The 144,179-nt window shown below is 38.0% G+C and overlaps 7 protein-coding genes across 7 annotated transcripts; 4 read left to right on the top strand and 3 right to left on the bottom strand.

Annotated features, from left to right (window-relative positions):
* Window positions 1-41,538: 41,538 nt before the first annotated feature.
* On the top strand, window positions 41,539-68,227 carry LOC104234415 (lupeol synthase). Its single transcript, XM_009787978.2, has 18 exons — window positions 41,539-41,736; window positions 42,422-42,607; window positions 43,106-43,195; window positions 43,295-43,483; window positions 44,139-44,223; window positions 44,323-44,489; window positions 44,608-44,796; window positions 45,608-45,721; window positions 45,843-45,962; window positions 46,237-46,359; window positions 46,815-46,913; window positions 47,380-47,436; window positions 47,875-47,921; window positions 48,031-48,174; window positions 48,794-48,971; window positions 49,509-49,589; window positions 49,810-49,893; window positions 67,833-68,227. Exons 1-18 carry the CDS (start codon window positions 41,539-41,541, stop codon window positions 67,947-67,949), a joined length of 2,268 nt encoding a protein of 755 aa, XP_009786280.1. The 3' UTR covers window positions 67,950-68,227.
* Window positions 68,228-68,644: 417 nt separating this feature from the next.
* On the bottom strand, window positions 68,645-73,640 carry LOC104234412 (prefoldin subunit 1). Its single transcript, XM_009787976.2, has 6 exons — window positions 73,376-73,640; window positions 73,232-73,285; window positions 72,886-72,991; window positions 70,640-70,646; window positions 70,408-70,492; window positions 68,645-69,141 (listed from the first exon to the last, which is right to left on the bottom strand). The coding sequence occupies exons 1-6, from the start codon at window positions 73,397-73,399 to the stop codon at window positions 69,028-69,030; spliced, it is 390 nt and encodes a 129-aa protein (XP_009786278.1). The 5' UTR covers window positions 73,400-73,640; the 3' UTR covers window positions 68,645-69,027.
* A 7,509-nt stretch (window positions 73,641-81,149) lies between these two features.
* Window positions 81,150-82,308, top strand: LOC138872737 (uncharacterized). The gene is made up of 2 exons (XM_070151150.1): window positions 81,150-81,461; window positions 81,661-82,308. The coding sequence occupies exons 1-2, from the start codon at window positions 81,150-81,152 to the stop codon at window positions 82,306-82,308; spliced, it is 960 nt and encodes a 319-aa protein (XP_070007251.1).
* Window positions 82,309-104,836: 22,528 nt separating this feature from the next.
* On the top strand, window positions 104,837-105,670 carry LOC138872735 (peroxisomal and mitochondrial division factor 2-like). The gene is made up of 2 exons (XM_070151149.1): window positions 104,837-104,899; window positions 105,128-105,670. Exons 1-2 carry the CDS (start codon window positions 104,837-104,839, stop codon window positions 105,668-105,670), a joined length of 606 nt encoding a protein of 201 aa, XP_070007250.1.
* A 10,045-nt stretch (window positions 105,671-115,715) lies between these two features.
* LOC104234411 (probable serine/threonine-protein kinase PBL17) lies at window positions 115,716-120,667 on the top strand. Its single transcript, XM_009787975.2, has 6 exons — window positions 115,716-116,386; window positions 117,117-117,463; window positions 118,703-118,838; window positions 118,994-119,130; window positions 119,295-119,418; window positions 119,879-120,667. Exons 1-6 carry the CDS (start codon window positions 116,326-116,328, stop codon window positions 120,406-120,408), a joined length of 1,335 nt encoding a protein of 444 aa, XP_009786277.1. The 5' UTR covers window positions 115,716-116,325; the 3' UTR covers window positions 120,409-120,667.
* A 501-nt stretch (window positions 120,668-121,168) lies between these two features.
* LOC104234410 (TORTIFOLIA1-like protein 2) lies at window positions 121,169-128,724 on the bottom strand. Its single transcript, XM_009787973.2, has 10 exons — window positions 128,560-128,724; window positions 128,383-128,451; window positions 127,893-127,978; window positions 126,442-127,175; window positions 125,942-126,136; window positions 125,733-125,835; window positions 124,702-125,360; window positions 122,886-123,587; window positions 122,224-122,389; window positions 121,169-121,522 (listed from the first exon to the last, which is right to left on the bottom strand). Exons 4-10 carry the CDS (start codon window positions 127,117-127,119, stop codon window positions 121,506-121,508), a joined length of 2,520 nt encoding a protein of 839 aa, XP_009786275.1. The 5' UTR covers window positions 127,120-127,175; window positions 127,893-127,978; window positions 128,383-128,451; window positions 128,560-128,724; the 3' UTR covers window positions 121,169-121,505.
* A 3,158-nt stretch (window positions 128,725-131,882) lies between these two features.
* On the bottom strand, window positions 131,883-136,205 carry LOC104234409 (eukaryotic translation initiation factor 3 subunit K). Its single transcript, XM_009787971.2, has 8 exons — window positions 135,930-136,205; window positions 135,763-135,819; window positions 135,615-135,665; window positions 135,463-135,525; window positions 134,442-134,492; window positions 134,299-134,365; window positions 132,587-132,669; window positions 131,883-132,338 (listed from the first exon to the last, which is right to left on the bottom strand). Exons 1-8 carry the CDS (start codon window positions 136,047-136,049, stop codon window positions 132,135-132,137), a joined length of 696 nt encoding a protein of 231 aa, XP_009786273.1. The 5' UTR covers window positions 136,050-136,205; the 3' UTR covers window positions 131,883-132,134.
* Between the last annotated feature and the right edge of the window lie 7,974 nt (window positions 136,206-144,179).

Below are 144,179 nucleotides of genomic sequence, written 5' to 3'. Positions count from 1 at the left end.
AGGGTGTTGGGTTTGAACGGATCAAAGGTATTTTCTGTGATAAGGTTGACAGAGAAAGTGGTTAACCAATAACAAACAAGGTCTTCCAAGTGGAAATCAAAGTTATCATGGCAAGTGAAGGAGAAATAGACCTCAAGGCCAAGACCAGTGGCATACGTCAGGAAAGAACAGCAAGCACACTGAGTTGGTAACAATCAACGTGCTTTGGGATTCATGTGAAATACAAAGGTTCGGTATATGTCAATTCATGAACAATGCAATAGATAGAGGGTATTGGGTTTGAACGTATCATAGGTATTTTCTGTGATAATGTTGACAGATAAAGTGGTTAACCAATAACAAGCAAGGTCTTCCAAGTTGAAATCAAAGTTATCATAGCAAGTGAAGGAGAAATAGACCTCAAGGCCAAGACCAGTAGCATACGTCAGGAAAGAACAACAAATATACTGAGTTGGTAACAATTAACGTGCTTTGGGATTCATGTGAAATACAAAGGTTCGGTATATGTCAATCCATGAACAATGTAATAGATAGAGGGTATTGGGTTTGAACGTATCCGAGGTATTTTCTGTGATAAGGTTGACAGAGAAAGTGGTTAACCAATAACAAGCAAGGTCTTCCAAGTTGAAATCAAAGTTATCATGGAAAGTGAAGGAGCAATAGACCTCAAGGCCAAGGCCAATAACATACGTTAGGAAAGAACAGCAAGCGCACTGAGTTGGTAACAATCAACTTGCTTTGGGATTCATGTGAAATACAAAGGTTTGGTATATGTCAATTCATGAGCACAATGCAAGAGAAAGAGGGTATTGGGTTTGAACGGGTTAGATGAATTTTCTATGATAAGGATGTCAGAGAAAGTGGTCAATAAATAAAGAAGCAATGTCTTTCGAGTTGAAATCAAAGTTATCATGGCAAGGGAAGGAGCAATCATCCTCAAAGTAAAGGCCACAAACCAACCACCATGTTTAAACTCACAAGTTTTCTTTGTTTGAAACAGGGACGAAAATTGTGTCCAAATCAAAGCTTGGAAGTTTGAAATTTTTCAAGTGTCGTGCCCAAATTATGTCAGCACAAAGGAAGGTTTGAGAAGGGGAAAGAAAATTTATTCGATCTGCAGGACCCTCCATGAGGAAAAGCATAGTTCAGGGGCAAGGAGTTTTTTTTCGTTCTGCAGAGATCCTCCAGGAAGAGTGTATGGCTCAGGTAAGTTCATTCTCGGCTCTTCAGGACCTTCCTAGATAATTGGATTTAATTTCAAGTTTTCAGGACCCTCCTGGATAATGGGACCTAGTTAAATTTCAAGACCTTCATATATAATAAGATTTAGCGTAAGTCCTACTTTTAGGAAATATAATTTAGCTTTAAAGTTTTTACTCTTAAGATGAGATTTAGTTTTAAATTTTCAAGGCCCTTCTGGATAATGAGATTAAGCTTTTAAATTCTTAGAGCTCTTTTGGGTAACATGATTCGATTAACACTCACAGATGTTCCCCATACCAAACTGGGGCAGAAAAGTTTCTTTTGTTTTGTCTGTTTTGTTATAATTGCAGGCGCCCACCTGGAGAAAAAGGAAATGCATTTCAAGTTTTTGGTAATCAGACACCCACCTGGAGAACAAGGGAATATAGTGCAAGTTTTTTCCAATCAGCTGCCCACTTGGAGAACAAGGTAATACAGTTCAAGTTTTGGCGATCACGCTCCTAGAGAACATGGGAATACAGTTCAAGTTTTGGCAATCAGGCGGCTACCTGGAGAACAAAGGAATACATTTCAAGTTTTGGCAATCACGCGCCCACTTGGAGAACAAGGGAATACAGTTCAAGTTTTGGCAATCAGGCGCCCACCTGGAGAACAAGGGAATACAGTTCAAGTTTTGACAATTAGGCACCCACCTGGAGAACAAGGGAATACAGTTCAAGTTTTGGCAATCAGGCGCCCACCTGAAGAGCAAGGGAATACAGTTCAAGTTTTGGCAATCAGGTGACCACCTGGAGAACAAGAGAATACAGTTCAAGTTTTAACAATGAGGCGCCCACCTGGAGAACAAGGGAATACAGTTCAAGTTTTTGGCAATGAGGCGCCTACCTGGGGAACAAGGGAATACAGTTCAAGTGTCGGCAATCAGGCGCCCACCTGGATAATGTCACGACCCAAAATCCACTAAGGATCGTGATGGCGTCGGACACCATTGTCAGGCAAGCCAACACTAAATAACTAGTAACTTCTCGTTTAAAAACTTATTGAAATCGTTCCTTTTATACGTTTAAACATCAAGTAATGAAATTCATTGAAATAAGGAAATGTCTTTAACCAATTCAATATTGAACAATCCTATAACCCTCCCAGAACCCTTAGGCTCTGATACCAAGTTTGTCACGAATAATTTTCTAAACAAGTCTTGACCAGCACTCGATCACTAAACATGACCGAGCTAACCATCTCTGCTTATCAAATCTATTATAACTCCAAACTTTATATGCAACAAGGCAATACTCTATCCAAATACTTTTGATTAATTTAAATATTTAAATAAATCAACTCCAAAACTTTATTCATATTAACTACTGAATTACTGCTAAGTTATTATCAAAACATCTGAATCTTAACCTAACGACTATGTCTATGAAGCCTCTACTGATAAACTGACGCACTGCTCAGGACATGAGATTTCCTGGCCAGTTCTCTAAGTAAACAAAGAAATTACTAAATAAAGATGACTCTAAGGAATACTCCACGAACAAAAGTGGAGCTCACCAATAACATCGGAAGAGAAGGAAGTCCTAACCCGTAACCTGCTCGCCTGCAAAACCGGTTCCTACGTTGTACTGCTAACCAACGTAGGTTCCCTAAAGAGAATGTGAGTACCATCCATTGTACTTAGTGAAACTCAACAACAGGGGGAAAAACTTTAATAACATATACATTACGAGCAAAGGTTCTAAATGCATGTAAAACATAAAGCTTATAAGAATAATTCTAAATAATTGCATAATAGAAGTTTATGAATATTCTAAAAGAAATTCTTTTCTTTTTCTTTCTTATAAAAAAATACTTCACTTTATACTTTGGGAGTTCCAACTATCCTGACTTAATTTTGTCTCAGTCACCGTGTGATCGGCACGGGTTCGATCCCAACCTGATCGAATAGGCCCAATCCACGAGGTGCCTCTCGCTTCATGATTCTCAACGCTCATGTATCATACCTTAGCATGGCTACGTAAATTCTCAGCAATGAGACCCTCAGCTCATGTGTTCCCCACTTTGGTATAAAGTAGTTTCAGGAAGTCAACGCCTTGGTCAGGACCCTCGGCCTGGACGATGACCCCTTCTCAGAATAAAGGATACTCCCAAAAATCTTTTCTTTCTGAAACTTCTTCTTGTTACTTTTCAAGTCTAGATCTTGTTTGGTAAGTTATCTATCAATATTCATATCAATATTCTTGAGTGCATACATAGCATAAGCATGAAATAAAATTACCCAAGTATTTTTAAAAGTTCTATCTAACTCTTGAGACTTTAACATGTAAGATCGTGTAATAAAGCATAAAAATATGAAAATACACGCTTATACTTCTCGAATAACATAGATAAGCTTGACTCTTTAAAGCATTTTCTCAAACACTTTGTGGGCATATTTTTGTGAGTAGAACCACTTTAGTAAAGGCTTTTATCCACTCACCTCAAAACTCCTTGAGCCAATACGTAGGCCGCAGTCCAATTTGTACTCGTCAAATAATTTATTCTACAACAATCAGTGCAATTGAATTAATTTTAAAGTGTCGCATCTAAACATGGGATTTACTGTTGATACAGAGGAAGGGAATTAATTATTTTGATGACCCAAAAGGTCATCACTTGTTTTATAAGTTGATTATGTGTTTTGAGGCCTTAAAAACCTCTTTTTGACTCACCTCAATTTGCGTGCACAGTCCGAGCACGTTTCCAGAAAGCTTTTCTGTGAAAACTAAGTAAAATATGGAAATTGGCTTTTAAAATTAAATAAAGTTGACTTTGGTCAACATTTTTGGTAAACGAACCCGGACCCGTGATCCGACGGTCTCGTAGGGTCTGTAGTAAAATTTGGGACTTGGGCATATGCCCAGAATCAAATTCCGAGGTCCCAAGCCCGAGAAACGAATTTTTAAAGAAAATTATTTTCTTGAAAATATAAAGGTTTTTAAAAGTGAATTGATGCATTTTCTTGATGGTATTGGGCTCGTATCATGGTTCTGGAGCCCGGTACAAGTTTGAAAAAATAATTAAGATGAATATGTAAAATTTGGTAAAGATCGGAGTTGGTTTGGTATAAAACGGACCTATAGTTGAGAAAATAGTAAATTTGACGTTCTTGAGTGATTTCATGAAATTGGGGTTTAATTCATAGTTGTTGTTGTTATTTTGATGATTTGATCACACGAATAAGTCTGTATGATGTTTTTGGACTTGCGTGCATGTTTGGTTTGGAGCCCCGATGGCTCGGGTGAGTTTTGAATAGGTCATGGAGTGAAATTGGACTTAGGAAAAAAAAGTTGCTGGTATCTGATATTTTGCCCCAGGCCTTTGATCTTGCAATTGCGAGATCAAGCTTCGCAATTGCGACCCAGGTTTCGCAAATGTGAACCTAGCCTAGCAGGCCTTGGTCGCAAATGCGACACCTCTATCGCAAATGCGATATCACAAATGTGACGGTTCTCTCGCAAATGCGAAGGCATCAGGTCCTGAAGGGGTTCGCAATAGCGAACCTGGTCGCAATTGCGACATCTGCGACCAGTGAATTAGGACTTAGACGCATTTTTCTTCATTTTTCAAACTCTCTCAAACCCAAAGCTCTCTTGGGGGATTTTCTAAAGAATAGTTCTTCTCTAAATCAATTGTAAGTTATTTCTAACTTATTTTCTTTAATCAATAACATCTTTTCACATGATATCAATTCAAAATCAAGGGTTTTCATGGAAGAATTTGAGTGTTTTGGGTAGAACTTAGGATTTTCAATTTTTGGAGATTTGGACCTCGATTTGAGGACCGACTTCAAAATAAATTATATTTTTAGTTCTTGGGTGAATGGGAAATCGGGTTTTGGTTCGAACCTCGGGTTTTGACCATGTGGGCCCGGGGTCGATTTTTGACTTTTTGGAAAAATCATTGGAAAACCTATTTTCATGCATTAGAATTGATTCATTTAGCATTTATTGATATCATTAAGTAAATTGTGGATAGATACAAGCAAATTGGTGGTGGAAACAAGAGGTAAAGCGATAGTTGAGGTTTGAATTGTGTTCGTGGCATTGAGGTAAGTGTTTGGTCTAACCTTAGCTTGAGGGATTAGGAGTTGTGTCTTATTTGCTATATATTAATTGTTGAGTACGACGTATAGGCATGGTGACGAGAATCTATACGTTGGTGTCAAGTATTCGCTTGAGTTTTATACTATGATTAATGTGACTCTGTTTCGTACTGTTCATGCTTTATATGATGATTTCTATTGTTGAACAAGGCTTTTGGAAGTATTATTAGCAATTGAACATTGTAGAGCGTTTGCTCAAGTTGAGAATTGAGTTGTGAAGTAATTGTGGAAAAGAGAATAGGTTTATGATATTGTCTCCCTTGTCGAGATGTTATTGTTTTTGATATTATCACCCTTGCCGGCATGTTATTACTCATGATATTGTTTTCTTTGCCGGGATATTGTTGTTATGTTATTGCTCCCTTGCCGGATTTTATTGTGATATTGTTGATTCCCTTGACTAAATTACTTTGTGATTGTTGCTTGGGTGAGAAAGAGTATAAAGCACCAAGGGTGATGTCGTGCATGATTTTGAGAGTGTTAATGCACGAAGGGTGATGTCGTGCCGATATTTTGAGGTAAAAGCACGAAAGGTGATGCCGTGCCACACGATGTACAATTCGGTGCCATGATATGAGTGATAATGCATGAAAGATAATTCCGTGTCATGATTATGTGAGGTAAAAGCATGAAGGGCGATGTGTGCCGATTCTATTGATTTTTATGGTGAGGATGAGAGTAAAAGCACGAAGGGTGATGTCGTGCACGTGTATTGAGTTCTTGATTCTTGTTGATAATTAAATTGTGGCTTTCTTTATATTCCTCTCTTGGTTTTCTGTTATTACCTGATATTCCCCGCAATATGTTTCCCCCTCCTATCTTTAACTGTAAGTTTCTGCGTTTATTTTTTCGTTGTATATGATTTAACTGCACATGTTTATTTGGTAGTCTTGTCCTAGCCTCGTCACTACTTCGCCGAGGTTAGGCTAGGCACTTACCAGCACATGGGGTCGGTTGTGCTGATACTATACTTTGCACTGTGTGCAGATCCCGGTGCAGCTTTTGGACCACAGTGAGGTTGTTGCCTTCAGTCCATCAGGTGATCCGAGGTAGTCCTGCAGGCGTCCGCAGGCCTTGCCGTCTCCTTCTATTTTTCCATATTGTTTCTTTTATGTATTTCAGAAACAACTTTATATTTATCTTTCGAACCCCTATTTGTAGTATTCTTAGGTAGTCTGTGAGATTGTGACACCAGTTCTGGGTATCTTTTGTTTATGTATTTGTATCGGTATTATTATTAAGTTGTTACATTTCATTCTTTCGCTTTATTATTTCCGTTGTTTATATAATATTGATTCACAACTATTAAAGGATTAAAAATGAAAAGGGTTAAATAATTGTAATGATTGGCTTGCCTAGCTTTCACTAGTAAGCGCCATCACGACTCCCGAGGGTGGGAAATCCGGGTCGTGACAAGGTGGTATCAGAGCTCTAGGTTGCTTAGGTCTCACAATTCACGGACAAGCTTAGTAGAGTCTGAGGGATCGGTACGGAGACGTCTGTATTTATCCTCCAGAGGCTATAAAGTTAGGAAAAAACTTCACATTTATTCTTTCCTGTTGTGCGACTTGATTTCTCAATGCTAATTGAACTTCCACTCCATTCATTCACAGATGGTGAGAACACGTACCGCTTCATCAACTAACCAGCAACCCGAGCCCCTAGCAACAGCTCCTGTGAGGGGTAGAGGTCGAGGTCGTGCTAGGGCCCGAGGCAGAGGTAGAACTCAGCCTAGAGCTCGAGCAGCAGCACCAGCGGCGGAGCCTTAGGTTGAGTTTGACGATGAGGTTCCAGCCCATACAGTTCCAGCAGGACTAGCTCAGGTCCCAGAGGGGTTCATCGCCACCCCGGTACTTCAGGATGCTTTGGTCCATCTAGTGGGTCTTATGGAGAGAGTCGCTCAGGCAGGTTTGCTTCTTGTAGCACCAGTCGTCTCTCAGGCTGGAGGAGGAGCCCAAACTCTTGCTACTTGCACTCCGGAGCAGATGGCTCCCTAGTTTCAGACTCCAGCAGCTCAGCCAATTCGGGTAGTTCAGCCTGGTGTTGTGGCACAGACCAGTGAGGGGCCAGCTATGTCTGTTGATGCCTTGTGGAGATTAGATAGGTTCACCAAGCTTTTTACTACTACTTTTGGTGGTACATCTTCTGAGGATCCCCAGGATTATTTGGACAGTTGTTATGAGGTTCTTCGGAACATGGGGATAGTGGAGACCAATGGGGTCGACTTTGCTGCTTTCGTTTATCTGGATCCGCCAAGACTTAGTGGAGAGATTATTGTTTGGCTAGACCAGCTGGGTCACCAGATTTGACTTGGGATCAGTTCTCTCAGCTATTTCTGGAGAAGTTTCTTCCTATCACTCAGAGGGAGAAACTATAGGAGGCAGTTTGAGCGTCTTTGGCAGGGTTCTATGACTGTCACTCAGTATGAGACTAGATTCATTGACTTGGCCTATCATGCTCTTCTTATACTTCCCACTGAGAGAGAGAGAGTGAGGAGGTTCATTGAGGGACTCGTGCAGGCTATTCGATTACAGATGGCTAAGGAGACGGGGAGCGAGATTTCTTTTAAGGATGCGGCCAATGTGGCCAGGATGGTTGAAATGGTTCTATCACAAGGGAGTGGTATGGGGTCTGACAAGAGGCCTTGTTATCACACCTCCTTTTACCTGCGTCCGCAGGGGCGTAGGGGAATTTTTTCCAATTAAAGGACAATCAAAATGAGATTTATTATTTAATTCAGCGTCGCCACTTGGGATATTTATGGTGTCCCAAGTCACCGGTTGAATCCCGAATCGAGGAAAAGATTGACTCTGTATTACAGTCCGCGAACCAGAAATTCGGATAAGGAATTCTATTAACCCAGGAGAAGGTGTTAGGCATTCCCGAGTTCCGTGGTTCTAGCATGGTCGCTCAAATGTCATATTCAGCTTATTTATCTGATTTTAATACATGTTGGACCTGTGTGCAAATTTTAACTCTTTCCTGCTTTTATTGTTGTTATTTTAAGAGAGAATTGCAACGTCGTGAAAACATGTCTCGAACCATGTCTCATCAATGCACCCGTGGTTATTGACACATTTCGACTCCGTTGAGATTTGGATTTGAGTCACATAAATGTGCACCCGAGTTTAAGAAAGTAATTTATTGAAAGCGTGCCTAAAGTGACTAGCGCGTTATTATTTTGAGGAAAGTCGTGAAATTCATTAGACGGTCTGTCCTGAAATCTAAAGTATTTTAATGCAATATTTACTGAGGGCCCCGCAACTTCTGCGTTTTATTTGGTGAGGCTCATCTCATTTATTATTTAAAGGCTAATCCTAAAATGACTATTATTCTTCTATTTATTTGTCTTTAAAGAAATAAAAGGGGGCCCCAATTAGTTAATATTAGAAAATCCTATAGTCTATCAATTGGAAATTAGTAGACCAAATGCCATTTCAACTTTAGGTCCAAAGAACCCAATCCATATGCTGGATCGAGTTTTGAACTACACGACTCGGTTATTTGATTTTGCTAACATTCATAAGTTAACTGATTCAAATTCAAGTAGACTATTAATATTAACCATTAACATGCAATTACTTGTTCCTACGTCGAAATAGTGAGCTTAACGAACAAAGGAGAGGACATCAATAACTAGCATGTTGGGCTATTTTTTTTAAAAACGCGTTTAACCTGAAATCGGAATAAGCACCACATGTTGACTTCTGGATTAATTGTAGGTCCAAACAATACTGATATTCGATTTTTAACTCAATGTTAACTGAAATCAGTACTAAACTATACTAGGTCTACAACTAATGTACACGAATTAACAATTTAAATAGTCCTAATTAGGTACAAACTTCACAGTCCACATTTCATTGAGTTATAGATCAAATTGGACTATACAACTACTTATCATCTATATCTACTGAGCTACAGATACAACATCAAATAATTAAGGGCCCGAGCACTTCCATTTCATGTTTACATCTCGAGGCTACATCAAATTGAGCTTAGTTGTGTACCTGGATTGGAATGAACAGAAGAATAAAGAGGAAGTCAGCAGCAGTACATCACAGCAAACAACAAATTGGAATTTAGAAACAGCTCCAAACCCAGTTTCAAATCAGAAAAACACTTGACCACAGCTCATAACCAGTTGTGAAACCAAACAGCAATAACAAATAACTCCGGGCAACTAATTGGGCCTCAAACTCAACAAGAAAACCAACCAGTGAACCTCAAACACTCTAGTAAACAGGCTTGAAACTGGAAACAAGCTCTCCAATATTTAAGCCTTAGAAACTGATTTTCAGGACCCTCTCTAACTGATTAAAGACTCTCAAAAGTGATCTTTGAAACTTGAAGTAGAGAATTTTAAATCTGTTTATGATTCTCAGGGAGCTGGACTATTGGCTGAGATTTTGACAAGTTAATTAAGGTAATGAAACAGTAAAACTCTCTCCCCTCCCTTCCTTCAGGTCTGAACCTCCCTATTCTAAGGTTTGCCCTGTATTTTATACCCTAAGACTGACCCCTTTTTCAGCCTGTTTTAACACTTAGATCATTACGAAATGTATTTCTTCCATCATATTCCCTGACAGCCACTACTAAGTGTCTAATTTCATTATTTAATTCAAAGGTGTATGGGCGGCCTGAATTTAAAACTCAGGCGTGCCCTGACAACCAGAATGGGCTTCCACTTGATTTTAACACTTTCATTTCAGTGATTTACCCTTAACTTCATTAACTAATGATTCCTAAACTGACTAACAAGCATGATACATATTCAAACAACAGCTAAAACAAACAAATTCGCAAAACTCAACTGATTAACCAATTCAGTGTTTTATTCCAACAACAAAAGAAACAAGACAACACTGAATTGCCCATAAGATTGTTTAACAATATGCACGAGCATGTGATGAACAAGTTCTATTAAGTTGAAATGAACCAGTTTGATTGACTAAATTATTAAACAAGGCAGGGTTTCACACAACTGACTATACAGACTTGTGAGACCAAGAACAGATTCCCCTAATATTATGACAAACAAAACAGCGAATTGGCAACAGAATAAACAAAATGCCAAATGAGGACTGGTCGAGTTTCAATCCGAAAATGACCAGAGAAAAGAAAAAGAGACGGGGAAAGATTGACAACAGAGGAAACAAAACTAGGAAATAAACTCACCGGCCAGGCTCGAACTGGGAAATGACATGCTGAGTCAACATAACATAATGCCAAACGTTTGTTCTTGTTGAAGAACAAACGGGCGTCATTATTTTATGTTGAAACAGACTTGAATAAACTAAGAAATCCAAACGAACGACCCCCTTGTGCACTGGTCCCAATTTAGGGTTCTAAGGCTTGAACTTAGATTTGATATTCGACGAAATTTGATCTGATTCGAAAGAAATCCATGATTAATTCATTATGAAGGAGTCACGGGGGGTATGTGGTGTTGATTTGGGGTCGATTTGGATGAACTAGGGTTTGGGTTGATTTCTTTGATCTAAGATTCGAGGGGCTCGGGGGTGATTCGAAGAAAAATGAGCGTGGATTCAGAGAGGGGATGGTTTGATGGTTCAGGGGTGTGATTTTGGGGTTGTTTGGCCACCGTCCGCCGTCGTGGGCGATTTTTCACGGGCGGAAGGCAGTGGTGTGTGGTGGTGTGTGTTTTGGTCTCTGAAGAGACGAGTGGGGGGGGGGGTTTGGTATATCAAAATCAGGTGATTAATCTGGGTCGTTGGACGATGGGAACAAACGGTCCAGATTAAGTCACTTAAGTCAAACGGGGTCATTTAGGCTTAGCTGGGGCGGGTATGGTTCGTGGTAAGCGGGTCGGGCTAGAGACGGGTTATGGGGGGATCTTGGACCGTTGGATTGGGTGATTAAACGGTTGAGATTGATTGGCGACGAAACGGAATCGTTTGGTATGGTCTCTTGGACCAGCCGGTTGGGCCTGGATATGGGGTGTGATATTGGGCCTGAACTTTCCTTTTTAAAACTGGCCCAGTCCGATTTTTACTCTTCTTCTCTTGTTTCTTCGTTTTTATTTTTTTTTAATTCCTAATTACCAAAAATTCTAAAATAAATTGTAAAGCCAAAATTATCTTAGAAAAATACTAATTAACCCTCAATGATAATTATCACACAAAATTAAATACAAAGATAATCACACAATTTTGACATTAGACACTAAAAATGCGAAGTACGTTATTTTTTTCGATTTTTCATTTTTGTAAAACAAATTATTGTTTAATTAATCCTAAATTGCAAAACTAAATCGTAAATGCAAATGCAACACCTATATTTTTTGTATTTTTCATTAATTAAAATAGAATAAACATTCACAGACAAAATACAAATAATTATCCAAAAAATGCCACGCGAATTCTCAAAATTCCACGCAAAGGAAAATTATTTTATTTTGAATTTTTTGGAAGTAGTTCTCCTAGGGCAAAAATCACGTGCTTACACTTGTAATTCGGGTAGGTTCAGTGGTGCCTCATCTAGAGGCAGATATTCTTTTGGTAGGGGTCATTCTTCCAGGCCGTTTCATTCAGCACTTCAGGCTTCTTACGTTGCTCCAGGTGGCCATGGTTCTCATATGTTGTATTCTGATCAGCTGCCCTATAGTGCACCGCTAGCTCCTATCAGTGCACCTCTGCTCTAGATTTTTAGAGTGGTTATTCAAGCCGTCAGGGTTAGCAGTCTTAGCAGCCGAGGGCTTGTTATACTTGTGGCGATATGATGCATATTACTAGATTTTTCCCTAGAGCACTGAGTAGCTCTCAGCATTAGGGTTCCCGTGCCATGGTTCAGGCACCAAGTGTCCCACCGCCCGCTTAGACAGCTAGAGGTGGAGGTAGAGGTGTTAGAGGTGGAGGTGGAGGTCAGGCCGCTAGAGGTGGAGTCCAGCCAGCAGGAGGGCATCCCAGAGTTGTAGTTCAGAGTGGTGGGGCTCAGTCCTGATGTTATGCTCTTCCAGACAGGCCTGAGGCTGAGGCTTCCGATGCACTTATCACAGGTACTATTCTGGTTTGTAGTAGGGATGCTCTAGATATGGTTGATTTTGATGTCATATTGGGGATGGCCTAGTTAGCACCTTACCATGCTATCTTGGACTGTCATGCCATGACTGTGACCTTAGCCTTGCCCGGTTTACCTTGTTTAAAGTGGAGAGGGACTCCTGGTCATTCTACCCATAGGGTTATCTCATATATGAAGGCTCGGTGTATGGTTGAGAAGGGGTGTTTGGCCTATTTGGCATATGTTCGTGATTCTATTGTCGAGGTTCCTTCTATGGATTTTGTGCCTATTGTTCATGAGTTTCCTGAGGTATTTCCTTCAGACCTGCCGGGTATGCCACCCGATCCGGAAATTGACTTCTGCATTGATTTGGCTCTCGGCACTCAGCCCAATGGCCCCACCTGAGTTGAAAGAATTGAAGGAGAAGTTGCAAGACTTGCTTGATAAGGGATTTATTAGACCTAGTATCTTGCCTTGGGGTGCGCCGGTGTTTGTTAAGAAGGACAAATCGATGAGGATGTGTATAGATTACCGGCAGTTGAACAACGTTAAAATCAAGAATAAGTATCCATTGCTCAGGATTGATGATTTGTTTGATCAGTTTCAGGGTGCCAAAGTATTTTCGAAGATTGACTTGAGATCTGGCTACATCAGTTGAGGATTAGGGCATCCAATGTCCCTAAGACAGCTTTCCGCACTCAGTACGGGCATTATGAGTTCTTGGTGATGTCATTCGGATTGAAAAATGCCCCAGCAACTTTCATGGATTTGATGAACCTGGTGTTCAAGCCTTACTTGGATTCGTTCATGATAGTCTTCAATAATGATATTTTGATTTTCCCGCAGTCGGGAGGAGCATGAGCAACATCTAAGAGTTGTTCTTCAGACTTTGAGAGATAGTTAGTTGTATGCTAAGTTTTCGAAGTGTGAGTTCTAGTTGAGTTCGGTTGCATTCTTAGGTCACGTTGTTTCAGCAGAGGGTATTCAGATAGATCCGAAGAAGATAGAGGTAGTCAAGAACTGACCTAGACCCGCATCAGCTATAGAGATCCGGAGTTTCTTGGGTTTGACAGGCTATTACCGTCGCTTTGTGGATGGGTTTTCACCTATTGCAGCCCAGATGACCAGGTTGACCCAGAAGAAGGCCCAGTTCAGGTGGTCGAACGAGTGTGAGGCGAGCTTTCAGAATCTCAAGACAGCTTTGACTACGGCACCAGTGTTGGTTTTGCCCACAGGTTCAGGGCCATATACAGTTTATTGTGATGCATCTCATATTGGACTTGGTGCAGTGTTGATGCAGGATGGCAAGGCCATTGCTTATGCATCACGACAGTTAAAGATTCATGAGAAGAATTATCCAGTTCATGATTTGGAGTTAGCAGCCATTATACACGCGTTGAAGATTTAGAGGCATTATCTGTATGGCGTGTCATGTGAGGTGTTCATGGATCACAAGAGTCTACAATATTTGTTCAAGCAGAAGGAGCTAAATTTCAGGTCGAGAAGGTGGTTGGAGCTATTGAAAGACTATGATGTCACCATCTTATATAATCCGAGAAAGGCCAATGTGGTGGCCGATGCTTTGAGTAGAAAGTCAGTCAGCATGGGCAGTCTTGCGTATATTCCGGTCGGTGAGAGACCGCTTGCTTTGGATGTTTAGGCTTTGGCCAACCAATTCGTGAGGTTGGATGTTTTTGAGCCTAGCCGTGTGTTAGCTTGCACAGTCGCTCGTTCTTCATTATTTGAGCGTATTCAAGATTGACAGTATGATGATCCTCATTTTGTGTGTCCTTAGAGACACAGTGCGGCACGGAGGTGCCAAACAGGTTACAGTTGGAGATGATGGAATTTTGAGGATGTAGGGTCGTATTTGTGTGCCTAATGTGGATGGACTTTGAGAGTCGATTTTAGAGGAGGCCCATAGTTTCCCGTACTCTATTCATCCGGGTGCCGCTAAGATGTATCATGATTTGCGGCAACATTATTGGTGGAGGAGGATGAAGAAGGATATTGTTGCATATATGGCTCGAGTTTTAATTGCAAGTAGGTAAAGTACGAGCATTAGAGACCTGGTGGTTTGTTCTAGAAGATTGAGATTCCTGAGTGGAAGTGGGAGCGTATCACTATGGACTTCATTGTTGGTCTCCCACGGACTCAGAGGAAGTTTGATGTAGTGTGGGTTATTGTTGATAGGCTGACCAAGTCAGCACATTTCACTCCGGTGGCAGTTTCTTATTTTTCTGAGAGGTTAGATGAGATCTATATTAGGGAGATTGTTCATCTTCATAGGGTGCCCGTGTCTATCATTTCGAACCGAGGTACACAGTTTACCTCACATTTCTGGAGGGCAGTTCAGCGTGAGTTGGGCACACGGGTCGAGTTGAGTATAACATTTCATCCTCAGACGGACGGGCAGTCTGAGCATACTATTCAAATTTTGGAGGATATGCTCCGAGCTTGTGTCATTGACTTTGGAGGCTCGTGGGATCAGTTTTTGCCTTTAGCGAAGTTTGCCTATAACAACAGCTACCAGTCGAGCATCCAGATGGCTCCTTATGAGGCTTTATATGGTAGGTGGTATCGGTCGCCGGTTGGATGGGTTGAGCCGGGAGAGGTTCGGTTTTTGGGTATTAATCTAGTATAGGATGCCTTGGACAAGGTCAGGATAATTCAGGATAGGCTTCGTACAACTCAATCCAGGAAAAAGAGTTATGCCGACCGTAAGGTTTGTGATGTGGCATTCAAGGTCGACGAGCGGGCATTGCTTCGGTGTCTCCTATGAAGGGCGTAATGATATTTGGGAAGAGGGGCAAGCATAGCCCTAGATTCATTGGCCCGTTTGAGATTCTTCATCGAGTGGGAGATTTGGTTTACAGACTTGCGTTGCCGCCGAGTTTATCAGTCGTGTATCCAGTGTTTCATGTGTCTATGCTTCGGAAGTATCACGGTGATCCATCCCACGTGTTAGATTTCAGCATTGTCCAGTTGGACAAGGACTTGCCCTATGAGGAAGAGCCGGTAGCCATTCTAGACTGGCAGGTTCATCAGTTGAGATCAAACAGTTTCCCTTCTGTTTGTGTTTAGTGGAGAGGTCAACCTGTTGAGGCAGCAACCTGGGAGTAGGAGTCTGATATGTGGAGCCGATATCCCCATCTTTTCTCCAATTCAGGTACTTATTTTCTATGTCCGTCCGAGGACGAAAGGTTGTTTTAGAAGTGGAGAATGTTGTTTTACAAGTTGATTCTATGTTCTGAGGCCTTAAAACCTCTTTTTGTCTCACCTCGATTTACGTGCACAGTCCGGACGCATTTTCGAAAAGCTTTTATGTGAAAATTAAGTAAAATATGGAAATTAGCTTTTAAAATTGAATAAAGTTGACTTTGGTCAATATTCTTGGTAAAAGAACCCAGACCCATGATCCGACGGTCTCGTAGGGTCCGTAGTAAAATTTGGAACTTGGGCATATGCCCGGAATCGAATTCTAAGGTCCCAAGCTCGTGAAATGAATTTTTAAAGAAAATTATTTTCTGAAAAATATAAAGGTTTTTAGAAGTGAAATGATGCATTTTCATGATGGTATCGGGCCCGTATCTTGGTTCCAGAGCCCGGTATAAGTTTGAAATAATAATTAAGGTGAATCTGAAAAATTTGTTAAAGATCGGAGTTGGTTTGGTATAAAATGGACATATAGTTGAGAAAATAGTAATTTTGATGTTCTTGAGTGATTTCATGAAATTGGTGTTTAACTCACAGTTGTTGATGTTATTTTGATAATTTGATCGCACGAACAAGTCCGTATGATATTTTTGGACTTGTGTGCATGTTTGGTTTAGAGTCTCGATGGCTTCGATGAGTTTTGGATAGGTCACAGAGTGAAATTGGACTTACGAAAAAAAAGGTTGCTGGTATCTGATATTTTGCCCAGGCCTCTGATATCGCAATTGCGAGATCAGGCTTCACAATTGCGAAGTTCTCAGGCATGGGAATTGCGACCCAGGTGTCGCAAATGCTAACCTAGCCTGGGCAGGCCTTGGTCGCAAATGCGACACTTCTATCGCAAATGCAATGTCACAAATACGAAGGCAGCAAGTCCCGAAGGGGTCGTAATTGTGACATCTGCGAGCAGTGAATTAGGACTTAGACGTATTTTTCTTAATTTTTCAAACTCTCTCAAGCCCTAAGCTCTCTTCGGGGATTTTCTAAAGAATAGTTCTTCTCCAAATCAATTGTAAGTTATTTCTAACTCATTTTCTTTTATCTATAACATCTTTTCACATGATATCAATTCAAAATCAAGGGTTTTCATAGGGGAAATTGGGTGTTTTGGGAAGAACTTAGGATTTTTAATTTTTGGGGATTTGAACCTCGATTTGAGGACCGATTTCAAAACAAATTATATATTTGAGTTCTTGGGTGAATGGGTAATCGAGTTTTGGTTCAAACCTCGGGTTTTGAGCATGTGGGCCCGGAGTTGATTTTTGACTTTTTGGGAAAATCATTGAAAACCTATTTTCATGCATTTGAATTGATTTATATAGCATTTATTGATATCGTTAAGTAAATTGTGGCTAGATACAAGTGAATTGGTGGTAGAAACAAGAGGTAAAGCGATAGTTGAGGCTTAAATTGTGTTCGTGGCATTGGGGTAAGTGTTTTGTCTAACCTTAGCTTGAGGGATTAGGAGTTGTGCCGTATTTTCTATGTATTAATTGTTGACTATGACGTATAGGCATGGTGACGAGTATCTATACGTTGGTGTAAAGCATGCCCGTGAGTCTTATACTATGATTAATGTGACTCCGTTTCATATTGGTCATACTTTATATGATGATTTCTATTGTTGAACAATGCTTGTGGAAGTATTATTGGCAATTGAACATTGTAGAGCGTTGGCTCAAGTTGAGAATTGAGTTGTGAAGTAAATGTGGAAAGAGAAGAGGTTTATGATATTGTCTCCCTTGTCGGGATATTATTGCTTTTGATATTATCTCCCTTGTCGGGATGTTATTACTCATGATATTGTTTTTCATGCCGGGATATTGTTGCTATGCTATTGTTCCCATGCCGGATTTTATTGTGATATTATTGATTCCCTTGCCCAAATAGCTTTGTGATTGTTGCTTGGGTGAGGAAGAGTGTAAAGCACGAAGGGTGTTGCCGTGCATGATTTTGAGAGTGTTAATGCACGAAGGGAGATGTTGTGCCGATATTGTGAGGTAAAATCACGAAGGGTGCAATGACGTGCCATGATATAAGTGATAATACATGAAGGATAATTCCATGCCATGATTATGTGAGGTAAAAGCACGAAGGGTGATGCATGCCGATTCTATTGATTTTTATGGTGAGGATGAGAGTAAAAGCACGAAGGGTGATACCGTGCACGTGTAATTGAGTTCTTGATTCTTGTTGATAATTGAATTATGGCTTTCTTTATATTCCTCTCTTGGTTTTCTGTTATTACCTGATATTCCCCGCGACATGTTTCCCCCTCCTATCTTTAACTGTAAGTTTATGCCTTTATTTTTTCGATGTATATGATTTAACTGCACAGGTTTATTTGGTAGTCTTGTCCTAGCCTCGTCACTACTTCGCCGAGGTTAGGCTAGGTACTTACCAGTATATGGGGTCGGTTGTGCCGATACTACACCCGAGGTTAGGGTAATTTAGCTTTTGGACCACAGTGAGGTTGATGCCTTTAGTCTATCAGGCGACCCGAGGTAGTCCTGTAGGCGTCCGCAAGCCTTGGCGTCTCCTTCTATCTTTCCATACTGTTTATTTTATGTATTTCAGAAATAACTTTGTATTTATCTTTCGAACCCCTATTTGTGGTATTCCTAGATAGTCTGTGAGATTGTGACACCAGTTCTGGGTAGCTTTTGTTTAAGGATTTGTATCAGTATTATTATTAAGTTGTTACATTTCATTCTTCCACTTTATTATTTCCGTTGTTTATATAATGTTAGTTCACAACTGTTAAAGGATTAAAAATGAAATGGGTTAAATAATTGTAATGATTGGTTTGCCTAGATTTCACTAGTAGGTGCCATCACGAGTCTCGAGGGTGAAAATTTTGGGTTGGGACAACTATTTAATTCTTACCTACTACTACTGTAGGATAATTGACAATAAGAAATTTATGTACCTGAGTTCAAGAATTAGTAGTTTGTAAAGAACCCTAGAATTTTTTTGTGTTGCCTGCGTGCCTTGTATTTGCTGCGTGAATAGAATAGCATTTTGTTTCTTGTATAAGGGTTAAGGCACGTGCTTCTTATTAGTTTGCCTTCCACAGCCCTTTATGGGCTAAGGCACGTGCTTCTTATTTTTGTTTTGTTTTCCTTTTTTTTGGTTTTGACTTAACTAATATTAACTTATACATACTTTTAATATTTAATAATATTAAAATTATTAATATTCCCCTATTTGTATATCCAATTATTTATAAATAGAAAAGTAACTCAAAAATCAATCACAGGGGTTTAAATCCGTAATAGAAGTATAATTTAAGAGAAAAAATTAAATTCAATATTTAGCGAGTCTTGAAATTTTTATAAATTTGAGGAGTGTTACAATAACATCATCAAGCCTCTGAAGGTATTCCATCATATCATCTCGGCCACTGTGGGCAAAATCATCAACATATACCAACTGATCAGGTGGTGGTACGTATATAACGCTGTAACCTTTTCCCATATCCCATATACATATAAGTACATATATATACGTGTATATAGCGCCATCTGGTCATGGGTCAATGTACATGTATAAATGAATGAAATGCATAAAAACATGTTAATAAGATCAATATACTTTTTGAATAAACTTTAGCAACTACATATTTTTCTGAGACCCATGAACAGAAGATGTAATAATAAGATACATAGGAATTCAAGAACATAGTCACCTCTAATATTCATATGAATAGAGTCATTTATAGAAATTGTGCATTTGCTCATTTCATTTGTATCGTATGGATCATGCCAAAAAAAAAAGGATACTCTTAACATATGTGGAGTAGGAAAAATCCCTATGATATTCTTGAGAAGGATTACACCGTACTCCCTTAGAGTTGAAAATTTTCGTTGTTATTACGCAGTGCAATTTCGTATGAATTTCTTTACAAAACTAAGACTGTCGTCACTATAGTAACGTGAGGTCTCATATGAACTTCAAACGTTCCCACACTTATATTCCTTGTTTTTCCTTTCTTTATAATCTTTTGCCAAAGAAATGAATTTGATATCTTTGAATACATATCTATCTTTGATATCTTTGAATTCATATCTATCTTTGATTTGAGAGATAGGTAGTTTAAGATTGCCTTATGTTGAATTGATTGCCACCTAACCCACAATGACTAAGTGGGGGTAGAGGTGGTTTTAATCTTTATCCATAACTCATTAGTTAATTAGGTAATATCCCGTTACCCAATAATTAACCAATTTACCACATAATTAAGAATTGTCTTAAATTACTTAAAATACTACTCACTTTTAACATACTTTGTACACCTTATTATCATGGTCATGTAGTACCTCGTATGGCACTAGTCTATAAATACGGGGTATTATAGCTCGGACCGTATTTTATCCCAAATCGACAACCTTCAACGAAACTCATTTTCTTTAATTCGTGTACCCTTTATCCTTCATGGCACTTATTTATTGCTTATTATAAATAGCATAAATACGTTAACCTCAAGATAATATCATCCCTGAGTCTACGTCGATTAACCGAAGATGGGACTTTAACGTACGAAATGCGATATGTAACATGGGTAACAATTTCAAATATTTTCCTGAATCCAGACGCATGGGCCAGGGGGTGAATTTTAGAAATCTTCCACTAGGGGTTGGGTTATTTACCTAATAGTTAAATTATGAACTTTTGAGTATATACTGACCTATTTATTTAATATTTGGCTAGTTTTGGGTTATTTGGCACCGAGTTGAGGATTTAAAGCGTATTTGTGGACCGGAAGTGAGTTTGAAAACGAAGTAAGTCTCTTGCCTAACCTTGTAAGAGGAAACTTATCCCATTAGGTGTATTTTATTGTGAATTACTTGTATTGGGAGCTACGTACGCACTAGGTGACGAGAGTCCGTGCTTAGCTATATATATCATATGGTGTCCGGGTAGTTTCAGATTTACATCATGCCTTATTTGCACTGTATGTTAATTACGCATATTAATTGTCTTAAAAAGAGCTGAGATTAAGGATATTAAGATTTAAAGTCTCCAGTTTAGATTTCTTATTTTTGGAAAGAATTGAAGAATTATATAATAACTTTAAGAAATCCAAGTCCACTCACGTCACAAGTATTTTCCCAAGCGAGGTAAATTCCTCTACTCTTATGGGAGCATGATGTTTGCCTCGTCAGGTTAGATGCATCTATGGTTCGTGTCATTCGACCCTCGGCAGTGCACATAGTATATTATTGGGATCAGGCCGTGCGACCTCGACATAAATCGTGCGTGATAATATTCGAATCTTAAGTCCACTTGATATTATGTTATGTAGTAATTCATTTTAAAGTTACTTTTAGTTGAAGAATTATTTATTCACTGCTTGTTATGGAGTTATTATTATTGTTTACATAATCCATGCTTATCTAGAATTTTTGTATTTTATTTGTTGGTCCATAGTAAGTGTCGATGTCGACCCCTCATCACTACTTCTTCGAGGTTAGACTGGATACTTACTGGGTACATGTTGTTTATGTACTCACGCTACACTTCTGCACTAACCGTGCAGGATCTGAGGCAGGTTCATCTAGTATTCATCGCGGCGCGCACTACTAATACTCCGAGACTTAGTGGTGAGCTGCCTTTCGAGTCCGTTCTGCAGCACCCGAAGTCTCTCTTTTGTATTTACTTTCTGTCTACTTTATTTCAGACAGTAGTTAGTGTTTTGTATATTCTACTAGTAGCTTATGCACTTGTAACACCGGGTCTATGAATTTTACTAGCAGACACTTGATAATTTTGAGTATTTATTTTACTACACTTGTTCTTATAATTGTTTAAACTTTATGGTATTAAATTTCCCACCTCTCACTTGTTTAATAATTAAAAATTAACTATTTCGAAAAATGTTAAAAAGAATAAATACATGGCTAGTTCACCGTGGCTTGCCTGAGAGCGACGTTGGGTGCCTTCACGACCTATAGGGAAATTGGGTCATGACAGTATTAGTTGATATATTTGCATTTGACGGGGCAACAGTTGATTCTAACAAAGAAAAGAATGTTACTGACTATTTCTCTATGTTTGAACTTGGTAAATAACAGAAAGTATATTGTTTCACTTTAAATTTATTGTACTTTAATATATTTATTAGAATTTTTTGTATATTAGGTTCGACATCTGGTGTACCTTGTGAGGGACATGATGTAGAGTCGTCAACTGTTAAAATAAAGGTTTTCCTCAATTTTGATCTTATATAGACATTCGTTTCTACTCTATTCACAGGAATAATGTTATATGTTATTTATCTTAAATGTGTCTATAAGTTAAAATACATAAATACTTTGTGCTCTTTCCTAATCGGTTCTGTACCTACTCAGGCTTCATTGTATGCTTTTAACCATCTTGACAATTTTGTTTGCCAACTGACAGCCTTGAAGCTCATGCGACTAAATTGTGGGGCAATTTAAAAAAAAGGAAGAGTATATGTGATGCTCCTATGATTTGTGAAACAGGTAAACTTAGCCTTTATATTAGACTTTGTTGGCAATGACATATTAACTGTACATTACTGTAAACCATGAGTGTCTACGCAAACCTCATGTTACAATATCTACCATATATGTTCCTTAGTTGTAAGCACGTGATTTTTGCCCTATATGAGAATTACTCCCAAAAATAAAAAAAAATAAAATGATTTTTTCTTTGGTGTGCAATTTTGTGATATTTTGAATAATTATTTGTATTTGTCTGTGCGTGTTTATTTGCTAAATTAATAAAAATACAAAAATATGTCGCATTTTGCATATAGGATTTAATTCTACAATTGTTAGTAATTAGATGTGTTTTACAAAAATTAAAAAAATTACAAAAAATAGGCATCGTTTGCATTTTTAGCATTTAATGTCCAAATATACAATTTTATGCTTAATTATTATTTAATTGTGCGTTAATTGATATTGGGAGTTAATTTGCGCTTTTATGACTTAATTTAGTTCTTAATAATAGTTTAAGTATTTTTATAATTTAGTTTTAGAAAATAAAAGAAGAAAAGAGAGCGAAAATATAAAGAAAGTAGGAATTGGGCCTCTTCTTCGATTTCAAGCCACAGGCCCAAAAAATGGCCCAACCTTCCCTATGACCCAGTCCATTTCGAACTGGGTCGACCCAGTCCATAACCCAACACCCATATTATTGTACAAACAAAATAAAACAAAAAAAAAGTAAGAAAACCCTAAAAATGCCTAAAGCATCCGCCCCCCCCCCCTATTCTCCTTCTTCTTCCTCAAAACTCCAAAGCACAACCATGGCTGCCCTTGACCCCACTCCCTCTCATCCAAACACCATCAACAAACAGTTCGTCATGACCAAACGACCCCAAGAACCATAGCTACTGTTGTCCGCGTAGTTGTTTCTGCGTCGTCACTTCATTTTCTTCGTCCTTCGTCAAGCTCGAGCTTGAGCTCGACATCCATGGCTGCCCAGCTCCACCAAGCAGTCCGCCATTGCCTTCGTCGACCGCTCGCTTCCATGGCAGCTGATTCCGCGTCAACTTCTGTTGCTTCATCGTCCAAACCCCACCGGCGCAGTTGCTGCTTCATCGTTCAAACCCCACCGGCGCCGCTGCTTCTCCTGCCTCGTCGTGGCAGCTGGGTATGTCTCCTCCATCGTGCTGCTGCTACCGTTGCTGGTTCGCCAGAGTTGGGTCGTCGTTGTTGCTGCCGGCGCTGCTGCTTCACGTTCCATGCTTCGGCTCTTGCTTCGTCTTCTTCGTTATGTCAAAGTTTCGTTGGTTTCATTTAGAGTTCATTCGATGTTCGTCGTTGGTCATTTACGGTTAGTTGTTCTAAGTTTTATTTTTGTCCATATTTTTATTTGATATTTTCCGAATCCAAACTCGTTAAATGATTCAATTCTTGTCTTGTTCGTTGTTCATCGTTGAAATAATTTTCTAGTGTGTTCATGTGTTTGATTGAATTAATTTTCAGATTTTAAAATAGAAGTTTCATGTTTATTTCATGTTTGTATTATTGTTTAAGTGAATATTTGTTAGTTTAATATTAGTTAGATACAAATTGAAGTTTAATTAATTGTTTCTTCAATTTGTTTAATGTATTTTATGTATTTTTCGGAAATTGTTAATATTGTTAAGTTCAAGTTTAAATTCATAATTGTTTCTTCTTAGGTTTTGTTTTGTCATTTGCCTAAAAGAATTTAGTTGTAATAAGGGAAGTATGTTGGTTTTAATCATTTGAATCCGTCGTTTTTATTTTTAGATTTAATTCATGTTCATATTATGTTTGTTGATCTTGAATCCGAAATTTGTATAGTTTGATTTTTTTTTGTTTATCATTTATGATTATCTCTTGAATTTGTCTCATAATCTTGTTTAAGTTTGATATAGGAATTGTTGGTTGTAATGTTGTTATGGTTGATTTTGAGTTCAATATTATTGAATTTAGAAATCTAAATATACTTGTTTGATTGTTGTTGTTGTTTAAATCCGAAAATAGGTTTGTTGTTGCTAAAAATATTGTTCAATCAAATTTTAGTTGTTCTTGGTTGTTCAATTTGTGTTCATATGATTTGTGGTTGAAATCATGTTCATGTGATTTGTTATGTGGTTTGTTGTTAAAATGTTGAAGAAATCATGTTCATGAAATTTGTTGTTTGAACATTGTTAGAAATTAATCATATTGTCTATATTTTGGTTAAGTTTGATTAATTGATGTGTTATAGCTGATGGGGTAGTTTGGTAATTTGTAGTACGTTCGGGGGTAAAATAGTAATTTGTAATAAGGTCGGAGGGGTAGTTTAGGAATTGTACATTTTGTAATTGTTTATTTGAAGCATGGGGGACAAAATGAAATGGGATGGGTTGTGACATGGTTATTTAATATAAAGGGGGGACAAGACAAAAATTAGTGGGGGAATCTTGTATTTATTTATGTTAGGCATGGGGGACAAAATATAATGGGGTGGTGTGATATATTTATTTAATGTAATGAGGATGAGTGGGAAGATAATGGGTTTGGTAGAGAAAATGGGTTGATTTTAATTGATTAAAAGATTTATGGGTTGGGGGATATATAGAGAGGTCTTGAATCAGATTAAGAAAAAAAAATTAAGAGAGAAAATTCCGAAAAAAAATATTAAGACTTTAGAAAAACAAAAAGAAAAACATTCTGGAAATTCAAAAGAAGAAGAATATACACCTGATATATAGTCCAAATATTCTGAGATACGGATTGAGAAATTAAGGGTTAAACACTAACTAGTCTTTCAAAAATCTGAAAAGTTTCCCTTTGCTTCTGTCCGTTGGTTGTTGTTGTTTCCGGATTTTGTCTTGATTTTAAAATCTGTCACTAAGTTTCTCGTCACTGGTTGTTACTAGTTGCTGGGATTGCTGTTGATGTATGCTACTGAATTTCTGCTGATCTCTCACTTTTCTTTTGCTTCCAATATCAGGTACACAACTGACACGCTGATTATTGTAAACTGAAACAGGAAGCATGAATACGAAAAATGAAGAATTGAAGTTCTAAATTTATTTTGAATTATATTCTTAATTTTATTTGTATATATAAATTATTTAGCTTACAAAAATCGGAATCATGTAGCTATTTAATGTATATATAGTGGAACATCCAACGATAGCTTAACGGATGAACTATCTATATATTGCTTAAAAATAAATAAATGGTGTAGTAACTCCGTCTAAGTTAAAAATCAAACGAATAGACCATTTCGGAACTTGTAAGAAAATTGTTTAGTTAAATAATATTGGTTAATTCCAGCATGTAATTGTTTTAGGATTAAAATTAGATTGCCAAGTTTTTTTTTAATTTGACAAACTGAGAACATGCCTAGTATAATATAATTAGGTAGTAATACGTGAGCCTGTGCCCGTATTGGCAACGGACTGCCTTGCTTGTATCATTTTTTCATAATTTACGAATCATATTCGAAACTCAACTATAACAACTCAAGCATGTAAATAAATTAAGACCTTTTCTCTTTCATTTTTGTAGAGACAATTTTAATAGAAAATGTAGGCACTTTAGGATTATCCTGATAAAAATAAATGAGATGAGCCTCGCCAAATAAAACGCACAAATTGCGGGGCCCTCGATAAATGTTTAATTAAAATTACTTAGACTTCGGGATGAGCCGTTTAGCAAAATTCCACGGCCTTACCCAGAAATAATAATACGATAATTGCTTCAGGCGTGCATTTTAATAATCTTACCTTCTTAAATTCGGGTGCGCATTTATGTGACCCAAATCCAAATCTCAACGGAGTCGGAATGTATTAACAACCATGGGCGCATTGATTGTGACATGGTTCGAAATGCATTTTTACAATGTTGCAATTCCATAAAAAATAAATAATAATAAAAGCGGTTTTAAACTTAATAAAAGCACATAAGTCACAACATGTATTTAAATCAGATATTTAGCCATTATAACAATTTAAGCGACCGTGCTAGAACCACGGGATTCGAGGGTGCCTAACACCTTCCCTCGGGTCAATAGAATTCCTTACTTAGAATTTCTGGTTCGCAGACTTCATTTGGAAAGTCGAATATTTTCCTCGATTTGGGATTCAAGATAAACCGGTGACTTGGGACACCAAAAGCCAAACCTTTCCCAAGTGGCGACTCTGAATTAAATAAATAATCCCATTTCAAATATTGTCACTTAAATTGGAAAAACTCCCTCGCGCATTCAACCCTTCGGGGCGGGCGCGCAAAAAGGAGGTGTGACATTAGTGATCCAATTTTTTTTTCTAATGATACTTCTTACATATTTAGTTAATCACAGGACCAGAAAGGTATGTCTGGCTACTAAAGAGCAACAATGTGACTATGTTGCTCTAAAAAAAGGTTCCGAACTGCCAGTACAGTGGTGCCAAAAAATTGAAACTGAACCTCCAGGATTTTGTTGTAGCAACGGTTTGGTTAAGTTGACATCACATGAAATGTCTGCTGAATTATTGAATCTCCATTTAGCCAATACTGAAGAATCTGAGCACTTTCGTACTTATCTTAGAATGTACAATAACATGTTTGCGTTTACTTCATATTGGCACGCAGTATCACTTTCTGTTGGTAGTAGGTTTTATACCTAACCGTTATTTTCTTTCATTGCTGTTCTCCTTATTGTCTTGTTGTTTTTATTCTGCTTTTATATGACTTTTGGTATTGTCCCTTCTTGTCTATATTTTAATTAATATGGTGCTTATGCTTTACTGATCCGAGGGTCTATTGGAAACAGTCTCTCTATACTCACAAGGTAGGGGTAAGATCTGCATACATACTACCCTCCCCAAATCCCACAATGTGGGATAATACTGGGTATGTTGTTGTCACTTGGAGTGAACTATGACAAGGCACTAGAAGAAAGAACCATGGCATTTACACATTTAAAGTATAAGAACAAATGTATCACTTCGTAAATGATTTAATTCCATCAAATCGGCTGCCAAGATTGTCATGACCCAAACCGATAGGCCACGACGGGCACCCGATGCCTTACCCAATCGAGTACCAATGTAAAATATCTTTCTTACCATACCATCATGGGTAAATGGTCCAAAAGGGCCTTCATGAGATAATTGAAATAAAACATAAGGGAATACTAGGCATAGGATGACCCAACATGAAATAGAAACTTATACATGTGACATACGGGCCTCTAAGGCCGACATAATCATTTGTAAACTCAAGATATAGGCCGACAAGGACATACAAGTATCCATATACATGACATCTATCTACAAGCCTCTAAGAGTACATAAACGTCATAAAGGTCAGGACAAGGCCCCGCCATACTAGTCAATACATATCCAAATCATACTGACCACATAGGAAACTTCGAAGCAAGTGGAATATATCAACACCTTCTGCTGAGCTGATACCTACTAGAAGGACTCTCAACCTGTCTATGGGGACTTGCGAGCATGAAATGCAGTGTCCCCAGGCAAAACGGACGTCAGTACAAATAAAATACCGAGTATGTAACGCATGAAAAGCAGTGTATAAAAGACATGGAAGAAACATGGAGTAAAGGACTCAACTTGTAAGTCTGAACAGCTCTGTGAATCATGAAACATTTATAATGTCATGCATGTGCGTATAAATTTCATATCATGCATATGTATAGGTATACATAACGTCATCAAGCCTCTAAGGGCATTCCATCATATTATCTCGGTCTTTGTTGGAAAAATCATCAACGTATACCAACTGATCAAGTGGTGGTGCGTATATAACGCCATAATCTTTCCCCATACCCCATATACATATACTATATACGTATATAACGCCATCTATTCATGAGTCAATATACATATATAAATAAATGCAGTGCATAATGAAGTAAGTCAATAAGATCTCTCGAAATGTCATGAGACCCATGAACAAACAATATGATAGTAGGACACATGGGGAATCAAGAACATAGGCAACCCTAGTACTTCTAAGAATAGAATCATTTGTGAAAGTTGCTTTCTTGCTCGTTTCTTATGGATCATGCCAAAATGAAAGAAGGGATAGCCTTAACATACCTTAACTCTGTTAATTCATTAATACCTTACAAGCAATACTTCAAACAACTCAACTCAATCTACCATAGGATAAGGAGATTCAAAATCAGTGCCAAGTAAAGGCTAAGTCCGCAACTTAAACTAGTAGCTCGTTTATGTAAATTTGGGCAGCATCTCCCATGTAACAAGGGCCTCCTCCAATACCATATACCAACAACAACAGGCATAGCAACACAATTAGAAATTTAAAAACAACCTAACTACAATTCGGGACCTTTAATACAACAAAACCCCAAATATACCACAACACACACTGGGGTGAATAATTTATCAATTAGCATGAAATTGCAACAATGAGCGACAACCTAATACCCTACCACATGTGTCATTTTTACATGCCCTTCATCCTTCCAAACACCATAAATTAGTAGCACAATAGGCCAACACGAGTGGGCTACAAAACAGTCCACTAAACATGAAATAAATCAAACTCATGGCTTCCGATTACCGTCCTGTGAGTTCTAACTATTAGGAAACAAATTTATCAACCTTATTTGATATTTAAAAGCTTAAAAACAGAAATTAAGAATTTTCTTAACTATGAATTACCTTCCAAAACTCAAACTACAAAGAAAAAGAGAGGCAATATAGCGATACTTATGTCGCATGGATCGTTATAATGCTATCGCTTCTTGGTTTTGTACCCGAGATGTTAATATTATTTGAAACCCTAGAAGAGAGCTTATGGATATGTTTATGTATGTTCTATGGTAGTTTTCTATGGAAAAATGAATATAAAGACGGCCTAAGACCTATATATATCAATTTTGGAAAAGTCAAAGAGGTGCTAGCTTGGCACCCTAGCATTGACCCATCTTCTGATTCTTATATCTTTTTATCCGGATGCCGTATGAATGAACGGTTAAATGAGTTGGAAAATAAATTCCAAGACCTTTAATTTAGTATATAATATATCCCCAAAAAGACTTCATATAACACACGAAATGTATTTCTCAAAAAGCTTCAGTGATACACCTACTTGTCACCTATGCAGTCGGCGCAGTCTCGCAAAACTGCAAATATCTCTCTACTGCAATACCGTATCAACAAACGGTTTAATGTGTTAGAAACTAGACTCATATATATTCAATTTTACATGTGTATCATCCATAATTTCAAGTATATTGGGAGAAAAGCTCCTCTACATTTGACCTAAGTTTTAGCACATTTATTAGTGTAACTTGTGATTACCTTTGCCAACTTTTGTTCCACAACTCGCTTGACTTTAAAATGTAATACAATACTATCATAGGAATAAAATAACTAACATAACATCCTTATCTTGTTAAGCACCCTAGTATCACCCCAAAAATATATGTTATAACATTCCCAACTTGTCATCATTCGACGAAACTTATTTTCTTCAATTTGTTTAGCTTCTTGGTCTTTCAACCCTCTTGGTACTTGTTATCCATGATCTTAAAGATTTGTAACCTCGGTAACGTGATTAACTTACGTTATCTACTCTCAAAGATGATCGCATTTATGATCTTACATCAATTGACTTACGAATACTCTCACGTACGAAAATATGGGATGTAACATCATCCCCCCCCCTTTGGAACATTCGTCCTTGAATGTTGACTGATGCACTTATTAGTATCATAACCTATTGATCTTACAAATACTTCAATATTGTCCTTGCATCCAAGCAATTGTTTGGTGAATAAATCCAAAGGCCAGGGCATTTCCCCCTTTAGGCCTCTTTCTCGCACTATGACTTGTTGTCGGAATTCATCCAATACCGTAACTTTTGCTACCTTCTGTCATGCAGCCTTTACGACTTTGTCCTTGTATGTGTGCCTATGCGACCCTTCTCTCCTTTTTCCTCAAGCTTTTAGCCAATCTCTAAGCCTCACTTTGGGAACATATACAGAACTTTGACAAGCTGTCCCTCTGGGAATTTATAGGTGTACCAAAGTTCTTTGCTCGATACTTTGTCGAACTTACGACTATTGTAATATCCTGTTCTATAGCCTCGGTTATCTGTACTTATGGCTTTACTAAAACTAGGTAGGTCATACTATACCATAACTTTTACTTTAGTTTATTATTACCTAGGTTTGCTACCCAACTCCAGGTTACTCTCTCACTGCTTATCCTAATGTATAAATCTAAGTCTTGTTCCTCAATACTATTCATCTTAAGAATGACGGCCTAATATCATCTCATATTTTGTAACTTTTATCAATACATTTTTGATTTACCTTGATATTGATCCATAATCTACCACTAATTACTTAAAACCTCTTACATAATATATTGTCACTAGGGCCCACGTTGCATCAGTGAGCATTTGAAGTGATTTGCCTGATCCACCTAGGGACGATACTATACTTCAATAATTGTATTTCATAGCATCACAACATGATTCATCTTATGGGTTTATTCTAATCCTGTGCAATTAATGAAATCCCTTTTCTTAAAATCATTATTCAATCAAAGGCCTAAACGTCATCCTCTTATCATCACCATTACAACCTCAACATTTCATCTCTTCTAATTGCTCCTAGTCTTAGACTCCTCTGAGTTCATTCAGGCTTTACCGAGCTTTCAATTACTTACGGAAACCATCAACTCCCTTGTTTTGATGGGTTTATCCCAAGGACTAACATATTCATGTCACCTTCTCACTCGCCTTTTCATATCCTTGCTCCTATGTACCTTAAACCTTTTCGCTCTATGATATTTTACCTTGTGACCCACCTATCTATTTATATTATTCACAACCTTCCTTTAACTTGATAGCACCATAGATTTCCTTTCGTGCCTTCTCAGTTGCCTTTAAGTGTAAGCAATTACTTTTCCTGGTCGTTTTGCCACTTGGTTCATGAGTACTTGGCTTATCTTATTGCCTATGAATATTGGAATTTCCTATAACTCATATGATCTCAAATATCACTTTTGACTTACCGTTCATTAGTCACAATAGGTGTCACTTTCTTATGGAGTGTATACAATATTGTAGTGAGACTGTTGTTACAAGATCATTTCTTCTTCAAGTTACAATGCTTAGGTTGAAGCCTTCTTCCTTATTTCCTCAGCTAGTCTTTCATTGTAGTACTTAAGGGAGATCCTCTGACTCCTATAAAGCTGCAAGCATATTACATCGCATACCCGAAGAAATTTTTGACGTTCTCAGTCGCCTATAATTATTCTTAATTACTTACCTTTGTGCCCTTGTGCTCTTAGGGTTGCTTCTGAACTGAAATTTTGACTATATCCCCAGTGACACTTTCTTTTATTTTTGTAACACTTATACGGTACCTTTAACTACCCCAACTCCTATATGAATATTTCTCAAGAATCACGACATCATATTTGCGAGACTGAATTCCCTATGTTGGGTTCACTACTTTTATCTTGCACAATATGCTTATTTGTCTGTAACCTCTTGCCTATCCATAACTAGGATCTTCCTAAATCAACTACTAACTACTCATTGGTCCGTTCTCATATCTATATTTCGCGTAATCTCTCTTGGGTTAGGTCCTTTGTCTTAACTTACCCCTCATACTGGCTTCTTATGTATCAAGTGTTCATTTGCACTTATTTATCAATAACATCCTGGTCGGGAGCTCTTACTGCCTCTTCCTGGCGTCGTGCTTGCATACTATTCTAGAGTACCAACATAGTTACCTGGACCACTTAACTTCAACTTAATACCACATTACACCATCTTCCCCCTATCTTCTTCTTTGGCGTCTTTTCACATTTTACTGATTCTTACTTGCCTTGCGGTAACCCTGATGTACCAAGGATAACTTCTTAAACATGAGGGTGACACCTAGTATAACTGACACACTTAGTCCCTTAAGCTTAACTCTGCTCACAATGCTTGCTTTAGGGAAGCATCTTCTTAAATGAACTTTAAAGGTTATTATTCTATTGTCCATTCTATTATTGCTTGAATGCGATCTCTAAAATTCTCATGATGTCGACTATTAATCAAATCCTTCGATCCCTAATTCATGTTTAGTTTATATTGTTCACTAGCTCATACTGATTTCTATTACTCTGGGGGTCTAACTTTTCATTCCGGTAATCATGTTCGAGTCACAACTAATTTCTCGAAATGAGGGTATGACTTTAGGGCTTATACTCTTGTATTCTCTAAAGGCATATCTCCTCTTGTCTTTTCCTTCACTTAACAATAGACTCTGTCATTCTGTCATATTTTGATTTACCATTATCACTCATTTATCACATCTTACTCAGAATGCTTTATTTACTCTCTTCTTATTCTCCGACTAATATTTTTATCTATCACTTTATCCTAAAAACTTCAACAAAATATTATTTCGCTTTTAGCTTCCCTTGCACCATCTCACTTGCTCTTCGGGTTGCCTAACATTCTCTCCTTACTAGGGGTAGGATGCATACTAAGGTAAATATTTATCCATTCTAAGATTCCACTACCTATCTTCTGAAATTTCTAAACATTCTAGTATTCATATCTAACTGTACTATTCTAGAGTGCACCACCTGGATGTCTCATAAGGAAATCTATTACCACATTTGTACTACCCTTCGGAAGTGTTAGCTAATGATAACAATCCATCCACCATTTTGGGTTATTCTAATTCCAGCTGGATCCTGATATCTCATCCTTCTCTTAAACTATATATGTTAGCTCTCATAGGGCATAACTAAGATATGTGTGGACAATTTTATGTATCTATGTTACTATTGAGGGTAACTCAAAATGCATATATTTCTCTGCCTAAATTGTAAATACTAATAATCTTCATTAACTAGGTACCTCGTACCCTTCTATACCTTGCTTCTTTTACTTGTTGAAACTTGTATCTACCTTCTAATTTTCTCGTTTCATTAAACCATATGGGTGAATAGATATTCATGCCTTAGGGCTCCTTATCACGAAGCTTATAGTCTTCGTGTAACGACCCGGACGGTCATTTTGAGCATTTATATTTCGCTCGGTAGTTTGAGGGGATGAGTAGCTCCCTATGATGTATTATGACTTGTGTGCATCGTTGGTTTTGGTTTTCAGGTTATTCGTAATCGATTTGGAATGATGAATTTCATGATTGAAGCTTTAAGTTAGAAGAGTTGACCAAGTTTGACATTTTTAGTATTTGACTTCGGATTGAAGTTTTGATGATTCAGTGAGGTCTGGATGGTGATTTTGAACTCAGGCATATGCCTAGATTTGCATTTGGATGTTTCTATAAAGTTTCAGCGCAAATTGGTGAAAGTTGAAAATTTAAAGGTTTGAAAAGTTCATAAGTTTGACCGAGAGTTGACTTTGATGATATAGGATTCGACTTGTGGTTCCGGGAATTGGAATAGATTCGTTATGTCATTTTGGACTTATATGTAAAATTTGGGTTCATTCCGGGTTAATTTGATATGTTTCGGTGCGAGTTTTGGAAGCTGAAAGTCCGAAGTTCAGTTAAATTCGAATTGAGGTGCGATTTGTCATTTTGATGTTGTTATGTATGATTTTAGGCCTCGAGTAAGTTTATGTTTTAATGTGGGACTTGTTGATATGTTCGGACAGGGTTCCAAGGGGCTCAGGTGAGTTTCGGATAGGTTTGAGTTGTGTTGCGCTCGTTTTTTTGTTAGGATGTCGTTTCTTCAAGCATAAATGGTACCACATTAAGCAAATGAGCTCCAATTTTTGTTTTGATTGAAGCATTAGATCTGTATCATAATTCTAGAACTATAACAACTGGAATCATCAAGTTTCGACATCGTATGAGGAATTTATGGTCATTTTACTAAGAATTGGATTACCAAATTTTCAGGTTAATTACGAAATTACCATTGAATTCGTATTTAAAAATCTTCACTACTTTCGAATATTGAAATCAATATATCTCCTTCATTATGAGGTCAAATGGAGTAATTCAAAAGCCTAACTTAACTAAAATTTTACAAGAAATCTATTGGAGGCATCAAAAGTGAGTTTCGGGATCATTTGGTATAAAGAATGAGGCAAAACAGCTGGGCGGAAGCATATTAATCAATGGTTTGTTCATTTGGTCATATTTTGAGTTGGGGAGCTCGGATTTGGACAATTTTGTCACGCCCCAAACCTGGGGAGGCGTGGCTGGCACCCGGTGTCGTACTATCCTGAGCGAACCATTCTGTAACTCTTTTTTTTCTTCTGTAATTATCATGGGCAACATGGCCACAACTCGTAATGTATAACTATAAGTAGGCAAGCGTTGTATCAATGAACCATCTTTCTTAAGACATGAATACATATGGACCGTCAAGGCCTCTGACATACTGTACAAAATGAACCTATTTCTACAAAGCCTCTAAGATTATTTGACACTAAATGGGACAGGGTACCGGCCTACCCATAAGTTTGTAGCAAAACTCTGATACGATGACTTATAGACTTGGCTGCACTCCGAATGAGGTGGAGTCTTACCGATCCTTCGTTGAATACCAACCTCGTCTATTATGAGGGCTCGTCAAACTAATTATTTATACCTCTAGGCATGAATGCAGCGTCCCCAACAAAAGGACGTCAGTACGAATAATGTATCGAGTATGTAAGGCGGAACTGAAACATTATAATAAGTCAACATTAATTAAAGACATATAAGAATCAACCTGAATCTCTGAAGTGCTACTGTATATGCATACTTATTATACTTATATATATATATATGCTTCTCTTTTAGACTATTATCCATATCGTATGATGTATGACTGCCCAACAAATTGTGGTAACAACCCGATCGACCGTAGCATGGTGGTAAATGCATGACTGACCTATCGGCCGTAGCTCGATGGTAAATGTGTAACTGCCCCAACTGGCCATAGCTCGGTGGTAAATGCATGACTGCCCAACCGGTCGTAGCTCGATGGTAAATGTGTAATTTCCCTACCGGCCATAGCTCGTAGTTGCATTACTGCGGACCTTGCGGAAGTTTGATGCAGTTTGGGTCATTGTCAATAGGTTTACCAAGTTAGCACACTTCATTCCGGTTGTGACCGCGTATAATTCAAAGAGATTGGCCCAGATTTATATTTAGGAGATAGTTCGGTTACACGGTGAGCCTGTTTCTATCATATTAGATAGAGGCCCTCAGATTACTTCGCATTTCTGGGAAGCAGTGCAGAGTGAGTTGGGGACACGTGTAGACCTCAACACGGCCTTTCGTCCGCAGACAGTCATAGCGGACAGTTTAGATCTTGGAGGATATGCTCAGAGCATGTGTGATTGACTTTGGAGGGCAGTGAGATCGATTCTTGCCTTTGGCCGAGTTTGCTTACAACAACAGTTATTAGTCCAGTATAGAGATGGCTCCATTTGAGGCTTTATATGGTTGCCGATGTCGTTCACCTATCGGATGTTTTGAGACCGGCGAGGCCAAGTTATATGGTACTGATTTGGTGAAGGATACCTTGGAAAAGATAAAATTGATTTAGGAGCGACTTCGCACAGCACAGTTCAGATAGAAGAGTTACGCGGATCAGAAGGCGCGTGATTTATCATTTATGGTGGGCGAGAAGGTTCTCTTAAAAGTTTTGATGATGAAGGGGATTAAGAGGTTCGGGAAGAAGGGCAAGTTGAGCCCAAGGTTTATTGGTCCATTTGAGGTATTGAGATGAGTTGGGGAGGTTGCTTATGAGCTTGCTTTGCCTCCTAGTCTATCGGGAGTTCATCTCATTTTCCATGTGTCTATGCTCCAGAGGTATCATGCCGACAGGTCACATATGTTAGACTTCAGCATGGTTCAGCTAGATGAGAGCCTGGGTTATGAGGAGGAGCCAGTTGCCATTGTTGACAGGCAAGTTTTCCAGTTAAGGTCCAAGAAGATTTCTGTGATAAAACTTCTGTGGAACGGCCAACCAGTCAAGAAAGCTACTTGGGAGGCCGAGGAGGACATGTGGAGTAGATATCCACACTTATTCAGCACTCCAAATATGATTCTAGACTCGTTCGAGGATGAACATTTGTTTAAGAGGTGGAAAATGTAACGACCCGGCCGGTTGTTTTGCTTTCTCGAACCTCATTCCCCTAAATAAGACTCCTTGTATGTGCTCTTACTATTTTATGAATTACGGGGATGGTTAGTTCGGGATTTGGAAAGGTTCGGGTTGAAATCGGAATACTTGGTTCCTTAGTTTGGCTTTAAAAGGCTAAGTTTAACTTTGGTCAATATTTTGAGTAAACGACCTCGAGATCGGGATTTAACGATTCCAATAGGTCTGTATGATGATTTCGGGCTTGGGCATATATTCGGATCGGGTTTGGATGACCCGGGAGCATTCTGCACCTAATAGTAAAAGTTGGCTCTTTGAAAGTTTTAAATTTCTTTAAATTTGGTTTGAAATAGGAATTGGTGTTATCGAGGCCCAATTGGTATTCCGAGCCTAGGAATAGTTCTGTATGGTGATTTAAGACTTGCACACAAAATTTTGTGTCATTTCGAGTAGTTTAAGTATGTTTCGGTGCGTTCGGAGTAAGTTTGAAGAACTTAAAGTTCCTAAGTTGATTTGATTTGGTTTGAGGAGTGATTCTGAGTTTTGATGTTGTTTTAGGCGCTCCGAGGGTATGAACGAGTTCGTTTTATGATTTCAAACTTGTTGGTATGTTCGGACGGGGCTCTGGGGGCCTCGGGTGTTAATCAGACGAGGCTCAGACCAAGTTTGGAACTTGGGAGCAACAGCTGAAGCTCCCAGCTTCTGGTGCAATCGCACCTGCGCTTGGCCAGCCGCAGGTGCGAGCTCGCAAAAGTGAGCCTTTTGACGCAGAAATGGACCAGCAAAGGGCATCCGAGTAACCAGCAAAAGCAAGCTAGGGACCGCACCTGTGAAGGCTTGGGTAGGGGTGTCAATGGATATTCGAAAACTAACTAAATCGACCACACCGAACCGATTTTTAGGTTTCTTTTTAAGAAACCATAGGTTTTTATATAAATATATAACCGCACTAATAATTAGGGTAGGTTTTTTATTTTATAAAAATAAATCAAAAAAATACCGAACCGTATCGAATAAATTTTACATGTGGAAAATATATTTATCTAGTAAGTTTAAAAATAATAATGCATTAAATTTTTCTTTAGGCCTTGGAATTATGAAAACTATTACAAGACAACAAGTAATTAAACTTAAAATACTAATTCCTAAAACTTATTATGCTACTTTCTACTAAAACTAATTTATTTCAAGTATCTTTATTAGCAAGATACAAAGTATTCTAGCGATTATGAGTAGCAAACTACATATATTGAATATGTTTCCTTTCATATAATTTAGATTTATCTTTTTGAATATTTAATCTTCTGTTAACTTTATTCTTGAGTCCCATCTTGGTTTATATCTTTCAACTCGTGTGGTTTATATTTTCTTTGTCTTTGTTTGGATTTTTTTACGTTGTTGTAGAATAGTTGATGGATTTATACTTTAGCCATCATTTATTTTTTTAAACTTCATCACCCTTTAAACAATAAAAATGTCTAGAGAGTTTTGCTAAGTCCTATAAAAGAATGTATGTTATTGCATTCTATTTCTACTAGTGAATTTTACATCATATTTAAAAAATACCGAAAATTAACCGAACTGTACCGATACCGAAGAGAAACCGATATGATTGGGACAGTTGCGAAAAGTCTAATTTTAGTTACACATAATAAAATAACCAAAAAATTAGTATGGTACATATTTTATAAAATAACCGGCCGAACCGAATCATTGACACCCCCAGGCGCAGGTGCGAAGGAAGTCGTTGCAGAAGCGGGCAGCATCGCAGGTGTGATTTTATCGCCATAGATGAGGGCTCGCAAGCGCGACCAGCTGAGCGCAGAAGTGAAGGGGGTCAGCCTAGCCATGGTCCGCACATGCGTGGTTTTGTCCGTAGAAGCGGAATCGCAGGTGCGGCTATTTTATTGCGGGTGCGGAAATCGTAGAAGGCAGAACCTCATTTAATTCGGGACTTGGGCATTTTGAGCTAATTCATTTCATTCGTTTGGCGATTTTTGGAGCTCTTAGAAAGGGGTTTTCACCTAACACTTTGAGGTAAGTAATTTCTACACAATGTGAGTTAAAAACATAGATTGTGGGTAGATTTAACAAGTAAAATTTGTAAAATCATGGGTTTAGATGAAAAACCTAGGTTTTGATAAAAATAGGATTTAACCACGAAAATGGTTATGGAATTTAGTGAAAATTATATATTTGAGTTTGTGAGGTTATGGGTAACAAGTTTCTTCAAAAATTTCCAGAATCTGGGTACGTGGGCCCAGGGATAAAGTTTAGGAAATTCTTCAATTGAGATTGGGTAATCACTTTAATATTTAGAATATGAACTTTTGAGCATGTATTGACTATTTTATATAACATTTGACTAGTTTCGAGTCGTTTGACACCGAGTTAGGGTTTAAAGCACATTTGTGGATTGAAAGTGAACTTAAGAACGAGGTCAGTCTCTTTTCTAACCTTGTAAGAGGGAACTCATCCCCTTAGGTGTGTTTTGTTGTAAATTACTTGTATGGAGAGGGACATATGCACTAGATGACGAGAGTCCGTACATAGTTATATTCCATGTGATGTCCGGATAGTCTTAGATTTAAATCATACTTTGTTGGCACCGTTATTTGATTATGCTTATTAATTGCCTTGAATAGAGTTGAGATTGAGGATTTCAAGATTTGAAATTTCCAGTTTAGATTCCTTATTTTCTAAAAGAATTGAAGAATATTATGAGAACTTTGATAAATCTATGTTCACTCGCGTCGCAAGTATTTTTCGCGAGCGAGGTAAATTCCACTACTCTCATAAGAGTGGGTCGTTCGTCTCGCCAGGTTAATAGATGCATCTATGGTTCATGTCGTTCGACCCTCGGCAGTGCAAACAGTATATATATATATATATATATATATATATATATATATATATATATATATATATATATATATATGTATGTATATGTATTTTGGATCGGGACATACGTCTTCGGCATAATTCGTGCGTAATAATACATGGAGCCCAAATCATATTTGACGTTATTTTATTGGCTTGAGAGGTTAAATGGTTAAATGATGAAAATTCGTTCGGGATTTACTATCGGTGAAAGAATTGTTTATTTATTTCATGTTATTAAATTTTGCATTATCATTATTTAGCCCATGCTTATTTAAAATTTTGATATTTTATTGTTAACCCATAATAAGTGTCAAAGTCGATCCCTCGCCATTACTTCTTTGAGGTTAGACTAGATACTTATTGGGTACATATTGTTTATGTACTCACACTACACTTCTGCACTACCCGTGCAGGATCTGAGGCAGGTGCATCTAGTTATCATCCCCACGTGCACTCCTGATTACCTCGAGACTTTGCGGTGAGCTGCCTTCCGAGCCCGTTCTGCAGCACTCGAAATCTTTCTTTTGCTTTTACTTTCTGTCTATTTCACTTCAGACAATAGTGTAATATTTTTTGTACATTCTATTAGTAGCTCATACACTTATGACACCAGGTCTTGGGATTATGCTAGTTGTCACTTGGTGATTTTTGATTAATTACTTCATCTCATTTGCTTTAAAATCTTTCTATTTATCATGTTATTTAATTTTTCACTTCATATTTATCCAATAACTAAAAATCAACCATTTTTAAATTGTTAAAAGAAATAATCACATGGTTAGTTCAGTGTTGGCTTGCCTAGAGGTAACGTTGGGCGCCATCACGACTTATAGGAGAAATTGGGTCGTGACATAAATGCATTGTATTCTATATAAATACACTCAAATACATTATATTTTGTATAAATACATTATTCTTTTGCCTTTATTTATGTATTCCGAAGGTGAATACAGTCGAATATCACTATGTTTTGTGATTTTTTGTTGTCTGAAATCAACCGAATTGATTACGGTAAATTGAATAAAATGTATAATAGTGAATAATGAATATCTGTGAATTGAATACAATGTATACAGTCAAATTGAATAGAACGGTATACACCATATTTCTTGATTACCTCACTGTATTTATAAATACAGTCGCCTGAATATATGGAATACGGCACAGTAGCAGCAAAATTTATGTAAAATTGATTTTCTTGAGTTAAATTAGGAGTGATACACGCTTATTGATCTTTTTTCCGGGATTATATTCGGACGAATCAAGTTGCTTTGGTCCAACCCATTTTGTCTTAAGAAATTTGTTAAATATGTACAATTATTAATTTAAACCCAATAACTTAAATGAATAATAATGCCGAACCCATAAACTTCAAATCCTGACTCTACCTCTAGCCGTATATACATTCTTTCCCTGCTGGTATAGCACAGGCACTGGTGAGAAGTTGATATATATTTTTGTTTCCAAGAAAATAAATGTATATAGAAGATTTACATAGTCAACTATATCAGAGAGAATTAATTGTCTCATTTTAGTGTATATTTGCATGTTGTACTAATTCCCAAGGCACTCTTTTAACTGATTATGAACTCATAGTCAAAAGTGTAGAGAGAAAGACAAGGAATAAATATTGCAGTACATTTGGCTACATGTTTATGTTAGCCAAGCCTGCAAGTTAAAATTAGAAGCAAAATAATGAGATATAAAAACTATTGGAGTATCTATATTTTAATAGTTAATATACATTGTAAACATCTACTCCTACGCTCTAATTCATTATTCATCTAATGACCAAAGTGGTAAGAACTTTGGACTACTTTACTTTTGAAAAACTTAGGACCCGTTTATCCATAAAAAAAGAAATTCTTTTTCTAAAAATTATTTTTCAAAAATGTGTTTGTCCATGAAATTTTGCAAGTTTTTGAAAAAAAATCGAAAATGAGTTTTTTCAAGACCACTTTTTCTAAATTTTGAGAAAAACTTGGTTCCCCCTTGCAAAACTACAATATTTTTTCAAGTAAAGTACATGTCCAAACACAATTTTAATTTCCAAATAATATCATTTTTCAACTGAACTCCAAATATTACTTTTTTTTCAAAAATTATACAACTTTTATGTCCAAACGCCTGCTTGGTTCCCATCTTCTCTTATATATAGAGGTGTGCAATGAAACTAATCAAAACTCACTTATTCTAATTATCCATTCTCAACTTCCATCACTTTTTTCATGCACATTCCTTCGAGGGTATAAAGAGGAGAAAATCTTTGTTTAAGATTGGTAATAACCCTTCTCTTTATCTTAATTAATTAGTTATTTAATTTAATTTTTCTTAAACTAAGAAAGCATTATAATATATTGAAATGCAGGATTAGGACATACAATTCTCTTTCTCTCTTTCTTCACAAAGAACTAAATAAAAGCTAGAGCTAAGAACAGTACTCCTTTTTAATTTTTATTATTTTGTTTAATTAATTTCCCTAAGATCAACTTAGTTATTTGACTTGAGCAGATAAGGAGAGAAAATGTGGAAGCTAAAGATAGGAGAAGGGGAAGGGCCATGGCTAACGACCACCAACAATTACATTGGAAGACAATATTGGGAATTTGATTCAGAAGCTGGAACTCCTGAAGAAAGAACTCTAGTTGAGAAAATGCGTCAACATTTCAAGAAAAACAGATTCACCCAAACACAAAGTGCTGACTTACTCATGCGTATGCAGGTATTATATTAATTAACTAAAAGAAATAAAGTCCATAATCAATACTCCCTCCGTTTCATTTTATGTATCCTATATAGTTTGACTTGACACAAGTTTAAGAAAAAAATAAAAACTTTGAAACTTGTAGTTTCAAATATATTATAATATTTATGTAGCTATAAAACTTTGGAAATAAATTTGTATGGTTTACAATAGTTTTTCATTAAGAAAGTACAAAATAAGTCATTTTTTAAGACGGACTAATAAAGAAACAACGAAAAGGGTTCAAAATGCCCCTAAACTATTGGAAAATGTTTAAAAATACTCTTCATCCACCTTTTTGGTTCACTTATGCTCTTTGACCTTAGGTCAATGTTGAATTAAAAATAATTACTTAAAAAAAATATTTTGCAAAATATTTTTATTTTTTTAAGCTAATGCACCAGTAGTCCACTAATTTAGTAAAGTCTTATTCTTCTTTTTTCAGTTTTGACAAAAAAACAATTCAGTTTTTACAAAAATAATTATTTTTTTCAGTTTTTTTAAAGTATTTTTTTTTTTGAAAAAACTGAAAAAAAAATTATTTTTAACAAAAATATTTTCGTTTATGAAAAATATTTTTTTTCAGTTTTTTTTTTTTTAAAAATTCAGTTTCTTGTGAATGATTGCTAGGTCCCCATAGTTCATAATTTTAGTGACTTTGCAGCTTAGAAAAGAGAATCCATGTGGACCAATTCCAGCAGCAGTGAAATTAGAAGAAACAGAAAATATAACAGAAGAAGCAGTGAAGGCTACACTAAAAAGGTCCATAAGCTACTACTCAACAATTCAAGCAAATGATGGACACTGGCCGGCTGAATCTGCCGGCCCTTTGTTCTTTCTTCCCCCTCTGGTATATATTTTTCACCTTGTAACTATTAAATTCATATGTGATGAGACACTGGAAATGACAAAACAGGGTAATGTCAAAGTGCATATTATACTGTGATGAGTGCGTTTAACTGGCAGTATAAAAAATAAAATGTTATTGTGTAATTTAACTCGTTGTATGTAACATCTCAGTCCACTAGTAATATTGCTCGCTTTGGGCCTAGGCCCGTACAATTTACAGCGCGTCACTAGGATCTAAGATCTGTTTACTTATATATCGAGCATATCTCCCGTGTTTTATCACATACATCCCCTTTAAGGACTCGGCGTCCTCGCTAGGCTTGTTCAAGGTTGCACGCAGAGTGACTCTGATACCATATGTAACAGCACAACACTAGGGTTTTAAGGTCTGTTTACTTATATACCCAGCATATCTCCCGTGTTTTGTCGATATGAGATTCCCCTAGGGTGTCACATTGTAACATGTTGTCTGTCTATTAATTAATATGTACGTCTGCAGGTCATGGCATTGTATGTTACTGGAGACATGAATGCGGTTTTATCACCAGCTCATCAAATGGAGATTAAACGCTATACTTACAATCACCAGGTCTTTTTATTTTCTATGAATTAACACGTTGTAAATTATTCAGAAAGTGCAGACAGATTGTATATGTGATAATTAATGAAATGATATTTATGTGGACAGAACGAAGATGGAGGGTGGGGATTTCATATAGAAGGACATAGTACTATGTTTGGGACAGTATTTAACTACATAGCACTGAGGTTGCTAGGAGAAGATGGTGAAGACAAAGCATTGGCTATAGGACGTAAATGGATTCTTGATCATGGTGGTGCTGTTGCCACTCCTTCTTGGGGAAAGTTTTGGCTCGCGGTATGAATAATAACAGAGGCGGAGCCAGGATTTAATGCGTATGGGTTCCATTAATAATTTGTACATATTCAATGAATTACTTAAGACAAACATATGGTTTGGACTAAAGCTACCGGGTTCGGTCGAACCCGTAGCTTCTACTCTCCCTCCGCCCCTGAATAATAATACTCTCTCCGTCCTAATGTAACGGTATTTGACTGGACACAGAGTTTAAGCAGGAGCAAAGCTATATGTGGCTAAGACGTATTAAGTGGGAATTGATCCTTATTCCTCTCGATAATTAACCCGATTTTCAACCAAGTGCAACATTCAACCTTCTTGAAACATAGGTGCAAACGGTTAATATTATATCAATTTTAGAAAATATGTACATAAAATATTTAATTTTACGGACCCATATTTTTGCCTATATATCCGACCCCGGCTAAGGGTGGTCAACTGAATATCCTTTGCCGAAAAATTATACTACTGTGTATTGGATAAAATAATACTTGTTATTGACCAAATATAAACTTTAAATACCCTTGCATAGCCCACTGACAAAGAATTATTAAATTTCTGCCTTCGCCACCGATTTAAAAAAAGAGCGAAAGACATATATTTGAAATCTCTCGATTTAGAAAAGAACTTATCAATTGTATTTTACTAATTTCAGGTGCTTGGAGTATATGAGTGGGATGGTTGCAACCCAATGCCACCAGAATTTTGGCTACTGCCTACATTATTTCCTATTCATCCAGGTTTCTAATAATATCCATAATATAAATATTAAGGAGAAACTTTAAACCTAATTTAACAAAATATTCCTCACCAATTTTTTTTCTTTTTTTATAATGCAGGTAAAATGTTGTGCTATGGTCGTTTAGTGTACATGCCCATGTCGTATTTATATGGAAAGAGATTTGTGGGAACCATCACTAGTTTGGTTCAGTTCATAAGAGATGAGATTCATAATCAACCTTACCATGAAATTGACTGGAATAAAGCAAGGAATACATGTGCTAAGGTTTGTAGATTAATCTCTTGTTTTATTAGTTTACAATTTATGATCTGACTTTATTAAAAAATATTTACACAATCATTATTCTTATAAAATAATTAATTCTTTTTTAATATGAGGATAGGAGGATCTTTACTATCCACATCCACTGATACAAGATACACTTTGGGGGTTCTTGCATCACTTTGCCGAGCCAGTTCTAAAGAGATGGCCATTTACTAAATTAAGAGAAAAGGCTTTGAATCTTGCTATGGAACATATTCACTACGAGGATGAAAATAGCAGATACATTTGCATTGGATGTGTGGAAAAGGTAACTTACAATATAGTTGTAAGAGTTTATACTTTTAATTTTTTTTACACTATCAAATCACCTAAAAAATAACTGATTAATTACCTGAAAAATAAGACAGACAGCCATAGGCAGACCTATGTGTAGTGTTGAACATCACTGAACCCTGTAAATTTCGGTAAAAAGATTGTATGTATGTATGCAAGGGGTTTATCACTTTTAGCCCGTGCCAGAAACTATTTACATTCGGTAGCCGAAAAATATATAAAATTTGTATAATTTTTGTATATAACATACATAATATATATACAAAAAATATATATTTTTCGGCTATTATTTTAAGAGTGGCTATACAATGTCATTTTTCATAAATATCTTGGCACTCTGAACACTAAAAGCCTTTGGGGGCACATGTTGAGCAAAATAATATTGCCCCCGTCACATTAAAATCTTGAATTCGCCTCTGCAAACAACCTGCTACAATCAGTGGCAAACTAGGAATTTTAGCAAAGGATGTTCAAGGTTTAATATATATTTATAAAAAGTAATTTTTGACCTATATACATAATATAATTTTCTAAATACTCAGTATAATTTTCGGATGAAGAATATTTAACTTAACACCCTTCACTCTATGTGGCTAAGTAACTGACTACAATAAGGTACAATTATACTGGTAGAATAAAAGTTCTTTACATTATCAGTATATATAAATTAAATCTTTTTAGTAAAAATGATAATATAACCAATGCATATACATTGTTGCAACATTAACATAACAATAAACCAAAAAGTCACTTTGAGATAATTGTACATATTATTCGTTTGGTAGGTATTATGCCTAATTGTTTGTTGGGTAGAAGATCCAAATTCAGAAGCATATAAACGCCACCTTGCTCGCTTACCAGATTACTATTGGATATCTGAAGATGGTTTAAAATTTCAGGTTTATTCAATAGCTAACCTTTTTTTTCTTAATTATCATCATATTTTATTAACAGATTATAGAAATTCTTATGATTTGCCAAAACTAGTTTGCTAATGATAAGTACGTGTGGTTATTCCAGTCCTTTGGTTGTCAAACGTGGGATGCAGTTTTTTCAATCCAAGCAATCTTATCAAGTGATCTAGCTGCAGAATTTGGACCAATCCTCAAGAAAGCAAATGATTTTCTAAAAGCATCACAGGTTCATCATAAAAACTCAATCTTATTTTTTTTTTATTTATAATCGTGATGGTAAAGTTGCTGCCATGTAACCAAGAGGTTACGAGTTCGAACCGTGGAAATCTCTTGCATAAATGTAAGGTAAGGCTGAGTACAATAAATCCTAGTCCGGCCCTTTTTCGGATGTCCTTTTGATGTCCGAATCAAGTACTTGTGTGCGGCCTATATTTTTAATTGATTGCAGTAGGATAAAATGTATCACAATTATATATCTGAAGATTTGGCACTATTTTTAGGTCAAAGAGAATCCTTCTGGGGACTTGAGGAAAATGTATAGGCACATCTCTAAAGGTGCTTGGACATTTTCCATGCAAGATCATGGTTGGCAAGTCTCTGATTGCACTTCCGAAGGACTAAAGGTAGTTTATTTATTATATTATTTTAACCGCACCCAAAAGTATGACCTAACACTCAATAAAGTTGGCTTAAAATCGTCGGATAATCATGTGGATTCATGATTCGAATTTTATATATGGATTCAGATTCATAATTCTACTGAGTTCAAAACCTATTATTTATACACATTTAGTGAATATTTTAACACATATATATGGTCTAAGCCGAAAGTTAAGTTAAGATGAACTCATAGCTTGTACATTGAATACGTCCCTGCGGATATAAGTATTTAAATCTCCGCAAATATACTAGGTGATTTCTTTTTTTAAGTTTAGTAATCAACAGAGTTACTTAATTTGTACTTATGTTGGTGCTATTATAAGAAAAATTATTGTAGTCATCATTATAATAGAACTAGGGTTTCTTAATTACTTTTTTTTTTCCTTTTGGTTTATGATATTCCATGCTTGTTTTGCAGTGTGCACTTTTATTTTCACAAATGCCTACAGAACTAATTGGGAAAAAGTTCGAGACTGAACGCTTATGTGATGCAGTAAATGTTACTCTGTCTCTGCAGGTAAACACTGATTAGTAATAGTCGTTTTGTTTTTAGGTATATTGCACTTTGTTAAATATAATACTCACAATATTTTATATATTTCGACTACTATTTTCTTGGTAATAGTACTCTAATATTGTATTTATCAGTATAAATAAAGAAAACCTCCTGTAACGCGTAGAAGGTCGTTGAAGTCAGGGGCGGATCTACCATATACCGGGGTCAATTGAACCCATTACTTTTGACGCGGAGTGAAATTTTATATGTAAAAATTCATTAAAATTACAAAAATAGTATATATGAACCCATAACTAAAAATATAATGGGTTTAATGCTAAAATTTTTGAAAGTTGAACCCATAAGGTCTAAATCCTAGATCCGTCTCTGGTTGAAGTATAAAAAAAGGATTTTAAAGATGATTTAAATGTTGTCCTCCTTGAAATTATATGCCATGATTAACCTTAATTATAATTTATAAATGTAGAGTGAAAATGGAGGTTTTCCAGCTTGGGAGCCACAGCGTGCTTATCGCTGGTTAGAGGTAATAAACTGAATCCTTTTCTTTCTCCAAAATAAACTAATTCCTAATATTATATATGTAGTACATTGCTAGTGTAAATATTTAGCGTATATAAATTAAAATTGTATTTGGATGAGTTTATAGTTTATCCGTTGATCGTAATTAAATCATACTTGTAATATATCTACATAATTAGATCACTTACAAGGTAATCTGTCCTACGTATTAATTGATGACCTAATTAAAATGATAACTAGCTAACATATTTTCACATGTTAAACGATATTATACTGATAGTTTAAAATATTTTTATAATGTCCATTTATATAACTTAAGTCCTATTTAAATTCTCAAACTCATATACTCTTCCTACTTGTGCAATTTGTGTAGTTTTTCTATTGCTGTAAATTCTGTTTATTTGATTTGCTATTGACTTTTTTCTTCTTATGTGCATATCAGAAATTTAATCCTACGGAATTTTTCGAGGATACTATAATTGAACGAGAGTAAGCTTTTACGTCCTACTTTTCTAAAATACTGATTTATTAGAAAATATTAAATATATCTTCAATTTTGGAACAATTTTCTTATAAAATGTTTATTTATGATTTCAAGGTATGTGGAATGCACTTCATCAGCAATCCAAGCTTTAACATTATATAAAAAGTGGCACCCTCGACATAGAAGAAAGGAAATTGAAGCTGCAATTTCAAAAGGTTTACAATACATAGAGAGTACACAAAACTCTGATGGCTCGTGGTATAATCTCTAAATCCTCCCGTATTCAAAATTAAAATAATGCGGATTTAATTTGAATTGGGAAAGTAATTCTGAAATGTATATCTAACTCTATTTGTATTTTTTTTTCATACATACGCATGAAGTTTCCCGAACATTAGGAGGGTGTTTGGATTGGCTTATTTTAAGTATGTATTGGCTTTTAAGCATTTTTTTAATTTGTGTGGTGTTTGGCAATGATAAAAAATACTTAAAAGCACTTACTTTAAGTTTAATGCATAAAAAATAAGCCAAAAGTTGGGTATTACCAACTTATGGCTTTTGGGTTTTAGCTTAAAAGCTACTTTATATAAGTCAATCCAAACACCCTCTAGGTGTTTTGCGGAGCCAGTGAAACCATTGCTAGATCAGCACTCCCCTCCAACTTGAAAGAAAAGAAAAGAAAAGAAAAAAATAATTTAAACCTTATCAAAATATACTAGTTAAGAATATGTCATTAGGGTGGGCTATCTACATCACACTTTTTAGGGTGCGACCTTTCTTCGGACCTACTTATGCACCGGGTTGCGCCCTTTAATTAATAGCTAGCCCTTTGCTTTAATTTTCTTAAATTGATATTTACAAACATATATACATACAGGACAGGTTGTTGGGGAATTTGCTATACATATGGAACATGGTTTGCAGTAGATGGATTAATAGCTTGTGGAAGAACATATCCTACTTGTCATGCCCTTCAAAAGGCCTGTAAATTTTTGTTGTCAAAGCAATTGCCAGATGGTGGATGGGGTGAGAGTTATCTTTCAAATTCAAACAAGGTAGTAATTAACAAGATATATCCTTTCTGTTCTTCCTACACCACAAAATTATTTGAAGTTCATGAGTTGTTACAGTGATCTCAAACTACTATAACAACAACAATAATATATCTAATATATTTTCACAGCGTGTAATCTGGGGAGGGTAGTGTATGTGCATACCTTACTCCTCGAGGAGGTAGAGAAGTTGTTTCCAAAAAATAGTAGCCCTGTGACAACGCATCTCGTGTTCACTCACACTACAATAAATTGAGTTTACAGTTAAACATTTATATATTATCAGTAAATTTCTTAATATATATGTAAAATTTGGACAAAATTATTGGGTTCACGTGAGCTTATACCGTACATGGTAGATCTGCTCCCATCTCTATCTTTCTAGTTATATAAGGTCTAGGATTATTAGGTGTTCGAACAACTGCTTAGGACAATTGATCACAGGATTTAAAAGGAAAATTGAAACTTGTATTGATTTGTTTCTTTTAATTAACAGTTCTTAATAATTCCTTTAATTTTGATATATCTATTTTTCAATAGGTTTATACGAACATTAAAGGCGACCAGTCAAATTTGGTACAAACTTCATGGGCATTGTTATCTCTCATTAACGCTGGACAGGTTTGTATTACAAACTTGTACTTTAAAAAAAGATTTTTAATTATGTCTTATTTTCACTCCCAATTTACTAATAAATAATAAATTAAGTTCCCCTCTACATCATAAAGCAATACTGTTTAGTGTTTACTAATCAGTTAAAGTTAAATTTCTTAGTATCGGAATAGTGAATCAGTTCCAAACTCTGTCGTTGATATTTTCTTTTTCTTTTTTTCTCCCTCAGGCAGAAATTGACCCAACACCAATACATCGTGGAATAAGACTGTTAATAAATTCACAAATGGAAGATGGTGACTATCCACAACAGGTAAGAAGCTGCCTTTTAACAATGATAACTTTTCTTTCATTATGAACTGTGACTTCTTAGTCATCAAACTGACTCCTGAAGAAACGCGACGAGTTTGCAGAATACCGTAGGGAAATGACACAGGAAAATAATAATAATAATAATACAGCAATAATATTATTTGTAATTGAATATACGAATTGGCTTGAGTCGTACTGCACACTATCCTAAGAAACTATTTCATCAATATGAAATGTTTCCGCAAGATTAAACAAACCTACCTCTATTTATTTAGAGGATACATGAATCAACAAAATATTAAGATTACAAACCCACTTATTTAAAAAGAGAGGAACAAAAGAAATTAAACTACTAAACTTTGAGAAGGAAAAACAACAAAGGAAAGTTGATGAAGACCAAATTAGAAGGAAAGAAGTAGAAGGATTTCTTTGTCTTGTGTTGCTCTCAAACGCACACGCAAGTATACGTGATCGTACAAGTAATAAAATGATAAGTCGAGTGTCGAACCCACAGAGACTTGTATCAACTACCCACTAATTCACCAATATTGCTATTCAGTCAAGCTAAATTCGAGTTCAAGAATGTGATTATACTAAATTATAATTCTAAGTAATAACTAAATTATTAAGCAGTAAAATAATTTTTATGTATTCAATAGAGACAAATATTTCAGGGTTGTGATTGATTCACCAATCCTATTGTGTTCTAGTTAACTCTCCCTCTCATACAATTCACTCATGGTTACTAATTAATCGATAATTGCTCTCACAGCCTTCTCCCGAAATACTACTCGCCTATTCAAAATAGATTAACGCCTATATTCCTATGAAATCAATCTATTAAGAATGCATTAAGATTACGATATTTAATTAAGCACGATGACTAGGTATATTCCTATCCTAACCACAAATCCTCTCCCTCTCCCCCTTCAAAAGTTAAGATCATGCTCTCTTCAATTCTTCTCTAATCTAAACATGACTTTCCCAAGCATAACATAGATAGTAAATAGAACCTAACTACTGGCCAGACAATTAAGCAATTAATTACAGTATTGAAGAAATAACCATATATTAGTGAATTGTAATCAAGTTTAAGTCAACGTTAAACAACAATATTCATGGCTAAATCATAACCCTGAACAATGAGTTTTTAGCCACTCATGATAATAGCAAACAATTTCATAAGTGTTGAATAATTGAAAATACTAAGAAAAGATGAAGAAAACTGAGATCTCTTCGCTTTTGAATGTTTCTCGTGTGTATTCTCCCTCAAAAGTGGTTCCCCCTTCACAAATAAGTTTAGTCTTACTTTTATACGTGTTGGGTAGGTCTAGGACTGAAATAACCGTGTCCCGGACGAATTTGGACAAGTTTCACGCCACTGGCACCCTGCCCAGCGCCAGGCGCCCTCCATGGCGCTGCCAATTTGGAGTTTCTATTTCTGGCGCCACAGGTAGGGCTAGGCACTTCCTGTGGCGCTGCAATGTCCATTTTTCATGCTTTCGTCTGTTTTGGCTCTAATTTCGCCTATTTTGCCCCCGATTGCTCCCGGATCATTCCTACACATAAAAACATCTTAAATTAATATAAATCAACACATTTTACATCATAAATCCACACAAAAAAAAAGTAAAACATGAGGCGATATACACACAAATATATATATATATATATACTTTAAGCTAAACATCATCTTGCTAATGATAGTTTTCTTGTCTAATTGAGAGCCTACTTATAGGCACATGTGCCTATATCCAACATGCTGAAGAAAAAGAACGTGGCAAATGCAATTGCCACTTTTCAAAAGCATTTTGCCATTTATCTATCTCATAGCTTCTAGAAGGGCTACCACATGGCTTTGGTTAAGACATTTGTCAATAAAAGCTTTAAAATATTGCCACAGTCACCCACTATTTTAAAGACCTTCAAAAATAAACTTGCTGGATTTGTATGGTCCAAATACATGTAATAGGTTTGGTGTTTTTTGGACTACGGACCAAACTTAAACTAATAAACTTAACTCACAGAATTACTGGTGAAATATAATATTTCTATGAACCAATAATTCTTATTATAAGTCAAAGATTTTATACATCACATTTCGACCTTCACAATTTTAATGTTCAATGCAGTTTTGCGCCACTAGGCATGCGCGTGCCTGGTTATTCATGAGAGCTATAAAGACTAGGCCAAAATCTCATAGGAGTGTCCCCACTCCACTCTCATATAGGTAAATTCATCAAGTGTATACTGCTTTTAAATACACCATCCATAAGGAATATGAATTCATTAAGAGTTAACTCATCCTCTCAATTAGTAGCAGTCAAACACTCTCTTTTAGTGCTTCAGTATCAATATTGACTTGTTATTACTCATATGAACCTATTTCATGGGATCTCCAATCACAAAGATTGGATTACCATCACTATTGACAATATGTCGGCCTTAACGCCATCTCTTTTGAGGTTTGAAGAATTAATTTTCTTCCCACATGTTTAGTCATAGGATCGGCCAAATTAACTTCTGACTTCACATAATCAATAGAAATTATTCCATCTCTCAGCATCTGCTTTATGACATCATGTCTCAATTTTGTGTGTCTACTTTTACAATTATAACATTTATTCTTTGTAATAGCTATTGTCGCTTGACAATCACAATGCATAGACATATGAGGCACTACATCCTTTGTTAAAGGAACATTAGCTAAAAAGTTTCTTAGCCACTCAGTCTCAAAACCAGCTAACTCCAGAGCCACAAACTTTGACTAAATAGTCGATCTAGCAATAATTGTCTGTTTAGCTGATTTTCACGATATTGTACTACCACCAAGGGTGAATACATAGCCACTAGTGGATTTGATCTCATCTGAATCAGAGATCCAGTTTGCATCATTGTACCCTTTCAAAAGTAGAAGGAAATCTACTATATATGATACCATAATTCATGGTTCCTCTCAAATATTTTATTAGTCTAACTAATACAGACCAATGCTCTATGTTGGGATTATGAGTATATCTACTCAGTATACACATAGCATAGGCTATATCTGGACTTGTAAAATTTATTAAATGCATCAGACTCCCAATAATCTGAGCATATTTAGACTGAGCAACTGGGTCACCATTATTCTTTTTCAATTGAGAGTTAGCATCAAAAAGAGTGCTCACGGGTGTGATATTAAAATATTCAAACTTCTTTCGAAGTTTCTCAATATAATGTTCTTGTGATAACATTATGCCATCTTCTGTGGACTCGCTTCTGCAAGAAGTTGTCCGCTTCTGCGAAGCAGCCTGATCCTCCTCGTTCTGCTTCTGCGATCAACCAGCCACTTTTGCGCCTTCGCAGATGTGGCAAAAGCTCCGCACTTGCGCGTACTGCCCAGTCCCTCGCCTGGCCGATTCTGCAATTCCTATTTCGCTTCTGCAAGCTCACACCTGCGAGCAAAATTCCACAGGTGCGATTGCACCAGAAGGCAAAAGGTTTCCAACAATTCTCCAAGTCCAAATTTTCATCTGTTAGCCAACTGAAATCCACGAGAAGCCCCCGGGACCTCAATCAATTATACCAATACATCATAAAACATCATAAGAACTTAGTCGATGCCTCAAATTACATTAAACAACACTAAAAACATGAATCGCACCCCCAATTCATGCTTAACAAAAACTAACGAATTCCAACTTCTACATTCGATGCCAAAACCTATCAAATCAAGTCCGATTGACCTCAAATTTTGCACACAAGTCATAAATGACATAACAGACCCATGAAAATTTCCAGAACTAGATTTTGATCCTGTTATCAATAAAGTCAATTCCCAATCAAACTTCCAAACCTTAAATTTTCAATCTTCGCCATTCCAAGCTAAAATTAACTACGGGATTCCAAATAATTATCTGGACACAATCCTAAGTCCAAAATCACCATACGAAGCTATTGAAACCATCAAATTCCATTTCGGGGTCGTTTACATATAAGTCAACATTCGATCAACTATTTCAAACTTAAGCTTTAAATCTTGGAACTAAGTGTCCCAATTCATTCCGAAACTTCCGCGACAATTCACATAATCACAATTGAGAATAAAATATTCATTAAATGGGGGAATGGGGTTGTAATACTTAAAACAACCGGCCGGGTGATTGCATTCTTCCCCTTTTAAATAAATTTTCGTCCTCGAATGGGTTTAGAATCATATCTGAAGTCTTAAATAGGTATGGATATCTGCTTCGCATCTATTACTCAATCTCCCAGGTAGATTCTCTGACTGGCTGGCCTCATCACTATACTTTCACTGAAGCTATATTCTTCGACCTCAACTTTCGAATTTGCCGGTCTAAAATGGCCATCAGCTCCACATTATAAGTCAAATTACCATCGAACTGAATCGTACTAAAATCCAGAATATGAGACGGATCCCAGAGATACTTTTGGAGCATGGATACATGAAACACCGGATGAACACTCGATAGACTAGGAGGCAATGCAAGTTCATAAGCCACCTCTCAAGTGCTCTTAAGTATTTCGAAAGGCCTAATATACCGAGGACTTAACTTGCCCTTTTTCCCAAACCATATAACACCCTCCACAGATGATCTCAGAGTAGTACCTTCTCTCCTACCATGTAAGCAACATCGCGAACCTTCTGGTCGGCATAACTCTTCTATCTAGACTACGCCGTGCGAAGTCAATCCTGAATCAATTTAACCTTTTCCAAAACATCCTAAACTAAATCAGTACCCAATAGTCTAGCCTCACCCGGCTCAAACCAACCCACCAGAAACCGAAACCATCTCCCATACAAAGCATCATACTGAGCCATCTGAATGCTCGACTGATAACTGTTATTGTAGCCAAACTCTACAAGCGACAAAAACTGATCCCAAGAGCCCCTTGAAATCTATAACACAAGTGCATAACACATATTCCAATATATGAATAGTATGCTCGGACTGTCCGTCCATTTGTTTAATATAGAGATAGTGCCTCCAAATGTTTAATGCATGAACAATAGCTGCCAACTTTAAATCATGAACAGGGTAGTTCTTTTCATGTGGCTTCAACTAGCATAAAGCATAAGCAATTACTCTACCCTCCTACATTAAGATACACCCAATATCAATCCGAGAAAAATCACAATATACAGTATAAGAACCTGACACTGAAGGCAAAACTAGAACTGAAGTTGTGGTCAAAGTAGTCTTGAGCTTCTGAAAGCTCTCTTCACACTCATCCGATCACCTGAATGGAGCACCTTTCTAAGTCAATTTGGTCATAAGCGCTGTAATGGATGAGAAACTCTCCACAAAGCGACGATAATAATCGATTAAGCCGAGAAAACTCTAAATCTTGGTAGCTAAAAATGGCCTGGGCCAACTCTGAACCGCCTCTATCTTCTTTGGGTCCACCTTACTTCCCTTACTGGATACTACATGTCCCAAGAATTCCATTGAACTAAACGAGAACTCACACTTTGAGAATTTGGGATACAATATCTTTTCTCTCGGCCTCTGTAGTACAATACTCAAATGTTGTGTATGCTCTTCCTGGCCATGTGAGTACACCATTATATTATCAATAAATACTACGACAAGCGAATCAAATATGGCTGGAATACACTTTTCATCAAGTGCATGAACGTTGCTGGGGCGTTGGCCAGCCCAAAAGACATCACGAGAAATTCATAGTCACCATAGCGGGTCTTGAATGTTGTCTTTAGAATATCCAAATCCCAAATCTTCAACTGGTGATACCTAGACCTCAAATCAATTTTGGAGAACATCCTCGCTCCCTGAAGCTGGTCAAATAAGTCAAAAATACGTGGCAAGGGATATTTGTTCTTGATTGTAACTTTATTCAAATGCATATAATCGATGCACATCCGCATAGTACCATCTTTCTTTTTCACAAACTGAACTGGTACACCCCAAGGCGACACACTAGTCCTAATAAACCCCTTATCAAGAAGTTCCTGAAGTTTCTCTTTCAATTCTTTCAGTTTAGCTGGTGTCATACGATGCGGAGGAATAGAAATGGGTTGAGTACCCTACACCAAGTCAATACCAAAGTCAACATCCCTATCGGCAGGCATACCCAGCAGGTCTACAGGAAATACATCCGAAAAGTCTCATACCACCGGAATAGAATCAATAGTAGGATTGTCAGCATCAACATCTCTCACAAAAGCCAAATATGATAAACATCTATTCCCAACTATTCGTTTGGGCCTTTAAGTAAGAAATTACCCTACTGGGAACAAAATCTAGAGAACCTCTCCACTTGATTCTTGGCAGCCCTGGCATTGCCAACTTCACAGCCTTAGCGTGACAATCTAGAATAGCATGACATAGAGACAATCAATCCATACCCAAGATCACGTCAAAATTGACCATACTAAGCAATAAAAGATCAACTCTAGTCTCCAATACCCTAATAGTACTGAACACGATCGATATACGCGGTCTACAATAATAGTATCGCCCACCGGCATAGATACATGAACAGGTAAAACTAAGGACTCACAGGGCAAATCAATACGACAAGAAATATAGGATGATGCATAAGAATAAGTATAACCAGTGTCAAACAAGGTGGAAGCATCTCTGTGGCACACTGAAATAATACTTGCAACCACTGCATCTGAAGCAATGATTTTTGGCCTGGCAGGAATAGCATAAAATCAAGCTTGACCGCCGCCTAATCGGTCTCCCCCTCTAAGGCGCCCTCTGGATGTCTGAGCCCACCCCGATCTGGCTGATCGGGTGGTGAAGCTGTTGGTGCTGGTATCATCGACCGAGAACCCTGATGTGGCACCCAGCCAATAGTCTAGGACAATCCCTTTTGAGATGACTCAAGTCTCCGCACTCAAAACAATCCATCCTCTGGTGGAACTGCTGCTCCTAATAACCCAAGGAAATGCCTGTAGAAACTTGAGTATATGAGGCTGGGTAAGAACTCTATGCTGGCAATGTACTGAATGATGACTGGCCCGGACGAGTACTGTAAGAATCGTGGCTAGGAGATGCACCATGATGAGCTGGGCGAATCGTTTGATCGGGCCTATAAGGTCTACCCATACTATGATAGGACTATCCCCCAGAAGGAACACCGCTAGAATTACCCAGACCATGAGGCCTATTTGCCTCCCTTTACTCACGTTCTTGAGTACAGACCATCTTTAGCCATCACGCACTGTCAACAATCTCTCCGAACTTAGCACCTCCTACATTCCCTAGAGTCATAACAAAACCAAACTACTAGTTGAGGCCATTAATGAACCTCTTAATACTCTCCCTCTCAGTGGGAACCAACCAAACTACATGATGAGCCAAATCTGAAAACCTTATCTCATACTAGCTCACAGACAAGTCCTCCTAACGTAGTTGCTCGAACTGCCTGCGGAGCTCCCCTCTGCGGGTCTACAACACAAACTTCTCTAAGAATAATACGGAGAACTCATGCCATGAAAGTGGTGTTTCACCTACTGGCCTGCTTCTCTCACAAGTTTCCCACCATCTGAAGGCTGCCCCAGTCAGCTGAAAAGTAGTAATGAGACCCCACTAGTCTCCAAAATACCCGTTGTACGAAAAATCTGATAACATCTATCTAAGAAATCCTGAGCATCCTCTTACTCAACTCCACTGAATGATGGAGGCTTGAGCCTCTCAAATCTCTCTAGTCTCCTTTGCTCGTCATCACTCATAATGGGACCCCTTGGCCTTAGTACCCCCATCATTTGAAGTTCCTGCACTACCTGTTCTGGAGTATGGGAGACGGGGGTATGAGTGTGTTCCCCCGGCCTGAGAAGTGGATGGTGCGGCCTGAGCCGAAACCACCTGAGCAAGGTTAGTGCAAACAGTCAATATCTAGGTCAAAGCCTCTTGAAAGCCTGGAATCACAATAGGCATAACTAGTGCCTAAGCTGGTCCCACTAGATCAACTATATCTGGAACCTGCTCCTGAACTGGAGCAACTAGTGGGTCTATAGGTGTTGCTGTACTAGCTGCACCTCGGCCTCTACATGGCCCTGACCTCTTGTGGCCCTAACTGGTGGCACTGGTTGCTGACAATCCAATCTGGTAGCACGTGTCCTCATCATCTGTGAGAAAATAGAATAATATAATTTTAGTTTTCGGAATCAACAAATTTGCACGACAAGAATGCAAGAAAGTGAAATTTTTTCCTAAGAATTCGGCAGTCTCTCGAAGATAAGTACAGACGTCTCTATACCGATCTGCAAGACTCTACTAAACTTGCTCATGACTCGTGAGACCTATGTAACCTAGGCTTTGATACCAACTTGTCATGATCCAAAATCTTATATGTTGTGATGGCACCTGTCTCAATACTAGGCAAGCTGATAACTTCAATAAGTCACAAAATTCTTTTAAGTTGAAACCATAATTGATAAGTTTAGAGTAAAATCCCACAATTTTTGATATAAAATATGACGTTTTTATACAATACACTCCCAAAATCCGGTGTCACTGAGTACATAAGCATTTAAAGGATAACATAGTCTGACTGATAAAAATACTGTCTAAAAATATAGAACAGTACAAATAACTGAAAGGAAAGAGAGTCAAGGTCTGCGGACACCAAAGCAGCTACCTCAATAGTCTCCAACAGATAAATCTCCAAAATCTAGCAATCGTCGTAGCCAGAAGTATCTGAATCTGCATACAAAGTGCAGAGTGTAGTATGAGTACAACCAACTCAATAGGTATCGTAGGTAAACAAGGTAAGGTAAAGGAAGCTTGGATTATAGATGATACTAGTCGCTTTGGTATGGTTCTACCTTTATAAATCAACACAAAATAATATTTACAACGAACTCCTCAAACTCCGTGAAAAGAACAACCGTAGGTTCATGCGCGCAAATTCCTCAATTTCCCTACTCAGATAATATCATAAAATGTTAGGGAAGGAAAAACAATTAAATATAATTAATGATCATAGGAATGCAAATTCCACACACTACACGGCCAACTCACGTGCAATGCGGACAACTCACGTGTCAAATAAAATCAATATATAGATCCGCACGGATAACTCATGTGTTGCACGGATAACTCACGTGACGATAGTATCAATGTATGAACCCGCACGAACAACTCACGTGCTGCATAGACAATTCACGTGCCAAAAGTATCAATATATGGATCCGCACAGATAACTCACGTGCCAAAAGTATAAGCCGTCTGGCATAACCACAGGTCTCTAGTCCAAACAAAATATACATGAGCAATTAAACAATTATACAAGTATGTGATTAATGAATTAAGATTTTCATACTCCTAAATTGGTATAAATGTCATGCTACAGTGTAGGCATGTGCAAAATGTGCTATCGTAGCTAAATTCGACATTTTTGTCATTTAAAAACATTTATCAATTTCGTTAAGGGATTAAACCTCTGTGTAGCCTCAAACATGGCTCACAAGTTTATAACAAATATTACAAATAGGGAAAACATCATAGTTTTAAGCTTAGTAGTAAATCCTCGACTCAAAAGAGCCCGGCATAACCCAATCATGAATAAAGAAATTCCCGGTGCCGCACATGGGTTCATTGCCACACCTGTGCGCATCCAATAGCATGTAGCTATCATAACAATTCAGGCAACTAGTGCCTTAATCGAGTTTAAATAAGATACTTACTTCTGGTAAATTAAATCATTCTGCTAGCAAGCTCTTGCCTCACGAATTGGTGTTTGAACGCCTCGAATATAGTCACAATTAATTCGATACATTCAAAACCAATTATAGGAATCGATTCCATATGAAAATACTAAATTTTCCAATTAAATTCGAAAATCCAATATGGGAACCCACGTCTCGGAACCCGACAAAAATTATAAATTATGAACGCCCATTCAACCATGAGTCGAACCACACAAATTTTACCAAATTCCGACATCAAATCGACCTCCAAATCGTAAATCTTATTTTCAAAACCCTAGGCTCAAATTCTTGAATTACACCTCAAAAACACGTAATCTAGACGGAATATTCGATAGCAGTTCAATATTATGGAGTAAAAATGATCACAAGTGACTTACCTCAAGATTTCCTGTGAAATCTCGCTCAAATATTGCCCCAAACCGTGTTTAAAAAGTCCAAAATGAGAAAAATCTTGGAACCTCTCTATTTTATACTCAGCCCAGTGCTTACGCATCTGCGATAAAATTGGTCGCATCTGTGGTCTCGCAAATGCGAGAGTTGCTAATCGGGTCTAACCCTACACCACTACAGAGTGGCGAGAGCGGTCGAAGCAGCTTTTACCCGAGAAGGTCGGGATCGAATCCACAGGGAGCTACAACAATGTTTGGAGTTGGATTACTATCTAAACTAGCAGTGCGTAATACTCTTGATTATACTTCCAATCATATTTGTTTGTTTGTTACTTCTAATTTTATGCCAATGATATGCGAAATTAAGCTAAGTATAAATGCTTGTAAGGTTTTCTAAATGGTTAAAAAGGCACTAGGGAAGTGACTTTCCCCTATGTGAATACTTGACGGGTTCTAAAGCTTAAGGAAAAGTTGTTATGCTTGGGATCGCGATATAGACAATGCACGACACTACTCATTATATATCTCTCGGTAGCTTGAGTGACTTTTCTCTAATTGACTTTCTCAAGACCAATTGGGTGTCAAAATTGTGCAAGCAATAAAGGCTCAAGTCGGGTATTACTATCTCTAGGCTTAACCCTTTAATTGGGGCTATCAATCTCTTAAATACGCCCCAATTCCTTGTTGACCTGATTTTTCTAGACCCAAACTATCTTTCTCAAAAAGAGCCCAAGTTAAAAAGGGACAAATTAGTGTTTGCAACCACTAATTTAACATGAAAAACACAAATCAGACCAAATATCAACCACCCATAAACATCTAAGCCTTAAAATAAGAGACCCGTCAAATACCCACACTAGGGTTGAGCCACAACCCTAGCTAATGGGTCTAGCTACTCATAATAATAGAAGAAATCAGATATTTAGATGAAGAATAACCCATAAAATATAATTACAAGCTAAGATTTGAAGATTCAATGTTAAACTAGCTACAAAATTACTCAAAATAGACTAAAAACGTCGTTCACTTGCTCAGCTACAGATAAGATACCCTAAAATTTTGAAAAAGAAGTATTTATGCAAGGCCAAATTTTCTAGACAAAAATACCCCTGACGGAGGTACCGCGGTCTGCAAGAAATGGACTGCAGCCGTAGTGGGGATTTTAGCTTCAAATCTCTGTCCTCTGAATCCAGCCACCGCAGACCACAATAAATGGACCGCGGTGGCTTTACTGCTGCCGCACAAAATGCACTGCGATCAGCGGTGGTTTGAAACTTCAAAAATCTTAGCTCTCTGAATCCCTTCTCCGCGGACCGCAACAATAGGATTGCGACCGCGATGAGGCTACCGCAGACCGCATTGCTTGAGCTTCCAAAATTGCATCCTCTCTGATTTTTTCCACCGCGGACCGCAACAAATGCACTGCGATCGCGGTGGGTCTATTTCTACTACGGTGGATTTACTGTTGTAGTGGTGCTTTGACTTATTCTTGGCACTTGAGCAGGTTTCACTCCTTTTTGAGCTGGTTTTGACTTCCTTGTCACTTTTTGACGAAGCACTGCAAACAAGCACAACATGTAAGCTTTCGGGATTACTTTTATACATTTTTAGTCCAAAACTCAAGCAAAAAAGAGCATATAATAGACTAGAATCCCTAGTTATCAGTTGCCTACTCTTCTATAACCTCTCACGCTTCTGCAGACAAAAAGTCCGCTTCTGTGGACTCGCTTCTACGAAGCAGCCTGCTCCTCCTCGTTCCGCTTTTGCGATCAACCAGTCGCTTATGTGCCTTCGTAGATGCGGCAAAAACTCTGCACCTTTGCGTACTGCCTAGTCCCTCACCTGGCCGGTTCTGCGATGCCCATTTCTCTTCTACGAGCTCGCACCTGCGAGCAAAATTCCGCAAGTGCAATTGTACCAGAAGGCAAAAAATTTCCAACAATTCTCCAAGTCCAAATTTTCATCCATTAGCCATCCGAAATCTACCCAATGCCCCCCGGGACCTCAACCAATTACACCAACACGTCCTAAAATATCATATGAACTTAGTAGATGTATCAAATTACATTAAACAACACTAAAAATACGAGTTGCACCCCAATTCAAGCTTAACAAAAACTAAAGAATTCCAACTTCTATATTCGATGCCGAAACCTATCAAATCAAGTTCGATTGACCTCAAATTTTGCACACAAGTCATAAATAACATAACAGACCAATGAAAGTTTCCAAAATTGGATTCCAAGCCTGTTATCAATAAAGTTAACTCCCGGTCAAACTTCCAAACCTTAAATTTTAAATTTTTGCCATTTCAAGCCAAAATTAACTACGGGATTCCAAATGATTATCCGGACACACTTATAAGTCTAAAATCACCATACAGAGCTATTGGAACCATCAAAATTCTATTTCAGGGTCGTTTATACACAAGTCAAATGACACGGCCCCAAACCGACCCAGTCGTGATGGCGCCTATCGTGAAACTAGATCAGCCGACACATTTCCAATTTAATCCACATTTCATTTAAAAACTTAAGTAAAATCATTTTTCAACTGAAATTCGAAAAAGATATAAAGTTAAAATCAACAAAGCGAAAAAATACAAGCCCGATCTCGGGTGTCACTAAATCATGAGCAACACTACAATAGTTCTGAAACAAGACAAGACCAAAATAGTCTTGAAATAACAACAAAGTACTAATAGGAAGATAGAGAAGGAGAAAGTGGAACTGCGAATCTCCAAGCAGCTACCTCGTTATCTCCGTGAATGCCACAACCGGAATAGTCAACAGCCGCTACCGTGCCATGAGATACCTGGATCTGCACACAAGGTGCAAGGGGTAACGTGAGTACACTAACTCCGTAAGTAACAAGTCCAAACTATGGACTGATAGGTAGTGACGAACCAAACCTTAACAGGTAATACAATTAAACTGTGCAGGAAAGTAGACATGCTTGCAGTTCAAGTAAAAACTCAACAGTAAATAAATGGAGTATGATTAGTACGGAGTATAAAGCTAAGAAAATCTCTATGTATCAATGTACAGATAGCATGATCAATATTCTATGTACCTCCACTCACAAGTGCTCAACCACTCGGTACTATATATGGTCATCCAGTTGAGGAAAGATCTATCCCGGAATATATATACATCACTTACCGCAGTCATCCAGTATCGAGGAAGGCCATTCCAGCCCTATGGAGAATATCTATCTCTAGGTATAAACACTTCGGACAAGATCCATGTCCAGGGAAGCTCCATCCCTCAATATCATCAACTGCGCTCACTCGGGTGTAATGACTCTGGAGGGGCTCCTTTTAGCCCAAGTGCTATAACAAGCTAACGAAGGTATAATCAATATATCGTTGCGGCGTGCAGCTCGATCCCATACTGTCACTCAATATCAGGCTCTCGACATCACTTAATCATCACTCTCCAGTCTTACACACACGGGCTCAAAATGTCATGATACTAGCCCGAACAATGATACGATGTGTCAAATAACAATAATTGAGACTGAGGCATGATATAATATGCATGAACAGGACCGAGTACAGAATATCAATGAAGCTAATGATATGACAGTAAGAAACGACCTCTCGGGTCTCAACAGTATTTGCGTAAAGCCTTAACATGATAATTAGCATGAATCTATAGCTCATTAACTTAATCACATAATTATAACACAGATATCAGCAAGAAAAAGTCACTAAGTGGTGTCATGGAATGATTCAGGCCGCAATTTTTACGGTGCACGCCCACACGCCCGTCACTTGGCATTTGCATCACTTCAATAGTAATCATAGAAAATATAGTTCGGGGTTTCGAACCCTCAGAACTAAGTTTGGAAGCATTACTTACCTCAAATCAAGCCAAGCTCTAGCCCGTGACGCCCTTACCTCTCGATTCGGCCTCCAAATTCCCCGAATCTAACCAAAGTTAGTATATATCATTAATACACGCTAAAGGAACAAAGCCCAAGAGAAAATAATCAAATTAACTCAAAATCCCAAAATTGGCCAAACCCGACCCCTGGGCCCATGTCTTGGAATTCGATAAAACTCACATCACAAGAATCTTTATCCTCCCACGAGTCTATACATGCCAAGAACATCAAAATCGAACCTCAAATGGCCCCTCAAATTACCACTTAAAGCTCTCCAAAACTCAAGCCCTAACCTTCAATTTTTACCCTTAAATTTCACAAATTTCATGTCTAATCAGTTAGAAATCACCATAAAATCGAGTATTGAGCTCAAAAATATTACCTCCAAGTGTTACCCTTGAATCCCTCTTCAATTCCTCTCAAAAAGCTCCAAGTCCGAACTCAAATGGTGGAAAAATGACCAAATTTCGTAAAGGCAAGAATTTCAATGTTCTGCCCAGGGGTTCTGCATTTGCGGTCCAATACCGCACCTGCGACAGCTGCACCTGCGAGAGCCGCACCTGTAACAAGAAGTCTGCATCTGCGGAATTTCACTTAAAGTCCCCATACGCACCTGCGATCTACGGTCCTGCATGTGCGATTAACCTTCCGCATCTGCGATACATCCCCAGCCAACTGGCCTTCGCTCCTGCGATCAAAGTGCCGTTTCTGCAGCTCGCACCTACAGTCCCTAATCCGCAGGTGCGGTTATGACAGAAACACAGCAGTTTCAACTGCAAACTGTTTTTTCCAATTCTCCGATAACCCGTTGAAATCATCACGAGGCCCTCTGGACCTCAACCAAACCTGCCAACAAGTCACATATCACCATTCAAACTCATATCAACCCTCGGAACACTCAAAGCAACGCCAAAATACCAAATTCCAAAACTTCCGCATTCCGCCATCGATCAAAAAGTCTATCAAACCTCATCCGAATGACCTGAAATTTTGCACACATGTCTCAATTGACACAACGGACCTACTCCAATTTTCAGAATTCCAATACGACCCCGATATCAAAATTTTCACTACCAACCGGAAAACGCCAAAACTCCAATTTCGCCAATTCAAGCCTAAATCTACCACGGACCTCCAAAATACATTCCGATCATGTTCCTAAGTCCCAAATCACCTCACGAAGCTATCCAAACCATAAAAACCAAGTTCCGATATCTTTACTCACAAGTCAACTTCTTGTTGACTTTTTCAACTAAGGCTTCCCAAAAAGAGACTAAGTGTCTCATTTCTCTAAAAATCACTCCGAACCCAATCAACCAATCTAATACGATGAAATATAGTTGAACAATACATAAAGAAGTAAAAATGGGGAAAACGGAGCAGTAACCCATGAAACAACCGGTTGGGTCGTTACATCAACATTCAGTCAACTATTTCAACTTAAGCTTTAAATCTTGGAACTAAGTGTTCCAACTCATTCCGAAATTTCCCCAACAAGTCACATAATCACAATTAAGCATAAAATATTTAGTAAATAGGGGAACGGGGCTGTAATACTTAAAATGATCGGTCGGGTCGTTACAAATTGATACGGAGTTTGGTTAGTTCTTCTATGTGGTATTCTATTTTGTAAGTGACATGCAAATAAAATAGCTTCACCCCACAAATTATCAGGAGCATTAGAACTAACTAACATAGAGTTCATTATCTCTTTTAATATTTTATTTTTCCTTTCAGCTACTCCATTTGACTCTGGTGATTAAGGCGGAGTTACTTCATGAATAATTCCATTCTTTTCATAAAAATCATTTAAAGATAAATATTTTACACCTCTATCAGATCTAGTTCTCTTGATTTTTCTACTAAGTTGATTCTCAACCTCAGTTTTATAAGAAATAAAAACATTAAAAGAATCATCTTTGTTTCTAAGTAAATACAACTAAGTATATCTAGAAAAATCATCAATAAAAGTCACATAATATCTTTTACCACCTCTAGCCATAGTTTGCTTTAAATCGCCTAATTAGTGTGAATCAAGTATAATAATTTAGTTTCTCTATTTACAGAAAAATAAGTCTTTCTAGTACTTTTAGCTTCAACACATATTTCACACTTGTCAATATTATTTGAGTCTAAATCAGATATTAATCCTAGTGATTGTATATTTTTTATATACTCGACATTAACATGTCCTAGTCTAGCATACTATAAAGAAACAGACTCAACCATATAAGCAGAAGAAGATGTATTTTCATTGCTAGTATCAGAAATATTAAGCATAAATAAACCATGGTTACAATATCCATTGCCTACAAAAATATTATTTTTGGTCAATACGACCTCATCATTCTCGAAATAAGTCTTCACCCAACTTTTTCTAATACATAGAAACCAAATTGGTTTGTATATTAGGAACATACAATACATCACTCAATGCTAAAGTTTTACCAGATGTGAGTTTGAGAAGAATTTTTTCCTTTCCCAAGAATGCGAGTTGTCCTTGAGTCACCAAGATAAATAGTTTCTTCTCCATCCTTAATGCGGATGTAAGACAAAAATTTATTTTTGTTTGCACAAATATGCCTAGTAGCACCAGAGTTTATCACTCAATCTCTCACATTGGCCACACTATTTATTTGTAAAATGACAGCAACAACTATATTATTCACTTTAGTCAAATTTAATTTTGACTTAACGAGATTATCATTTATCCCAGCTCTTCTCTTGCATTGAGCTGCATTTTTCTTGAAGGTTTTAATATTAGCATTGGATATGTAACTATGTCTATTCACATAGCTATGTTTTGACATTAGAGTCTATCAAAGTTGTGCATGCAATAATGTATTTTCAATACCATGGATATCTGGCAAGATAGCTAGAACATTAGCAATGGAGACAACACCAAAATTGGTAGCACCATCAAAAAATTTCGTAGTAGTATTTCTTGCCATAGTTTTTTAAATTGTTGGAAAATGACACAGGATAAAAAATAATAATAATGATGATAATAATATTGCAATAATATTAATTGTAAGCAGATGCACGAATTGGCTTGAGTCGTGCTGGGCACTGTCTTAAGAAACTATTTCAACAATGTGAAATGTTTTCCCAGGATTAAACAAGCATATCTCTATTTATTTAGAGGATACAGGAATCAGTAGAATATTAAGATTACAAACTCAGTTATTTGAAAGAGGAGAACAAAAGAAATTATACTACTAATCTTTGAGAAGGAAAAATAACAAAGGAAAGCTGATGAAGACCGAAATTAGAAGGAAAGAAGCAGAAGGATTTCTTTGTCTTACTAATGATAGTTTTCTTGTCTAATTGAGAGCCTATTTATAGGCACATGTGCATGGATCCAACATGCTGAGGAAAAAGAACGTGGCAAATGCAATTGCCACTTTTCAAAAGCATTTTGTCATTTATCTCATAACTTCTAGAAGGGCTGTCACATGGTTTTGATTAAGACATTTGTCAACAAAATACTTTAAAATATTGTCACAGATACCACAGGTGAATTCCACAAAATACAGAAGAGATATATAAGTAAACAAGCTTTAGGCCCTAATAATGTGTTTTAAAGATGTGTGGGTCTGTGTCCAAAGTAGACAATATCACTAGTGAACTGGGTTGTTACATATGGTATCAGAGCCACTCTGCATGCAACCTTGAACGGTGGTGGGACAAACCTTAGCGAGGAAGCTGAATCCCGTATGTGACCCCTAAGGCAGCGAATCCTACATCGACAAAATACGGAAAAGATGATGATTATATAAGTAAACAAATCAGTAAACCCTAGCGACACGTTTTGAAATCATACGGGCCTAGCCCCATGACAAACATTTACTAATGGGCTGGGCGGTTAAAATCCAATAATATGATTGTAAATAAAATTCTTTCATTCCAAGATATGAGCATGTATATAGCAATTTTATATACTGAATGACTAATGTTCCATTTCTTGTGTATTTGCAGGGAATAACGGGAGCATTTATGAAGAACTGCACCTTGAACTATTCATCATACAGAAATATCTTCCCAATATGGGCTCTTGGTGAATATCGCAAACGTTTTCTAATGAAACTGAAGTAGAATCCTTGGACTTCATTTTCATTTAATGAGTCTTGAGCCTAGGGTCTATTGATGGGGTAAGATCTGCGTACACCCTATCCATCGTATCCTTCTCAGACGTCACTTATGGGACCACACTCGGTATGTTATTGTTGTTGAAGTATGTACACTAAATATATGTGTTTCTACTTATTTTTGTGAAAAAGAGGAGGCCAAGCAAGTGGCATACGTGTTGTAATCCTCCATTTTGTGATCTAAATTGCAAACATATTCGCAACATTCCTAATATAATAGAAAGTTGCAATTGTCGTTGCAAAGAGGAGCGATTTATTCTTAAGCAAAGTAAAGGAAAATTTGGCGTTTGCTTGTTGCTTGCCTCTTTCAAAGCCTGAGGCTTTTAGCCTCTTATTTGGTCCTCTTATATACCGGCATACCGCATATGCAATATTGCTATTTTGAGGCGTAAGCTATCACTTTTATGTCAATATGAACAAAATCACAAAGCAAAAAAAACTCGGCTCTGATAGTATTGCTTTTTCTTTTTAAACATAACCAAGCCTTGGGAGGTACCAGGCACCCGATGAAATTATTCGAGATGCGCAGAGATGTGCCGCCCCCGAACACCACGGTTAGTCGGTTACCCTAAAAAATAGGGACATAGCAACAAGGACACCAATATTTTGTACTGCAGTAGGTCTGAGTCAGTATTCAGAATATAATTCAAAACCAGTGCCCTAAATTTTTCTGCAAATCCAAGGCCTTTTTTCTCCTTACAATCAATGTTTGACATTTCTTTCTCAATCTAGCTTACTTATTTCAGGTGTACAAAATTGTAAAGCTAGCTAATACACAACATATCTCATGAATTACAACTTGACCTAAAGCAGTCACTCCACTAACTCCAGGTCCAATAGAAGTAGTAAGCTTTACGACTACCCCAGCAGCAACAGTTGAAGCGGCCGAAATCGGTGGATAAGTTCCTCATACAGCCAGTACGCAACGTTTTTTCATTACCTAGAATTGCAAGTCCCAATAGAGTTTTGAGAAACTCCTTTTTTTTCAAGGAAAGAGTAAGAAAGGAACCTCAGAAGCACAAAATCTATGCTACAGACATAGTCATAATCTGACGAGCAAGACCAGGATCTTGTTGTAAGAGCTCCCTAAGGTTATTCTCCACCTCCGCCAGATGCTTTTCCAGATACTCTTTAGAAGTCTGTCCAACAAGCAATATCTGTTAACATACTGACCCTTCACCGACATATTCAGTTAATATAAGTTTCATACAAACAGCAAAAGGAAAACTATAATTATTCATAGCAGTAATTACTAGAAAAAAAAAAAAAAGATATCAGAAAATAGAGAGCTCTTACCTTCTTAAGTTAAAAGATCATAAAATATGCAGGACTGCATTTGGTACGAAAGAAAAGGCTTCCATGGAGAAATTTTTGTGAAAATGTTCCGTTTTAGGGAATCACTTTTTAGTGTTTGGTTGAATATAAAAGTTGTTAACATGTGGCAATCATAAAATGCGTAGGATAAGACACAAGAATAATGTTATAATGATATTTTTTACTATTAAAGATTGACACAATCTAAGTGTTGATCGAGGCAAATGATATGGAGTGGAATTTGAGATATTATTAAAGAAAAATGACGTTTGTCCACCAGAGATGGAAGTTATCTTATCCCTTTTTAAGGTAACCAAATACTTAAAAATGTTTTCCTTGTGCTCCTTTAATTTCTTCTTGCTTTTCTTTTATACACTAAACAGGCCTTTTATTTTGTACACTAAATAGAGCAGAATGAATGTTGAGGATTCATAATAGCAAACTCAAACTAGCTTGGAATTTGGGTAGCTGTCGTTGTGGTTTTGATGTAACAAATAAAAGTAAGGTAGCAACTAAAGTTCGTTCAACAGCACGGCAGCATTTATTTCTACCAAGGGTCAATATGCTAAACATTGAGACTGAAATCAGCGAATAGTAGGTAAATGAAAAGTAAGGAAAATGGCAAGCTACAGAAAAAACAGGAAGTTCCTATCTGCAGAGCTAAAGGAAGAAATTGCTGTCCAGTAATGAGGTTTAAGCTATAGAGTAGAGTGGATCTTTTCTGTTTCCATTTTTCCCCAAATGATTTAGCTCAGACTTATAATCGGTGGATGCTTTCAGAGCAGAGTCCTCTTTGGTAAAGTAAGTGAATGACTGAACTCCAAACACCATAGGAACACTTTTTTATTTGATGAGTTCACAGCAAAACTTCAAAACTTATTTAACTAATAATTTCAGAACAAAGCATTAATCTTAGGCCTAAGATCAAAATTGAGACTTGAAACTAAATTACTTTATCAGCTTGAGACATCTCTATTTAATTACCATAATAATTCTGTGACACAAATGCAAACTATAACTATGAAGAAGTCAGGCCTGGTATGACAATGAGAAACAATATTCTAAAATGAGAAAGGAATTTGAGAATTCACCTGCAAAGATGCAATTGCGGTTTCACTATCCTTGAGTTTTTGCTCTTGCTCATCCATTAACACAGTCTTTGGCTCTAAGATAAACCTGAAAATAAAAGATTGTTCAAAGTGAGATAAATATAAAAGCAGCACAGAAATTTGAGAAATCCAGAATAATAATGTATATGATCCACATCCCCTTGTCCTTTTTCAGATAACAGCAGGACATGATAGACTTCAGTTCAAAACTTACGTTCTTCCTGCAACAAAAAGACAAAAGACAATGGAACACGACAAAGTTAGAACTCTGGTCAAAATTATTTAAGTGAAATCTAAAAATTAACAAATCATTCAATCAATCAATCGGCTTTTTCTCAATTCCGGAATGGTTTGGGTCAACTACATGAAAACTTATATATTTACTCCACTGTATCCGAGGCCACATAATTCCAACACTAAATAATTGTTCTTTCAGGTATTCATCTAAACTCTGTCTTTTCAGGCAAATGTGAATTCTTTAAGGGTGTGTTTGGTATGAAGGAAAATGTTTTCCGGGAAAATGAGTAGTTTTATCACTTATTTTTCCTTGTTTGGTTGGTGAGTGAAAAACTTTTTCGGAAAATATTTTCTAGTGTTTGGTTAGAGAGTATAAAATTTTTGTTAGAAAGATAATTTTTATGCTACTCTCCTCCCCTCCCTTCCCCAAAATCCCCATGTTTCCTGTGAGTAGTTTTATCACCTATTTTTCCTTGTTTGGTTGGTGAGTGAAAAACTTTTCCGAAAAATATTTCTAGTGTTTGGTTAGAGAGTATAAAATTTTTGTTAGAAAGATAATTTTTATGCTACTCTCCTCCCCTCCCTTCCCCAAAATCCCCATGTTTCATGTGCTCTTCCACCCCCCCCCCCACACACACACACACAAATACCCAACGTTTTCATGATTTTATTTTCTTCAAGAATTTAATTTTTATTTTAAAATTTTACAAAAACCCAAAGGAACTAATGTGTTGCTTTACTTTTTTTCACCCAAAAACAACGTTGAAATTTGTGCTCCATAACTAAAAAGAAAACACTCTTTTTTGGTTAAAAAAAAAATACTCTTTCTACAAAACATGAAAAGAAAGTACTCATTTTGTTAAAATGAAAGAAAATACTTTTTCTACATCATGAAAAGAAAATACTCATTTAGTTGAAGGGAAAGAAAATACTTTTTGCTACATTAATTTTGTTAAAATAAAAGAAAATATTTTTCTACATCATGAAAAGAATGTACTTTTTTGTTGAAATGAAATACTTTTTTCTACATTATTTTGTTGAAATGAAAGAAAATACTTCTACATCATGAAAAGAAAGTACTTTTTTGTTGAAATGAAAAAAATATTTTTTTTAGATCATGAAAAGAAAAAATTCATTTTGTTGAAATGAAAAAGAAAGTTATCTACAACATGAAAATAAAGTACTCTTGATAATATTTTTATTTAGGATGGATGGGATGGTGGGGGTTGGGGTTTGGGTGGGGAGGGGGAGTGAGGGGTGGGGTGGGAGGGGTTAGGTAGGGATGGGGAATAGAGTTTTGGAAAATATTTTTCCTTCTTTTGATAGGGAAAATATTTTCCTCCAATTGGAGGAAAATGAGTTCATAAGGAAAATGTTTTCCAAAACATTTAAGCCAACCAAACATGGGAAAATTGGAAAAATGTTTTCCTTCATACCAAACACACCCTAAAACTAGAGGTTTTTAAAATCTCACACTTTTCCCTACGCCTGATATACAATATCTAACCTGACCGGAAAGACTCGTGCCAAATATTGAACCTAATATAATTTAACAAACAAATCTTAATCCCTACTAGTTGGTATCCTATTTATGGATCTTTTACTTCCATTGTGTTTAGTTCTTAGCAAAATCTGCATTGATTTTACAAAATTGTATGTCTTTTGAAGCAACTTCCCTCCATTTAATTTTTATGCCACGTCCCTTGTAAGCACATTAAATCATCATAGTCACATCAACGGACCAATGCATTTGGAGGTATTTAAGACATTGGCCAAACCATCTTTAATTACCTCTCATCTTGACCTCTATGAGTGCTACCGACAACACAGATTTTGCGAAATGTTGGGTCTTAAAGGACCTATATCCACTTTATAAAACATTTTACAACTGTTCTATAAAACTTCTTTTGTTTTCTAATCTCCATTAACCACAAGAACATTGTGATGTGATTTCTAAGAGAAACCATTTCTTCTAAGTACTAATTTACCATTGATTCCTTTATTTAAATGGAAACTAATAGTTTGCTACTGATTACATTAATGTGCTTGATCTCCCAAGAAATGAGAAGCTACAAAAGAAAATAAGATACACCAATGATTGTGAATCCCTTGTGTACAAAGTGATAGAACAGAAAGAACAAAATTTTCAAACTCTCCCATGAAGTCATCAAAAGTAGCTATGACTATAAAACCAATTTAAACCAACTTTTTCTTCAAGCATACCTATGGCTTTGTATGTATTAGTATCATCAGAGAGCTGCTTCAGTTCCTCCAATGTCAAAAAGGCACGCTTCTTTTCTGTTTCTTTAGTTCGCATCTGCGTTTGAACCTACAACGCCAAAACAATTCTTATTCACCTTAGATCACAATATATAAATATCTCAATCAACTAGTTCAATTATGCCCAATCTTAAGCACTTCTTTTCCCATTTCATTTTATTTAGGATTGAAAATCTAAAGGATCAGAAAATCAGAAATTGTTCAATTTCTCCTCTAACCACAATAAAAATGGTTTCTTTTTAATTTAAATCGATCTCACAAATAAAAATTACTAATAAGTTTTCCTTACCTGCTTCAATTTCCCGGTAGTCTCAATCATGCGACCTTGAATTTCAATAAAAGCCTGTTGAAGGAAACAAATGGCAATTAATCCGAACTATAACAAGTAAAAATCCGAAAAAATTTTGGAAGGGAAAAGCTAATGATATTTTACCGCTCTATTTGCTTCGTCGGCCATTTTTTCAACTTCAATTCCGAGTGCTGATACAGAAGCTGAAGCCCTAGTATATGATTCTACTTTCTGAAGCTGAGTGAGAGTTGCCAACAAGAGAGAGACGGACAGTGAGAAGTATGTTGCTGCTGTTACTTTGAGTTAATAATTCCGGCCCAATTCTTGTTTGGGCCTGGATTTGTGGAAATTGCGGCGACTTTTATTTGGGCCTCTCTGCAACAAACTCATTCTAATCTGGGAAGGTGTCATAGGGGCATTTTTTGTCCGCCGAAAATATAGCCTGCTAGGCGGCAGTCAAGTCTCAACTTGGCTCACCCTTACTCCAATTTCCTTTCGCTTTCGAGGTTTAACACTTAGAATATTTTCAAGGCAACATAAATAAGTAAAGGCACAAGTATATTTTAGGGGAACTCTTTCACAACCTTTTATAATATATGAGTTACAAAGGAAATTATCGAGTTTGGCAAGGTGTTGTCACCCTTGGCAGACACTAACTCACAAAATTACCGACTCTAGCACAAACTGCCCTATAAAGCCCCTGCCTAAGGCATTTTATGCTGCTCACTCTTGGCAAGGCAATGGCACATAATTTGCCATGGTCAAGCCTTGACATAGACAACCTTATGCCTACATCTTTGCTTATTTCCCTCCCTAGGTACTTAGCTCGTTTTTTGGGCTGATAACACACACATATATAGTGTAGTCAACCTAAAACAGTTTTTCTATTTTAGTTGACACCCCCAACTGATAGGCCATGATCACCCATGATCAAAAATGTGCATGTCATGCTAAAACACGCCTAAAAACGTGCATAGACTTAGCCTCATTATCAGCAACTCTTTGGACAAGGTAGTTGTAACCGCCCAACTGCACAGCATGTGCACAACACACTTGATAACCACTCTATATGCGCTGCATGTGTGCGTTTCTGTCCAGCTATTGCACGCCCAAGGCTGACATTGCGTCCAGCCTTGCCCTTTGACACTGCTCCTCCCCAATGCCATAGTCACATCTTGTCGCACATGACTTAGCCGCATGCACGCCCGCTACCACAGTAACTTGTTCATGTCAAGTCGCCCCTACTTGATCAAGCCTGCCATTTGCCAATGCCAAGCTGATTTTAGCATCAAGTCACCAAGCAATGATGTCATTCCCTTGCTGAGTCGTTTCACAAATTCCTTAGGTGTCAGCCCGCTCACCTAAGCTAAGACAACACTAAGTTGCAAATGCCACTGCCTTGGCACTCAGTTGCCTCGTCTTAGCGCCTAGGTCTTTCCCCCTTTGCCTTGTCAAGCTTTCGTCCAGCCCGCCTAGTTCCGTTAAGGCCTTGGCCTTTGCTTGCACGCAGCCAACTCCTGCTTTAGTATAGTCCGCCACACCTTAGCCCTCAAATAGTAGTGTAGTCCATCACACTTGCTCTTGCAACAGTTTGTTGCCATTGACAATGCCTGCATTGTCCCGCATGCTGATTTCCCTCCCGCACCTAGGCCAATGGCAAGGCCATCATGCCAAATCCTTGCCGATCAGCTTTGTCAAGGGTCTAACAGAAGGGTAGTGTGCAGAAATGACATCAGCAGTCATTCTAAAGGCATGTTATTTAGGAATTAGTTAGTGCGTCCTGAATTTCAATTTTTGAGTTTAATTTTTCAGGAAAAAAATATCCTGAATTGACCTGATGTTAAGATTTTTAGTTTAAAATTTCAGGACAAAGTAAATACTCGCTAATCTCTAAATAACATCCATGAAAATAGCTATATGTGCACTTGCCCTGGGTAGTGTGGACGCAATGTTGAAGGTAGATTGGTTGTTTCCAATAGATTCCTGGCTGAAGAAAATAAAAAACAGTAGCAACAAGCAATTACTATTTGGGCCTCTGTTTGTGAGAAATATTTGTGATTATCTTATCAAGTAATGTAACACAATTAACAAAAAAAATAAGGGATATTTACACAAATATCTGATTGGATTCATTCTTTATTTTTCTTAACCGATATAAATAGATCATACAATAATTATACACTAATTAAATATATATTATACTCAAATTATACATATATTATGATTCATCGGCTATTTTTAGTTTAAGCAATTGGGTATGCGACTATTCAGATTAATTCTTCAAAAAGAGTGTAATCCGTTTGAATGAAGCAATAATTTGCTACTTAAAAATAGATTTTTAACATATGGGTGATGGTGACCATTCGCAAATGGAATTTAAATACCTTTAATAAAATGATAAATGTGGCAAATTTATAAGGAAGTATTATATGTTGGTATAATATATTACCGTGTAATAGATAATTAATAGGTATCAAAAAATAATTTAGATCAATAAATCTGTTGAAGAAGAACCAAATAAATCCAATTCATATCCAAATGTTGCATTGCATACTTGAGCTTGATCTAAATCAAATTTAAACTAGATTCCTCTACAAAGTCATATTAGAAACTCAAAATTTTAAAAGCGATACTAGAATTCATTTTATTAGTACGTGAATTTTTCATTTTATAAAGGTGATAGAAACTAAGGGTCCACCAAATTATATCGAGAATTTGGTTCTTTATTAGTTCCCACAAAACACACACACAACAGTAAGTAAATAACACAGTGGAGTTTTACGTGGAAAACTCCCAGCTTACGAGATTAAAAACCATGACCTACACTAATATGATTTCAACTCCACTGCTGAGTAAACTTCATATTACAACCTGTTGTAATTAGGGGTGGCAAACGGGCGAGTCGGGTCAGATATGAGCGAGTTAAAACGGGTAATTTAAAAAATGGATAAATTATCCGACCCGACCCTTATTTGAGACTGATAAAAACGGGTTTATCCGGCAGATAATATGGATATCCATATTATCCATTAGCTTATTAAATATGATCACTTATGAGAGAATTCCTAGTCTTCCAAACTTGAGGAACTCCAATTTAAGGCTTTACAAATTAGTTATCCATTGGTTATCCATTGGTTATCCATTTGGTTAACCATTTTCTAAGTGGATAATATGGTTCTTTATCCATATTCGACCCGTTTTTAAATGGTTCATTATCCAACTCATTTTTTGATGGATAATATGGGTGGATAACTATTTTCTTTTAACCATTTTGCCACCTCTAATTATAGCCTAGGAATTAAACTCTTAATCCCTCGCTCACTTGTAATAACTCTATTACAAAGCTTACAATTTGAGTAACTCTAGCCAAGACACAAACACACGGTTTACAATTTTACAAAAGGTTTTCTACACAATGCTTCTTGAAAAGCTAAGTAGGAATTACAAGTAAATCATTTTAATAAAGGTGCAACACAACTAAGGACATATAATAACTCAACTAGTCTTTTGTTATGTTGTTCTCTGTTCTTGAAGCCCTGAAAGTCACTTGCAAGATGGCAAAACACTTTAGAGGAAACTTGATTAACTCTTGAATGTGCAAGTCTGTGTTTTTCTTTTGATCCATGTTAATATTACCCAAGTGAAGTCATTTGGATGATGCAAGCAAATACTTGGTACAAGGTACTCCCCATAAAATGACTGCTGCATTGTTTGTACTGTTGCGTGTGTGCAGAGGAACAACTGCAGTGACTTTACAACTATGGGAGTTGACTAGCACAGTAAGCAAGGGAACTGGTATTCATTTGTTTCCTCTGTCGTTTCTTTGACTCTGATTGTTGGAACTTGTGCCCAACTGTTGTTCTTGAGCACTTTGAGTATGTGTAACAGGTTTTCCATCTGGTTCTTATGATTAAGTTTGTCATATCATCAAAACATAACAGGGTACATAACCTATTAATTTTCCCCTTTTGATAATGACAAACTTGTAATTTAAGTTCCCCTGAGAACCAAAGTACCTTACAATATTCATGTGTTCCCCTCTCAATTAATTCCCCCTTTTGGCATCATAAAAAGATTGGTCACAAGTAATAAGCAAAAAGAAGTCTAGCATGATTAACGTATGCCTCATGTGTGCACACAAACATGGCTAAGAACAGAGCATAAGAGTAAAGCATGCATAGTAAAGGGACGGGATACTCATTAATTGTAAATGAAAGAGAGCAGAATTAGCAGTACCATTTGTTACACAACCATTCACAAAATAAAATAACTTAAAAAGTACCAGCCACCAAAAATAACAAAACAAAAGGACAAAAATAGAGGACGGAATGGACTCATCATCCTTCATATTGAAGAGTTCATACATAGTGGTGAGCATGTTGATCTTTGACTGCTTGATTTGAGTTGTTCCTTCGTGTGCCGTTTGGAGAGCTTCCTAGATCTCTTTGGCAGATTGGCAGGCAGAGATCATGTTGTATTCGTCTGCTCCAATACCACAGACGAGGATTTTTTTTGCTTTGAAATTCTTCTCTATAGCTTTGCGGTCAGCATCGTTGTACTCTTTCCTTGTCTAGGAACTGTCACTGCTAGTTCGTCAATGGTCTTCATAGGAACAAAGGGTCCATCGCAGATAACATCCCAGGGCTCTGAATCTTCACCCATGATAAAATCATACACCATTGTCTTCCACCATCTGTAGATTGACCATTGAATCTTGGTGGTCTGTAGGTAGATTGACCTTCTTTAAAGATTGGTGGAGCAGCCATGAGGATGTTTTCTAGGTGTTAGCCTGACAGAAAGAACCTGCTCTAATACCAATTGATAGAAATTAAGGGTTCACCAAACTATATAGAGAACCTGGTTCTGTATTAGTTCCCACATAACACGCACACGGCAGTAAGTAAATAATACAGTGGAGTTTTACGTGAAAAACTCCCAGCTCACGGGATTAAAAACCACGACCTACCCTCGTAGGATTTCAACTTCACTACTGTGCAAACTTCAGATTACAACCTATTGTAACCTAGGAATTAAACTCTTAATCCCTTACTCATTTGTAATAACTCTACTACAAGCTCTTTTGTAATAACTCTATTACAAAAGCTTATAACTCGACTAACTCTAGCCAAGAGACAAACACATGATTTGTGGTTTTACAAAAGGTTTCCTACACTATGTTTCTAGATAAGCTACGTAGGAATTACAAGTAAATCACTTTAACAAAGATGCAACACAACTAAGGGTATATAATAACTCAATACAGGAAACTGGTCCTTCATTATGTTGTTCTTTGTTCTTGATGTCCTGAAAGTCACTTGCAAGATGGCAAAACACTTGAGAGGAAACTTGATTAACTCTTGAATGTGCAAGTCTGTAATTTTTCTTTGCTTCATGTTAATATTACCCAAGTGATGTCACTTGGATGATGCAAGCAAATACTTGGTACAAGGCATTCCCCATAAAGTGGCTGTTGCACTGTTGTGTGTGTGCAGAGGAACAGTTGCAGCAACTTTACAACTGTGTGAGTTGACTGGTACAATCAGCAAGGGAACTGATGTCCATATGTTCTCTCTATCGTTTCTTTAACTCTGATTGTTGGAACTTGTGCCCGACTGTTGTTCTTGAGCACTTTGAGTATGTGTAACAGATTCCCATCTGTTTCTTATCATTAAATTTGTTAGATCATCAAAACATAACAGCGCACATTACCTATCAAAAGGCAAGATAGTTCTTTAATGACAATTCGATCCCTACATAGTTCATAACTCACACTCCTGAAGATGTAGAATATAGAAAATGTCTATAGTTCAAAGTTGGACGTGAAGTTTAATTTTTAAAGCAAATTCGAAAGATATGAAAGATTTTCACCCAATTTTATTTGTCCAATAATATTTGAAATATTTTATAAAAGAGAATGAATAGCAAATACAAACAGGAAATGGTATGAAGTGTGATTTCCTTAAAAATTATCATTATACTAAAAGTTTACGAAAGATTTCTAATTCTCTTATTTAATTGTTTCTAAAGTTCGTCAATCCTACCTTTTGCGCAAATGTTTTCTTCTAAATAAATTGCAAACAACTCTTTCCAGAAGTTGCCTTAACGGCAATAACATTTCTATTTAAATAAATCACAAATATTGTGGAAAGGGAAAGATTGTCACTTCACTGATCAAAAAGATTTTTGTTTTTTTTAAAAAAAAAAAATTAGAGAAAGGGACTTAACCGTGTGCTGATGACTCTAAGCGCGTGGACTATTCAAGAGTCAAGCCCTTCGTCAAATTTGAAGATCTCACACGCTGACAAAAATTTATTAGTAAATAATAGTATCATGTTTCAATGGGCTATTTTTTTATTTATCTTGGAAAAGGATTAATTTTTTCTATATATTATTCAAAATTGAGCAAGTTTGCCTTTTGTAGGATTTTTTATTTAATATTACCCTTGCCGGTAGGAAAAGTTGTTTTTGCCCTTGAATCCTAATAGAATTCAAAGTTGACGGTAACTTTGAATCAAAGTCAAAACTTGATGGGTAAAGATTAATTTTTTTTCTCGGAGAATTTGGACCTGTGAAGTCTACTTGTTTCACCTTTAGAGTTTTGTTAATGACACTCTCTCGATAATTAATAATGGCAAGGATATGAATGATTCAAATAAATTACTGGTACATATGTTCAATTTCGTATATTACAAGTGCAAATTTGAAACTTTCACATTTTCTCATTAGGCTACATTCATATTCCCGAAATAGTCCTTGGACATATTTCCGAATCAAAAAAATAAATTGTATACGGTCAAAATCATATGCCTCCGATTTATAGGCTCGAGGGTCCGTCTTAAGCCCGAGCTCAGGCAAGGTCGAAGATACGATGCAATGCCCGAGGATCAAAGTACAATGGACATCAAAGCCGAGTATGCTCGACCCCAAAATAATGTCGTTATGGATTTCTAACAGAATGAGCGAGATTCCTGCCATGTTCCTAAAATCATGGCGCAAATCCCGAAATAGGATTGTACGATTCCATACTAGGCGGTTAGACAGCTGTACCAATAAGATTCTTTACTGTAAATGGAAATGTACCTTATTTAAGGTTCCCCTATTATATAAAGGGGACCCCAATCATTTGTAACATCATCTAATCATTGGCAAGAATATACTATCCTACTTTTCTCTCTTGCTGCTCATCAGAATTGTCCTTTACATTTATTGTTCTTGCTTTATTGCTCAGTTCATCTCGAGGTCACTAAGCTCGAGGTCACCACTGCTAAGTAACATTGGTTTGATTCATTTATTTCTTTCATTTCTACTTCATATTTCTTGATTATTAATTGGTATTGAACTAAATCACATATCTTTAAAACCATAAATCAAATCTAATTGTTACTTGTATTTTCGAGGTAAACAGTTTGGCGCCCACCGTGGGACTAAAGATAATAATGATTATTTCTTCACTGATTCTCATTACACACATTATTTTGCACTTTTTCTCGTCAAGATTTTTTGATTCTCAGGCTGAAACATGTCTAACTCACAAAACGCACATGTCCATGACAATGAAGGTCTTGGAGAAAATAGCAATGCAGGTGTCGGTGTACCATCGATAAACCTAGGGGAAGTGCCAAATATGAAACCAATTGATGTTAGTTCACACATTGCTCTAAACGCGGATTTAGGCATAGACCCTGGATGGAATGTATGCAGGGAAGCCCGGTCTGGTGGCCAAGGAACACAAGGAATGGGAGATGAGGGAATCAACCTCCAAGTGATATTCGAGATGTTACAAGCTCAACAGATTGCCATCGTTCAACTTCAGAGTCAGAATAAAACTCCAAGTATAGTCGAACCAGGAAACGCTTGACGTACTGAGCCGATACCAGAAAAATCAAACGAGAACGGCTCGGGGACTGACCCCACCATTATGAGGATGCTCGAAGAGCTCAGCAAGAGGATCGAAATCAATGAAAAAAAGATTGAGGACAATGATAAAAAGGTGGAAACTTATAACTCCCGTGTTGACCAAATACCGGGGGCACCTCCAGTTTTGAAAGGTTTAGATGCCAAAAAGTTCATACAAAAACCTTCTCTCAGAGCGCGGCTCCGATGCCCATTCCCAAAAAATTCCATGCCAGATATACCCAAATATAATGGGACAACCGACCCTAACGAACATATTACTTCATACACTTGTGAGATCAAAGGAAATGAATTGAATGATGACGAGATCCAATCAGTATTATTGAAATAGTTTGGGGAAACATTGTCGAAAGGAGCCATGAATTGGTACTATAACTTGCCTCCTAACTTTATTGATTCGTAGCGGATGCCTTCATGAAAGCACACACCGGAGCCATAAAGGTGGCTATGAGGAAATCGAATGTCTTCAAGATAAAACAAAGGAATGACGAGATGTTGAGAGAGTGTGTGTCTAGGTTTCAGATGGAGCAAATGGAATTCCATCGGTCTCGGATGACTGGGCAGTACAAACTTTTATGCAGGGTTTGAATGAAAGGAGCTTGATTGCATCTCGACAGTTAAAGCATAATCTGATCGAGTATCCAGTTGTGACGTGGTCAGATGTGCACAACTATTATCAATCAAAAATCAGGGTCGAGGACGACCAGTTGGGAGCTCCTTCGGGTTCAGTTTATCCTAACAGATTCGCAGCCAAGCCCCCAAGGGATGCAGACAGGGAATCACGATCGAACAATGAACGATATCAGCCATACGTCGAACAGAGAAACAACGGCTCGGGCCGTAACGCCCATCGAAATGATCGGAGAAATGATCGAGGCCAAAGTTCTCGAGGACTCATGAGTAAAAGCGGGTTCGATAAGCATACCAACCCCATGGAGGTACCTCAATTGTCAGAGTATAACTTCAGCGTAGATGCATCGGGGATCGTGTCAACTATTGGAAGGATCAAAGACACCAGGTGGCCCAGACCCATACAAACCGATACTTCTCAAAGGAACCCAAACTTGATGTGCAAGAATCATGGCACACATGGTCATAGAACCAAAGATTGCTGGCAGATAAGAGAGGAGGTAGCTCAGTTGTTCAACAAGGGTCACCTTTGAGAATTTCTAAGTGATCGAGCTAAGAATCACTTCAGGGAAAGAGATGCAAGGAAAAATGGGCAAGAAGAACCACAACATGTAATCCACATGATCGTTGGCGGAGTCGATGTCCCGTAATGACCTGTATTCAAACTCACCAAGGTATCAATCATCAGATAAAAACGAACTCGGAGCTATGTACCCAAGGACTCCTTATCGTTCTATGATGAGGAAGCAGAAGGCATATCTCAACTGCACAACGACGCCCTGGTAATCTCTATTCTTTTAAATAAAATTCAAGTTAAACGTGTTCTAGTGGATCCAGATAGCTCAGTAAACATAATCAGATCGAGGGTCGTAGAGCAGCTCGGCCTACAGGATCAGATTATACCTGCATCCCGAGTCCTAAATGGCTCCATCATGGCAAGCGAAACAATAAAGGGGGGGATAATTCTACTAGTAAACGTAGCCGGGACCATACAAGATACTAAATTCCATGTCATCGAAGGCGACATGAGGTGTAACGCACTCCTCGGGAGACCATGGATACACAACATGAGGGCAGTACCTTCAACTCTTCATCAAATGATGAAGTTCCCAACAGAGGATGGAGTGAAAATGGTCCACTGGGAGCAACATGCTGCAAATGAGATGTTTGTAGTCGATGAAGTGACGCCGGTACTAAAGCCTTCGACCTCGAAAAAGTCGAACACCAAAGGTAAGCAAGCAGCCAAATAGCAATCACCGCCTCCAGCCTCGATGAAATCGAAACAACAGGTAATCGAAGACAAAGAAGAGGATTTCCTTACTCCTTGAAACTTCGTCATTCCTGAAGAGTTCGATGCAACTAAATCAACGATCTAGGAACTAGAGCAGGTCATATTGATTGAATACATGTCCGAGAGAAAGGTATACTTGGGAACAGGATTAACCCCCGAACTCAGGAAAAATCTCATTCAATTTCTTATTGATACTATGGATTGCTTTACTTGGTCCCATTCAGATATGTCAGGGATTCCACCGGAAATAACAACACACCGACTAAGCCTCGACCCCAGGTTCAAACCAATAAAACAAAAAAAGGAGGCCCCAGTCTAAGGTAAATCACACATTCATAAAGGACGAGGTAATCAAACTTCTTAAAATAGGGTCTATTCGGGAGGTAAAGTACCCCGAATGGTTAGCCAACGTAGTTGTAGTTCCTAAGAAGGGAAATAAACTTAGAATTGCATAGATTACAAAGATTTGAACAAAGGATGCCCAAAAAACTCTTTCCCACTGCCCAACATCGATCGTATGATCGATGCCATGGCCGACCACTAGAACCTAACTTTTCTCGATGCCTACTCCGGGTACAATCAGATTCAGATGAACCCGGAGGACCAGGAAAAGACATCATTTATTACTAAATTTGGAACTTATTGTTACAACGTAATGCCCTTCAGGCTAAAAAATGCAGGAGCTACATACCAATGCCTAGTTAACAAATGTTCGAAGAACAAATAGGTAAAACAATGGAAGTTTACATTGATGATATGTTGGTTAAGTCCCCGCGCACAGAGGACCATTTAGCTCATTTGCAGGAAACATTCAAAATCTTAAGGAAATACAACATGAAACTTAACCCAGAGAAATGTGCCTTCGGAGTTGGCTCGCGTAAGTTTCTCAGCTTCATAGTGTTGAATCGGGGCATCAAAATTAACCCCGATAAAATCAAGGCCATCGAGGATATCACGATCGTGGATAGTGTGAAGGTCGTGCAAAGGCTAACAGGTTGAATAGCTGCTTTGGGTCGATACATTTTGAGGTCATCAGATCGAAGTCACCGGTTCTTTTCCTTGCTCAAAAAGAAAAAAGGATTTTGCATGGACCCCGGAATGCCAACAAGCCTTAGAAGAACTGAAACGATACTTATCAAGCCCACCTTTGCTTCACACCCCGAAGGTTGATGAAAAACTTTACCTATATTTGGCAGTATCCAAGATAGCGATAAGTGGGGTACTAGTTCGAGAAGAGCAACGTATGCAATTTTCTATTTATTATGTAAGCCGAACTTTAGGAGATGTCGAAACCAGATACCCTCACTCAAAAAAATAAGCACTTGTATTGATAAGCATATCTAGAAAATTAAAGCCATATTTTCAATGTCATCCCATATGTGTGTTAACAACATACCCCCTTCGAAATGTTTTGCATAAGCTCGAGCTATCGGGCCGGCTGGCCAAATGGGTCGTTGAACTTAGTGGGTACGATATCGAATATCAACCCCGAATGGCCATCAAGTCTCAAATTCTAGCTGAATTGGTGGCCAATTTTAGCCGACCCTCGTACCCAAAGTGGAAAAATAACTCTTGCTAAGTTCGGGTAATCATCGGGGGTATGGACCCTTTTCACAGACTGTTCTTCGAATGTGAAGGGGTCCTGGCTTGGCATTGTCTTAAAACCACCTACATGCAGTACTATTAGACAATCTATCAAAACTTCTAGGTTGACTAATAATGAGGCCGAATATGAGGCCATGATTGCAGGTCTCTATCTAGCCAGAAGCTTGGGATCAGAAGTCATTGAAGCCAAGTGCAATTCACTGTTGGTGGTAAACCAAGTAAACAAAAGTTTTGAAGTTCGTGAGGATAGGATGCAACGATACTTAGATAAACTACAGGTAACATTGGATCACTTTAAAGAATGGACCCTGGATCATGTGCCTCGAGAGCAAAATAGTGAGGCCGATGCAGTTGCTAATTTGGGATCCTCGGTTGAAGAAGATGATATCGTCCCGGGGGTTGTCGTCCAGTAATCAAGGTCTGTGGTTGAAGAGGGCCATGCCGAGATAAATTCAACAAGTTTGACTTGGGACTGGAGGAATAAATACATCGATTATTTGAAAGGTGGAAAAATCCCATCGAACCATAAAGAATCGAGGACCTTACGAACCAAGGCTACTAGGTTTGCATTAGACGAGGGTGAAACATTGTACAGGAGAACGTTCGATGGGCCATTGGCAGTATATTTAGGGCCGTGGGACACCGATTATGTTTTACGAGAGGTCCACGAAGGTACTTGTGGAAATCACTCCGGCGCCAAGTCTTTGGTTCACAAAATTATCAGAGCAGGGTATTACTGGGATAACATGGAAAAAGATACTAAGGAATTTGTCAAAAAATGTGATAAGTGTCACCGATTTGCACTGATGATCCATCAGCCTGAAGAATAACTCCATTCGGTCCTATCCCCGTGGCCTTTCATGAAATGGGGAATGGATATAGTTGGCCCTCTACCAACGGCCCCAGGTAAAGCTAAATTTATTTTGTTTATGACTGATTATTTTTCTAAGTGGGTGGAAGCACAGGCCTTCGAGAAGGTCAAAGAAAAAGAAGTTATTGACTTCGTCTGGGACCACATCATATGCCGATTCGGGATACCTGTCGAGATTGTATGTGACAATGGAAAATAATTCATCGGCAACAAGGTGACGGAGTTCCTCGAGGCACATAAAATAAAGAGGATTTTATCGACACCGTATCATCCAATTGGAAATGGACAGGCTGAGTCCACAAACAAAACTATAATTCAAAACCTAAAAAAGAGGTTGGACGATGAGAAGGGAAAATGGAGAGAAGTTCTACCCGAGGTCCTTTGGGCATATCAAACAACATCAAAGTCTAGCACAGGGGCTACTCCGTTCTCTTTAGTTTATGGCTCTGAGGCCCTTATCCCTGCCAAGGTTGGGGAACCCAATGACAGGTTTCGACATGCATCGGAGGAGTCAAATCACGAGGCTATGAATACTAGCCTCGAGCTACTAGATGAAAAACGAGAAGCAGAGCTTGTTTGGATGCGCAGAAGGAAAGGATCGAAAGATACTACAATAGAAGGACCAACCTTCGACACTTCGGAATCCGGGACTTAGTTCTACGGAAAGTCACCCTCAATACTCGAGACCCGAATGAATTGGAAACTAGGCCTGAATTGGGAAGGACCGTACCTAGTCCTCGGAGTTGTGGGTAAAGGATCTTAGAAACTTAGCACAATGGAAGGTGAACAACTGCCGAACAGTTGGAACATATCATTACTCAAATGATACTACTGCTGAGGTATGACTTTATCCTTTTGTCCATTTGAGTTTAAACCTAACTCATTGCAGATTTTTGATCGAAGCTATCGAAGACACCCTTTTTACACGAAGGACTTAGGTTTTAAAGCATGTGTTGCACTCTTTTTCCCTTAGATTGGATTTTGTCCCAAATGGGTTTTACTGGCAAGGTTTTTAATGAGGCAACAACTATGCACTACCTAAGGAGAACTCAACAGTATCTAAGGCTTCTTTTCAATCAACCTCGAATACAGGGGGGCACCACCCTCTAAGGTTATATTTTCGAGGAAAATACTTTACTTCATGCCAAAGAGGGCCTCGATAGGAGAACTTTGTAATGGACCAAACAGTCAGATGAACCATGTCCATATAGAATAGTCAAGCCCCGATGGCAAAACATGTACACATATATCAATTATCTGAAGAAGCAATCTGTTTATATCAAAAACACTTTGTGTCTCGAAAAAGTCTAGTATAATACGAGCTCTACACTTATAATCCTACGGGAAATGGCTCAAGAGCCAGAAGCACCCCTAATACTCGAGGACTGTCATCGACAGTCAATGCATCTGAGTCATCAAAAACTCGGACTCATAAGACCTCAAAGAGGCATCCCCTCGATATAAAGGCCAAGGCTAACATATTCGGGGACTAACCTTCCGAACAAGTTCGAAAGGATTATTGGGAAACAAGTCCAATAGACATACCCAAAGGCCACGACCATATTTAATACTACGGTCATATAAAAAGGCTACGACCGAGATAATGCGGCTCGTAGACATCCAACTTCCGCCATAAAATTAAACGACTTCAAACACTTTGAAAAAATTGGTTAAATCAGGCTACCCTCGACAAAAGCAAAGATAAAGGGCTTCGATAAAATCAGCCCCCGAATAATTTAGAGGATTCGATAACATCATCCTTCAAAAAAACCTCAAGAGGCATTCGATTATGTTTACACAAACAAGTTATAAATGAGGTTCCAATCGATCGAACCTTCGAAAAACCCAATGGGTACAAAAAACACATGCTAAGGCATACAAAAATTTTCACTAAGTCTTTTAGCCGAAAAGAGAAAAAAATTATAGCCACTTTAGAGGCCAAATCGGTCCAACTTAAAGAGCCTAAGGGACAACCCCAAAGAGCCTAAGGGACAACCTAAAAGAACCTAAGGGCCAAAATATAAGGGGTTCGAGACCTTACTCTCACTCAACTCGGACTCAAAGGTCTAGATACCCCGAGCACACATCAAATTGATTTGAGCTTAGCTCGAGGATTAACTAAACCCCTAAGAGGTATTATGTTGATCAATAAAAAACCTAAGGGTTTATTATGTTATGAGTCTAGTATTCGGACTGATCATTAGAGTTATACAATAAAAAATTTCACAGATAAAGACAAAATGGAATTCAATAGAAGACAAAGAAAAAAGGTTCTTTATATCCACAAAAGATGATTCACAAAGTATATTTACAACGCCCATGAGGGGCCCTTACACAAAAAAGAAAAAGAGAACCTAATCTATTTCGGGGTCACATCCCCGGAAGCGACATCCTCAAGAACTGCACCCTCGGTAGCTTTATCTTTGGGAACCCCCTCTTTCTCGGGGACACCTTATTCACCTTTCCCATCCCCGGAGCCACTCATAGCATCCTTGTCATAAGAAGAAACAAGTAACCTGGCATTGGTTTCCCGCGCCTTTGCTTAGGCAATTTCTTCAGTAAGGTCAAATTATCGGGCGTGGATTTCTTCGAGAGTCTCCCTTCGGGCATGGCACTTGGCCAAATCATTGCTCCATTTTTCCCGATCGAAGGCCTCCCTCAATTGAGCTTGAAATGTCTCGGCATTCCTTAAGTATACAGCGATGGTCTTGCGAGTTGTAGCCTTCGTCTTCTCAACTTCAACCTTGGCCTGTGCAGCTTTGGCCTGAGATCCAGCAAGCTCTGCCTATAACTCCTCAATTTTCTTGGCCTGGGCCAGAACCTTCACTTTAATGCCTCAGAGTTTAGTTTCAGTCGAGGTCAGTTGGGATGTAACGGATTCCTTATCAGCAGCGAGCTGATCCATGTTCTCTTTCCATCTATGACAATCAGCCTTAACTTGATCAACCTCATCCCGGAGCTGCCCAATCATTTCCAACTTCTGCTGCAGTTGAGACATCAAAGTGTTAGCCTCCGAAGTAAGGCCAAGAAGACCATACTCTGTTAAAATCACAGTTACTTGTGCATCTAGCTCGATCTTGTTTTTCTGAGCTTTGGCCAATTTAGCTCGAAGGTCCTTAAGCTCCTCCTCCTTTTGGCCACAGAGGAGCCTCAGGGCCTAACCTTCCTAAGCTCGGCCTAACATTGGCTCAGCTCAGCTCTAAACTTGACAATGGCTTATACATGAAATGAAGATGTGTTAGTCAAAGGAAGGGAAGAAAAGAAAAAATTACAACAATAAAAGTTAGTATTTACATGAGAGAGGAGACGTTGAGCCTCTTTGAAGATGGTGGATGCATCGTTAAGGTCAACAACATAGTTAACCTCGGTGAAACAGTCCGAAAAGGGTCTTCTTCGAGGAACTTTCTCGGATTGGGTGTTTGTAGAGCCCGAGCATCCTTTATTGTCTCCTCGGAGTAAGCTGGTAGAGGAGGTGAGTGACCCATTGTCATGGCCCTAAGCTCTACACTTGGGGTGCTATAATTAGCTTTGGCCCTCTCGGCACTTGTCCCCTCCGGCGTATTTGTTGAAGGAGGAGGTACGATATCGATCTCGGGGGACTCAAGGGCTTTTCTCGAGTCTTTCATCGAAGTTCCTCCAATGAGAGGCAAGGTATCAGGTTGGGAGGACTTGGCGGCCTTGACTGGTTTCCTAGGTCGGTATACCAGCACCAATTCCTCACCTTCATTCTCTTTGTCCTCCAGGTGTTGAATGGCTGAATCCAATTCCACGTGAATGAGTTTTCTCCTCGGCTTCCAAGTAGGGGCCGCCTCATCTTGAGTATCTTTGGGCTTCGAAGCCCTCTTTCTTTTGTGGTCTTTCCCCGATTTCGGAATCGGGGACTCAGTCCCTTCCCCAAGTAGGGCTGGCCTCATTTTGGAGACATCTCCGATGCCTGCACAAGTAAATACAAACGAGATGACACCACCAATAAAAGAAGAATATCAAAAACATGAGAAGAGAATTTACTATGATGTTTGGCCTCCCATTTACCCCTCGATAAATCATGCCATTTATGCTCACCATACGAGGAGATCGCAGCCAACTCTCAGACCCAGTCCTCAAGGTCTGGGACTGTTACGGCCCAAACTGGAGGGCCATGACTAGCACCCAGCCATACTTGCCTAGCACCAACGTATATTTTATCTAACGTTATTTATTATCTTTTAGGGCCTACAAAATCAATATAAATGGTAGACATGGATTATGGACAACCAACAATGAAAGATGATGGCATGAACATACATAACATGGATGACCAGACAATCAAGAAACTATATATAAGGTACGAGCTACCACGCTATCATGAAAGACTATACAACAAAAATCATCCGACAAGGCATACCTAACTATACATGAGTCGACACCTATCTATGAGCCTCTAAAGGAACATAAGTGCTACAACATTGCCAGAACCGGGTCCCGACATACCCATAATATCTATAACAAAAATGCATACCAAGACTACGACAAGTCTGGAGAAGGGATCTCGCCAATAACCGTTGAACTAGGCAGCCTACTGTGGTGGGGGGGCTGTGTATACCCGTCTATCAGGACATGCAACACAACATATAGCATCCACAAATAAAAGGACGTCAGTACGAATAAAGTACTGAGTATGCAAGGCAGGAAAATATAACTATGAACAGTAATATGAATAAGGATAGAGAATATACAACCTGTAACATATGGGTACCTTTGTGGGCTACTGACAAGAAATGCATGATACTGACATATATATAAATAAACTTTTAAAACACACGCTTATGTGGGCATAATCATCATTATAACGTACCCATAGTCAAATAGTACTCGGTAAAAACGTACCCGGCCATCATAAGGCTTGGTAGAATCGTACCCAGCCACATGGAGCTCGGTAAAACCCAACTGATCAGTAGTTGCACAGTAGGTGCCGTACTCGGCCGACTATAGCACGACTCGATAGAGTAAAATAGATACATATATATAATGCATGCTCGACTCATGGAATCATGTTCTAAACCTTTCGGAGCGACGTAAGGTCAGTATCCTCAGTACATGTTATTAGGACTAACTCTTCACCATAAACCTTATAAGAATCAGGAAGTACCAACAACATTGATAACATAAGAATAAGAGAAGCAACATCAACGTCAACCGTTCCATAAGAGGGGAAACAATGTAAGTACTGCTAGCTTCTAAGAGTAGAGTATCTTTGGAAGCTCGTTCATTACATTATGTACAATCGGAGTCGTGCAAAAGAAGGAAAGGGATAGCCTCACATACCTTGTATATACTACCCAACCTCAAGCTATGCAAATGTCACGACTCCTTAGTCTACAATAGGAGAAATGACACTATCGTTAACGTTTAAGCGTCGTATTTATTATGTAACGACCACAACCTATTTTACGAAGAAACGGACAACAACTTCCCTATTTATATGACTTCCCACGAGTGAAAACAATCACCAAACAGACCAAACAACATCAATGTTAATCATATTGAGCCTCCCAAAATAGTCCACCAACCGATAACATTACTGCCAAGCCTTTCGATATATATTTCACAAGTTCTAGCTTCAATGACTTAGCCGCAACTTAGATAATCTTAAATACATGTAGAGTAAGAGGTTCCTTACCTTTATACAGAAAGAACAACTCCAATTTGACCTTAATTGTCCACGAAATATCCCTCCAATGCTACCACAACAACAAGGAAGCAAAACTAGCAATCAATTAGGGTTTTTCGGCACTAGAATCACTTTAGAAGGCTTGAAATCACCTAGGGTTGATATTAAGAACTTGAGTGAGTATTTAAAGAACATAAACCCCTTAAAACAACATCTCACACGATCCAGAACAACACAAAAATGAGCAATAACAAGAAGAACAAGAAACTTAATAGCGCTACGGGATTCCCGACACTTGATTTGTGTTGTTTGCCCTTTGCTTGGGTCTTGAATCTTGAGAGAACCTTGAGAGGGTGTTTCTAGGGTTCTAAGGTCTGAATATACTGAAAAAATGACTTAAAACGGGTTGGAGGCATTATATATATATCCAAATGTCTTAAACCGCCTAAGTGGGCCCCATAGAGAGGTGTTTGGCGCAGTCTCGCAAAAATGCGAATATTTCTCTACTCCAAGATCGTATTGATGAACAGTTTAATGCGTTGGAAACTAGACTCATAGATCTTCAATTTGGTGGGTATATCACCCCATAATTCTAAGTAAATTTGGAGAAAATCTTTGTAACATTTGACCTAATGTTTAAGTAAAATTATGAACCTAAGTTGCGACAACTTTTGTTGACTTTTGTTTCATAACTCGTTTGACTTAAAGACTTATGATACGGATATTATATGATTCAAATACCTTTAAACACGACCTATTAAGTGTATTAAGAACCTCTAAGTTTACCCAAAAATACGACTGACAACATCGTTGATTCATTTAACTTCTAATACTTGTTAACCACCCTTATACACTTTTGTATCATTTAAGACCAATAGGATTAACTTCTTATCATCTTAAAGATAATCTCTTCATGGATTTACGTCGACTACCTTATGGCATGAATTAACGTACGTGAATATGGGTTGTAACACCCCTCCCCCCCTTAGGAACATTCGTCCTCGAATGTAAGGGTTTATGGGGAGTCCAAATCATCGTGGATTCCAACGAAAATATCCGGTCAATTTTCCCCTATAAAATGGTCACTAGCAAAACTTGCAAGCAGTTAAGCCCAACGTATGGCCTCACAAGGTTACATAAATCATATTGGATATGTACATTATCTGCATATCACCATTTTGTATTAAGAAAGAGTATTCTCAAGTTATTGCTTACCTCATAGAGCTGTTTCACCTTCTAATGCGTCATGCGTTCCCCTGGCATCCTCGTTATCTTCCTTCTGGAACAGGTAAGGGTATTTAGACTTCATCTCCTCTTTTGCTTCTCATGTCATTTCTTCCATATTCTTGTTCCTCCACAATACTTTGATGGAAGCTACATCTTTTGTTCTCAGCTTACGGACTTGTCGATCTAATATAACCACTGTCACTTCTTCATATGATATATCCTCTGTAACTTGTACATCTTTGATAGGGATGACTCGATAAGGGTCTCCAATACATTTCCTCAACATGGATACATGGAATACCGGATGGACAAATTCCAATTCAGATGGCAATTCTAACCCATAAGCAACCTGTCCAATTCGTCGAAGAATTTTATACGACCCAATACACCTTGGACTCAGCTTACCTTTCTTCCCGAAACGCATAACACCCTTCATTGGTGAGATCCTCAGGAAAACCCAATCACCAACCTCAAACTCCAGATCACGACGTCGGAAATCGGAATAAGACTTCTGCCTGCTTTGTGCCATCCTCAATCGCTCCTGTATCACTTTCACCTTCTCAATGGCTTAGTGAATCAAATATGGCCCATATAATTCTATTTCACCGATTTTGAACCATCCAACTGGTGATCTACATCTCCTCCCATATAGTGCCTCATATGGGGCCATTTTAATACTGGAATGGTAGCTATTATTGTAGGCAAATTCTATGAGTGAAGATGGTCATCCTAATTCCCCTTGAAATATAGAACACATGCTCGTAGCATATCTTCAAGTGTCTGAATGGTACGTTCTGCTTGTCCATCAGTCTGCGGATGAAATGCAGTGCTGAGATTCACTTGTGTGCCTAAACCCTTCTGAAAAGACCTCCAAAAGTTAGCCGTAAATTGAGCTCTTCGGTCTGATATAATAGATACTGCCACACCATGAAGCCTAACAATCTCCTTGATATACAACTTCGCATAATCTTCAGCCGTGTAAGTTGTCTTAACTAGCAGAAAATGGGCACATTTTGTAAGTCGATCAACTATCACCCAGATAGAGTCAAACTTATGATAAGAGCGAGGTAATCCAATAATGAAGTCCATATTAATCACCTCTCATTTCCAGGTCGGAATCTCTATATTCTGAAGCAATCCACCGGGTTTCTGATGTTCTATCTTTACTTGTTGACAATTGGGACACTGGGCTACAAATCTGCAATAGACTTCTTCATGTTATCCCACCAGTACTGCTCCTTGACATCATGATACATCTTTGTCGAGTCGGGATGGATGGAATATCGGGATTGATGAATCTCATTCATAATCTTCTCTCGCAACCCTGCCACATTAGGCACACATAATCGGCCCTGGTATCTCAGTGTCCCATCTCCTCCGATATCAAAAGCCGTAATTTTACACTGCTGAATGCTCTCTCTCAATCGTACTAAGGTAGGATCTTCATATTGTTGTGCTTTTACCTCGGCTACCAAAGATGATTCTGATGTATTCTGTACAGTAACACCTCCGTCATCCGAATCTAACAATCTGATTCTCATATTGGCTAGCTGATGAAGCTCTTTAGCCAACCCCCCTCTACAATATATACTAAGCTTCCCATTGACTTATGACTGAGAGCGTCTGCCACAATATTGGCTTTACCGGGATGATACAATATCTCGATGTCGTAGTCTTTCAGTAATTCAAGCCACCTACACTGCCTCAAATTCAACTCCTTCTACTTGAAGATGTATTGTAAACTTTTGTGATCTGTGTAGATGTCAACATGGACGCCGTATAAGTAGTGCCACTATATCTTCAAAGCATATATTACTGCAGTCAATTCCAAATCATGGATTGGATAATTCTTTTCATGCTTCTTCAATCGTCTTGATGCATAAGCAATCACCTTCCCACACTGCATCAATACGTACCCCAAACCTATACCTGAGGCATCACAATATATCACATAACCTTCTGTTCCTTCAGGGAGAGAGCACTGGTGCGAATGTCAATCGATTCTTCAGCTCCTGAAAATTACGTTCACAAGCGTCAGACCATTGAAACTTGGTAGCTTTCTATGTTAACTTAGTCAAAGGCGCTGATATAGAGGAAAAACCTTCTACAAACCACTTATAATATCCTGCTAGCCCCAAGAAGCTGCGGACATCTGATGGTGTTGTAGGTCTCGGCCAATTCTTTACTGCATCGATCTTTTGAGTGTCGACAGTAATACCCTCATCAGATATCACATGGCCAAGGAATGCTACTGATTTCAGCCATAATTCACATTTGGAGAGCTTAGCATATAACTTATGATCCTGAAGCGTCTGTAATACTATCCGTAAGTGGCTCGCATGTTCCGCCTCCGAACGAGAATACACCAAAATGTCATCAATGAATACAATCACGAACACATCAAGATAGGGCCTGAATACAGTATTCATCAGATCCATAAAAGCTACTGGGGCAGTTGTTAGCCCGAATGACATCACCAAGAACTCAAAGTGCCCATATCTTGTCCGGAAGGCCGTCTTTGGAATATCCTTCTCCTTAACTCTCACCTGATGATACTCTGAACATAAGTCAATCTTGGAGAAATATTTGGCTCCATGGAGTTGGTCAAAAAGGTCGTCAATCTTTGGAAGTGGATACTTGTTCTTTATAGTAAACCTATTCAACCGTAGATAATCGATACACATCCTTAATGACCTACTTTTCTTCCGAACGAACAAAACCGCCGCACCCCAAGGTGAAGTGCTAGGCCTAATGAAGCCCTTATCCAGCAAGTCCTTCAACTGCGCCTTCAACTTTCGCAACTCTGTCGGGGCAATTTTGTATGGAGGGATAGAGATCGGTTGAGTGTCAGGCAACATATCAATGCTAAACTCAATCTCCCTTTCAAGAGGAAGGCCTGGGAGTTTATCTGGGAAAACATCTGGAAATTCATTGACCACGGGGATTGATTGTAGAGTAGGCAGCTTCGCCTCCGCATCCCTAACGCAAAAAAGATGATAAATGTAACCTTTTGAGATCATTTTCCTTGCCTTAAGATAGGAAATAAACCTACCTTTTGGTGTAGCAATGTTCCCCTTCCATTCAATGATAGATTCACCAGGAAACTGAAACCTAACCATATTCATACGACAGTCAACATTTGCATAGCATGAGGCCAACCAGTCCATTCCCATTATCACATCGAAATCAACTATTTTTAACTCAAATAAATTTGCCGAGGTTTGCCGACTACAAATCATCATAGTGCAACCTCTATATACCCTTCTAGCAATCATAGAATCTCCTATCGGAGTAGATACCGCAAGGGGTTTACTTATCAATTCAAGTTCAACACCAAACTTATTAGCCACAAAGGGTGTAACATATGATAATATAGATCCTGGATCAATCAGCGTATATACATTATAAGAAAACACAGATAATATACCTATAACAACATCTGGAGATGACTCGAGATCCTATCGACGTACTAGAGCATAGGTTCAATTTTGAGCACTACTCGAACTCGGCACTGCACCTCTACCTCTACCACGACTTGTCAACTGCTGAAAACCCCATGCTAAAGGTTGAACTGATAAGGAAGAACAAGAAACAGATCCAGTCAGTTGAGCCATACCACTACCTCCTCTGTTAGGACAATCCCGCATCATATGGCTAGGCTGTCCGCAAGAATAGCATGCACAGAACCTCGACGGCACAGTCCAAAGTGGGCCTTGCTGCACAGATCACAATATGGTGTTGGGGGTCTCGTCTGACTAGTATCCCTGTGATGTTGTGAGCCTGATGGCCGCAAACTTTAACCTGGACCAGAATAGGTAAATTGATTATATCGAGGCCTCTGAAACTGTGGAGGAGCACTAGCTACAGGTGGCATCGAACTCCTCGAAGACTGGGGCCTAATTCTGCCTCTAAAGTCATCAGAATACCCTGCAAATCTCGCCCTCTTATGTTGGCCCCTATCCTGCTCCCTATCTGCCCTCTACTAGCGCTTACAATCCTCTAGGGTCTGGGCATAAGCCTAAATATGGGAAATATCCATGCCCTCCACCAAGGAGGCTGTCGTGCACTCATTTATCAGATGTGGTCCCAAACCGTTCACGAACAGATGCACCCTATCACTCATCTCGGTCACCATATGGGGAGCATACCTTGCTAAAGAATCAAACTGCATACTATACTCTCGCACACTCATATTACCTTGTCGAGGGTTCAAGAACTTATCAGCTCTAGCTCTTTGTATCTCAACTGGCAAGTAGTGACGAAGGAAGGCTTTAGAAAATTCCTTCCACACAGCTGGAGGAGCGTTCGGACCCTTGGATCTCTCTCAACTATCATACCAAAAAACCGTTAAATCCAGTAACCGATAAGAAGCCAACTCTACTGCCTCTGTATCACTAGCATGCATAACCCGCAATGAACGATGAACCTGATCAATAAAAGTTTGTAGGTCCTCCTTAGGGTCTAATTCAATAAACACTGGAGGGTCTAGATTAATAAAATCACTAACTCTTGTACTAGCCAGTTTATCAACAACACCAGTATTTTACCTCTAAGCTTGAGCAGCTACTAAGCTAGTTAACAACCGCACTGCACTCCGCATATCCTGGTCTGTAGTGCCAGACAGCGGAACTGGTGGTGCTGGGTACCTCCTAATATCCTCTGGTGGAGACGGAGTAGATGAGGTATGAGACGGTATCTCACTCTGAGCCTCATTTTGGCCTGCTCTGGCTTAAGGCACCTGACCGGTACCCTCTCCCGCAGCTGTATCAAGCCATCTACTAATCGTTTGCTTCCTAGTCGAAGGCATCACTAAAATAAAACAAGGTGAATATTAGAGACGAACACTTACGACTCAACTCTATGCACGATCTAGATTTAGGAAGAAGGTAACAACCCTAGATGTCATGTAGCCTCCTGAGTATAAATGTGGCGTGCTACACATCCATAATCAAGACTCTACTAGTCACGACTCATAGACAATCCCTAGGACAAACTTGCTCTGATACCAAGTTTGTCACAACCCAAACTGGAGGGCCAAGATTAGCACCGTCCATATTTGCCGAGCGCCAATGTATATTTTGTCTAGCCTTCTTTATTATCTTTTAGGGCCGACGAGATCAATATAAATTGTAGACATGGATCATGGAAAACCAACAAAGAAAGATGATGGCATGAACATACATAACATGGGATGACCAGACAATCAAGAAACTATATATAAGGTACGAGCTACCACACTACCATGAAATACTATACAACAAAAATCATCCGACAAGGCATACCTAACTATACATGAGTTGACACCTATCTATGAGACTCTAAAGGAACATAAGTGCTACAACATTGCCGGAACCGGGTCCCGACATACCCATAATATCTATAACAAAAATGCATACCAAGACTCCGGCAAGTCCGGAGAAGGGATCTCGCCAATAACTGTTGAACTGAGCAGCCTACTGTGGTGGGGGAGCTGTGTATACCCGTCTATCAGGACATGCAGCACGACATACAACATCCACAAATAAAAGGACGTCAGTACGAATAAAGTACTGAGTATGCAAGGCAGGAAAACATAACTATGAACAGTAATGTGAATAAGGATATAGAATATACAACCTGTAACATCTGGGTACCTCTGTGGGATATTGACATGAAATGCATGATACTGACATATATATACATAAACTTTTAAAACACACGCCTATGTGGGCATCATCTTCATCATAACGTACCCAAACTCAAAGAGTACTCGGTAAAAACGTACCCGGCCATCATAAGGCTTGGTAGAATTGTACCCGGCCATGTGGAGCTCGGTAAAACCCAACTGATCAATGGTTTCACAGTAGGTGTCGTACCCGACCGACTATAGCATGGCTCGATAGAGTAAAATAGATATATATATATATATATAATGCATGCTCGACTCATATTCTAAAACTTTCGGAGTGACGTAAGGTCAGTATCCTCTGTACACGTTATTAGGACTAACTCTTCACTATGAACCTTATAAGAATCAGGAAGTACCAACAACATTGATAACATAAGAATAAGAGAAGCAACATCAACATCAATCGTTCCATAAGAGGGGAAACAATGTAAGTACTACTAGCTCGTTCATTATATTATGTACAATCGGAGTCATGCAAAAGAAGGAAAGGGATAGCCTCACATACCTTGTATATACTGCCCAACCTCAAGCTATGCAAATGTCACGACTCCTTAGTCTACAATAGGAGAAATGACACTATCGTTAATGTTTAAGCGTCGTAATTATTATATACTTGCCACAACCTATTTTACGATGAAACAAAAAGCACCTCCCCTATTTATATGACTTCCCACAAGTGAAAACAATCGCCAAACATCCCAAACAACATCAATGTTAATCATATTGAGCCTCCCAAAACAGTCCACCAACCGATAACATTACTACCAAGCCTTTCGATATATATTTCACAAGTTCTAGCTTCAATGACTTAGCCGCAACTTAGATAATCTTAAATACATGTAGAATACGAGGTTCCTTACCTTTAGACAGAAAGAACAACTCCAATATGACCTTAATTATCCACGAAATATCCCTCCAATGCTGCCACAACAACAAGGAAGCGAAACTAGCAATCAATTAAGGTTTTTCGGTACTAGAATCACTTTAGAAGGCTTGAAATCACCTAGGGTTGATATTAAGAACTTGAGGGAGTATTTAAAGAACATAAACCCCTTAAAATAACCTCCCACACGAGCTGGAACAACACAAAAATGAGCAACAACAACAAGAACAAGAAACTTACTAGTGCCACGGGATTCCCGACACTTGATTTGTGTTGTTTGCCCTTTGCTTGGATCTTGAATTTTGAGAGAACCTTGAGAGGGTGTTTCTAGGGTTCTAAGGTCTGAATATACTGAAAAAATGACTTAAAACGGGTTGTAAGCATCATATATATATATATATCCAAATGTCTTAAACCGCCTAAGTGGGCCCCATAGAGAGGTGCTTGGCGCAGTCTCACAAAAATACGAATATTTCTCTACTCCGAGATCGTATTGATGAACGATTTAATGAGTTGAAAACTAGACTCATAGATCTTCAATTTGGTGGATAGATCACCCCATAATTCTAAGTAAATTTGGAGAAAATCTTAGTAACGTTTGACCTAATGTTTAAGTAAAATTATGAACCTAAGTTACGACAACTTTTGTTGACTTTTATTTCATAACTCGTTTGACTTAAAGACTTATGATACAGATATATGATATGATTCAAATACCTTAAAACACGACCTCTTGAGTGTATTAATCACCTCTATGTTTAACCGAAAATACGACTGACAACATTTTTGATTTGTTTAACTTTTAATACTTGTTAACCACCCTCATACACCTTTGTATCATTTAAGACCAATAGGACTAATTTCTTATCATCTTAAATATAATATCTTCATGGATTTACGTCGACTACCTTATGGCATGAACTAACGTACTAAATATGGGTTGTAACAGGGACAATGTGAGGTGTCCAAGCAATAGCTGCAGAAAGGATGAAAATATTATGGAAAACAGAAGCAGAATATGAAGAAGTATTTGTTGAGGAACCCCACTTACAATTGAAATTTCATCTCTCCAGGAATGGCATTATGTTCACAGGGATGATGTCCAAAGTACTTACTCTAATGAACCAGCTCATCCATCCTCGATCTTTATCTTCATCGTTACTAGCAAAGAAGTCTTTCTTTGTTCGACGTTGCAGCTTGATGAACCCTCGAAACAGCTAGGGCTAATACAACCGAATAAGATGGTTGAGGGTGAATTCCAACCCCTCGGCCTTTTCGAAAAAATAGCACAGCATGAACACGATGCGCCAAAAGGAGGGATGAATCTGGCCGAGGGTGACCTCGTATGTTTTGCAGAAGTCGATCACTACTGGGTCGAGGGGACCCAGTGTGAAGAAGTAAGTGTAAACACTTAAAAACCCCTCCACGTGGGTAGTGATGCTTTCCTTGGCGCCTGGGATCTGAACCACGACCTCGTCTCCCCAGCCACAATCCTTTTTCATGTCTTTAAGGTATTTCTCCGATATCGAACTAATGTATCGAGATATATGTTCACATCGGCCTGGGATATCAGGAGGATTTTCGAAATTAAAATCCCTCTTTATCATGCAAGAGCTGGGGTGATTTCATGAAGAGTTGGCGGCACCACTGGTTTGGTCGGCCGGGAAGTAGAAGAAGATGATACTTTCTCTTTTTGAGGAACAGTTTTAGACGTTTTAGCCATGGCGGTTTGTAAATTTAAAAGAGGGGAAGAGTAGATGTTGTAGTGATAGCAAATTGAGAAGAAAGTAAATTCAAAGAAGTTGAAAGAGCTAAAGAGATTTCAAGGATGATTTGAGAAGTAAAGTTTGCAAAATTGTGAAGTTGGCCTATTTATAAAGGCCACTTAAGCGTATCAGGGAAGCCGAATAGCCGACCGCCAATCGTCCCCAATTAATGACCGTGGGAAACTGTGCAGACACAACCCTTCAGTCACTTTAGTCACTGACGTCACGAGATTGACACCATGATCGAGGTATTGAAAGATCGAGAATTAAATCGTTTCTTATCATTTTATTCTAAGAAACACGGGGACTATTTATATACGGTCAAAATCACATGCCTCCGATTTATAGGCTCGGGAGTCTGTCTTAAGCCCTAGCTCAGGCAAGGTCGAAGATAGGATGCAATGCCTAAGGATCAAAGTACAATGGACATCGAAGCCGAGTATGCTCGACCCCAAAATAATGTCGTTATGGATTTCTAACAAAATGAGCGAGATTCCTACCACGTCCCAAAATCATAGCGTAAATCCCGAAATAGGATTGTACGATTCTGTACTAGGATGTTAGATAGTTGTACCAATAAGATTCTTTACTGTAAATAGAAATGTACCTTATTTAGGGTTCCCCTATTATATAAAGGGGACCCCAATCATTTGCAACATCATCTAATCATTATCAAGAATATATTATCCTACTTTTCTCTTTTGCTGCTCATCGGAATTGTCCTTTACATTTATTGTTCTTGCTTTATTGCTCTCAGTTCATCTCGAGGTCACTAATCTCGAGGTCACCACTGATGAGTAACATTGGTTTGATTCATTTATTTCTTTCATTTCTACTCCATATTTCTTGATTATTAATTGGTATTGAGCTAAATTACATATTTTTAAACCACAAATCAAATCTAATTGTTACTTGTATTTTCGAGGTAAACATAAATGTTTGGCTACTTCGCTTGCAATAACTTAACACTAAATATAGTTTAACTTTAATCAAATATTATCTAAACGCTTACAAGTTTGTATTTCAACTTCAATCGAATATTGTCTAGACGATCCAAATTTTTTAAAATAATTTTGTTGTATTTTTCATCAAACATCACCAATTTATGTTAACATCTAGTTCTTGAGTTATAGTCTGGAGCTAGAATTACAAGCACGACCCTTGCAAGATAATAAATGTTCGAAACTAAAGAAAATAATTCTTACTGTATATAACTAGGAAATGCTTAAGATGGTGTATAAAAGGTTGTATTAATGCATGTACGATTTAAAGGTTGTATTAAGCATGTATGAGTTATTTTAGCTCTTTTTCTCTTTTATTTTTGAGGAACTAGTCTTTGCTTGAGGTTAGGGGTGGTTGTTTGAACAAATAATTGCTAAACTAATTAGTAACAAATTAACGGAGTGAATCTTAGTTGAACTTAATAATTCCTAGATCAAATAGAACGAGATTCTATTATAATGAGAACGGTTTAGGAGCTTTAAGTGATATGTTCAATACGATATGATTAACAAAATATATAATATCCTGAAAATGCAATGAATGCAAGAAATGATAATAGTCATAATATGAAGGGACTGTCACCCAATGATTGTGTGATTAGATCCCTCCTCTTTCTGATGACATGAAATGATATGCAGCCAATATGGATGTAAAATCTTGAGATTTATGGATGAAAGTTAAGCAACACGTGCTTGAGTAAAGTGAATAAGACAATCCTTTTGTATATTCTCTCTCCTTTTGATAATGTATTCTTTCTTCTTTGAAATGGCAGCCTCCCTTCTTGTTTACTAACTCCTCCTATTTATAAGGGATATTTTCAAAAAAAAAACCATAAAAAGTACAACATAAATAATATCCAAAAGGCATATTCCTCCTACCTCTTTCTAAGTTTAAACTACCGTTACTATCTTATTCTGACTGCCCGCTTTTGGTCATCGTCCTTTGTCACGACGACCGTCAGTCGTTGTGTTGTGGTGACCCCGTCCCATGTCTTGCTTATCTATTGTCGTGGTTGCTAATTTTGGACCTATACAGTTAGTCACTCCGCTTGTTGAGGTCGTGGCCCTGCACGTCCTTGATAAGCAGACATCTTGTGTTTCCATTGGAGAATTTGGTTGTTGAATTACACCGGTTTGGCCAAGGCTGAGAGAGCGACACATTCCACAAACCCTGATTGATGTAGTAATCAAAGTGTGATGTCACTCCCACACGCGTCATCATTGTGCATCTCCCCGAGACAACGTCTGATTGCTTGTTGCTTTGGTTTTAGTGCCATTGGTAGTCTTCTACTTCGATTCTCGCGCCATCCAACCCTATAAATAGGTGAAGGCTTTGTTTTTTCAGAAACTTTTGGCCATTTCCTTCCTTGTGTATACATTGCCTCCTTACCATCTTCCTTAGTTCTTTAGCTCAGTTTCTATAACTCTGCTTCTCGTCTTTCCGTTCAGTCACCATTGTTCATTTTAGTTTTACCAGCACACCCCCTATTACCAAGATGCCCCGAACCCACCGTGCACGTGATAAGGTTTCCGACGCCACTCTATTGTCTATGGCCCCTCCTTCTAGTAGAGAGGATGTAGCGGTTGAAGAGGGTGATAGTTTTCCCACCGTAGAAGAGATACTCCCTAGAAACCCTATGTCCAGGAACGATTTCCACAAGGAGCCCACTCCTTCCCCCATTCCGATGATCTCTGAAACTGGGCCCACCCACATAAATGAACTCCGATCTACGTACAATATTCCTCCTCATGGCTAGATAGTTCCAGCTGGGAGGGACCTCGCGGAGGTCCACAGATCGTGATATTGTGCTTTTTACGTGTATCCTTTTATGATCGGTCATACCCTCCCTCTTTTTTCGCTGCCGGAGGAGTTCTGTCGATTCTATGAAGTCTGCCCGGCATAGCTATCTCCATATATGTATAAGATTTTTCTGGTGCTGACGAAGTATGCAGAGTTGGCTGGGTGTGAGGTTGGAATTCACCACCTTTTACATCTATTTTCCCCAAGTTTTTATAGGGGTACCATGATACATCTGCGACATCGTGGGACCAGGGGGTTGGTGGTTGGCACAGATGACAAGGCAAGGCAAAAGTTTTGGCATAAGTATTTCTTCATCAAAACTGAGCACTTGGTGTCGGACCCCGCTGGATTCCAGAGCATTGGAATCATAACCGTAGGTGTCGGTGGCGTATGCCTATTGTTTACTTTCATTCTTTCTAATTTTTATTTACTCGTGATGTTTCTGTGTAGCTGAGAGGCATGCACCTTTTCCCATCATCGGCATTGAGGATTGGGTAGCTTGTATGTTACCTTACGTGGTGAGGACTCGAGATTGGCCGGCCTTCTTCAAACGCTTTGGGCCGAAAGTTCCATTTGGTAAGTGTTCCCTTTGCTATGACCTTTGGTTGTTTGTCATTGTTTATTGAGATGACCTCTTTGTGGTGATAGGTCGTAGGGCTTTCAAGAAGAAGGCTCCAGTCCCAGCATTTTGCCAAGCCGTCGCATTGGCGGGGATACAATTTACCTTAGCTGAGTCTGTCCGAGGAGATCGTACTCAGACTGTACCAACAAGGGACTCTCCTCATGACATCGTTATACGGGATGAGATCTCTTCTAGACCTATCTACTACCTCGTGGATGAGACTTCCAACGGGGATGAATCACCATCGAGGAAAAGGAGGAGGGTGGATCTCGGGATGGCCGTCGCCACCGATCTTGAAAAGAAAAGAGTTGTTGCTTCGGGAGTGGCATCCTCGCCTAGGTCAGGCACATGGTCTGTTTTTATGGTGGACACCATTTTGGCGGGGAGGTCCCCTAGGGCCAAAAGGGTATGTCAAGGCGGCGGATCTATACGATCTGTTGAGGGTGGTGTGTTGTCTGCTGTTAGAGGGGGTAGAGCAGCGTATGCCCAGGATGACGTTTCAAGTTCGGACGTCGATCCCGAAGATGGGCGAGCTTTCTTGGAATGACATACTCATGTGGAAGTGAGGACGGGGGGTCCTGACTGACACATAGTCATTCCCGTGGATTATGACTTGTTGGCGAATTCCGAGCAGGAAGCGTCAGTGTTTTCCCCTTTGTGCGCTACTTCCGAGAGTATGGCGCTTAAGGCGATGAGTGATACAGAGCTACCGTGGAGTATTTCTGTCATGGCTTTGCGGGTAAGTGTTTTCTCTCTTCTTTTTGTTTTTGAATTCATTTTGTATATGTAATCTATTTTAGCTGGCTTTCTTTCCTCTGCATATTAGACTCTCATTATGGAGATCGAGCGCGATCGGAGGGATAAGCAGAAGACGGTCGTTTTTGGGAAAGTGGCCTCTAAATACAAGGAGTACCGCACCAAGCATCGTGCATTGGCTGATATTTTCACTCAGGACAGCAATTTTTAGTTGTTCCGTGATGGGCTTAAGCAGAAGGAGAAACAGTTGGCGCAAAAGGTCAAAGAGCTAAAAGAGTGGGACAAAGAGCTGATGAAAGCCATTGCTCGATGCAGTGAACTTGAGGTGGCTCTTAAGGCCAAGGAAGATGAGTTCGAGGTGAGCAAGGGGGTGATGGCCGAGAGCGCCGACCTTCAAGTGCGGATGGACACCTTAACTGCTGAGCTTGATCGAAGGGCAGCGGAGGCTGTCGATCTGAGGGGTGAGCTGAGTGTTAAGGACAATGGATTGGCTCGTGTTGAAAGGGGTAGGGCGACTGTCGTCTCTGAGGTAGTGGCTTTGGAAGATGCCCTTCACGTTTGTAGATCTGAACGGGACAATGAGATGGAGATGTCCGCGCTCAAGGTAGCGAGGTTTGAGGAACGTATTCAAGGTCAGGAGGCAGAGTTGTCCGTGCTGAACGAACAAGTTACTGCTTTGAAGGCGGGGGATGTGCGACAGCAGTCGCAACCCTCTACATCTCATCCTTCGACTGACCCTATCGTGCTGTGGTAATTATATGAGATGTGGGTCCATGTCGAGGCTCAACTTGACGTGTATAAGTCCCTGCAAGCCAATGGGAAGGTTTTCGAGGCAAAACTTCAAGATGTGCATGTTAAAGCACGTGCAGCTCGTGAGGCTTGTGGTTATGACCCCGGTATGCCTGACGGGGACAATATTGATGATGATGATGCAGACATGCTCGCCTCCGATTCTTGGTATAATGAGGAGTATGCCACAGGGGATGACGTGGTGTAGGACTTTATTGTATTCGTTTTTTGCTTTGCTATTTTTGTGAGGGCGTCTGTGAGCCCTTTATAAGAAAAACTTTTGTAATATATCCAGTTGTAATGGACCGATTACTTTTTTTGTTGTGTACCTCTGAATAGTTATTTTTGTTTGTTGCTAGGGGGTCCCTAGTTTTTCAGCCTCGTGTGATGTTTTGTCGTAGACGACCGTAGATCTTAGTAACTCAAACAAGGTTGTATAAAGTAATTTGGGCGATGTCGGATGTCAAGTATCTCGAACAACATCAAAGATTAAATGGTCAGATCGAGGTTGAATTTTTTTTCTTTTGGCGATGGCCTTTGGCCGTAGGGGTATTATTTCGAGTTGGTCGAAATGTTAACCCGTTGTAATTCGAGCGAGGTCGAATATTAAATGATCCGAACAAGGTCGAATTTTTTGTTTGACGATGGCCTTTGGCCGCAGGGGTATTGTACGTGTCAGTTTCATATATATATTGGAGTTTCCCTATATATAATCCCTTCATCGTTCATCTTGGAGAGCTCGTCGGTAGGCGGGGTGATGAATTATACTTTGAACTCGAGACGTCCCCCTTATCGCCTCGTTAAAAATCTCCCCGAGAAAACTTGATTGGGACAAAACCCAGGTAATAGAAAAGAGTATGACTCGAGGGGCATTATTTTTCAAAAGTTGAAGTGTTTGAGATGGGCGACGTTCCAGTTGTTTTATGATAGTTTTCCTTCCATTGTTTCTAATTGGAATGCCCCTTTGCTTGTTGTCGCTGTGATTTTGTATGGTCTGTCCCAATTGGTTCCCAGTTTTCCTTTTTTTTTGGGTCTTTGGTCACTTGTGTTTTGGCCTTGAGGACATATTCCCCGACTTTGAGTGGTCGTATTTTGGCCTTCTTGTTGTAGTACCTTTCCACATGTTGTTTTTGGGCTACTATCCTTACATGAGCCATGTCTCTTCATTTTTCTACTTCGTTGAGGTCTTGTTTTCTGTTGTCGTCGTTGTTTGGTCCGCTTTCATTGAGAGTATCGCAGGCTAGGTTCTCCGACCTCAACGGGTATAACATCGTCAGTCTCGTAGACTAATGAATATGGCATTTTGCATGTGCTTGTTTTTGGCATGGTGCGGTAGGCCCATAATACCTCTGGTAGTAGTTCCGGCCATAGCCCTTTGGCGTCCTCAAGCTTTTTCTTTAGGATGTTCAATATTGTTTTGTTGGAGGATTCGGCTTGACCGTTACCAACAGGATGGTATGGCGTGGAGAGTATTCGCTTGATGTGCCATTTTTTTAAGAACTCGACCGTCTTTTTTCCGGTGAACTGAGGTCCATTATCGCAGCTGATTTCTTTGGGAATGCCAAAGTGGCATGTGATGTTTTTACATATGAATGTGATGACTTCTTATTTGCGTATTTGTGTGAATGCTCCTACTTCCACCCATTTGGAAAAGTAGTTAGTTAAAACTAAAAGGAAACGTGTCTTACCTCGCCCTGCTATGAGGGGTCCGACGATATCCATTCCCCATTTGATGAACGACCATGGTGAAGTGACGGAGTGAAGGAGTTCTCCCGCTTGGTGTATCATGGGTGCGTATTTCTGGCACTGCACGCATCTTTTGATGTAATCCATGGCTTCCCTTTTCATAGTGGGCCAGTAATACCCTGCCCGAATAAGGCATCTGACGAGGGCTCGGTTGCCTGTATGGGCACCGTAGTGTCCCTTGTGCACTTCTTCGAGCATGTGCCTTGTTTGGTTTGGCCCTATGCACTTTGCCAAGGGGCCATCGAACGTTCTTTTATAAAGGTCATGATTTATGATGTTGTACCTGGGCGCCTGCATTCGAAGGTTTGTGGCTTCCTTTTTATCTTATGGGAGTGTTCTCTCCTGCAAATATGTCATAATGCGGTTGCGCCAATCCCAAGTCAAGTTTATAGAATGTACCTCAATTTGGTCTATCGACGAGTGGAGGAGGGTGACGACGTTCTCTTTGGTGATATTTTTGGTTGCTACTGCCAGTTTGGCGAGACCATCTGCTTTGATGTTTTGCGCCCGGGGTATCTGGTCGAGTCGGCATTCATCGAATTTTGGCAATAGCTTATGGATTTCTGCCCAGCATTTCTGTAGCCTTTGCTCCTTGATTTGGAAAGTCTCAGTAACTTGGTTAACGACGAGTTATGAGTCACACCTGAGGACGACTCGTCGTGCACCATACTTGAGGGCCAGTTTCAGTCCTGCAATTATGGCCTTATACTCAGGCTCATTATTAGTCATTTCGGGGCACCGTATGGATTGGCGAATCACTTCGCCTGTTAGGATTTCAAGTACAAGTCCAAGTCCAGACCCCGACGCATTAGACGTGTCGTCGGTGTAGAGGACCCAGAGGCCGGGTTGCCCAAGGTAGGTGCGAAATGCTTTCTGCTTGACCTCGGACAATATTTTTGCACTGAAGTCGCGACAAAGTTGGCGAGTACCTACGACTTTATCGTTGTTCGCAACTGATATGTTATATCATGCTCGCTCAATTCTATGGCCTATTTGGCCAATCTTCCTGACAGTTCGTGTTTATGCAGGATGCTCATGAGGGGGAAAGTTGTCACCACTGATATGGGGTGACATTGAAAATATGGTCTATGCTTTCGTGAAGCCATGACCAATGCCAGAGCCAGTTTTTTGAGGTGGGGATACCTCGTTTCAGCGTCAACCAAGGTTTTGCTGATATAATAAATCGGAGATTGCGTACCTTCATTTTCGCGGACCAAAATTGCGCTTACCCTGACTTCTGAGATGGCTAGGTAGATTATGAGGCGTTTCCCGGGATCTGCCTTAGAGAGTAGTGGCGGCGAGGACAAGTGTGCTTTTAGTTTTCTTAGTGCCTCAATGCAATTTGAATTTCACCGTAGCTCGTTGTCTTTCTTTAGCACATTAAAAAATTTATGGCATCTGTCGGATGATCGGGAGATGAACCTCGATAGGGCGGCTATCCGGCCAGTTAGTTTTTGTACCTGTTTTTGCTGGTTAATATTTTGGGTATTCCTTCGATGGCCTTGATCCGGTCTGGATTGACCTCTATGCTTCTTTGTGATACCAAGAAATCGAGGAATTTGCATGAGGTTACGCCGAAGGCGCATTTTTTGGGATTTAGCTTCATTCCATATCTTCTTAATATGCTGAAGGCCTCTGTAAGGTGGTCGATGTGGTCCTCTTTTCTTTTGTATTTGACCAACATGTCGTTGATGTAAACCTCCATCGTTTTGCCAAGTTGGCCTTTAAACATTTTGGTGACCAACCTTTGCTACGTGGCCCCGACATTCTTTAGCCCAAATGGCATGACTTTGTAACAATACGTTCCCTGATGGGTGATGAAAGTAGTTTTCTCCTGGTCTTCCTCCTCCATGAGGATTTGGTTGTAACCCGAATAGGCATCCAAAAAGCTTAGCAGTTTGTGCCCTGTTGTTGCATCGATGAGTTGGTCGATATGAGGCAGTGGAAAAAAGTATTTCGGGCATGCCTTGTTCAGATCTGTGAAATCTACACCTATCCACCATTTCCCATTTTTCTTATTTACCATGACCATATTTGCGACCCATTGGGGATATTTTGATTCTCGGATAGAACTGTTGACGAGCAGTTTATCAACTTTAACGTTGACGGCCTCGTTGATTGTGGTATTGAACTTTCTCCTTATTTTTCGCACCGGTGGATAGAGCGGGTCGACATTCAACTTATGCGTAGCGATGTCTTTCGGAATGCCTGGCATATCTGAATGGGAGAAGGCAAACAGATCGGCATTGTCAGTTAAGAATTTATGAAATATACATGGTTTCGAGAGATTGTGCCCGATATAAGCCTTCTTTGTGCTGTCACTGTTGTTTATTTGGACAGGATCAAGATCTTTTGTCGTCGACTCAACGGCTTTCATGATGTTGGGATCTTTGATAACGTCTGTCTGTACGCCGTACTTAGTTCCCGACATCACTGATTGTTATGCTTCCACATTGGCTCCCTTTAGTTGTCGGGTGTGTGTACAGTCCTGGGCAATACGATAGCACTCTTGCACAGTACGTTGTTCTCCTCAGAGGCTGAATATTCCCCATAGAGTAAGGAACTTGATCACTTGATAGAGGCTTGACGGAATGGCCCTCATAGCGTGTATCCATGGTCGTCCTATGATAGCGTTGTAAGATGTATCCTGGTCCATGATATGAAACGTTATTTCCAAGGTGACTCCCCCGACTAAGACGGGTAGCACTATTTCTCCAGAAGTTCGCTCGACTGCATTATTAAAACCCGTTAGAGTTATACAATGCAATATTATCTTATCCTCGAGCCTCATCTGTACGAGGACTCGGGGATGAATAATGGACGCATCGCTTCCGTCATCTACCATTATTCTTTTTACATCAGTATTTGAAATACGTAAAGTAATAACAAGAGCATCGTAATGAGGGGAAGTCAAACCGGCGGTATCTGACTTATCGAAGATGATTCTATCTTCGAGGTCATCGTACCGTTCATAAGTGATCGACCGCTTGAGTTTGTGTGTAGTGGTGAATTTCACATGGTTGATTGCTGCCCTGTCGCTTCCACCAATGATCATTTGGATAGTACGAGCGGGAGAGAGGGGCTTTGGAGGTCCCTGGGGTTGTTCGCGTCCGCGGGCAAAATTGGCTCATCCTCGGTCGCTCATTAGTTCTCTCATGTGTCCCTGGTTCAGCATTCTCACTACCTCCTACCGCAGACCTATGCAGTCTTCGATCTTGTGACCTCGCTCCTGGTGAAATTCACATAGAGCGTTCGATTTCCGAGTATTTGGATCGGATTTTATCTTTTGTGGCCATTGTACCTTTGTGCCGAGCTTCTCTAGTGCATACACTAGTTCTGAAGGGGAAACACAAAAATTGTGAATAGATAAGAGTGGACGCATACCTCTTTCGTTTCGCTAAGTCCCTGTGTGACGGGGCGGGCCATCCGTGTGCCGAGCTGGAGGTGGGACGACTATTCTGATGTAGGGTTGATGTCTTTCTCGGCCGAGACGGGGACCCAATTGATCCCTTCGACTATCATTACGACGATCCTTTCTTGATTCTGCTTGAACTAATGTCAGCCGTTGGATCGGACCGTTGAGGTCGTCCTCGTCGGCCCTTACCTCGGCGCAGTAAGCATTGTAGATCTCTTCCCAGGTGGTAGGAGGATATTTCATGAGTCTACTCAATAGTTTTCTGGTTGCTCTCGACCCATTCCTGCTCAACCCATTCTGGAAGGCCGCTACCGCTATCCCCTCTGACATGTTTGGTAGGCTCATTCTCACCCCATTAACCGGGCGAGGAAGTCTCCACAGATGGCGCCAAATTGTTTGAACAAATAATTGTTAAACTAATTAGTAATAAATTAATGAAGTGAATCTTAGTTGAACTTAATAATTCCTAGATCAAATAGAACGAGATTCTATTATAATGAGAACGGTTTAGGAGCTTTAAGTGATATGTTCAATACGACATGATTAACAAAATATATAATATCCTGAAAATGCAATGAATGCAAGAAATGATAATAGTCATAATATGAAGGGACTGTCACCCAATGATTGTGTGATTAGATGCCTCCTCTTTCTGATGACATGAAATGATGTTCAGCCGATATGGATGTGGAATCTTGAGATTTATGGATAAAAGTTAAACAACATGTGCTTGAGTAAAGTGAATAAGACAATTCTTTCGTATATTCCTCTCTCCTTTTTACAATGTATTCTTTATTCTTTGAAATGGCAGCCCCCCCTCTTGTTTACTAACTCCTCCTATTTATAAGGGACATTTTCTAAAACCCCTAAAAAGTACAACATAAAGAATATCCAAAAGGCATATTCTTCCTACCTCTTTCTAAGTTTAAACTACCGTTACTATCTTCCGACTGCCCGCTTTTGGTCGTCATCCTTTGTCACGACGACCGTCAATTGTTGTGTTGTGGTGACCCCGTCCCATGTCTTGCTTATCCGTTGCCGTGGTTGCCAATTTTGGACCCATACAGTGGTCATAAAAATCTGAAAAATCGAACCAAATCGATCAAATTTGGTTTGGTTTTGGTTTTAATCAAAAAAAATCGAACCAAACCGACTATAGAAATAACTATTTAAATTTATTATTACACCTATACATATTTATATTTTTATATAATTTTTTAATATTTTATGGTACATATTAGTCGTTTGTATTTTTAGTCTAGTTCTTTGCTATTTTAATAGTCTTTCTTTACTTTTACATTCTAGTTTAATTGGTAGTTTTCTTTTGCTAAGTAAAAGAATTTATTTTATTTTAAAAATAATCAATTTTTAATTGAGTATTTAAATTATTCATCATTATTTGATTCAATTATCATCAATATATCTTGGTAAATGATAAATTTCTCAAAGAGCAATTGGTTTGATAATGTTATGATGTTCGGCCAAAATGCTATACTTTAGTACGTTACTCGCCCTATATTTTGTTGGTTTAGTGATTAATTGTGCGATGTTTGAACTAAATTATGTTGTTTTATGTGTAAGAGCATCTGAAGAAAGAGTCGAATGAAAGTTGCACAAAAAGAGGACCAAAAATGCAAGAAAAGAGCACAAAAGTATCGGGTACCCAAACCGTGCTACAAACCAAGTAAAGCCATCTCTATAGCACGCCTTACCATGCTACAGACCAGGCTTCACGAGGTCTATAGCCAATTTGACCGCGCTAAAAGCCTAGCCTTACGACGTCTATAGCCCAGTAATTAGAAGTCACGGGTTAAAAGACTCTGAACTGGATTGGACTCAACGACTTCAACCCTACCCTATAAATACTCCCTAAACATGTCTGAACTAAAGGAATGACATTTTCTAGAGTAGATTCGACCAAAAGGGAGACGTTTTGGGAGAGGGGATTTGACCTAAAGAGGTAAGAACACGCTAGGAGCAAGACGGAGAATTCTTCTACGAGTTTTTCACTTCATTCTTCCTATTTTCATTATTGGTTATGAGTTCTAGTGTTGTAGTTTTGTATAGCATCATGAATAGCTAATTTGTTATTTAGGGTTTTGATGGAACCTTTTGTAGGATAAAGTCTTTTGATGTTTTTATATAACTGAGCCGTTGAATTTCTCTACTTGTTCAACTACGTATTTATTGTTGTTGATTGAATGACCATCAATTGACTGTGCCTATTTAATATGTATTGCTTGGAAAATGATACATATTTAGGTAGTTGTTGAACAACATCACTCATAACATATGTGAGGAATCAATACGGAAGGTTTAAAGGTGGGATTAGGAATAATGAAACCTTGGTGCGATCTTAGTGAGCGGTGAATTAGTGTCAGCTAGTGTAGTTCGGAAGAATATATCTAGTAAATTATGGTAGTTACTCGGAAGAGAATTACGACACCCGAAGTACTCACGATCGGTAGAGAATACTTGGGCGAAATTATAAAAAACGTAGCGGGAAAGATTCTGACAATTGGGGGGATCACAACTTTAGACCTCCTTAGGCTTGTCTCCAATTTCATCCTTGTTAGTTGATAATTTTACTGCTTTATAATTATCAGATACATGCAGACATGATAAAGGTACCTCCGAGCGAGCTCAACACAACAAGTTCACCGTGATCGTTCGCCGCCTGGGGAATGGACGTTATTGGACCAATCAAGCCTGCCGCTTCCAACTGACATGTGCTTATCTTAGTAGCCATCGACTATTTTACCAAATGGGTCGAAGCAGCATCTTATAGAGCAGTAACTAAGAAAGTCGTGGCAGACTATATCCGCGATCGCATTATTTGTCGATTCGGGATTCCGGAGTCTATCATTACTGATAACGACTCCAACCTCAACAACAAGTTGATGAAAGCTATGTGTGAAACTTTCAAGATCAGACACAAGAATTCCACAGCCTACAAGCCTCAAATAAATAGAGTTGTAATATTTGTTAGTTAATTAGTAGAAATAAAAATCAAATCTTTATAACTAGGAAATTATTTGAACTTGTGTTTTTTTTTTTTTTTTGCGATATTGAACAACTGTAGCTAGGCCTTAGTTCTATGTGGGATTCGGCTCCAGACTTTTAGACTGGATTATATTTGCAACGACCGATTCTCCTTTTTAGGACTAGAGTTGAGCGTGATCATGTTACATTGAAAATATAATCGCCGGAATATATGTTTGGTAGTATATGTCTTATTTAAGAAAAACCCAATAAGAAAACCGAAATATTGACTAAACCCCACAAAATTGAATCGATAAAAAAATGACTTAATTGATTTGGTTTAGTTCAAATATTTGAAAAACCGACTTACTTGATTTGATTTCTTTTTAGGGAAAAGCCTATTCAAACCTAACCATGAACACCCCTGCTCGAGGTATTAGAAAAGTTACTTTAGGTGGTCGATCCCTTTAGGTGGTTGTCCTTATGCCACATATATTGACAGATATTATTAATTGTGGCTGCAGCTCAAGTGCTTATTCTCTATATATTCGAGATGTGTTGTTAATTACTAACATCAATGAGTCCGTTTTTGAAGCAACAACATTGAGTGTACCTTCCCCAATGGTGCAAACGTAGCTAGGTTTCTAAAGTTATTTTGTTTTTTGGTATTCGTATTGAGCTTGATTAAATTCGGAATCCAAAAAATTTTATATTAAAGGTAAAGTATTTCTTAACAAGAATGACTTCTTATTTAAGATTCAAATTCGAACTCTTTAATTAAGAATGAAATCACGGCGACCCTTGTTGGTGAGGATTTTAAAGTAAAGAGCTCGGGCTTTATTTACGTTGTTGTTTCTCAATACTCGAGTCTGAACCTCTTTCTTTCTAACTATTTAGCTGGATATATTTGATTGAAGCCTATAGTTTCATATACCAATACTTTTCATGTTTTAATTTACATTAATCTTTTCTCAGTGTGAAATGACCTAAAATATTTGTTATTATAATATTTATTCTAATGTTCAAATTTGAATTTTGATTTGGTGCTTTTTATCAAAGTAACTTTTCAATTACTAATTTAATATTTCTGTTATAATTGGATGGCGTTGAAGGGTCAACGGAGAGGTAGATGCAGGCCGGAAAAATATTTGAAGAGGTGATTATGCAAAATATGGTGTTGTTCTAGCTTATTGAGGACATGACTATGAATATAAAGTTGTGGAGGTTAAGAATATAAAGATAAAAGGGTTAGGCAGCCGAGTGTTGTCCTTGTTTGCAACAGTAACTTTGATACACCACTTCGTATCTTTCATGTATTTTCGTATCCCTACAGATCTGTTACTACTTGTTGTTGTCTTTTGTTTCGATTTTCTAATTGTATTATCTAGTGCTAGTTTTGTATTTTCGCTTCGGTTGTCAGATCAGTTTGCTAGTTATTGTCCCTCCCTTTTTTCCTTCTTAAGTCGAAGGTTTACCGGAAACAGCATTTCTGCATTCTTAAAGGCAGGGGTAAGGTCTGCGTACACTCTACCCTCCTAGATCCCACTTGTGAGACTACACTGTGTTTGTTATTATAATATTTTAGTTATAATCATTAATAATGTGATATTAAAAGGCAAATTCAGACCTTAAAGCTTGTTTCACCAAAACAGTGTAATATAAAATATGATAAATGAAATAGTATTGTAAAAAAGACAAAAAAATCTCATATGAAAAAATAAAAAGGGCAATTTGGGAAAATAATAGGAGGTTACGAACTCAAGGATTCAAAGTCCAACCAAAGTAAAGTGGGGACTCCAGCTGTTGTCATTTGGCATTTTTCTTCCTACCCAGCGCTTGACTGACCAATCATTCATCAAATCAAACCCCTCTTAAATACTCTCCAAAACCCAAAATTAAGTTGAATTTAGTGGTTGTAGTAGTTTAGAACAAAAAATCAAAACTAAGTAAATAAAAACACCCTTCTTTTTCCATTTCTTGGTCTCTACATTTTTTCAGTGTCACTTTTCTACTTGTCATCACATCCTCATACTACTGCATTTTCTAGAAGGTTTTGCTTATATAGTTCCCTTGAGATTTTCTTGGAATATCCTATCAACCCCAGATCAGATTTTTGCAAATTTAGCCATTTTAGATTCTTAGGCAGTTGTCAGCAATTAAAACTGACTTCTTAGTAGAGTAAAGAAAAAAAAATTACGGCATAGAAATCTGATCTTTAGTAAGGTTCAAGTGATTTTGGATAAATGAAATGCATTTCTGTTGTTAAGGCCAGATTTTGATTGCATACAAATCTGATCTTTAGTGGGTTTTAAGTGATTTTGGATAAGTGAAATGCAAATCTGTCGTTAAGGCTAGATTTTGATTGCATAAATATCTGATCTCTAGTGTGTTTTAAGTCATTTTGGGTAAATGAAATGCAAATCTGTTGTTAAGGCCAGATTTTGATTGCATAAAAATCTTATCTTTAGTGGGGTTTTATGGGTTCTTGTTTCAGTATTGAAGAAGATGAATCAGAACTGCACCAACATAACAAGCCAGGTTTCTTTTTTTTTTTCCTCATTATTTTTATTTGGGGTTATTTTTATAGTTTTGTTATTTGTCTTGATACTTTGTAACAGAAATTTAAAAGTTTTCAGTGACCAAACAGATGTGTCTGATAGTCCATTTATTAACATCAATTCTTGTGCATTGACTTTATTTTGTCATTCTGATCTGTTTTTCTTGTGATGTTACTCTTGGAATTTTTGAGGTATAGTCAAGTTACAATTATTAGTGTTACCAATGCTGCTAATCCCAAGTTAGTTAAGGCTCTCTATTGCCAATTATGGAAGTTAGCAGTCTGATTGGAATTTAGATGTAAGTTATTATTCGGGAATAGCTGTTTGGACTCTAAATTTGCCATGTCATTGCCACTTTGCTTGAATCAAAATTGACCTAATTCATTGATTAGGGGAATTGCTTTGACCTTTGAGATATTAGACTTTGTGCCGATTTTAAGCGTAAAACGGTCCGTTTACCAAGTTGTCGTTTTATCTTAGACAGTAAGAACTATCGGCTAAACGGAATCTCTTCAAGATCACTGCAATGATGTGATGCATAGTCTATTACTTGATGTAAAGACAAGACTTTTACTGCTTTTGTAACATGGGATCTCCTAAAATGCAAAGTATAAGAGTAATATTACTACTATATCTTATCTTAAAGAGAATCAAATGTGAACATGATAATTGAGGAATTCTGTTTTTTCTTCCTTTTCTTTTACTTCCAGTTGGCCATGGTGTTGGTGCATATCCTACCAAGTCAAATCCTGTAATTCCGCAGAGTACTAATCGTGATGCTAAAGACACTGAAAAGACAAGCAGCATTGTGGTAATACCCAAAAATCTCAAGGACCTGCGGCAAAATCCAGGGAGTAGTGATCTTGATATCTTCACATATGAAGAGATGAAGTTGTCTACTAAGCACTTTCGACCAGATAAGGTTCTTGGAGAGGGTGGATTCGGCATTGTGTACAAAGGAGTTATTGACGAACAGGTCAGGCCAGGGTACAAGACCACATACGTTGCCATTAAGGAGCTTGATCCGGAAGGTCTTCAGGGCGACAGAGAGTGGCTGGTAGGGGTTCAACTTATTTGCTATTAAACACCAAATACTTGTTGCTGTCTCTGTGAAATTGAACCGTGGTATTCTGAGTGTCATTAGATTAGTAAAGGATCTTCGTGATATCTTCTGAAACAATAAACAGATCAGTTTTGCATCAACTTTACAGAATTTTGAGGTTACTGATACTACCAAAATGAGGTTTTGGCTTAAAGATTGGAAAATATTGCTATTGTCTATATTATTTACAGTCTTTTGGTATCCCTTTGTTTAGTTTGATGCGTAGTTGAAATAGTCATTCACCTCTCTTTTTCCGCACCAATCTTGCTCCTCTGAATCTCTGATGCATCCTGCCTAAAAAGCAAATAAGGGAAGGTAGCATAAGGTGAAAGAGAAGTATATACATAGTTCTATGGAACACACAATTGCCTGATATATCTCCATAAACTAGATGGTTTCGCCAATTTGGGACAGGTTCTACACATTTTTATTTTGAAGCTTAATAGTAACTTGATTGTGGGCATGTGGCCTTTAATTGTGCTATGAGTTATAATTTCATGCTGTTGCTTCAGTTTTTTAGGTGCAATTGTGTCGTCTAATCCAGAGAGATTATGTACACAAGTCTCCTAAATGACATGATCTATCCATGTAATCTTACTAAGAATGAAGATTCGCAACTTGTTTGAAAATGCGTAAAATGTATGTTGGCTTCACGGACATTCTCTAAACCGTTGAACAATAAAAGAAACTTGTCATATTTTGGACAAAGCAACTTAGCTGAGTTCAAAATTGCCCTCTTGCCTTTCTTTTTCTCCAATATCCAATATTAAGAGGTCAGTTCTCCGGTTTCTTATTTTAAATTATAAGCAGTAACATCATTTTGGTTCATTTGTTTTGTTTTCTCCCATGGTTTCTGGTACTTCTTGTCTTCCTGTAAATTCTTTTCTCCAATTTTCTTTCTCTGTTTCACTTGTCACTTATTCATGTGTTAATCGCTTTCGTCTATTTGTCTAACTACTCAAACAATGGACAACTTTTTTCTGTTTCCTGTGTGATATAATGACCAAATATTTTTTTGTCAATGGACTCTTAGATGTCAATTAATATATCTTACATCTCAACTGCATACAAATTAATAGTGACATGCGTTTGGGAGAATGCAACACACAGTGTAAAGAAGATATTTGCTAAGTGTATATTTTGGTCTGCTGTTCAATGGCATGTGCGTCGCTTATTTAACTCATTTACATGCAGGCAGAGGTGAACTACTTGGGGCAGCTTCGACATCCAAATTTGGTGAAGCTGATTGGATACTGCTGCGAGGATTACCATAGACTATTAGTTTATGAATATATGGCATCTGGCAGCCTGGAAAAGCACCTTTTTCCAAGTGAGTACTCAGTACCCATGTCGCTCCATGTTGATGAAGGCTAAAGAATTGTCTTTCTTGTTTCCCGATCCTTATTTAACGGATCAGTATTATCGAGTTGTTTGTTCTCTTTGGAAATTTCCTCTTCCTCTCTTCAATCATGTCTTGTGCTGTAGGAGTCTGTGCTACTCTAACGTGGTTAAGAAGAATGAGAATTGCTTTGGATGCTGCTAAAGGGCTTGCTTTTCTTCATGGAGCTGAAAGGCCTATAATATATAGGGACTTCAAGACGTCAAACATTTTGTTGGATGCGGTGAGTTGTCTTTTTCATGATGTACTTTTCTTTCAAAATCCCTTCTGGTTGGTTTTGTTGTTTGTGTTTGTGGTGTGGTATTGGCTACTTACTGAGAAGAAGTACGGGTGAAACTAAAAGTGCTATCCAATCTTTGCCTTTATTAACATTTTGATTTGATGCAGGAGTTTAATGCAAAGCTTTCTGACTTTGGACTTGCAAAAGATGGGCCTATGGGAGATCAAACACATGTATCAACTCGTGTAATGGGCACTTATGGCTATGCTGCTCCAGAGTATGTCATGACCGGTAAGTCTTATGGTTGCTTGTTGCAAAAACCAGGCAAGCATAAAACAAAAGCTAATGAGATAGCTGTTTGTTTTATGCGGCCGCTTATTTCTTTCAGTAGGTAAAGCACCTTCTGTGCCTAGCAAAGAACGATGGTTAGACACCTATTTTGCCCAAATCCTCTTCAACCTTTATAAATGAGTGATTTGACGTTTTGCCTATATTTGTGAACACATATAGCATCGATATCTAGTCCATCTGCCTTACACAGCTGTTTACAGAAACTGCATTTGAAGACCCAAGTATTGAAATTCTTCAACATAACTCATAGCATCTTCCTGATCTTCTTTCTGCAGCCAACGACCAACATGTTATACGCCTTATGGCTTATGCCTTTCTGTAATTGTCCTCACTTTTGCTTATGGCTTGTGATTATTCTGTGTATTGTTGTTGAACTAAGATGCGCAATTGCATTATTCAGGACATCTAACAGCCAGAAGTGATGTTTATGGTTTTGGCGTTGTTTTGCTTGAAATGCTCATTGGAAGGAGAGCAATGGACAAAAGTAAACCTAGCCGGGAACATAACCTTGTAGAGTTTGCTCGACCTCTCTTGAATCATAGCAAGAAGCTTTTCAGGATAATGGACCCTAGACTTGAAGGTCAATACTCTTCTAAAACTGCATTAAAAGTTGCCAATCTAACCTATCAATGCCTAAGCCAAAACCCTAAAGGGAGGCCTGTCATGAGTCAAGTCGTTGAAATACTTGAAGCGCTTCAACCACAAGATAAAGGTGAAGAAGCAATTCTTACGAGTGGAAGTGGTGGTGTCACCTTGTATGAAGCTAAAGCAAACCCACTCAAATGTGAAAGTGAAAGAGAAGCTGATGCAGCACAGAGGAGTAAACAAACAAATGGAAGAAGCAAGAGCGAGATACCAAAGGAGTGTGACCTTTATAGCCCTTCTCCTGATCTTGTGCTCGATGTGGGATCAGTTTCTTCAAGAAGTTGAAGCTACCAAGCAAAGCTTAGATGAATCTTGTGTTGTACCAAATGCATCTTTATTAATTCGCATTACATATCTTTTCTCTTAGCATTCCTTCATTGGAGGAATTAGCTATACTTGGAAGACACTTTGTATGTCATTCCGCGTCTATTTTATTATGCTGTATTGAGGAAATTGCCTTAGCTTTGAGACATTTGGTAATATTAGGGAAATAATAAGGTCCCTCCGAAGGAGGGGTCTGGCATCAAGCATCATTTGGACCAAATATATTGCTAAGACCCTAAGTTTTGGAATTCCTTCTTTTGAATGGAGTCTCTATAGGGAAGCAAACAAAGTTGTCTGAGGAATTTGTTTTTGGTGTTACTGAGTAAAGCATGACATGGTCGTAACCTCCAACCCAACCAAATACTAATAAATTAGCATATCAAGTCGGATTTTTGGTTTTGGTACAGATTTCATTCGAAGAAGCTCGGATCCTCAATGTACCAGGTTGAACAATCAAATCAAGTGACTTATTAATCTTGTGTTATCATATGATTATTTATAATTCTATCAACCAAAATCTATCTGGTTCGGATCCTAACCTGACTCGAACTGATAGAAATTGTTTCAAGTTTTGATCCAGTTCCATTCTAGCAATAAACCTCCTTTTGTCCCTTATTCATTTCACTAGACCAAGGATAGTAATTATAACTGCAAAGTCCTAACCAAAAGGAGCTTCTTATAATTTTTTCTTTGCTGCTAACATGAGATTGGAGAAGGAAACTCATGAAATAACTGTTCCATTTCAACTGTACAATGTCAGCTAATGAATGGTTGACATCAATGGCTGATGTCTGATCAATGCTTAAACAGCTTTTTCAAGTAAGCTTAGAAATGAACAAAAGGAGATCACAGATTCACGAACCAGTTTTGATGCTAGAAACTTGAATCTTTCATTCTACAGCCATACTTAAAATTTTGAAAAGTTTTAAAGGAAGAAAAGAGCAAGTCTTTCCAAGCATCAAGATTCATTCCCTCCACAAATCCGTTCTCTTCTGCTTTGGTATATAAGCTTGCTTCCAAATTCAAGCAGACAGAATATCTGGAACTTTTTTGGCATGTTATGGCGCATTTTTTCCTGCAATGAGAAACAAATGATGTTAGAGTGAAGACACCTCTATGAAGAAGGAAAAGAAGCAGAAGCAACAAGAGGTTCTCTCCCTGATCAACTTTACAATTGCTAACACACTAATTCAGGTAAATGAATAAACACAAGCTTTTGCATTGCAGTGTCATATGTAGGGCCTTGTCAACGGCAAAATCATATTGTCCTTCCATTCTCAAGAAACTTAAAACACAGGAGTTTCAAATAGGGCACCATCACGGAATGAGACTTGCTACACTATGCTACAAACTTGGGTTCACCACTTCTCCTGTTTTTGAGAGACCAAAAACAGAAGAGTGAAACCTATCATCAACTGAACTTCCTTCCCCACATGACCACTCTCTCCTATCCTAAGGGTTGCAGGTTCTGCGATCAACTCGTTAAGTTCTATTTTCATAATATGTATCACATGCCACAATACCAGGACTTAAAACGTAACTAACATTATGCACGTCGCTTCATCATGCAAGGATCTATAACAATAAAGAAAGGATCTTTCTGACAAACAAAATCTCATATGTACAGACACACACACACACACACACATATATATATATGTTGTTATATTCTGCCCGTGTTGAACAAGAGTTGCAGCAGGTATAAGTAATTGATCATTCAACAAAGTAAGCTTCTGACTGGAGACAAATTTAAATTAGAAAAAGGACTTTTCTTACCCCAAATCTGGTTTAAAGTCATTGCCAATTGCATCAAAGATTTTCTCTCTGCCGGGGTAGAATATCCACCCTTTATTGCATCCTGAAATGCAGAAAGAAATTCCCGCCTTGCTTTTGAAGAAAGGGCAATGCAATCTGGTCCATGGACGGAACTCAAGTCCACCACCTAAGCTTCAGAAAAAGTATATCATGAGGCAAAAATCCCGATATATTTCAAAAAGGATTTGTTTATGAGCCAACCCCGACTAGCTTGGGATTGAAGCGTAGTTATTTTTACTCGTTCATGAGAGAAATACATCATTATGTTAGAAGTAATCAGACTAACAGGTTTTACCATGGGTACACTCAGAATTGTTGCAAGTTGCAGAACGAAAAGGCAGTGGACATGTCATCTAAGTCGCGTAAGATATAAAAGTAAGATGAGCAGAAACGTATGGAATAAAACGGAAGCACAGATTTGGCAGAAAACATAAATAAGGCAGAAGAAGGGAAAGTAATTTGACACAGTATTCAAACCCTACTTACGACCAAAAAACTTGTCTACTGAGAAGCAACTCTGAGTTGAACCTTTTTTCCTGATTAAGAATTGTTTGTGCATTTAAAGTTTCAAGAACACGGATAAAGTTAGTTTAAAGATTTTGATAACCACAAGATGCACTTGCCTTTTGCAGCCAGGGAATTATGTTATTCACATATGTTTGTTCACAGAAGTACGATGCCAAAGTGGCCAAAAGATCACTTGCGGTCTTCTGCGATAAATTCTCCAGAACCGGACCTGTTGTATCAATAAGTTCAAACAAAACAAGTTCATCACCAGAATAAAGGGCTTCCACATAAGCAGAGTCTACATCCCCTTCCAACAGATGTTCTTTAACAACTCTCCAGAGGTTGTTCTTGACATCTACGTGGTGTTGTTTAGCATTAGTTATAGAAATACTGCTGAAGACATCATTGTTTCTCCTCAATTGACCTCCATGAGTTCCCTGTCCACTATTTTTGTGAACTCCCTTTCCAACAGGATATCCACCTTGTTTTGCAGCAGGATCAGTCCACATGTCTAGATTTTGTGTTCTAAAACTGCTCGATCTACTCTTCACAAGTGTCCTTTCCTCTTGAACATCCATGCCTTTGGTGGGCAGTAGCGGAGACTTCCTATGAGGTATATCGACAGATGGCCTTGGGGTGTATGTGGAGAGTCTTGGAGAAGCAACAGAAGGACTTCTTTTCATAAATTTTGTTGTCAATGGATCAGGACATCTCCCTCCATAAGAAAGTTCACTGGCCATTCTATCAACCATGCCTTCAAGACCGGCCACCTTCATTTGCATCATTGACAGGTTATCCACTATGTTGGTTGTGAACTCCTGAAAATATCAGTTACAACAGGGGGACAGTCAAGTAATAGTAAGTATTTCAAATGCTAACTCGAAAGAATAAGGTGACTATGAACAAACAAAACTGAGTTTCAGAGGAAAGGGAAAGAAATAAACAGAAATAATTGAACAGTGGCATGCAGGTGACTGAACTGCGGCCTTGCTATAATCGGATATCATCTGTGAGCTCAAGTTTTTTCTTTACAAAGCAAAGATGGATTTGAGGAAAGAACAAAAGAAAAACCTCAACTATAATCACTTATATGAAATTTACTGTAGAATAAAAAAAATTATTTCTCAGACTGATGAAGTCTTTGAGCAGAAAGGATCTGGCATATCAATGGTAAAGGAGATCACAATGTGGTGATGAAGCTCAAGTGCTCAACACATATCTGTTTAATACCTATTTTAAAAAAAGCACCTCTATCTGTTTAATAAGAGAGAAATCCCACTAAGTTCCGACCACTGGCATGCCCAAGAAGCCAATGCTTAAGCTTCTCAGACCACAGCTATTTTAATTTTTATGTATTATCAATTCCTCCATTTATTAATTTTCAAATGAAGTTAAAAGATTTTTAGTTCAGATTTAGTATATCCACACCATTCTTCAACAAATGTTTTGTTTCACGTATTATCTAAGCAGTACACCATAATACATAATCTTAGTCATAAGTTAACTCTAGTGAGAAGATATATTAGCCACAATAACTGTTAGGTCATATTTATTGCTCCAATATCTATAGGAAATGTCATACTTTAAAAATAGATACACACAGACCTCTTTGTTTGTCTTAGCATTTCTGTTGTCAACTGAACATGTTTTTTGGACAATGCACCAACTGAACATGTTATACATCATTTAAAGAAACTTAATAAGATACAAGCATAATGCATATACTGAAACTTTTGCTCTACCTTTATAAGTGGGTATTTGAGAGGACATTTTCTAGGAAGTTTAGTTCTTGGCTTACTTTACACATTACAGATTAATACTACAAGAGCATGCGATGTGCCTTCCACAAATTGGCATGACACAGAAAGGTTGGTTCCTGTAATATGCATTGGTTGATCCAGACTAACACAAAAGAAATGTAAAATTGATTACCTTTAGTAAATCCAGTAAATTGGATTGCTTATTCTCAATATCCAAGAGTTGCTTTCGGACAGATAACATTTCTTTTGCTATATGAGAACAACAGCCATGCAATTTTTGAGAACTCAATTCAGTAGTTGTTGAATCTAAGCTTCTTCGGTCCTGTGTTCCACCAAAATATCGTTGTTCCTCAATACTGATTTCTTCAACTACAGAACGCTGACTTGTTCCCAATAGTGTACCCAAACTGGCCTCATCAATTATCTGGTGAGAACCCATGACTTCTTTGCGTTGAAAGTTATCAGGAAACAGATTTGACCCAGAAGAGCACTCCTGTTTGTCATCTATGTGCACATATTCATATTCAATATCATGAGAACTTCTAGTCTCAGCACTTTTTTCAACTGCCTTCATAACAGAACTACCCTCTGATTCTTCATCCCTAACTTCTGGCATAAAGATCTTACGGGTTGTCGGAACTGCTACCTCCACATGCCACTCATTAGTTCCGCAGTGCTGAGGCTTTTCGACATGGTTATGGCCTGCTTTTCTCAAAGAAAGGGGAAGCTTGTTTCTAGTCGAGTCACAACCAAATTTCTTAGGTGTGGCATCCTTCAGTGTTGTCTCACTGGCACTTGTTATATCACCATAATCATCTTTATACCGATTTTCTGCAAAATACAAGCTATTATTACACAGGTCACCAAAAACAAATATTAAGGAAGTCAATTTTCAAAATTACTGATGTAAATAACATGTAACTGGTAAACACGCCGGTAATATGGCCAGCCCAACAAGGACAGAAGCAAGACTGAGCTGAAACTAGATCGACACTTGGGCTTAAAAGCCATGGGCCCAAGAACCATCTCAATTTAACAAATAACATAGCTCAAGCACTAGAGCACTCAAATCGGTAACTTTAACTGCTTAGTTGTGAGACAAATCAACTAGGTTATCAGGGCATCACAAAGCATCATAGTAAGATGAGTGAAATCTGCACCAACTGAAAGAAATATCACATCAGAGAGCACAAAACATCATACCTTTTATCGAAGAGCCTGCTTCAGAAGGTTCAGATGTACCAGGGCCGGGAAGCCTTTTCCACAGATGTAAAGCTTGCAATGCGGAGTCCCTGACTGGCTTCACCTGAACAGAGCACATAAGGTTTAATAATTTCAGATTTCATATTAGGCAACCACAATATAGAATCATACCACATGGTTCAGTTATGCATTCTGACTGCATCACCTACCTTATCAAATCGACAGGATTCGAGGCTACGGATGCTGGAGGACTTGAAAGCACTGAACAATGCTCCACCAGTTGAAGCAATGTCCCCTAATGCGGCACATGCAGCTTTTCTTGTTGCCCAATCACTGTTCTTGAGTACTTCTTGAATGCTAGCCATTGCAATTGATAAAGCACTATGTGTATTGGCACCACCAGCCTGAATTAGAAAAAATTGTGAAAATTTATCATCTTTGTCGGAAATATAAATCACCCTTAGCTTGCAAAACATAACTAGAAATTTTAATTAGGTTATACTGCTGAGATTAATACCCAAAGGCCATTTCCTTGTAAGGCGCCAAGTATACGCAGACATATGCTGCACAAGTGCGAACTCGATAGGATCTTACACTATGGTGTAAACTGGAACGTTCTTATCCTTCAAGTCGAGCATTGACATGACTAGTACGTATGCGTGACAGAAAATTTCAAAGATTCAGAGAAGTTTACACAAGATAGACCAACCTGAATAATGCTTCTATTCAATTCAATAACAGCTGGCTTTGCCATGAAGTGTGGATTCTTAAGCAACTTCACAGTTTTAGCCAGCATCTTCTGCAAAATGGCAGCTGGGGGGTTCTGAATACTGTCTATGACCCGAGCCAAACACAGCGCTGAACCAGTTTGCACCTGCTTATTTTGTTCTCCTAAGGATTCAAAAATAGGTCTCACTAGCACCACAAAAACTCCATCATTGTCATCGTCACCTGCAACACTGCTCATTTTAGAAGCCAAAATTCCAACAGTATCTACACAAGCATCTCTTACAACAGTATCCGAATCCTTGAGACGCTTTACAATGCTGGATACCATCTTCCCAAGATGTGGAACAACAGTGCTATCATGGAAATTGGCTAGCATGCCCATCAACCGGATAGATTCCTTACGAACAGCACTTTTCTGCTCCGAATCAGTATCTAATATACAGGATAGAAATGGAGCAACTCCATCTGGGGTTAAGCATTCAATTATTTTCTCTAGCTCTTCAACTCCAAGTCGGTAAGTATCCCTATCTGCAAGCTTGTTCAGCGCAAGAACCACACGTTGTTTAAGCTCGAAAACAACCTGTTGGCTGTTCACCCTGCTGGGACCTCTTCCTTTCACCATATTCACATGTGTCTTCATCTCTATTTGCCTGCTCATTCACCTCTCCAAGAGTGGAATTCCAGCATTTCAAAATTGTAACCCATGATTTGGCCCTTCAATATTCAAATAATAGCTTGTTAAAAAACATTCAAGCTTTTCTCTCTTGCTAAACAATAAACAGCTACACCAATTTTCTTGGGTCAAAGTCATTTTCATTCTCAAAAAATTTCTTGGGTCAAAGTTTAGTACTATGATCAACAATGTCGTAGAGACAAGCAGGCAGCCACCAATGTTTCTCCCCACCTCAAGCCCCCAACAACCACCTCACCCAGTAGACCATAAGATAAAAATGAACAACTGTATTTAAGATTATATGTAACTGCAGACCCTTCCACTTTGCTTTACACTAAAAAAAACAACTAAAATGATTGACAAGATCACACAAATGACTGAACTTGAGCGCCTTTTGCAGAATATATAATGCGAACACTCTATAAGATAAGATTATCCAAGAGTGGAGTGTGCACTAGTAGTTCATGAAGTGAGATTAAAAAACCATGGGATGCCAAGGTTCAAATCTCAGCAGATGCAGAAAATGCTAGGTGATTTCTTTCCATCTGAATAAACTTTTGGTAGGTAGAGTTACCCAACATTTCTGTTGGTATTGAGAAGGCGAGAGCAAGCTGAGCATTAACTACCACATTAATAAATAAAAAAATAAATCAAAAGAGTCCCCATTGTCACAGCAACTAAACATAAACTACAGCAACCAAAAGCAAAAATGAAGTACAGAAAGATGGTTATAGAGCTAATAGATTGAGGGAACTTACAAAAGAAGTAGAGCATCTTCAGTCCTCACCAAGTACCAAATGTTCAAAAGCAGAGGGAAAAAATCTAACTCGTAAAGCTAGGGTCCCTGAAAATAAAAACAACTGTCTCTCAGTTGACAACATTAAAGTTCAACATTAAAAATGTTTAGTACTACAACGAAAATCATCATTTAAAGTTCAAATTTTAAATAATAGTAGTAATAAATAATACTCCAACTACTAGTGAAATGGCAAAACGTGATATAATGGAGGATATTAGAAAGAAAAAAAAGCTGATGGACTCAGGGCTGGATGCAATTATAGATTACTGATTTATCTGAACCCAGTAGTTTTTACTGGAAACATAACCTTATGCGTAAAAATTTACTAAAATTTTAATAAAATAGATATGGACTCATAACGTTAATAAATATAATAAATTCGATTCTAAGATTCTCTCAGCCATTAGAGCTTAAATTCTGAATTCTTACGGTGATGAGTAAAAATTTACCTTGTAATTGCTGCAGCTAAAGTAGGAACCTGCCAATTAAAGCTGTAAAAATTGTTCCCTGCATGTGCACTGTTGAAACATTGGGAATAAATTAATTGAACACTACTAGATGTATAATTTAATATTTGAAATTTACAAATCTCGGTGATAGAGAAAGTGTAAAAAAAGAACCCGTACAAACAGAGTGAGAATGCGAAACTCTGAAAAGTATGTCAGAGAGACGCCGGAAGTTGGAGAACACGCGCGGCGGAGAGCGACGGTGGGGTTTAATCGAGTGGCTTTTTAAGTTTTCGCGCTTTGGCTTTGGTTTTCGAATTTAGGGGGAGCGTTTTAAGAGATGGGACCCACTTCTTCCGACTTGGCTGTCTCCTCTGCTGCTTCTCCCGAGGTTAATTTTGCTTTCTTCCATTTTTGTCTTTTTCCACTTTTGAATTTTTAAATGATTTAGATTCCGTTTGGAGAAATTTTTTCCTTTTTCTCCAAAAAAATTTACTTTTTTTCCGAAATCAACGTTTGTTCATAAAATTTTTAATTTTTATTCATTTTCTAAAAAAAATCAAAAATTTGACTCAAAAAAATTGTTTTTCAAAATTTTCATTCAAATCACTCACAAAATTTCAAAACAATTCAAAATTATATTCATGTCCAAATACAACTCTAAATTTTAAATATCATTTTCACTTAAAAAAAATCCCTATTTTGAAATTTTATTCTTATGTCCAAATGCCCACTTAGAAAATTGAATTTAAATTTTACAATACTTTTTTGGCAAAAATATATCAAAGAAGCACATTTTTCAAAAAGAGGCACCTTATATAGATAAGAATTCCCTTTTGAATTTATAATAATGAATTTTCCTTAGAAAACTTTGATATCCTCATCATTCTAATATACCAATGAATCTGACAAACTTAATGTGGTTGTATGGTGTTTTAATTCATTTAATTGCTTATGAGAAGAGAGTTGTATGTGATGAGACTTTTTTTAAAGTTTTCCTTAAACATTAACTCATTAAATGAAAAAAAACAAACATCATATCGACAAGTTACAAAAGCTTCATAGAAATGATATTACAAACAATAATGTCAATAGATAAATAAAAAGGTGTCATATAAATTGAAGTAGATGGGATACTTGTTACATCATTTTCTAGCATTTGAGTAAATATAAAGGCACATAATAATGATAGAACGTGACAATTGCACATTGTTATAATATTTCTGTGATTATTTTGAGTATTAAGTGCTGACAGCAATATCGCCATAATTTTATAGCCAAGAGATAAAACACAAGCGTTTAAGACGCAAACTACACATAATTAAGACTCGAGGGTTCATAAAAACCCCCGAAAAATGAACCAAGCCGAAAATTAAATTATGATACTTTTTGGTTTGGTTTTGATTTTGCATTTTAAAAATCGATCCAATTTGGTTTGATTTTAGTTTTTAATCAAAAAATAACCGAAAAAACTTAACCAAATCGACTATAGAAGTAGTTATTTTAAAATTATTATTACACACACACACACACACACACACATATATATATATATATATATATATATATATATATATACAAATTTCTAAAATTTTATAGTACATGTTAATCGCTTGTACTTTTAGTACAGTAAAATTGCATGGGGCGTCTTATTTGGTCGCCCCTTTAACTTATACCCGTTTTATTTTTCTAGTTTGCATCTATACCCAATTTTTTGTTAAAAGTATTTTAAAAAGACGCTTTTGCCCTTCAGGACTATTGACAAAACTGTAAACTGCAGGACAAAACTTCAGCATGTTTTGGCATGCACTTTTAGCAAATTAACTAAATAACTTAAGCATGTTTAGTCTGAAGTTTTAACAAATGAACTAAATAACTTAAGCATGTTTAGTCTAAAGTTTTAGCAAATGAACTAAATAGGTTAAGCATATTTAGTTTGAAGTTTTAGCAAATGAACTAAATAATTTAGAACTAAATAATTTAAGCATGTTTAGTCTGAAGTTTTAGCAAATGAACTAAATAACTTCACCATCCATTAGCAAAAACTCATTAGAAAATTACATACTGCAAGACAAAAACTTAAGCATATTTAGTCTGAAGATTTCGCAAATGAACTAAATAACTTCAGCATGTTGAAACTGAAATTTTAGCAAATGAACTAAATAACTTCAGCATGCATTAGCAAAAATACATTAGAAAATTACATACTGCAAGATAAAAACTTAAGCATGTTTAGTCTGAAGTTTTCGCAAATGAACTAAATAACTTTAGCATGTTTAAACTGAAGTTTTAGCAAATGAACTAAATAACATCAGCATGCATTAGCAAAAACTCATTAGAAAATTACATACTGCAAGACAAAAACTTAAGCATGTTTAGTCTGAAATTTTCGCAAATGAACTAAATAACTTCAGCACTCATGGCAAAACTGTAGACTGTAGGATATAACTTCAGCATACATTAGCATGAAGTTTTAGCTTCAATATGAAACATGCTATATTAACATGAAGTTTTAGCTTCAACATGAAATAACTTCATGCTACATTAGCATGAAGTTTCTGATTTTTTGATAAAGCTGCTGAGAGAGGAGGAGGAGATATTTTTTCATGAATGAGGTTACAGATCATTCGATTTATCAGGGTGTTAGTGTCATATTATTAAGAATTTTTTGTCAACCAGCTACCAAATCAATAATTTTTAAAAATAGGGTACATGTTAAAAGGTGGCACAAATATAGGATACGGCTGCAAATTTCCCTTTCTTTGTCTTTACATTCTAGTTAGATTGGTAGTTTTCTTAAATTATTCATCATTATTTTATTCACTTATCATCAATATATCTTGTAAATGATACATTTCTTAAAGGACAATTGATTTGATATTGTTATGTTGAGAATGTATTCACCAAAATATGTGTTAGGGAGTGTAGGTCTCATATTTACGAAAAAATCGATAAATAACAAAAAACCCGATAAAATCTGACATAAACTGAATCGATAAAAAACTGACTTAATTGATTTGATTTGGTTCTAATATTTGAAAAATCCGATCCATGGACACGCCTAATTAAGTCTAAGTTATTCTTCCCCAATTTATGTAAAATATATCTATCAAAAGAATATTTTATGACGACCAACTTTTATACTGAAATTAAAAGTGTAAACATTTTGTAATAAAAAAGTTACTCAACTTTGCCTAAATGTACAAAAAATGACTTTTAACTTTTTCTAACCAAGTAGTTACTCCACTTGGCCAAAGCATCGGGGGAAGTACACAGATAGCCATTTTTACGAATACTATTTAGCGTTTAGCCAATACTCATTTTATCCTGAAAATTTAAACTAAAAATCTTAATTTCAAGATTGCGTCTGAAAAAATTGAATTGGAAAATTAAAATTCAGAACACACCGGCTAGTTTCTAAATAACAATCCTCTAGAATGGCTAACTGGTGTTCTTTGTACTCCTTTGGATATAGTAATTTAAAGCACATGAAGGATTACATCTCGACTCGAACTCCCTGGATAATAATTTAACATTGTTCTTGTCACTACATTATAAACTTCAAGAGCACAAAAATACATTTGTAACATCTTCCAGAAAAAATTAACTGGCAGTTAAAGGAAAGGACGACCATCTTCGAGTCGATCAAAGTGCACAAAATGCAAGGACTTACAGTCACATTGTGTTTCAAGATAAAAATTTGCTCTCTCAACTCAGAAGCAACTCAAGGTTCTATACCAATAGCATTGCAGGCTTTAGCCAAGAATGGGGAAGATACGCGTAACATGCTCCAGCTGAACACTATCAGCAGTATTTTTCTTAAGTTCTGGATGGTTGAATTCAGTGCAAGGAAGCGTGATAAGTTGGCCCTTACCCTGACCTTTCTCAATAACCCAACCGTTGTTCGACACTTGGTGCTCAAGGAACTTATCCAATGAAAGACCCTCAATGTTGATTGCCTGCCAAGATTTAATTACAGGGTGAGCTGCAAAGCATGTCATAATGATAGGAGAGACTCAAGGGACTATCGGCTAAATTCAACCATCCATTTCAACTTCTAAAGAAGTTTCTCCATTCATCTTATTGTTTTGCAAACCATATATTTATCCAATGATTAAGATTTGTGAGCCTTCCAAATTCTATCAGGTGGTTGCACAAGTAAATATTAGAATAGATAATACACAAGCAATCATGGAGAAAATCATACCTCTGCCAGAATTGCCCTTGGAACCTTCTGGTAGGTTATTGAAAGGACATGAACAGCATATGCTTGAATTGCTTGTTCAAAACCTGCAGTACATATTTTCTGAATATAAATATCATTCATTTCTCTATACACCAGCAAAGAGGGTGGAAAACCCCGTGCAAAGGCACATTACGATATTACCCTGTAAATTCTATATGCAAAAGAAGTTTATCCTAGGTCAAAATCTCAAAATTATGATGAAACTCTTTTTATTGTAAAAAATTACGATAAAATTTCAAGCTAAATCTACAATGTGTAATACAGAAGGAGAATCAGGAGACAACTACCAAGAAAAGAAATTTGTTCTTTTATGAGCAACAAAATAAGAAATTTTGACAAAAGGCAACATTATGGGCACAAGTCTGAGTTAGCCAACATATAAATATTTTGATGGAGTAAGGTGTTTCAGTAAAAAAAACATCAAGAAGATGTATAGTTACATAGTTACACGAGGCCTAGTTACAAAAGGCAAAAACAAAAGAGAGAAGCTAGGCCCTATACAAAGTGTCAATATAGGACAAGAGTACTAACAAAGTCCAAAAAATGGCCAGTACTAATTACAGGGAACAGTTTTGTCCAGCGAAAAAGTTCAAGTAGGCATTTAGCCAACATATAAATAATACAAGAGGGGATCAAGTCTCGGCAAAAGTCCATCTCATACTATTTCTCTCCAACATTTCTATTCAAGTTTGTCCGAGAAAGCATTCACTTTCATCAAAGACAGAACTGATTTTGCATTTGCAACATCCTATATCTGCTTAATACAAAAGAGGTATGGTTGGCTGTTGAAAAATATTTCAGGAAACAATAGTTGTTTGAATGCACAGACACACATCAAAAGCAGTTTCTCTGAAAAAGTTGGAGGTCAATAATTTTATTAATTAAGTTGGAAGTTAAGCAAACACTAGGACAATACAATTGTGGATCGCAGAGTTTTCAAATGCAGATATCCAAATCATGTAAATCTTTGTGTTGCAAAAAGCACAAAGATTTAGGTTTGGACCAGGTCTAACTTGTCAGGGAGAAACATTCATGTATGTTAATGGCTTAAACTTCCAACATAAAGTAATAACTAGTAGAATAAGCAATGACAGCTACGTAAAAGGACACAGTTTAAAACTCAAAATCCCTCCATGAAACTCCTGTTGTTTCCTCAGTTCTATTCAAAAGATGTAATACGTTTTTAAACTTTAAAAAGTTCCTCGTTTTATCAAGGACCACTGCTAACACTGGGGGCAAGGAGAAGATTAAAGAATACAGGAACAGAATACACAGATCATGTGATCAATATTTTTCCCTTGATTGGTAGATCATGTAATCAATATAGGGTTGGGAATATTAGACATTGTATTTCCTTCACTTTGTTGTTAAAAACAGTACAAAGATTTAGGTTGGGCCAAGTGCAGATCATCACAAGAAACATTCAGGAATATTAATGGCTTATATCTGCTGCAATAATTTATTACAAATTAATAGATCAAGCAAATTGAGCTAACTAAAAGGAAATGGTCTGAAACTCAATCCTTCCATAAAATTCCCCTTGTCTCAACAGTTCTAAGCATGTCTGCATAGAATTTTCACTTTTTTTTTGTAAAATAAATAGGTTTCTCATTGCATCAAGAATAGCTACTTTATGAACAGTGGAGCGAGGGGATTAAAGTATTCAGTAATACCAGGGACAACTTCCACTATGTGGCGGCTCTTTGCAGCTTCATCCCAAAATTGACGGAACCTTGCAGTCTGTAAAAGATGTTTTCACTTGTTCAGTAAATCATTGAATTGAAAGAAAACTATCAGCAATCACAGTATGACATACCTCCAAGTAGTGAGAGAGAACAATTAGTGTCTTGAATTGCTCTTCCATTTGCTGAGGAGTGAAATGAGAAAATCATTATGATAAAAAAAGGATAGTATCTGCATCTTAAACAGTTGAAGATTTATATCTAGATATCAAAATGTGTTCTGCCTTACCTCCCCAAAAGCATCATATGACCACAGCAACCACAATAAATAAGTAAAGAAAATTAAGGAAGGCAAGAAGTGCAGCAAAAGTTGGTACATGAAAGTGACCAACAGAACATAGAGAATACCAAACAACAACAATGCCTTAATCCAAACTTGTTGGGTTGGCCCTCAAATTCAATATCCATTCAGATCCATATGGATGCATTTCACAAACAAATAGGAAACTGTACTAGCTTAAATTTTTTATTTAAAAAAGGCCAATAGAAGGATATGGACAACTTCTAGGGAAGACAATCTTTACAACCTTTATGTTTGTAGATATCAGATCTCAGACATCATTTATATCTATTTATTTGATCCAGAATTTCTGACATGATAAAGCAACAATTCTTCCCAAATCCCCAGACAGAAATTAATTACTCAATATTTGGCAATCATAAGACAATGATGAGTACCCAAAATTTGGCACATTCAGATTTCAGAATGAGACAAAAGAAGGAACTATGCCGATAACCGAACAACTTGCCTCAAAGAAGATTAACGTGACAGATGCTCTATTTGGGGTTTTCTCATTTCAGAATTATGTTGATAATCGATTTACTAACTTTCCTTTTTGTATTTTTTTATTAACATAAGCAATGAAACTACTAACACGTTGTGTTTGGCATTAATGGAAAAAGGTTAAATATTAACAAATAGTAGGTGGTACTTGGTAGAATTTTTTTTTATCGGCCATCCATGTACATCTTCGGCTGACAGTATTTACATTTTTTTCCAACCACACTCTACCCAGAGTACACGAGACAAGCAAAACTACAATTCACATTCATCAACGGGAAAGTCATTATAAAGGCAATGTCAGATACACGTACCACTCGTTCCGGGATAAGGAAGAGACAGAGGCTGAAATCTGGAGCTGGCATTGCCATTAGGGCCTATGTTATTCAAACAAAGAAATAAATTACATAATAACAGAGGCAATGAGTAACGTCAATGGATACAAGACAAATGAACTTCATTGCACCTTAACCAAAATACGAGCAACAATTGGTGTACTCATTCTCTCCGGCTCAAACTGCATAATAAATAAAACTCAAAATATAAATTAATAAAAAAAATTGGCTTTTTCACACCAAATTCAATTATTTACTTGTTAAAACAAAGAAACAAACCTGATAAAGACGAAGAAGGCAAAGGTTCGCATCCAGATTGTATGTTTGAGTAGAAACCTAAATTTACATTGATATATACTCAATCAAAAAAAGAAATTCCAAAAAAAAATGAAAAGGGGATATGAACCCATTAAAAAGATAAAACTTTGGAGTAAATTTGAGAGTACCTGTTCGTTAACATAGTTTTCAAGATCAGGGAGGATATCAGGGTTGTAAGGGTTAACGGCAATGAGCTGCTCTACAGTGACAGCCAGCTGTGACTTTTGGGTAGTCTCCTCTTTCCCCATTTTTCTTTGGCTATATTATCTTCGTTTTCTGTATGTTGTCTTTGTAAAAAAAAAAACGAATATGGGACTGAGAGGAGGAGCCAAAGAGGGGTTGCAGTTTACCTGAACTGAGGTTTTAGGGTTAGAGACGGCGAGAGAAGAAGATTGCTGGAGCGAGTTTCATTCGTTTTGTGTTAATGACTGATATACCCTTCCCTTTTTTTCCTTTTTTTTTTCCAAAAACAAAAGTGAAAACAACAACATAAATGAAAATTCAAGAATATTTAAATTATAATATATGGACTAGTTTTAGTTTGAGGTATGAAAAGAACATAATTACATTGTATAATAGCTCTACATTATTGTAGACATCAAAAATTTATAGGATCAAATCCATATGAAATTTGGGTTTGATCCTAAATTTAAGATACTACAAGTAGAGTCCATCGAGGTTTCTTGGAGGCTACTCTATCTGAAATCCTAGCTTGGAGGGTACTTTACCCAAAACCCTAGCTACACCTATAAAAGAGGGTCACATATTCCCTTTGAGAGCATCTCGAAATTTCATAAAAATTCATGGAATAATCACAAAGAGATCAAAGACATCAAATATTGTCTTTCTCAAAGCCACCGAAGTGATCAACGGATGTTCCTCCTTTTCTTGGAGATCAAATATATCCTAAGAAAGTTCGCATCATCCTACGTTCGAGAAATACGCTGGTTAAGCCCTCGAATCACGGAGAAAGATCTAAAGAGAAGAATCAAGGAAACAAACAGAATTGTACCCGCATCATTTTATCAATAAAAATATGTTTCTTCATATTTATGTTGTGGTTGCACTTTATTTTTGTATCATAAATAAATTTGTTACAAACAAATTTGGTGTGCGGTGAGTCGTCCTATATGGTGATGTGAATTTGTCTATCTATATGGTGATATAGATTTGTCCGTCTATATGGTGGTGTAGAGTTATCCGTCTATATCCGTCTATATGGTGATGTGGATTCGGCATCTATGTGTTGTGATGTATTTGGTGGGACAATCTCTACCTCTCATCTCAACTTTTCAATCACCAAAATTCAAGAACATTGAAATGGCTTTAAAGAAAATCAACTCCAGTTCAACTTCCACCAAGGCTGCTAATTCCAGGTTCTATGCTTATGTGGAAAACATACTCGCAGTTACATTTGGAAGCTTTGGACCAGTTACGAGGAGCAAAGCAAGCTCGTTAGGACAACAAGCACCCCAGGTGTCGTCTGCATCTACCCCTATTTTCGGATCTTCATCCTCAAAAGGGCAAGATCTTCCACAAACGCACTCGAAGGAGGAAGCAATGTTGCTGAAAAGATCAAGAAAGCTCTTGCTCTGCTTGACCTCTCCGGATTCAAGCACTTTGCTATGAAGGAAGATGATGATGCTTCAATTGATGGATCCTCCCTACTTGCACCACATAGTATGAGCCAATCAAGGATCAATATGTGTGACAATTCATGCTACTTTCCATCATCCACAACAATCGTGCAAGCCATGGTGACAAACACTTCATCTATGGAGGAGCAATTGGCAAACTTGACGGAAGCAATCATTGGCTTGACCAAATGCATGCAAAATCAAGATGCTAGAATTGACAAGCTAACAGACAGGGTGAGAATCTTGATGGAAGACGAATCTATCATGCACCTGTCAAACTCCCAGAAGTTCAAGAGATTGATCCTCCCCCACGACAAGTTGCATCCACTAAGGAAATTCCAGTCTCTTTGGAAAGGATGATTCCAATCAATCTACTAAAGAGGTTCATTGAAGGGACTATAAAAAACAAATATAAGTTGCTTCCAAGTCCTCCTTTACCTACACAAAGCCGTACACTTCAAGGATCGATATGTTGAAGATGCTTGCTGGCTATCAACCTCCAAAATTTCAACAGTTTGATGGCAAAGGCAATCCAAAGCAACATGTGGCGCACTTCGTTGAGACATGCAAAATGATGGGACTTATGGAGATTACCTCGTCAAGTTTGCCTGTTCATTAAAAGGAAATACTTTTGATTGGTACACGGACCTCGAGGCTGGATCTATTGATAGTTGGGATCAGCTAAAGCAAGAATTCCTCAATCGCTTTTATAGCACGAGACGTACTGTGAGTATGATAGAGCTTACAAATACTCGTCAATGAAAAGGTGAACCAATTATCGACTTTATCAATCGTTGGAAGAATGCAAACCTCAACTGCAAAGACAGGTTTAGTGAAGCTTCGGGCATAGAGATGTGCATCCAAGGCATGCATTGGGGACTACGCTACATCTTGCAAGGTATCCAGCCTGCACATTTGAAGAACTTGTGACTCGTGTCCGTGACATGGAGTTGAGCATGGCCTTCACTGGAAATGAAAGGTTGCCTATTTATGAGCCTCGCAAAGGGAACGACAAGCAAGAAGTCAAGAAATGGGGCAAGTTCGTACCCAAATCTGAAAACAAAGAAGCTATGAATGTCAACACATCACCTGTGAAGTTCACAACGAAGGTGAGCAAAAAGCAGAGTATGAAATCCACTTCTTTTCAAGATAAGCCAAGTAGAAAGTTGACTCTAAAAGAAATGCAAGAGAAAGAGTACCCATTTCTGGATTCTGATGTGTCAACTATTTTTGAAGAACTCCTCGAGTTAAATCTCATTGAGCTTTCAGAGATGAAGCAACCAAATGAATCCGGGAAAACAAATGACCCAAATTACTGCAAATACCATCGACTTGTTAGCCACCCTCCGGAGAAGTGCTTTGTCTTCAAGGACAAGGTCATGGACTTGGCTTGCGAAAAGAAGATCGTTCTTGAAGATGAGAAAGCAAGCGCAAACCAAGTCTCTATCACCTTTGTCTCATTCAGTCCGGATGAATTATGTGGTTTTAAAGAAAGTAAAGATGAAGAATTAATGGATAACGTCAAAGCTGAAGTCAATCAACTTGATGATAATGAAGGTTGGACATTGGTGACTCGTCGTAGGCCCCACAAAAGGAGCCCATGAAAAGAACCAATAGAACAACCAACAAGGAAAATGATGGTGAAAAAACCAAGGAGATGGAATCCAGTTAAATATTTGAAGAAAGCAAAAGTGGATGTGCACCATCCTTAAAAAGACACGATATCTAGTAACCTTGGAGGAGTTCTTACCAAGTTGGTTCCGCACGAAGATTTCTCATGAGGGCATTGATGCCACTTATTGCCATGCTGACAAAGGGGAAGAAAAGAGTGATGACCTACCGTTGGCACCATCTTCGGAAAGCTCATCGAGTCCACTCCTCAAGAAGTTAATGCTTGTGAGAAAAATATCACGTTCATAAATGACAATCTTCTGCTAGGTGACACTATTCATAACCGCCTATTGTACCTGGTTGGCTATATGCGTGATGAAAGGGTAAATCGAATTTTGGTAGATGGAGGATCCTCAGTGAACATTTTGCCAATTCGCACTATGAAAGAACTTGGTATTCCCATGAATGAACTCTCAGAAATCGTGTCATGATCCAAGGATTCAATCAAGGGGGGCAAAGAGCTATAGGTGCGATCAGGCTGGAAATCACCATTGAAGATATGCAATCAAGTGCATGGCTACATGTGATCGATGCAAAGATTTCATACAACGTCTTGCTTGGAAGACCTTGGATACATGAGAATAAAGTAGTTCCATCTACCTACCATCAATGTTTAAAATACTACGAGGGTGAGGTCGAGAAGAAGATAGTTGCTGATGATGAGCCATTCACTGAGGCTGAGTCACACTTCGCCGATGCAAAGTTCTACTTGAAGAACCGCGTTATGAAGGAGCTAAAAGCTGATGATGGAATGAAAAGCAATAATAATAATACCACAACTAAAAGAGAAGAGGTGACTACTAGTGAAGACAAAGCTGATACTGAGGAGGTACAACCCAACGCGAATAAATCTTATAGAGGAAATATTGCGTCTTATGGCAAGAAAGTAAGTCCTGCGCTCCAATATGTCCCTAAAAGAAAGAAAGATGAAGGTGAATCATCTAATCTCCAAACTAACATGCTAAAGGAGTTAACTCTTCTGGTCAAACGAATTGAGGCAGTGAAGTCGTCCTCGATGCCACTTGCAGGGTTTGTGACCCAAAATCATTTGCAGAATGTGGCACTCCCTACAAACAGATGAAGGTTTTGATCCTAACGCTTACAGGCTATTTGCAAAAGATGGATACAATCCTAATGAGCCGTTAAAGTTAGGGAAGCTCCCATCAGAAGCTGAAACGAGGCAACTATGTGAAGGTTTGCGATACAATTGTCACCAGTGCGCATCTCAATAAGAAGGGCGAGTAGCAATTATATCACTACAGAAGACGAATCTGTTGCTTCTAACAGGCCTTCTGTCTTTGATCGACTTGGAAAATCAACTGTGAGAACTTTCTTATTTGAGAGATTGGGTCCATTAAAGAAGAGGAATAAGATCCAGAGAATTATCGAAATACAAGAACACCTACTTCACCCAAGATTCAGAAGATCTCCAAAGATATTCAAAGTTTGGTTCCTTCTAGAATGAAGCGACAAACAAAAGTCATGGTTTCGTGTGATGAAGTACTGAAGGTGAAGCCATACACAGTGGTATACACTAAAGAACGTGATGAAGACGAAGAAAGTGTGGGTTCTTCATATCATGTTACTGTACAAAGCGAGCATGGTGTTTTATCTCTAATGGAGGATGACGAGAAATTGGATGATGTTTCACCATGTTATCACATATCCTTTAACGATGGGGACCCTTGAGAAGATGAAGATGCAAAAGATGCTCTGCCAGAACTTGAAGAAGGGGTGAAGGCAACGATTGATGCCTTAAAAAGAAGTTAACATTGGTACTGATGAAGAACCAAGACCCACCTACCTAAGTGTTTTAATAGAAATTGATGAATAAAGCACTTATATTGAGTTACTCAAAGAGTTTAGGGATGTCTTCGCTTGGAGTTACAAAGAAATGTTTGGCGTGGACCCTAAAGTAGCAGTCCATCACCTTGCCGTCAAGAATGGTTCTCGTCCTATTAAGAAAGCCCAAAGGCACTTTAGGCCGGACCTTGTTCCCTTGATTGAAACTGAAGTTAACAAACTCATCGAAGTTGGCTTTATTCGTGAAGTTAAATACCCAACATGGGTTTCAAGTATTGTCCTTGTAAGGAAGAAAAATGGCCAGATTCGAGTGTATGTTGACTTCAAGAATCCAACAATGCAGGTCCAAAAGATGAATTCTCGCTTCCTATTCCAGAGTTGATGATCGATGCTACTACTAGGTGTGAGGTAATGTCATTTATGGACGGTTCATTAGGCTATAACCAAATCCACATGGCACCAAAAGATGAAGAGCTTACTGTATTCCGTACCCCCAAAGGTATTTATTGCTACAAGGTAATGCCTTTTGGCTTGAAGAACACTGGTGCTACTTACTAAAGAGCTATGCAGAATATATTTAATAACCTTCTCCACAAGAATGTCGAATAATATGGACGACTTGTTGGTAAAATCAAGAAAGAGAGGCGACCACTTGAAAGACTTGAGAATGGTGTTTGATTTGCTCCAGAGGTACCAACTTAGGATGAATCCATTGAAATGCACCTTTGGAGTTACTTCCGGAAAGTTCCTTGGTTTTATTGTCCGAAATCGAGGGATCAAAATTGATCAAGCCAAAGTGGATGCCTTTTTGAAAATGCCTGAGCCCCGCAACATTCATGAATTGAAAAGTTTGCAAGGAAAGCTAGCATACCTTAGAAGATTCATCTCAAACCTAGCTGAGAGGTGCCAACCATTCGGTCGCCTTATGAAGAAATGTGTCCCTTTCAAATAGGACCAAGCGTGTAGCAATGCCTTTGAGAACATTAAATCCTACTTGAAGAAGCCTCCAGTTTTGGCATCCCCTATACTTAGAAAATCGATAATACTATACATTTCAGCACAAGAAAGGTTTGTTGGAGCGCTATTGGCCCAAGAAAATAGTGAAGGGAAAGAAAACTCCTTTTACTACTTGAGCAGGATGATGACACCAAATGAGCTGAATTATTCGCCAATTGAAAAGTTATGTTTGGCGCTAGTCTTTTTAATCCAAAAGTTGAAGCACTACTTTCAAGCTCATGTCGTTCGTTTGGTTTCTAGAGCAAATCCCATCAAGTTCGTGATGTTAAAACATGTCCTTAGTGATCAAATAGCAAGGTGGTACCTCCAGTTTCAACAATTTGAAATCGTGTACATCCCACAAAAGGCTATAAAAGGATAAGCGTTAGTGGACTTCTTGGCAGATCACCCTATACCTAATGATTGGGAGCTAACTGACGAACTACCTGATGAGGACGCCATGGTCATTAAAGTTCAGTCTCCATGGAAGATGTACTTTGATGGTGCTACACATCGTGGATGAGCTGGTGCTAGTGTAGTATTTGTCACTTATCAAGGTGAATTTCTGCCCTACTATTTTACGTGACGCAACTCTACTCTAACAACGTTGCTGAGTATCAAGCACTAATACTTGGGCTTGAAATGATTGTCGAAATAAAGCGGTTGCAATTGCAAGTCTGTGGTGACTCTCAGTTAGTGGTCAATCGACTTTTAGGTAGTTACGAGGTCAAGAAGCCTGAACTACGCCCATATCATGATTATGCTAAAAAATTAATGGTGTGGCTCGGTGATGTGACTATTCAGCATGTGCCAAGGAAAGAAAATAAGAAGGCTGATGTTTTAGCTGCTCTGGCTTCACCGTTAATCCTGCCTGATCAAGCGCAAGTTACTGCCTGCCAAAAATGGGTAGTACCGCTACCAAATGAGGCTAAAGGTGAAGAAAATGAACTCAAGCATCTTGTCTCTATTTCTGAAGTCGAGAAAAAAGAATGGTGACAATCCATTATCGACTACTTATGTTATGTGATACTTCTAGAAAATCCGCGGAGAAGAACTGAAATCCGTTGTCGTGCACCTCGCTTCCTTTACTACAAAGATACCTATACAGAAGATCATTCAAGGGAGTACTCTTGCGATGCTTAGGGGAAGATGAGGCACTCCAAGCTTTGCAAAAAGCGCATTCTGAGGTATGTGGGTCACACCAGTCTGGACCAAAGCTCCACTTCCATATAAAAAGGATGGGATATTACTGGCCAACGATGGTAAAAGATTGTTTGGACTACGCTCGAAGATGCAAGGCTTGTCAATTCCATGCAAATTTTATTCATCAACCTCCTGAAGTGTTGCACCCGACCATTGCATCCTGGCTATTTGAAACTTGGGGATTGGATGTTGTTGGACCACTGCCAAAGTCCTCTGGTGGGCACCTATACATCTTGGCTGCAACTGACTACTTCTCAAAATGGGCTAAAGCTATTGCTCTTAAGGAAGTAAAGAAGGAAAATGTTGCAAGTTTCATAAACATTATTTAACACTTTGGCATTCCTCATTACATAATAACAGATAATGGAAAGCCATTTGATAATAGGTTGATGAACAAGCTTTGTGATCTTTTTGGCTTCAAGCAACGTAACTCTTCGATGTACAATGCTGCCGCCAATGGTCTAGCTGAGACATTCAATAAAACTCTGTGCAAATTGTTAAAGAAAGTCGTCTCTAAATCCAAACGAGATTGGAATGACCGTATGGAAGAAGCTCTATGGGCATATAGGACAACTCACCGCATGCCAACAAAAACGACTCCTTATTCACTCGTTTATAGAGTCGAAGCCTTCTTGCCACTTGAGCGTCAAATACCTTCATTACGACTGGTATCACTGATGAAGAAAATGCTCGACTTCGATTAGCAGAGTTGGAGGCTCTTGATGAGAAGAGGTTGGAAGCTTAATAGAGTCTTGAATGTTATCAAGCTCAATTGTCTTGCGCCTTCAATAAAAGAGTTCGCCCGAGATCCTTTCAAGTAGGAGATCACGTCCTTGCCATACGAAGACCCATAATTACCTCCCATAAACCTGTAGGGAAGTTCACTTCAAAATGGGACGGGTCATATGTCGTACAAGAAGCTTACTCAAGTGGGGCTGTAAGTTGGTTGATGCAGATGACATGAGAATTGGCCCTATAAATGGTAAGTTTTTAAAGAAGTATTTTCCTTGAAGTTGCAACGCTCCTTGATGCATGAGCCTAAAATGCATGTTGCTACACTTCTGGCCC

Source organism: Nicotiana sylvestris, chromosome 7 (assembly GCF_000393655.2).
Source record: "Nicotiana sylvestris chromosome 7, ASM39365v2, whole genome shotgun sequence".
In the NCBI taxonomy this organism is placed as follows: Eukaryota; Viridiplantae; Streptophyta; class Magnoliopsida; order Solanales; family Solanaceae; genus Nicotiana; species Nicotiana sylvestris.
Note: the sequence above shows the minus strand (reverse complement) of the source record. Positions and strands in the feature narration are given on the sequence as shown.

Coding starts and splice junctions, on each gene's coding strand:
- LOC104234415 (XM_009787978.2), top strand. CDS start 41,539: ATGTGGAAGCTAAAGATAGGAGAAGGGGAAGGGCCATGGCTAACGACC. Junction 41,737..42,421: donor ACTTACTCATGCGTATGCAG/GTATTATATTAA, acceptor GTGACTTTGCAG/CTTAGAAAAGAGAATCCATG. Junction 43,196..43,294: donor GCTATACTTACAATCACCAG/GTCTTTTTATTT, acceptor TTATGTGGACAG/AACGAAGATGGAGGGTGGGG.
- LOC104234412 (XM_009787976.2), bottom strand. CDS start 73,399: ATGGCCGACGAAGCAAATAGAGCG. Junction 72,992..73,231: donor CTACCGGGAAATTGAAGCAG/GTAAGGAAAACT, acceptor TTGGCGTTGTAG/GTTCAAACGCAGATGCGAAC. Junction 69,142..70,407: donor CCGCAATTGCATCTTTGCAG/GTGAATTCTCAA, acceptor CTTGTTGGACAG/ACTTCTAAAGAGTATCTGGA.
- LOC138872737 (XM_070151150.1), top strand. CDS start 81,150: ATGAGGATGCTCGAAGAGCTCAGCAAGAGGATCGAAATCAATGAAAAA. Junction 81,462..81,660: donor ATGATGACGAGATCCAATCA/GTATTATTGAAA, acceptor GTGTGTGTCTAG/GTTTCAGATGGAGCAAATGG.
- LOC138872735 (XM_070151149.1), top strand. CDS start 104,837: ATGGCGCTTAAGGCGATGAGTGATACAGAGCTACCGTGGAGTATTTCT. Junction 104,900..105,127: donor TTTCTGTCATGGCTTTGCGG/GTAAGTGTTTTC, acceptor AGCAATTTTTAG/TTGTTCCGTGATGGGCTTAA.
- LOC104234411 (XM_009787975.2), top strand. CDS start 116,326: ATGGGTTCTTGTTTCAGTATTGAAGAAGATGAATCAGAACTGCACCAA. Junction 116,387..117,116: donor GCACCAACATAACAAGCCAG/GTTTCTTTTTTT, acceptor TTTTACTTCCAG/TTGGCCATGGTGTTGGTGCA. Junction 118,839..118,993: donor GGAAAAGCACCTTTTTCCAA/GTGAGTACTCAG, acceptor CTTGTGCTGTAG/GAGTCTGTGCTACTCTAACG.
- LOC104234410 (XM_009787973.2), bottom strand. CDS start 127,119: ATGAGCAGGCAAATAGAGATGAAGACACATGTGAATATGGTGAAAGGA. Junction 126,137..126,441: donor TGAATAGAAGCATTATTCAG/GTTGGTCTATCT, acceptor TTTCTAATTCAG/GCTGGTGGTGCCAATACACA. Junction 125,836..125,941: donor AATCCTGTCGATTTGATAAG/GTAGGTGATGCA, acceptor TGCTCTGTTCAG/GTGAAGCCAGTCAGGGACTC.
- LOC104234409 (XM_009787971.2), bottom strand. CDS start 136,049: ATGGGGAAAGAGGAGACTACCCAAAAGTCACAGCTGGCTGTCACTGTA. Junction 135,820..135,929: donor AAAACTATGTTAACGAACAG/GTACTCTCAAAT, acceptor ATGTAAATTTAG/GTTTCTACTCAAACATACAA. Junction 134,493..135,462: donor TCCTTATCCCGGAACGAGTG/GTACGTGTATCT, acceptor TTCACTCCTCAG/CAAATGGAAGAGCAATTCAA.